Source organism: Moschus berezovskii, chromosome 18, assembly GCF_049115385.1.
Source record: "Moschus berezovskii isolate FMDL1 chromosome 18, NW_MosBer_1.0, whole genome shotgun sequence".
In the NCBI taxonomy this organism is placed as follows: Eukaryota; Metazoa; Chordata; class Mammalia; order Artiodactyla; family Moschidae; genus Moschus; species Moschus berezovskii.
The window spans coordinates 1,314,583-1,458,761 of NC_142477.1; positions in this window are offsets into that span (position 1 = coordinate 1,314,583).

Genomic DNA, 144,179 nt, shown 5'->3' on the forward strand with positions numbered 1-144,179 from the left:
TCCACAACTGGGTATTGGTTTTGCTTTTGCTCCATCCCTTTATTCCTTCTATAGTTATTTCTCCACTGAGCTCCAGTAGCATACTGGGCACCTACCGACCTGGGGAATTCCTCATTCATTATCCTATCATTTTGCCCTTTGTCACTGTTCATGGGGTTCTCAAGGCAAGTATACTGAAGTGGTTTGCCATTCCCTTCTCCAGTGGACCACATTCGGCTGTGGTCCATGTGATCAGATCGGCTAGTTTCCTGTGATTATGATTTCAGTTTGTCTGCCCTCTGGTGCCCCCTAGCAATACCTACCGTCTTATTTGGGTTTCTCTTACCTTGGTCGTGGAAAATCTCTTCACAGCCGCTCCAGCAAAGTGCAGCTGCTGTACCTTACCTTGGACGAGGGGTATCTCCTCAAGGCCGCCCCTCCTGACCTTGAACGCGGAGTAGCTCCTCTCGGCCCTCCTGCGCCCGCGCAGCCACCGCCTGTTGGACGTGGGGTAACTCCTCTCGGTCGCCGGCCCTGGCCTCAGGCGTGGGTTAGCTCCTCACGGCCGCACCTCTTTGTGTGGTTCGTTATGCCACTCATAAAGTTCCCTCACACATCCTTCCCCATTGGAGAGGAGAACAAACTTATTAGACTCAATTCGAGATGAGGCCCTATTCCCATTTAACAGCTCGAGAGTAAACTGCAAGTTCCCCTTCCAACACAAAAAAGGACTTGACTTCCCTGAAGCAACATGAGCCAGTTCCAGAGGGTCCCGTCTCAACTCCAAAAGTAACCCCTCCTTCATGCCCCAACTCGAGAAACGATGCAATATTATCCCCTCAGTGCGAGATGAGGTAATTTTGCGCTACAGAATCTCAAGAGAAATCCCACATTCCCGCTTGAAAGCAAAAGGGAACTGGACACACTTTATGCCACTCAGAAAGTTCCATAACATCCGTCCCCATTGGAGAGGAATACACACTTTATGGACTCAACTCCAGAAGAGGCCCTATTCCCATTAAAGGGCTCGAGACTAATCCGGAAGTTCCCCTTCCAGCACAAAAGGGGACCTGATTCCCTGAAGTACCTCGAGAGAGTTTCTGAGGTCCCCATCGCAACTCGAGAAACACCACAAAATTATCCCCACAATGTGAGATTAGGAAATTTTACACTGCAGAATCTCAAGAGAAATCCCACATTTCCGCTTGAAAGGCAAAAGGGTACTTGACTCACTTCAGGCGACTCAGAATGGTCACTAACATTCGTCCTCAGGGGAGAGAAAAACACACTTTATGGACTCAATTCAGAAGAGGTCCTATTCCCATTAAAGTGCTCAAGAGTAAACCAGAAGTTCTCCTTCCAGCACAAAAGGGGCCTGATTCCCTGATGTAACTCGAGTGAGTTCCTGAGGTTCCGTTGCAACTGGAGAAGTACACCCAGGTTCCTGCCGCAATTCCAGAAACACCACAAAATTATCCCCTCAATGCGAGATGAGGAAATTTTGTCCTGCAGAATCCCAAGAGAAATCCCACATTCCCGCTTGAAAGGCAAAAGGGTACTTGACTCTCTTTAGGCGACTAAGAATGGCCCCTAAAACCGTCCTCGTTTGAGAGAGGAACACACTTTATGGACTCAAATCGAGAAGAGGCAATATTCCTAATTAACGGCTCAAGAGTAATCCGGAAGTTCCCCTTTCATCAAAAAAGGGGATGTGATTTCCCTGAAGAAACCGGAGCAAGTTCCTGAGGTCCCCGTCGCAACTCGAAATGTACTCCCTGCTTCCCACCGCAACTCAAGAAACACCGCAAAGTTATCCCCTCAATGAGAGATGAGGTAATTTTGCGCTGCAGTCTCAAGACAAATCGCCCATTCCCGTTTGAAAGGCAAAAGTGGACTTGACAAATTTTATGCCACTCAGAAATTTCCATAATGTCTGTCCCCATTATGAGGAGAACACACTTTATGGACTCAAATCGAAAAGAGGCATTATTCCCATTTAACAGCTCCAAAGTAATCCGGAATTTCCCCTTCCAACACAAAGGGGGACTTGACTTCCCTGAAGCAACCCGAGCGAGTTACTGAGTTCCCCGTCGCAACTCGAGACGTACACCATGCTTCCTGCCTCAACTCGAGAAACACCACAAAATTATGCTCTCAATGTGAGATGAGGTAATTTTGCGCTGCAGAATCTCAAGAGAAATCCCACATTCCCGCTTGAAAGTCAAAAGGGTACTTGACACACCTAATACCACTCAGTAAGTTCCATAACATCCGTTCCCATTGGAGAGAACAACAGATATTGTGGACTCAACTCGAGAAGAGGCCCTATTCCGATTAAAGGGCTCCAAAGTAATCCGGAAGTTCCCCTTCCAGCAGAAAAGGGGACCGGACTTCCCTGAAGTAACTCGAGTGAGTTCCTGAGGTCCCAGTCGCAACTCCAGAAGTAACCCCAGCTTCCCGCTGCAATTCGAGAAACACCACAAAATTATCCCCTCAATGCGAGATGAGGAAATTTTGCGCTACAGAATCTCAAGAGAAATCCCACATTCCCATTTGAAAGGCAAAAGGGTACTTGACTCCCTTTATACGACTCAGAATATTTCATAACATCCATCCTCAGTGGAGAGGAGAACATGTTTTATCTACTCAAATGGAGAAGAGGCAATATGCCCTTTTAAGGGCTAGAGAGTAATCTGGAAGTTCCCCTTCCAGCACAAAAGGGGACTTGACTTCCCTGAAGTAACCCGAGCGAGTTCCTGAGGTCCCCGCCACGCCGCAACTCTAGAATTACCCCCTGTTTCCCGCCGCAACTCGAGAAACACCACAAATTATCCCCTCAATGCGAGATGAGGAAAATTTTCGCTGCAGAATCTCAAGAGAAATCCCACATTCCCGCTTGAAAGGCAAAAGGGTACTTGACTCCGTTTATGCGACTCAGAATGTTCCCTAACATTAGTCCTCAGTGGAGAGGAGTACACATTTCATGGACTAAAATCGAGAAGAGGAAATATTCCCATTTAAAGCCTAGTGAGTAATCAAGAAGTTCCCCTTCAAACACAAAAGAGGACTTGACTTCCCAGAAGCAACGCGAGCGAGTTCCTGAGGTCCCCGGCACAACTCGAGAATTACCCCCTGCTTCCCGCCGCAACTCGAGAAACACCACAAATTATCCCCTCAATGCGAGATGAGGAAATATTGTGCTGCAGAATCTCAAGAGATATCCCACAATCCCGCTTGAAAGGCAAAAGGGTACTTGACTCCCTTTAGGCGACTCAGAATGTTCCCTAACATCCTTCCTCAGTGGAGAGGAAAACACACTTTATGGACTCAAATCGAGAAGATGTATTATTCCCATTTAACAGCACGAGAGTAATCCGGAAGTTCCCCTTCACACATAAAAAGGGACTTGACATTCCTGAAGCAACCCGAGCGAGTTCCTGAGGTTCCCCTGCTCAACTCGAGAATTAACCCATGCTTCCCGCCGCAACTCGAGAAACAACACAATATTATCCCCTCAATGCGAGATGAGGAAATTTTACGCTGCAGAATCACAAGAGAAAACCCCCAATCCCGCTTGAAAGGCAAAAAGGTTCTTGACTCCCTTTAGGCGACACAGAATATTCCCTAACATCCTTCCTCAGTGGAGAGGAAAACACACTTTATGGACTCAAATCGAGAAGATGTATTATTCCCATTTAACAGCACGAGAGTAATCCAGAAGTTCCCCTTCAAACACAAAAGGGGACTTGACTTCCCTGAAGCAACCCGAGCGAGTTCCTGAGGTCCCCGTCGCAACTAGAGAATTACCCCCTGATTCCGGCCACAACTCCAGAAACACCACAAAATGATCCCCTCAATGCGAGATGAGGAAATTTTGCGCTGCAGAATCTCAAGAGAAATCCCACATTCCCGCTTGAAAGGCAAAAGCTTACTTGACACACTTAATGCCACTCAGAATGTTCCCTAACATCCTTCCTCAGTGGAGAGGAAAACACACTTCATGGAGTCAAATCGAAAAGAGGCAATATTCCCATTTAAAGGCTAGAGAGTAATCAAGAAATTCCCCTTCCAACACAAAAAGCACTTGACTTCCCTGAAGCAAACCGAGCGAGTTGCTGAGGTTCCCGGCTCAACTGGAGAAGTACCCCTTGCTTCCCGCCGCAACTCGAGAAACAACACAATATTATCCCCTCAATGCGAGATGAGGAAATTTTGTGCTGCAGAATCTCAAGAGAAATCCCACAATTCCGCTTGAAAGGCAAAAGGGTACTTGACTCCCTTTAGGCGACTCAGAATGTTCCATAACATCCTTCCTTAGTGGAGAGGAAAACAAACTTATGGACTCAAATCGAGAAGATGTATTATTCACATTTAACAGCACGAGAGTAACCCGGAAGTTCCCCTTCCAGAACAAAAGGTGAACTGACTTCCCTGAAGTAACTCCAGTGAATTCCTGAGGTTCCCGTCGCCACTCCAGAAGTACCCCCAAGCTTCCCGCTGCAATTCGAGAAACAACACAAAATTATCCCCTCAATGCGAGATGAGGAAATTTTGCCCTGCAGAATCTCAAGAGAAATCCCACATTCCCGCTTGAAAGGCAAAAGGGAACTTGACACACTTTATGCCCCACAGAAAGTTCCCTAACATCCGTCCCCATTGGAGAGGCATACACACCTTATGGACTCAACTCCAGAAGAGCCCCTATTCCCATTAAAGGGCTCGAGGGTAATCCGGAAGTTCCCCTTCCAGCACAAAACGGGACCTGACTTCCCTGAAGTAACTCGAGTGAGTTCCTGAGGTCCCGGATGCAACTCTAGAAGTACCCCCTGCTTCCTGCCACAATTCGATAAACACCACAAAATTATCCTGTCAATGCGAGATGAGGAGATTTTGCGCTGCACAATCTTAAGAGAAATCCCACATTCCCGCTTGAAAGACAAAAGGGTACTTGACTGCCTTTAGGCAACTCAGAATGTTCCCTAACATCCTTCCTCAGTGGAGAGGAAAACACACTTTATGGACTCAAATCGAGAAGAGGCATTATTTCCATTTAACAGCTGGAGAGTAATCCGGAACTTCTCCTTCCAACACAAAAGGGGACTTGACTTCTCTGAAGCAACCCGAGCAAGTTCCTGAGGTCCCCATCACAACTAGAGAAGTAGCCCCTGGTTCCCGCCACAACTCCAGAAACACCACAAAATGATCCCCTCAATGCGAGATGAGGAAATTTTGCGCTGCAGAATCTCAAGAGAAATCCCACATTCGCGCTTGAAAGGCAAAAGCGTACTTGACACACTTTATGCCACTCAAAAAGTTCCCTAACATCCGTCCCCATTCCAGAGGAGAACACACTTTATGGACTCAACTCGAGAAGAGGCCCTATTCCCATTCAAGGGCTTGAGAGTAATCCGGAAGTTCCCCTTCCAGCACAAAAGGGGACCTGACTTCCCTGAAGTAACTCGAGTGAGTCCTTGAGGTTCCCGTGGCAACTTCAGAAGTACCCTCAGCTACCCGTCAAATTCGAGAAACATCACAAAATTATCCCCTCAAAGCGAGGAGGAAATTTTGCGCTGCAGAATCTCAAGAGATATCCCACATTCACGCTTGAAAGGGAAAAGGGTACTTGACTCCCTTTATGTGACTCAGAATGTTCCCTAACATCCATCCTCAGTGGAGAGGAAAACATACTACATGGAGTCAAATCGAAAAGAGGCAATATTCCCATTTAAAGGCTAGAGAGTAATCAAGAAGTTCCCCTTCCAGCACAAAACGGGACCTGACTTCCCTGAATTAATTCGAGTGAGTTCCTGAGATCCCGGCCGCAACTCCAGAATTACCCCCCTGCTTCCTACCGCAATTTGAGAAACACGGCAAAATTATCCCCTGGATGCGAGATGAGGAAATTTTGCGCTGCAGAATTTCAAGAGAAATCCCACATTCCCGATTGAAAGGCATAAGCGAACTTGACTCCCTTTATGCCACTCAAAAAGTTCCCTAACATCCATCCCCATTGGAGAGGAGAACACACTTTATGGACTCAACTGGAGAAGAGGCCCTATTCCATTTAAAGAACTTGAGAGTAATCCGGAAGTTCCTTTCCAGCACAAAAGGTGAACTGACTTCCCTGAAGTAACTCGAGTGAATTCCTGAGAACCCCGTCGCAACTCCAGAAGTAACCCCAGCTTCCCGCCGCAATTCGAGAAACACCACAAAATTATCCCCTCCATGCGAGATGAGGAAATTTGGCGATGCAGCATCTCAATACCACATTCCCTCTTGAAAGGCAAAAAGGTACTTGACACCCTTTATTCGACTCAGAATGTTCCCTAACATCCTTCCCCATTGGAGAGGTAAACACACTTTATGGACTCAAATCGAGAAGAGGCATTATCCCCATTAACATGTGGAGATTAATCCGGAAGTCCCCCTTCCAACTCAAAAGGGGACTTGACTTCCCTGAAGCAACCCGAGCGAGTTCCTGAGGTCCCCGTCGCAACTAGAGAAGTAGACCCTGGTTCCTGCCACAACCCCAGAAACACCACAAAATTATCCCCTCAATGCGACATGAGGAAATTTTGCGCTGAGAATCTCAAGAGAAATCCCACATTCCCGCTTGAAAGGCAAAAGCTTACTTGACACACTTAATGCCACTCAGAATGTTCCCTAACATCCTTCCTCAGTGGAGAGGAAAACACACTTCATGGAGTCAAATCGAAAAGAGGCAATATTCCCATTTAAAGGCTAGAGAGTAATCAAGAAATTCCCCTTCCAACACAAAAAGGACTTGACTTCCCTGAAGCAACCCGAGCGAGTTCCTGAGGTCCCGTCGCAACTAGAGAAGTAGCCCCTGGTTCCGGCCACATCTCCAGAAACACCACAAAATTATACCCTCAATGCGAGATGAGGAAATTTTGCGCTGCAGAATATCAAGAGAAATTCCATATTCCCGCTTGAAAGGCAAAAGCATACTTGACACACTTTATGCCACTCAGAAAGTTCCCTAACATCCGTCCCCATTCCAGAGGAGAACACACTTTATGGACTTAACTCCAGAAGAGGCCCTATTCCCATTAAAGAGCTCGAGCGTAATCCGGAAGTTCCCCTTCCAGCACAAAAGGGGACCTGACTTCCCTGAAGTAACTTGAGTGAGTCCTTGAGGTTCCCGTGGCAACTTCAGAAGTACCCCCAGCTACCCGTCAAATTCGAGAAACATCACAAAATTATCCCCTCAAAGCGAGGAGGAAATTTTGCACTGCAGAATCTCAAGAGATATCGCACATTCCCGCTTGAAAGGAAAAAGGGTACTTGACTCCCTTTATGCGACTCAGAATGTTCCCTAACATCCATCCTCAGTGGAGAGGAAAACACACTTCATGGAGTCAAATCGAAAAGAGGCAATATTCCCATTTAAAGGCTAGTGAGTAATCAACAAGTTCCTCTTCCAACACAAAAAGGACTTGACTTCCCTAAAGCAACCCGAGCGAGTTCCTGAGGTTCCCGGCTCAACTAGAGAAGTATCCCATGCTTCCCGCCACAACTTGATAAACGCCACAAAATTATCCCCTCAATGCGAGATGAGGAAATTTTACGCTGCAGAATCTCAAGAGAAATCCCACATTCCCGCTTGAAAGGCAAAAGGGAACTTGACACACTTTATGCCCCTCAGAGAGTTCCCTAGCATCCGTCCCCATTGGAGAGGCATAGACACTTTATGGACTCAACTCCAGAAGAGCCCCTATTCCCATTAAAGGGCTCGAGGGTAATTCGGAAGTCCCCATTCCAGCACTAAACGGGACCTGACTTCCCTGAAGTAATTCGAGTGAATTCCTGAGGTCCCCATCGCAACTCAAGAAGTACCCACAGCTTCCCGCCGCAATTCGAGAAACACTGCAAAATTATCCCCTGGATGCGAGATGAGGAAATTTTGCGCTGCAGATTTTCAAGAGAAAATCCACATTAACCTTGAAAGGGAAAAGCGTACATGACACACTTTATGCCACTCAGAATGTTCCCTAACATGCATCCCCATTGGAGAGGAGAACACACTTCATGGAGTCAAATCGAAAAAAGGCAATATTCCCATTTAAAGGCTAGATAGTAATCAAGAAGTTCCCCTTCCAGCACAAAAGGGTCCTGACTTCCCTGAAGTAACTCGAGTGAATACCTGAGGTCCCGGCAGCAACTCTAGAAGTACCCCCTGCTTCCTGCCGCAATTTGAGAAACACCGGAAAATTATCCCCTGGATGCGAGATGAGGAAATTTTGTGCTGCAGAATTTCAGGAGAAATCCCACATTCCCGATTGAAAGGCAAAAGCAAACTTCACTCCCTTTATGCCACTCAGAAAGTTCCCTAACATACATCCCCATTGTAGAGGAGAACACACTTTATGGACTCAACTGGAGAAGAGGCCCTATTCCATTTAAAGAGCTAGAGAGTAATCCGGAAGATCCCTTCCAGGACAAAAGGTGAACTGCCTTCCCTGAACTAACTAGAGTGAATTTCTGAGATCCCCGTCGCAACTCCAGAATTATACCCAGCTTCCCGTCACAATTCGAGAAACACCACAAAATTATCCCCTCAATGCGAGATGAGGAAATTTTGCGATGCACCACCTCAAGAGAATTACCACATTCGCTCTTGAAAGGCAAAAGGTACTTGACACCCTTTATTCGACTCAGAAAGTTCCCTCACACAGCCATCGCCTTTGGAGAGGAGAACACAGTTTATAGACTCAATTCGAGATGAGTCCCTGTGCATATTTAAGGACATGAGAGGAAACCGGAAGTTCCGCTTCCAAAACCAAAGGGGACCTGACTTCCCTGAAGCAACACCGGCGAGTTCCTGAGGTCTCCGTCGCAACTCGAGAAGCACCCCCAGCTTCCCGCCGAAACTCGAGAAATACACCAAAATTATCCCCTCCATGCGAGATGAGGAAAATTTGCAATGCAGCATCTCAAGAGAAATACCACATTCGATCTTGAAAGGCAAAAAGGTACTTGACACCCTTTATTCGACTCAGAAAGTTCCCTCACACAGCCGTCCCCTTTTCGAGAGGAGAACACACTTTATGGACTCAATTCCACATGAGCCCCTGTGCACATTTAACGGCTGGAGAGGAAACCGGAAGTTCCCTTTCCAACACCAAAGGGGACCTGATTTCCCTGAAGCAACCCCAGCGAGTGTTGAGGTCACCGTCGCAACTCGAGAAGCACCCCCAGCTTCCCGCCGCAACTCGAGAAACACCCCAAAATTATCCCCTCCATGCGAGATGAGGAAATTTGGCGATGCAGCATCTCAAGAGAAATACCACATTCCTTCTTCAAAGGCAGAAAGGTACTTGACACCCTTTATTCGACTCAGAAAGTTCCCTCACACAGCCGTTGCCTTTGGAGAGGATAACACACTTTATGGACTCAATTCGAGATGAGTCCCGGTGCATATTTAAGGACTAGAGAGGAAACCGGAAGTTCCCATTCCAACACCAAAGGGGACCTGACTTCCCTGAAGCAACACCGGCGAGTTCCTGAGGTCCCCGTCGCAACTCGAGAAGCACCCCCAGCTTCCCGGCGCACCTCGAGAAACTCTCCAAAATTATCCCCTCCATGCGAGATGAGGAAATTCTGCGATGCAGCATCTCAAGAGAAATACCACATTCGCTCTTGAAAGGCAAAAAGGTACTTGACACCCTTTATTCGACTCAGAAAGTTCCCTCACACAGCCATCCCCTTTTCGAGAGGAGAACACACTTTATGGACTCAATTCGAGATGAGCCCCTGTGCACATTTAAAGGCTGGAGAGGAAACCGGAAGTTCCCCTTCCAACACCAAAGGGGACCTGACTTCCCTGAAGCAACCCCAGGGAGTGTTGAGGTCCCCGTCGCAAATCCAGAAGCACCCCCAGCTTCCCGCCGCAACTCCAGAAACACAGCAAAATTATCCCCTCCATGCGAGTTGAGGAAATTTTGCGATGCAGCATCTCAAGAGAAATACCACATTCCCTCTTCAAAGGCAAAAAGGTACTTGACACCCTTTAGTCGACTCAGAAAGTTCCCTCACACAGCCGTCCCCTTTGGAGAGTAGAACACACTGTATGGACTCAATTCGAGATGAGTACCTGTGCACATTTAAGGGCTCGAGAGAAAACCGGTAGTTTCCCTTCCAAACCAAAGGGAACCTGACTTCCCTGAAGCAACCCCAGCGAGTTCCTGAGGTCTCCATCGCAACTCAAGTAGCAACCCCAGCTTCCTGCCGCAACTTCAGAAACACACCAAAATTATCCCCTCCATGCGAGTTGAAATTTTGCGATGCAGCATCTCAAGAGAAATACCACATTCCCTCTGGAAAGGCAAAAAGGTACTTGACACCCTTTATTCGACTCAGAAAGTTCCCTCACACAGCTGTCCCCTTCGGAGAGGAGAACACAATTTATGGACTCAATTCGAGATGAGCCCCTGTGCACATTTAAGGGCTCAAGAGGAACCCGGAAGGTCCCCTTCCAACTCCAAAGGGGACCTGACTTCCCTGAAGCAACCCCAGCGAGTTCCTGAGGTCCCCACCGAAACTCGAGAAACACCCCAAAATTATCCTCTCAATGCGAGATGAGGAAATATTGCGATGCAGCATCTCAAGAGAAATACCACATTCCCTCTGGAAAGGCAAAAAGGTACATGACACCATTTATTCGACTCAGAATGTCCCTCACACACACTTGCCATTTGAGAGGAGTATACACTTCATTGACTTAATTAGAGATGAGCCCCTGTGCACATTTAAGGGCTCGAGAGGAACCAGGAAGTTCCCCTTCCAAGACCAAAGGGGACCTGACTTCCCTGAAGCAACCCCAGCGAGTTCCTGAGGTCCCCGTCGCAACTCGAAAAGCACCCCCAGCTTCCCACCGCAACTCGAGAAACACCCCAAAATTATCCCCTCAATGCGAGATGAGGAAATTTTCTGATGCAGCATCTCAAGAGAAATACCACATTCCCTCTTGAAAGGCAAAATGTATTTGACACCCTTTATTCGACTTAAAAATTTCCCTCACACGTCTGTCCCCTTTGGAGAGGAGAACACACTTTATGTATTCAATTCGAGATGAGCCTCTGTGCACATTTAAGGGCTCGAAAGGAAGCCGGAATTTCCCCTTCCAACAGCAAAGGGGAACTGAATTCCCTGAAGCAACCTCAGTGAGTTCCTTAGGTCCCCGTAGCAACTCGAGAAGCACCTACAGCTTCCCGCCGCGACTCGTGAAACACCCCAAATTAACCCCTCAATGCGAGATGAGGAAATTTTTTGATGCAGCATCTCAAGAGAAATACCACATTCCCTCTTCAAAGGCAAAAAGGTAATTGACACCCTTTATTCGACTCACAAAGTTCCCTCACACAGCGGTCCCCTTTTAGAGGAGAACACACTTTATGGACTCAATTCGAGATGAGCCCCTGTGCACATTTAAGGGCTCCAGAGGAACCCCGAAATACCCCTTCCAACACCAAAGGGGACCTGATTTCCCAGAAGCAACGCCAGCGAGATCCTAAGGTCCCCGTCGCAACTCTTGAAGCACCCACAGCTTCCCGCCCCAACTCGAGAAACACCCCAAAATTATCCCCTCAATGAGAGATGAGGAAATTTTGCGATGCAGCATCTCAAGAGAAATACCACATTCCGTCTTCAAAGGCAAAAAGTTACTTGACACCCTTTATTCGACTCAGAAAGTTCCCTCACAAAGCCATCCCCTTTAAGAGGAGAACACACTTTATGGACTCAATTCGAGATGAGCCCCTGTGCACATTTAAGGGCTCGAGAGGAAACCGGAATTTCCCCTTCGAACACCAAAGGGGACCTGACTTGCCTGAAGCAACCCCAGCGAGTTCCTGAGGTCCCCGTCGCAACTCCAGAAGCACCCTCAGCTTCCTGCTGCAACTCGAGAAACACCCCAAAATTATACCCTCAATGGGGGATGGGTAAATATTGCGATGCAGCATCTCAAGAGAAATACCACATTCGCTCTTGAAAGGCAAAAAGGTACTTGACACACTTTATTCAACTCAGAAAGTTCGCTCACACAGCCGTCCCCTTTTAGAGGAGAACTCACTTTATGGACTCAATTGGAGATGAGCCCCTAGCACATTGAAGGGCTCGAGAGGAACCCGGAAGTTCCCCTTCCAGCAACAAAGGGGACCTGAGTTCCCTGAAGCAACCCCAGCGAATTCCTGAGGTCCCCGTCGCAACTCGAGAAGCGCCCCTGGCTTCCCGGCGCAACTCGAGAAACACCCAAAATTTATCCCCTCAATGCGAGATGAGGAAATTTTGCGATGCAGCATCTCAAGAAATATATCACATTCCCTCTTGAAAGGCAAAAAGGAAGTTGACACCCTTTATTCTACTCAGAAAGTTCCCTCACACAGCTGTTCCCTGTGGAGAGGAGAACACACTTTATGAATTCAATTCGAGATGAGCCCCTGTGCACATGAAGGGCTCGAGAGGAAACCGGAATTTCCCCTTCCAACAACAAAGGGGACCTGACTTCCCTGAAGCAACCCCAGCGAGTTCCTGAGGTACCTATCGCAACTCGAGAAGCACCCCCAGCTTCCTGCCGCAACTCCAGAAACACACCAAAATTATCCACTCAATGAGAGATGAGGAAATTTTGCGATGCAGCATCTCAAGAGAAATACCACATTCCCTCTTGAGAGGCAAAAAGTTACTTGACACCCTTTATTCGACTCAGAAAGTTCCCTCACACAGCCGTCCCCTTTTAGAGGAGAACACGCTTTATGGACTCAATTCGAGATGTGCCCCTGTGCACATTTAAGGGCTCGAGAGGAACCCGGAAGTTCCCCTTCCAAAAGCAAAGGGAACCTGACTTCTCTGAAGCAACCCCAGGGAGTTCCTGAGGTCCCCGTCCCAACTCGAGAAGCACTCCCAGCTTCCCGCCGCAACTCGAGAAACACCCCAAAATTATCCCCTCTATGCGAGATGAGGAAATTTTGCGATGAAGCATCTCAAGAGAAATACCACATTCCCTCTTGAAAGGGAAAAAGGTACTTGATACCCTTTATTCAACTCAGAATATTCCCTCACACAGCCGTCCCCTTTGGAGAGAACACACTTTATGGACTCAATTCGAGATGAGCCCCTGTGCACATTTCACGGTTCGAGAGGAACCCGGAAGTTCCCCTTCAAACAGCAAAGGGGACCTGACTTCCCTGAAGCAACCCCAGCGAGTTCCTGAAGTCCCCGTCGCAATCTGAGAAGCACAACCAACTTTCCGCCGCAACTCGAGAAACACCCCAAAATTATCCCCTCAATGCGAGATGAGGAAATTTTGCGATGCAGCATGTCAAGGGAAATACCACATTCCCTCCTGAAAGGCAAAAAGGTACTTGACACCCTTTTTTCGACTCAGAAAGTTCCCTCACAAAGCTCTCCCCTTTGGAGAGGAGAACACACTTTATGGACTCAATTCGAGTTGAGCCCCTGTTCACATTGAAGGGCTCGAGAGGAAACCGGAAGTTCCCCTTCTACCAAATAGCGGACCTGACTTCCTTGAAACAACCCCAGCGATTTCCTGACGTTCCCGTCGCAGATCGAGAAGCACCCCCAGCTTCCCGCCACAACTCGAGAAACACCGCAAAATTATCCCCTCAATGCGAGATGAGGAAATTTTGCGATGCAGCATCTCAAGAGAAATACTACATTCACTCTTGAAAGTCAAAAAGGTCCTTGACACCCTTTATGCGTCTCAGAAAGTACCCTCACACAGCCGTCCCCATTGGAGAGGAGAACACACTTTATGGACTCATTTCGAGATGAAGCCCTATTCCCATTTAATGGCTGGAGAGTAAACCGTAAGTGCCCTTTCCAACACAAAGTGGGACCTGCTTTACCTGAAGAAACCCAAGCAAGTTCTTGAGGTCCACATGGCAACTCGAGAAGTACCCCAAGCTTCCTGCCGCAACTAGAGAAACACCACAAAATTATTCCCTCAATGCGAGAAGAGGAAATTTTGCGCTGCAGAATCTCAAGAGAAATATCACTATTCCCTCTTGAAAGGCAAAAAGTACTTGATACCCTTTATGCGACTCAGAAATTTCACTAATATCAGTCCCCATAGGAGAGGAGAACACACTTTATGGACTCAATTCGAGATGAGGCCCTATTCGCATTTAACGGCTCCAGACTAAACTGGAAGTTCCCCTTCCAACACAAAAGGGGACCTGACTATCGAGAAGCAACTCGAGCAAATTCCTGAGGTCCCCGTCGCAACATGAGAAGTAATCCAAAATTCTCGCCACAACTTGACATACACCACAAAATTATCTCCTCAATGCGAGATGAGGATATTTTGCAATGCAGAATCTCAAGAGAAATACCACATTCCCTCTTGAAATGCAAAAGGGTACTTGACATCCTTTATGCGACTCAGAAATTTCACTAACATCAGTCCCCATTGGAGAGGTGAAGGAACTGTATGTACTCAATTCAAAATGAGGCACTATTGCCAATTAACTGCTCTAGAGTAAATCGAAAGTTCCCCTTCCAACAAAAAGGGGACCTCCCTTACCTGAGAAACCAGAGTGATTTCCTGAGGTAGCATAGCAACTTGAGAAGTACCCCCAGATTTCCGCCGCAACTCGAGAAACAACCCAAAATTATCCCTCCATGCGAGATGAGGAAATTTGGCGATGCAGCATCTCAAGAGAAATACCACATTCCCACTGGAAAGGCAAAAAGGTACTTGACTCGCTTTATTCGACTCAGAAAGTTCCCTCACACAGCCGTCCCCTTTGGAGAGGAGAACACGCTTTACGGAATCAATTCGAGAGGAGCCCCTGTGTACATTGAAGGGCTCGAGAGGAAACCGGAATTTCCTGTTCCAACAACAAAGGGGAACTGACTTCCCTGAAGCAACACCAGGGAGTTCCTGAGGTCCCCGTCTCAACTCGAGAAGCACCCACAGCTTCTCGCCGCAACTCGAGAAACACCCCAAAATTATCCCGTCCATGCGAGATGAGGATATTTTGCGATGCAGCATCTCAAGAGAAATACCACATTCCCTCTGGAAAGGGAAAAAGTTACTTGACACCCTTTATTCGACTCAGAAAGTTCCCTCACACAGCCGTCCCCTTTGGAGAGGAGAACACGCTTTACCGACTCAATTCGAGAGGAGCCCCTGTGCACATTGAAGGGCTCGAGAGGAAACCGGAAGTTCCCCTTCCAACACCAAAGGGGACCTGACTTTCCTGAAGCAACCCCAGGGAGTTCCTGAGGTCCCCGTCGCAACTCGAGAAGCACCCCTAGATTCCCGCCGCAACTCGACAAAAACCCAAAAATTATCCCCTCCATTCTAGATGAGGAATTTTGGCGATGCAGCATCTCAAGAGAAATACCACATTCCCTCTGGAAAGGCAAAAAGGTACTTGACACCCTTTATTCGACTCAGAATGTTCCCTTACACAGCCGTCCCCTTTGGAGAGGAGAACACACATTACGGACTCAATTCGAGAGGAGCCTCTGTGCACATTAAAGGGCTCGAGAGAAAACCGGAAGTTCCCCTTCCAACAACAAAGGGGACCTGACTTCCCTGAAGCAACCCCAGTGAGTTCGTGAGGTCCCCGTCGCAACTCGAGAAGCACCCCCAGCTTCCCTCCGCAACTCGAGAAACACCCCAAAATTATCCCCTCCATGCGAGATGAGGAAATTTGGCGATGCGGCATCTCACGAGAAATACCACATTCCCTCTGGAAAGGCAAAAAGGTACTTGACACCCTTCATTCGACTCAGAAAGTTCCCTCACACAGCCGTCCCCTTTGGAGAGAAGAACACACTTTACGGACTAAATTCGAGAGGAGCTCCTGTGCACATTGAAGGGCTCGAGAGGAAACCGGAATTTCCCCTTCCAACACCAAAGGGGACTTGAATTCCCTGAAGCAACCCCAGGGAGTTCCTGAGTTCCCCGTCGCAACTCGAGAAGCACCCCTAGCTTCCCGCCGCAACTCGACAAAAACCCCAAAATTATCCCCTCAATTCTAGATGAGTAAATTTGGCGATGCAGCATCTCAAGAGAAATACCACATTCCCTCTGGAAAGGCAAAAAGGTACTTTCCACCCTTTATTCGACTCAGAAAGTTTCCTCACACAGCCGTCCCCTTTGGAGAGGAGAACACACTTTCCGGACTCAATTCGAGAGGAGCCCCTGTGCACATTGAAGGGCTCGAGAGGAAACCGGAAGTTCCCCTTCCAACACCAAAGGGGACCTGACTTCCCTGAAGCAACCCCATCGAGTTCATGAGGTCCCCGTCGCAACTCGGGAAGCACAAACAGCTTCCCGCCGCAACTCGAGAAACACCCCAAAATTATCCCCTCCATGCGAGATGAGGAAATTTCGCGATGCAGCATCTCAAGAGAAATACCACATTCCCTCTGGAAAGGCAGAAATGTATTTGACACCATTTATTCGACTCAGAAAGTTCCCTCACACAGCCGTCCCCTTTGGAGAGGAGAACGCACTTTACGGACTCAATTCGAAAGGAGCCCCCGTGCACATTGAAGGGCTCGTGGGGAAACCAGAAATTCCCCTTCCAGCACCAAAGGGGAACTGACTTCCCTGAACCAACCACAGCGAGTTCCTGAGGTCCCCGTCGCAACTCGAGAAGCACAAACAGCTTCCCGCCGCAACTCGAGAAACACCAAAAAATTATACCCTCCATGCGAGATGAGGAAATATGGCGATGCAGCATCTCAAGAGAAACACCACATTCCCTCTGGAAAGGCAAAAAGGTACTTGACACCCTTTATTCGACTCAGAAAGTTCCCTCAAACAGCCGTCCTCTTCGGAGAGTAGAACACACTTTACGGACTCAATTCGAGAGGAGCCCTTGTGCAAATTGAAGGGCTCGAGAGGAAACCGGAAGTTCCCCTTCCAACACCAAAGGGAACCTGACTTCCCTGAAGCAACCCCAGGGAGTTCCTGAGGTCTCAGTCACAACTCGAGAAGCACACCTAGATTCCCGCCGCAACTCGACAAAAACACCAAAATTATCCCCTCATTTCTAGATGAGGAATTTTGGCGATGCAGAATCTCAAGATAAATACCACATTCCCTCTGGAAAGGCAAAAATGTACTTGACACCCTTTATTCCACTCAGAAAGTTCCCTCACACAGCCGTCCCGTTGGGAGAGGAGAACGCACTTTACGGACTCAATTCGAAAGGAGCCCCTGTGCACATTGAAAGGCTCGAGAGGAAACCAGAAATTGCCCTTCCAGCACCAAAGTGGAACTGACTTCCCTGAACCAACCCCAGCGAGTTCCTGAGGTCCCCGTCGCAACTCGAAAAGCACACCCAGCTTCCCGCCGCAACTCGATATACACCACAAAATTATCCTCTCCATGCGAGATGAGGAAATTTGGCGATGCAGCATCTCAGGAGAAATACCACATTCCCTCTGGAAAGGCAAAAAGGTACTTGACACCCTTTATTCGACTCAGAAAGTTCCCTCACCCAGCCGTCCCCGTTGGAGAGGAGAACACACTTTACGGACTCAACTCGAGAGGAGCCCCTGTGCACATTGAAGGGCTCCAGAGGAAACCGGAAGTTCCCCTTCCAACAACAAATGGGACCTGACTTCCCTGAAGCAACCCCAGGGAGTTCCTGAGGTCCCCGTCGCAACTCGAGAAGCACCCCTAGCTTCCCGCCGCAACTCCACAAAAACCACAAAATTATCACCTCCATTCTACATGAAGAAATTTGGCGATGCAGCATCTCAAGAGAAATACCACATTCCCTCTGGAAAGGCAAAAAGATACTTGACACCCTTTATTCGACTCAGAATGTTCCCTAACACAGCCGTCCCCTTTAGAGAAGAGAACACACTTTGCGGACTCAATTCGAGAGGAGCCCCTGTGCACATTGAAGGGCTCGAGAGGAAACCGGAAGTTCCCCTTCCAACAACAAAGGGTACCTGACTTCCCTGAAGCAACCCCAGCGAGTTCCTGAGGTCCCCGTCGCAACTCGAGAAGCACCCCCAGCTTCCCGCCGCAACTCGAGAAACATCCCAAAATTATCCCCTCCATGCGAGATGAGGAAATTTTGCGATGCAGCATCTCAAGAGAAATACCACATTCCCTCTGGAAAGGCAAAAAGGTACTTGACGCCCTTTATCGACTCAGAAAGTTCCCTCACACAGCCGTCCTCTTTAGAGAGGAGAACACAATTTACGGACTCAATTCCAGAGGAGCCTCTGTGCACATTGAAGGACTCGAGAGGAAACCGGAAGTTTCCCTTGCAACACCAAAAGGGAACTGAATTCCCTAAAGCAACCGCAGCGAGTTCCTGAGGTCCCCGTCGCAACTTGAGAAGCACCCCCTGCTTCCCGCCACAACTCGAGAAACACCCCAAAATTATCCCCTCCATGCGAGATGAGGAAATTTGGCGATGCAGCATCTCAAGAGAATTACCAGATTCCCTCTGGAAATGCAAAAAGTTACTTGACACCCTTTATTCGACTCAGAAAGTTCCCTCACACAGCCGTCCCCTTTGGAGAGGAAAACACACTTTACGGACTCAATTCGAGAGGAGCCCCTGTGCACATTGAAGGGCTCGAGAGGAAACCGGACGTTCCCCTTCCAACACTAAAGTGGACCTGACTTCACTGAAGCAACCCCATCGAGTTCCTGAGGTCCACGTCGCAACTCGAGAAGCACCCACAGCTTCCTTCCGCAACTCGAGAAACACCGCAAAATTATGCCATCCATGAGAGATGAGGAAAATTTGGCGATGCAGCATCTCACGAGAAATACCACGTTTCCTCTGGAAAGGCAAAAAGGTACTTGACACCCTTTATTCGACTCAGAAAGTTCCCTCACACAGCCGTCCCCTTTGGAGAGGAGAACACACTTTACGGACTCAATTCGAGAGGAGCCCCTGGGCACATTGAAGGGCTCGAGAGGAAACCAGAAGTTCCCCTTCCAACACCAAAGGGGACCTGACTTCCCTGAAGCAACCCCAGCGAGTTCCTGGGGTACCCATCGCAACTCTAGAAGCACACTCAGCTTCCCGCCGCAACTCGAGAAACACACCAAAATTATCCCCTCCATGCGAGATGAGGCAATTTGGCGATGCGGCATCTCAAGAAAAATACCACATTCCCTCTGGAAAATCAAAAAGGTACTTGACACCCTTTATTCGACTCAGAAAGTTCCCTCACTCAGCCATCCCCTTTGTAGAGGAGAACACACTTCAAGGACTCAATTCGAGAGGAGCCCCTGAGCACATTGAAGGGCTCGAGAGGAAACCGGAAGTTCCCTTTCCAACACCAAAGGGGACCTGACTTCCCTGAAGCAACCCCAGCGAGTTTCTGAGGTCCCCGTCGCAACTCGAGAAGCACCCCCATCTTCCCGCCTAAACTGGAGAAACGCCCCAAAATTATCTCCTCAATGCGAAATGATGAAATTTTGCGATGCAGCATCTCAAAAGAAATACCACATTCCCTCTTGAAAGGCAAAAAGGTACTTGACACCCTTTATGCATCTCAGAAAGTTCCCTCACACAGCCGTCCCATTTTAGAGGAGAATAAACTTAATGGACTCAATTCGAGATGAGCCCCTGTGCACATTTAAGGGCTCGAGAGGAACCCGTAATTTCCCCTTCCAACCCCAAGGGGACCTGACTTCCCTGAAGCAACCTCAGTGAGTTCATGAGGTCCCCGGCGCAACTCTTGAAGCACCCCAAGCTTCCCGCCGCAAGTCGAGAAACACTCAAAAATTATTCCCTGAATGCGAGATGAGGAAATTTTGCGATGCAGCATCTCAAGAGAAATACCACATTCCCTCTGGAAAGGAAAAAAGGTACTTAACACCCTTTATTCGACTCAGAAAGTTCCCTCACACAGCCGTCCCCTTTGGAGAGGAGAACACACTTTACGGACTCAATTCGAGAGGAGCCCTTGTGCACATTGAAGGGCTCGAGAGGAAACCGGATGTTCCCCTTCCAACACCAAAGGGGACCTGAATTCCCTGAAGCAACCCCAGCGAGTTCCTGAGGTCACCGTCGCAATTCGAGAAGCACCCCCAGCTTCCCGCCGCAACTCGAGAAACACCCCAAAATTATCCCCTCCATGCGAGATGAGGAATTTTGGCGATGCAACATCTCAAGAGAAATACCACATTCCCTCTGGAAAGGCAAAAAGGTATTGACACCCTTTATTCGACTCAGAAAGTTCCCTCACACAGCCGTCTCTTTTGGAGATGAGAACACACTTTAGGGACTCAATTCGAGAGAAGCACCTGTGCACATTGAAGGGCTCGAAGGAAACCGGAAGTTCCCCTTCCAACACCAAAGGGGACCTGACTTCCTTGAAGCAACCCCAGGAGTTCCTGATTTCCCCGTCGCAACACGAGAAGCACCCCGAGCTTCCCTCCGCAACTCGAGAAACACCACAAAATTATCCCCTCCATGCGAGATGAGGAAATTTGGCGATGCAGCATCTCAAAAGAAATACCACATTCCCTCTGGAAAGGCAAAAAGGTACTTGACAACCTTTGTTCGACTCAGAAAGTTCGCTCACAAAGCCCTCCCCTTTGGAGAGGAGAACACACTTTACGGACTCAATTCGAGAGAAGCCCCTGTGCACATTGAAGGGCTCTAGAGAAAACCGGAAGTTCCCCTTCCAACACCAAAGGGGACCTGACTTCCCTGAAGCAACCCCAGCGAGTTCCTGAGGTCCCCGTCGCAACTCGAGAAGCACCCCCAGCTTCCCAGCGCAACTCGAGAAACACTCCAAAATTATCCCCTCCATGCGAGATGAGGAAATTTGGCGATGCAGCATCTCAAGAGAAATACCACATTCCCTCTGGAAAGGCAAAAAGGTACTTGACACCCTTTATTCGACTCAGAAAGTTCCCTCACAGAGCCGTCCCCTTTGGAGAGGAGAACACACTTTACGGACTCAATTCGAGAGGAGCCCCTGTGCACATTGAAGGGCTCGAGAGGAAACCGGAAGTTCCCCTTCCAACACCAAAGGGGACCTCACTTCCCTTCAGCAACCCCATCGAGTTCCTGAGGTCCCCGTCGCAACTCGAGAAGCACCCCCAGCTAACCGTCGCAACTCGAGAAACACCCCAAAATTATCCCCTCAATGCGAGATGAAGTAATTTTGTGATGCAGGATCTCAAGAGAAATACCACATTCCCTCTTGAGAGGCAAAAGTTACTTGACACCCTTTATTCGACTCAGAAAGTTCCCTCATACAGCTGTCCCCTTTGGAGAGGAGACATACTTCATAAACTCATACGAGTTGAGCCCCCGTGCAATTTTACGGGTTCGAGAGGAACCCGGAAGTTCCCCTTCCAACACCAAAGGGGACCTGACTTCACTAAAGCAACATTTCCGAGTTCCTGAAGTCCCCGTCGCAACTCGAGAAGCACCCCCAGCTTCCCGCCGTAACTCGAGAAACACCCCAAAATTATCTCCTCAATGCGAGATGAGGAGATTTTGCGATGAAGCATCTCAAGAGAAATCGCACATTCCCACTTGAAAGGCAAAAAGGTACTTGAAACCCTTTATTCACTCAGAAATTACCCTCACACTGCCGTCCCCTTTGGAGAGGAGAAGACACTTTATGGACTCAGTTTGACATGAGCCCCTGTGCACATTTAAGGGCTCTAGAGGATCCCGGAATTTCCCCTTCCAAAAGCAAATTGGACCTGACTTCCGTGAAGCATCCCCAGCGAGTTCCTGAGGTCCACGTCGCAACACGAGAAGCACCCCCACCTTCCCGCCGAAACTCGGGAAACACCCCAAAATTATCCCCTCATTGCGAGATAAGGAAATTTTGCGATGCAGCATCTCAAGAGAAATACCACATTCCCTCTTGAGAGGCAAAAAGGTACTTGACACCCTTTATTCGACTCAGAAAGTTCCCTGCCACAGCAGTCCCCTTTGGAGAGGAAAACACACTTGATGGACTCACTTCGAGATGAGCCCCTGTGCACATTGAAGGGCTCGAGAGGAAACCGGAAGTTCACCTTCCAACACCAAAGGGGACCTGACTTCCCTGAAGCAACCCCAGCGATTTCTTGAGGTCCCCGTTGCAACTCGGAAGCACCCCCAGCTTCCAGCCGCAACTCGAGAAACACCCCAAAAATATCCCCTCCATGCGAGATGGGGAAATTTTGAGATGCAGCATCTCACGAGAAATACTACATTCCCTATTGAAAGGCAAAAAGGTACTTGACACCCTTTATTCGACTCAGAAAGTTCCCTCACACAGCCGTCCCCTTTCGAAAGGAGAACACACTTAATGGACTCAATTCGAGATGAGCCCCTGTTCACATTTAAGGGTTCGAGAGGAAACCAGAAGTTCCCCTTCCAACACCAAAGGGGACCTGACTTCCCTGAAGCAACCCCAGCGAGTTCCTGGGGTACCCATCGCAACTCTAGAAGCACACTCAGCTTCCCGCCGCAACTCGAGAAACACACCAAAATTATCCCCTCCATGCGAGATGAGGCAATTTGGCGATGCGGCATCTCAAGAAAAATACCACATTCCCTCTGGAAAATCAAAAAGGTACTTGACACCCTTTATTCGACTCAGAAAGTTCCCTCACACAGCCATCCCCTTTGTAGAGGAGAACACACTGCAAGGACTCAATTCGAGAGGAGCCCCTGAGCACATTGAAGGGCTCGAGAGGAAACCGGAAGTTCCCCTTCCAACACCAAAGGGGACGTGACTTCCCTGAAGCAACCCCAGCGAGTTTCTGAGGTCCCCGTTGCAACTCGAGAAGCACCCCCATCTTCCCGCCTAAACTGGAGAAACGCCCCAAAATTATCTCCTCAATGCGAAATGATGAAATTTTGCGATGCAGCATCTCAAAAGAAATACCACATTCCCTCTTGAAAGGCAAAAAGGTACTTGACACCCTTTATGCATCTCAGAAAGTTCCCTCACACAGCCGTCCCATGTTAGAGGAGAATAAACTTAATGGACTCAATTCGAGATGAGCCCCTGTGCACATTTAAGGGCTCGAGAGAAAACCGGAAGTTCCCCTTCCAACAACAAAGGGGACCTGACTTCCCTGAAGCAACCCCAGTGAGTTCCTGAGGTCCCCGTCGCAACTCGAGAAGCACCCCCAGCTTCCCGCCGCAACTCGAGAAACACCCCAAAATTATCCCCTCCATGCGAGATGAGGAAATTTGGCGATGCGGCATCTCACGAGAAATACCACATTCCCTCTGGAAAGGCAAAAAGGTACTTGACACCCTTTATTCGACTCAGAAAGTTCCCTCACACAGCCGTCCCCTTTGGAGAGAAGAACACACTTTACGGACTAAATTCGAGAGGAGCTCCTGTGCACATTGAAGGGCTCGAGAGGAAACCGGAATTTCCCCTTCCAACACCAAAGGGGACTTGAATTCCCTGAAGCAACCCCAGGGAGTTCCTGAGTTCCCCGTCGCAACTCGAGAAGCACCCCTAGCTTCCCGCCGCAACTCGACAAAAACCCCAAAATTATCCCCTCAATTCTAGATGAGTAAATTTGGCGATGCAGCATCTCAAGAGAAATACCACATTCCCTCTGGAAAGGCAAAAAGGTACTTGCCACCCTTTATTCGACTCAGAAAGTTTCCTCACACAGCCGTCCCCTTGGGAGAGGAGAACACACTTTCCGGACTCAATTCGAGAGGAGCCCCTGTGCACATTGAAGGGCTAGAGAGGAAACCGGAAGTTCCCCTTCCAACACCAAAGGGGACCTGACTTCCCTGAAGCAACCCCATCGAGTTCATGAGGTCCCCGTCGCAACTCGGGAAGCACAAACAGCTTCCCGCCGCAACTCGAGAAACACCCCAAAATTATCCCCTCCATGCGAGATGAGGAAATTTCGCGATGCAGCATCTCAAGAGAAATACCACATTCCCTCTGGAAAGGCAGAAATGTATTTGACACCATTTATTCGACTCAGAAAGTTCCCACACACAGCCGTCCCCTTTGGAGAGGAGAACGCACTTTACGGACTCAATTCGAAAGGAGCCCCCGTGCACATTGAAGGGCTCGTGAGGAAACCAGAAATTCCCCTTCCAGCACCAAAGGGGAACTGACTTCCCTGAACCAACCACAGCGAGTTCCTGAGGTCCCCGTCGCAACTCGAGAAGCACAAACAGCTTCCCGCCGCAACTCGAGAAACACCAAAAAATTATACCCTCCAAGCGAGATGAGGAAATATGGCGATGCAGCATCTCAAGAGAAACACCACATTCCCTCTGGAAAGGCAAAAAGGTACTTGACACCCTTTATTCGACTCAGAAAGTTCCCTCAAACAGCCGTCCTCTTCGGAGAGTAGAACACACTTTACGGACTCAATTCAAGAGGAGCCCTTGTGCAAATTGAAGGGCTCGAGAGGAAACCGGAAGTTCCCCTTCCAACACCAAAGGGAACCTGACTTCCCTGAAGCAACCCCAGGGAGTTCCTGAGGTCTCAGTCGCAACTCGAGAAGCACACCTAGATTCCCGCCGCAACTCGACAAAAACACCAAAATTATCCCCTCATTTCTAGATGAGGAATTTTGGCGATGCAGAATCTCAAGATAAATACCACATTCCCTCTGGAAAGGCAAAAATGTACTTGACACCCTTTATTCCACTCAGAAAGTTCCCTCACACAGCCGTCCCGTTGGGAGAGGAGAACGCACTTTACGGACTCAATTCGAAAGGAGCCCCTGTGCACATTGAAAGGCTCGAGAGGAAACCAGAAATTGCCCTTCCAGCACCAAAGTGGAACTGACTTCCCTGAACCAACCCCAGCGAGTTCCTGAGGTCCCCGTCGCAACTCGAGAAGCACCCCTAGCTTCCCGCCGCAACTCGAGATACACCACAAAATTATCCTCTCCATGCGAGATGAGGAAATTTGGCGATGCAGCATCTCAGGAGAAATACCACATTCCCTCTGGAAAGGCAAAAAGGTACTTGACACCCTTTATTCGACTCAGAAAGTTCCCTCACCCAGCCGTCCCCGTTGGAGAGGAGAACACACTTTACGGACTCAACTCGAGAGGAGCCCCTGTGCACATTGAAGGGCTCCAGAGGAAACCGGAAGTTCCCCTTCCAACAACAAATGGGACCTGACTTCCCTGAAGCAACCCCAGGGAGTTCCTGAGGTCCCCGTCGCAACTCGAGAAGCACCCCTAGCTTCCCGCCGCAACTCGACAAAAACCACAAAATTATCACCTCCATTCTACATGAAGAAATTTGGCGATGCAGCATCTCAAGAGAAATACCACATTCCCTCTGGAAAGGCAAAAAGATACTTGACACCCTTTATTCGACTCAGAATGTTCCCTAACACAGCCGTCCCCTTTAGAGAAGAGAACACACTTTGCGGACTCAATTCGAGAGGAGCCCCTGTGCACATTGAAGGGCTCGAGAGGAAACCGGAAGTTCCCCTTCCAACAACAAAGGGGACCTGACTTCCCTGAAGCAACCCCAGCGAGTTCCTGAAGTCCCCGTCGCAACTCGAGAAGCACCCCCAGCTTCCCGCCGCAACTCGAGAAACATCCCAAAATTATCCCCTCCATGCGAGATGAGGAAATTTTGCGATGCAGCATCTCAAGAAAAATACCACATTCCCTCTGGAAAGGCAAAAAGGTACTTGACGCCCTTTATCGACTCAGAAAGTTCCCTCACACAGCCGTCCTCTTTAGAGAGGAGAACACAATTTACGGACTCAATTCCAGAGGAGCCTCTGTGCACATTGAAGGACTCGAGAGGAAACCGGAAGTTTCCCTTGCAACACCAAAAGGGAACTGAATTCCCTGAAGCAACCGCAGCGAGTTCCTGAGGTCCCCGTCGCAACTTGAGAAGCACCCCCTGCTTCCCGCCACAACTCGAGAAACACCCCAAAATTATCCCCTCCATGCGAGATGAGGAAATTTGGCGATGCAGCATCTCTAGAGAATTACCAGATTCCCTCTGGAAATGCAAAAAGTTACTTGACACCCTTTATTCGACTCAGAAAGTTCCCTCACACAGCCGTCCCCTTTGGAGAGGAAAACACACTTTACGGACTCAATTCGAGAGGAGCCCCTGTGCACATTGAAGGGCTCGAGAGGAAACCGGACGTTCCCCTTCCAACACTAAAGTGGACCTGACTTCACTGAAGCAACCCCATCGAGTTCCTGAGGTCCACGTCGCAACTCGAGAAGCACCCACAGCTTCCTTCCGCAACTCGAGAAACACCCCAAAATTATGCCATCCATGAGAGATGAGGAAAATTTGGCGATGCAGCATCTCACGAGAAATACCACGTTTCCTCTGGAAAGGCAGAAAGGTACTTGACACCCTTTATTCGACTCAGAAAGTTCCCTCACACAGCCGTCCCCTTTGGAGAGGAGAACACACTTTACGGACTCAATTCGAGAGGAGCCCCTGGGCACATTTAAGGGCTCGAGAGGAAACCAGAAGTTCCCCTTCCAACACCAAAGGGGACCTGACTTCCCTGAAGCAACCCCAGCGAGTTCCTGGGGTACCCATCGCAACTCTAGAAGCACACTCAGCTTCCCGCCGCAACTCGAGAAACACACCAAAATTATCCCCTCCATGCGAGATGAGGAAATTTCGCGATGCAGCATCTCAAGAGAAATACCACATTCCCTCTGGAAAGGCAGAAATGTATTTGACACCATTTATTCGACTCAGAAAGTTCCCTCACACAGCCGTCCCCTTTGGAGAGGAGAACGCACTTTACGGACTCAATTCGAAAGGAGCCCCCGTGCACATTGAAGGGCTCGTGAGGAAACCAGAAATTCCCCTTCCAGCACCAAAGGGGAACTGACTTCCCTGAACCAACCACAGCGAGTTCCTGAGGTCCCCGTCGCAACTCGAGAAGCACAAACAGCTTCCCGCCGCAACTCGAGAAACACCAAAAAATTATACCCTCCAAGCGAGATGAGGAAATATGGCGATGCAGCATCTCAAGAGAAACACCACATTCCCTCTGGAAAGGCAAAAAGGTACTTGACACCCTTTATTCGACTCAGAAAGTTCCCTCAAACAGCCGTCCTCTTCGGAGAGTAGAACACACTTTACGGACTCAATTCAAGAGGAGCCCTTGTGCAAATTGAAGGGCTCGAGAGGAAACCGGAAGTTCCCCTTCCAACACCAAAGGGAACCTGACTTCCCTGAAGCAACCCCAGGGAGTTCCTGAGGTCTCAGTCGCAACTCGAGAAGCACACCTAGATTCCCGCCGCAACTCGACAAAAACACCAAAATTATCCCCTCATTTCTAGATGAGGAATTTTGGCGATGCAGAATCTCAAGATAAATACCACATTCCCTCTGGAAAGGCAAAAATGTACTTGACACCCTTTATTCCACTCAGAAAGTTCCCTCACACAGCCGTCCCGTTGGGAGAGGAGAACGCACTTTACGGACTCAATTCGAAAGGAGCCCCTGTGCACATTGAAAGGCTCGAGAGGAAACCAGAAATTGCCCTTCCAGCACCAAAGTGGAACTGACTTCCCTGAACCAACCCCAGCGAGTTCCTGAGGTCCCCGTCGCAACTCGAGAAGCACCCCTAGCTTCCCGCCGCAACTCGAGATACACCACAAAATTATCCTCTCCATGCGAGATGAGGAAATTTGGCGATGCAGCATCTCAGGAGAAATACCACATTCCCTCTGGAAAGGCAAAAAGGTACTTGACACCCTTTATTCGACTCAGAAAGTTCCCTCACCCAGCCGTCCCCGTTGGAGAGGAGAACACACTTTACGGACTCAACTCGAGAGGAGCCCCTGTGCACATTGAAGGGCTCCAGAGGAAACCGGAAGTTCCCCTTCCAACAACAAATGGGACCTGACTTCCCTGAAGCAACCCCAGGGAGTTCCTGAGGTCCCCGTCGCAACTCGAGAAGCACCCCTAGCTTCCCGCCGCAACTCGACAAAAACCACAAAATTATCACCTCCATTCTACATGAAGAAATTTGGCGATGCAGCATCTCAAGAGAAATACCACATTCCCTCTGGAAAGGCAAAAAGATACTTGACACCCTTTATTCGACTCAGAATGTTCCCTAACACAGCCGTCCCCTTTAGAGAAGAGAACACACTTTGCGGACTCAATTCGAGAGGAGCCCCTGTGCACATTGAAGGGCTCGAGAGGAAACCGGAAGTTCCCCTTCCAACAACAAAGGGGACCTGACTTCCCTGAAGCAACCCCAGCGAGTTCCTGAAGTCCCCGTCGCAACTCGAGAAGCACCCCCAGCTTCCCGCCGCAACTCGAGAAACATCCCAAAATTATCCCCTCCATGCGAGATGAGGAAATTTTGCGATGCAGCATCTCAAGAAAAATACCACATTCCCTCTGGAAAGGCAAAAAGGTACTTGACGCCCTTTATCGACTCAGAAAGTTCCCTCACACAGCCGTCCTCTTTAGAGAGGAGAACACAATTTACGGACTCAATTCCAGAGGAGCCTCTGTGCACATTGAAGGACTCGAGAGGAAACCGGAAGTTTCCCTTGCAACACCAAAAGGGAACTGAATTCCCTGAAGCAACCGCAGCGAGTTCCTGAGGTCCCCGTCGCAACTTGAGAAGCACCCCCTGCTTCCCGCCACAACTCGAGAAACACCCCAAAATTATCCCCTCCATGCGAGATGAGGAAATTTGGCGATGCAGCATCTCTAGAGAATTACCAGATTCCCTCTGGAAATGCAAAAAGTTACTTGACACCCTTTATTCGACTCAGAAAGTTCCCTCACACAGCCGTCCCCTTTGGAGAGGAAAACACACTTTACGGACTCAATTCGAGAGGAGCCCCTGTGCACATTGAAGGGCTCGAGAGGAAACCGGACGTTCCCCTTCCAACACTAAAGTGGACCTGACTTCACTGAAGCAACCCCATCGAGTTCCTGAGGTCCACGTCGCAACTCGAGAAGCACCCACAGCTTCCTTCCGCAACTCGAGAAACACCCCAAAATTATGCCATCCATGAGAGATGAGGAAAATTTGGCGATGCAGCATCTCACGAGAAATACCACGTTTCCTCTGGAAAGGCAGAAAGGTACTTGACACCCTTTATTCGACTCAGAAAGTTCCCTCACACAGCCGTCCCCTTTGGAGAGGAGAACACACTTTACGGACTCAATTCGAGAGGAGCCCCTGGGCACATTTAAGGGCTCGAGAGGAAACCAGAAGTTCCCCTTCCAACACCAAAGGGGACCTGACTTCCCTGAAGCAACCCCAGCGAGTTCCTGGGGTACCCATCGCAACTCTAGAAGCACACTCAGCTTCCCGCCGCAACTCGAGAAACACACCAAAATTATCCCCTCCATGCGAGATGAGGCAATTTGGCGATGCGGCATCTCAAGAAAAATACCACATTCCCTCTGGAAAATCAAAAAGGTACTTGACACCCTTTATTCGACTCAGAAAGTTCCCTCACACAGCCATCCCCTTTGTAGAGGAGAACACACTTCAAGGACTCAATTCGAGAGGAGCCCCTGAGCACATTGAAGGGCTCGAGAGGAAACCGGAAGTTCCCCTTCCAACACCAAAGGGGACCTGACTTCCCTGAAGCAACCCCAGCGAGTTTCTGAGGTCCCCGTTGCAACTCGAGAAGCACCCCCATCTTCCCGCCTAAACTGGAGAAACGCCCCAAAATTATCTCCTCAATGCGAAATGATGAAATTTTGCGATGCAGCATCTCAAAAGAAATACCACATTCCCTCTTGAAAGGCAAAAAGGTACTTGACACCCTTTATGCATCTCAGAAAGTTCCCTCACACAGCCGTCCCATTTTAGAGGAGAATAAACTTAATGGACTCAATTCGAGATGAGCCCCTGTGCACATTTAAGGGCTCGAGAGGAACCCGTAAGTTCCCCTTCCAACCCCAAGGGGAACTGACTTCCCTGAAGCAACCTCAGTGAGTTCCTGAGGTCCCCGGCGCAACTCTTGAAGCACCCCAAGCTTCCCGCCGCAAGTCGAGAAACACTCAAAAATTATTCCCTGAATGCGAGATGAGGAAATTTTGCGATGCAGCATCTCAAGAGAAATACCACATTCCCTCTGGAAAGGAAAAAAGGTACTTAACACCCTTTTTCGACTCAGAAAGTTCCCTCACACAGCCGTCCCCTTTGGAGAGGAGAACACACTTTACGGACTCAATTCGAGAGGAGCCCTTGTGCACATTGAAGGGCTCGAGAGGAAACCGGATGTTCCCCTTCCAACATCAAAGGGGACCTGAATTCCCTGAAGCAACCCCAGCGAGTTCCTGAGGTCACCGTCGCAACTCGAGAAGCACCCCCAGCTTCCCGCCGCAACTCGAGAAACACCCCAAAATTATCCCCTCCATGCGAGATGAGGAATTTTGGCGATGCAACATCTCAAGAGAAATACCACATTCCCTCTGGAAAGGCAAAAAGGTATTGACACCCTTTATTCGACTCAGAAAGTTCCCTCACACAGCCGTCTCTTTTGGAGATGAGAACACACTTTAGGGACTCAATTCGAGAGAAGCACCTGTGCACATTGAAGGGCTCGAAGGAAACCGGAAGTTCCCCTTCCAACACCAAAGGGGACCTGACTTCCTTGAAGCAACCCCAGGAGTTCCTGATTTCCCCGTCGCAACACGAGAAGCACCCCGAGCTTCCCTCCGCAACTCGAGAAACACCACAAAATTATCCCCTCCATGCGAGATGAGGAAATTTGGCGATGCAGCATCTCAAAAGAAATACCACATTCCCTCTGGAAAGGCAAAAAGGTACTTGACAACCTTTGTTCGACTCAGAAAGTTCCCTCACAAAGCCCTCCCCTTTGGAGAGGAGAACACACTTTACGGACTCAATTCGAGAGAAGCCCCTGTGCACATTGAAGGGCTCTAGAGAAAACCGGAAGTTCCCCTTCCAAAACCAAAGCGGATCTTACTTCCCTGAAGCAACCCCAGCGAGATCCTGAGCACCCCGTCGCAACTCGAGAAACAACACCAGCTTCCAGCCGCAACTCGAGAAAGACCCCAAAATTATCCCCTCCATGCGAGATGAGGAAATTTGGCGCTGTAGCATCTCAAGAGAAATACCACATTCCCTCCGGAAAGGCATAAAGGTACTTGACACCCTTTATGCGACTCAGAAATTTCCCTCACACAGCCGTGCCCTTTGGAGAGGAGAACACACTTTACGGACTCAATTCGAGAGGAGCCCCTGTGCACATTGAAGGGCTCGAGAGGAAACCGGAAGTTCCCCTTCCAACACCAAAGGGGACCTGACTTCCCTGAAGCAACCCCAGCGAGTTCTTGTGGTCCCCGTCGCAACCTGAGCAGTTATCACAGCTTCCCGGCGCACGTCGTGAAACACAACATAATTTTGCCCGCAATGCAAGGTGAGGAAATTTTGCGCTGCAGAATCTCAAGGGAAATACCACATTCCCTATTGAAAGTCAAAAGGGTACTTGACAACCTTTATGCGATTCAGAAACTTCACTAACATCAGTCCCCATTGGAGAGGAGAACACACTTTATAGACTCAGTTCGAGATGAGCCCCTGTTAACATTGAAGGGCTCGAGAGGAATCCGGAAGTTCCCATTCCAACACCAAAGGGGACCTGACTTCCCTGAAGCTACCCCAGCGAGTTCCTGAGGTCCCCGTCCCAACTCTTGAAGCACAAACAGCTTCCCGCCGCAACTCGAGAAACTCACCAAAATTATCCCCTCAATGCGAGATGAGGAAATTTTGCGATGCAGCATCTCAATAGAAATACCACATTCCCTCTTGAACGGCCAAAAGGTACTTGACACCCTTTATTCGACTCAGAAACTTCCCTCACACAGCCGTCCGCTTTGGAAAGAACACACTTTATGGACTCAATTCGAGAGGAGCCCCTGTGCACATTTAAGGGCTCGAGAGGATCCCAGAAGTTCCCCTTTCAACAATAAATGGGACCTGACTTCCCTGAAGCAACCACAGCGAGTTCCTCAGGTCCCCGTTGCAACTCGAGAAGCACCCCCAGCTTCCAGCCACAACTCGAAAAACACCCCAAAATTATCCCCTCAATGCGACATGATTAAACTTTGCGATGCAGTATCTCAAGAGAAATACCACACTCCTTCTTGAAAGGCAAAAAGATACTTGACACCCTTTATTCGACTCAGAATGTTCCCTCAGACAGCCGAACCCTTTTACAGGAGAACACACTTTATGGACTCAATTCGAGATGAGCCCCTGTGCACATTTAAGGGCTCTAGAGGAACCCGGAAGTTCCCCTTCCAACAGCAAAGGGGACCTGACTTCGCAGAAGCAACCCCAGCGAGTTCCTGAGGTCCCCGTCGCAACTCGAGAAGCACCCCCAGCTTCCGGCCGCAACTCATGAAACACCCCAAAATTATCCCTTCCATGCGAGATGAGGAAATTTTGCGATACAGCATCTAAAGAGAAATACCACATTCCCTCTTGAAAGGCAAAAAGGTACTTGACACCCTGTATTCGACTCAGAAAGTTCCCTCACACAGCCGTCCCCTTTTAGAGGATAACACACTTTATGGATTCAATTCGAGACGAGCCCCTGTGCACATTTAAGGGCTCGAGAAGAACCCGGAAGTTCCCCTTCCAACACCAAAGGGGACCTGACTTCCGTGAAGCAACCCCAGCGAGTTCCTGAGGTCCCCGTCCCAACTCTTGAAGCACAAACAGCTTCCCGCCGCAACTCGAGAAACACCCCAAAATTATCCCCTCAATGCGAGATGAGGAAATTTTGCGATGCAGCAACGCAAGAGAAATACCACATTCCCTCTGGAAAGGCAAAAAGGTACTTGACACCCTTTATTCGAGTCAGAAACTTCCCTCACACAGCCGTCCCCTTTGGAGAGAACACATTCTATGGACTCAATTCGAGGGGAGCCCCTGTGCACATTTAAGGGCTAGAGAGGATCCCAGAAGTTCCCCTTTCAACAACAAAGGGGACCTGACTTCCCTGAAGCAACCAGAGCGAGTTCCTGAGGTCCCCGTCGCAACTCGAGAAACATCACCAGCTTCCCGCTGCAACTCGAAAAACACTCCAAAATTATCCCCTCAATGCGAGATGATAAAATTTTGCGATGCAGTATCTCAAGAGAAATACCACACTCCTTCTTGAATGGCAAAAAGGTACTTGACACCCTTTTTTCGACTCAGAAAGTTCCCTCACACAGCCGTCCCCTTTGGAGAGGAGAACACACATTATGGACTGAATTAGAGATGAGCCCCTGTGCACATTGAAGGGCTTGAGAGGAACCCGGAAGTTCCCCTTCCAACACCAAAGGGGACCTGACTTCCCTGAACCAACCCCAGCGAGTTCCTGAGGTTCCCGTCGCAAGTCGAGAAGCACGCCCAGCTTCCCGCCGCAACTCGAGAAACACCCCAAAATTACCCCTCAATGCGAGTTGAGCAAATTTTGTGATGCAGCATCTCAAGAGTAATACCACATTCCCTCTTGAAAGGCAAAAAGGTACTTGACACCCTTTATTTGACTCAGAAAGTTCCCTCAAATAGCCTTCCCCTTTGGAGAGGAGAACACACTTTATGGACTCAATTCGAGATAAGCCCCTTTTCACAATGAAGGGCTCGAGAGGAAACGGAAGTTCCCCTTCCAACCACAATGGGGACCTGACTTTCCTGAAGCAACCCCAGCGATTTCCTGAGGTCCCCGTTGCAACTCCAGAAGCACCCCAGCTTCCCGCCGCAAGTCGAGAAACACCCCAAAATTATCCCCTCAATGCGAGATGAGGAAATTTTGCGAAGCAGAATCTCAAGAGAAATACCACATTCCCTCTTGAAAGGCAAAAAGGTACTTGACACCCTTTATTCGACACAGAAAGTTCCCTCACAAATCCGTCCCCTTTGCAGAGGAGAACACACTTTATGGACTCAATTCGTGATGAGCCCCTGTGCACATTTAAGGGCTCGAGAGGAATACGGAAGTTCCCCTTCCAACACCAAAGGGGACCTGACTTCCCTGAAGCAACCCCAGCGAGTTCCTGAGGTCCCCGTCGAAACTCGAAAAGCACCCCCAGCTTCCCGCCCCAACTCGAGAAACACCCCAAAATTATCCCCTCAATGCGAGATTAGGAAATTTTGCAAAGTAGCATCTCAAGAGAAATACGACATTCCCTCTTGATAGGCAAAAAGGTACTTGACACCCTTTATTCGACTCAGAAAGTTCCCTCACACAGCCGTCCACTTTGGAGAGGAGAACACTTTATGGACTCAATTGGAGATGAGCCCCTGTTCACATTGAAGGGCTCGAGAGGAAACCGGAAGTTCCGCTTTCAACACCAAAGGGGACCTGACTTCCCTGAAGCAACCCCAGCGAGTTCCTGAGGTCCCCGTCGCAACTCGAGCAGCACCCCCAGCTTCCCGTCGCAAATCGAGAAACATCACAAAATTATCCCCTCTATGCCAGATGAGGAAATTTGGCGATGCAGAATCTCACGAGATATACCACCTTCCCTCTCGAAAGGCAAAAAGGTTTTTTACACCGTTTATTCGACTCAGAAAGTTCCCTCACACAGCCGTCCCTTTGGAGAGGAGAAGACACTTTATGGACTCAATTCGAGATGAGCCCCTCTTCACATTTAAGGGCTCGAGATGAAACCGGAAGTTCCCCTTCCAAAACCAAAGGGGACCTGACTTCCCTGAAGAGACCCGAGCGAGTTCCTGAGGTCCCCGTAGCAAATTGAGATGTACCCCCAGCTTCATGCCGCAACTCGGGAAACACCAAAAAATTATCCCCTCAATGCGAGATGATGAAATTTTGCGCTGCAGAATCTCAAGAGAAATACCACCTTCCCTCTTGAAAGGCAAAGGTTTCATGATACCCTTTTTTGGGACGCAGAAATTTCACTATCATCCATCCCCATTGGAGAGGAAAATTAACTTTACGAACTCAATTCGAGATGAGCCCCTATTCCCATTTAACAGCTCTAGAGTAAACCGAAATTTTCCCTTCCAACAAAAAGGGGACCTGACTTCCTTGAAAAAAACAGCAAATTCCTGAGGTCCCCATCGTACCTCGAGAAGTACCCCCAGATTCCCGCCGCAACTCGAGAATCACCACAAAATTATTCCCTCAATGCGAGATGATGAAATTTGGCGCTGCAGACTTTCAAGAGAATACCACATTCCTTCTTGTAAGGCAAAAGAGTACAGGACAACCTTTTTGCGACTCAGAAAGTTCCCTCACACAGCTGTCCCTTTTGGAGAGGAGAACACACTTTATGGACTCAATTCGAGATGAGCCCCTGTGCACATTTAAGGGCTCGAGAGGAAACCGGAAGTTCCCCTTCCAACAGCAAAGAGGACCTGACTTCCCTGAAGCAACCCCAGCGAGTTCCTGAGGTCCCCTTTGCAACTCGAGAGGCACCCCAGCTTCCCGCCGCAACTCGAGAAACACCCCAAAATTATCCCCTCAATGCGAGATGAGGAAATTTTCCCATGCAGAATCTCAAGAGATTTACCACATTGCCTCTTGAAAGGCAAAAAGGTACTTGACACCCTTTATTCGACTCAGAAAGTTCCCTCACACAGCCATCCACTTTGGAGAGGAGAACACACTTTATGGACTCAATTCGAGATGAGCCCCTGTACACACTGAAGGGCTCGAGATGAAATGGAAGTTCCCCTTCCAACACCAAAGGGGACCTGACTTCCCTGAAGCAACCCCAGCGAGTTCCTGTGGTCCCCGTCGCAACTCGAGTAGCACCCCCAGCTTCCCGCCGCAACTCGAGAAACACCCGAAAATTATCCCCTCAATGCCAGATGAGGGAATTTTGCGCTGCAGAATCTCAAGAGAAATACCACCTTCCCTCTTGAAAGGCAAAGTTTTCTTGACACCCTTTTTTGGGACGCAGAAATTGCACTATCATCCATCCCCGTTGGAGAGGAAAATATACTTTACGGACTCAATTCGAGATGAGCCCCTATTCCCATTTAACGGCTCTAGAGTAAACCTAAATTTTCCCTTCCAACAAAAAGGGGACCAGACTTCCCTGAAGAAACCCGAGCAAGGTCCTGAGGTCCCCATCGTACCTCGAGAAGTACCCCCAGATTCCCGCCGCAACTCGAGAAACACCACAAAATTATTCCCTCAATGCGAGATGAAGAAATTTTGCGCTGCAGAATTTCAAGAGAAATGCTACATTCCTTCTTGCAAGGCAAAAGGGTACAGGACACCATTTTTGCGACTCAGAAAGTTCTCTCACACAGCCGTCCCCTTTGGAGAGGAGAACACACTTTATGGACTCAATACGAGATGAGCCCCTATTCCCATTTAATGGCTCGAGAGTAAACCGGAAGTTCCGCTTCCACTCCAATGGGGACCTGACTGCCCTGAAGCAACCAGAGCGACTTCCTGGGGTCCCCGTCGCAACTCGAGCAGTTACCCCAGGTTCACGCCGCAACAAGAGAAAAACCACAAAATTTTCCCCGCAACGCGAGGTGAGAAAATTTTGTGCTGCATCTCAAGAGAAATATCACATTCTCTCTTGAAAGGCAAAAGGGTACTTGACACCCTTTATGCGACTCAAAAAGTTCCCTCACACAGCCGTCCCTATTGGAGAGGAGAACACACATTAAGGACTCAATTCCAGAGGAGGACCTATTCCCTTTTAACGGCTCCAGAGTAAACCGGACATTCCTATTCCAAAACGAATGGGGACCTGACTTCCCTGAATCAACCCGAGCGAGTTCCTGAGGTCCCCGACGCACTTCGAGAAGTACCCCCAGCTTCTCTCCGCAACTATAGAAACACCACAATATTATAGACTCAATGCGAGATGAGGAAAATTTGCGCTGCAGAATCTCAAGTGAAATACCACATCCCCGCTTGAAAGGCAGTGGGTACTTGACACCCTTTATTCGACTCAGAAATTTCACTAATATCAGTCCCCATTGGAGAGGAGAACACATTTTATGGACTCAATTCAAGATGAGCCCCTATTCCCATTAACGGCTCGAGAGTAAACCGGAGGTTCCCCTTCCAAAAAAAAGGGGTCATGACTTCCGTGAAGCAACCCGAGCGAGTTCCTGAAGTCCCCGTATCAACCTGAGAAGCACAACCAGCTTCCCTTCGCAAATCGAGAAACACCACAAAATTATCCCCTCAATGTGAGAGGAGGAAATTTTGCGATGCAGAATCTCAAGACAAATACCACATTCCCTTTTGAAAAGGCAAAAACGTACTTGACACCCTTTATTCGACTCAGAAAGTTCCCTCAAACAGCTGTCCCCTTTGGAGAGGAGAACACACTTTATGGACTCAATTCGAGATGAGCCCCTGTGCACATTTAAGGGCTCGAGAGTAAACCGGAAGTTCCCCTTCCAACACAAAGGGGAGCTGACTTCCCTGAAGCAACCCCAGCGAGTTCCTGAGGTCCCCGTCGCAACTCGAGAAGCACCCCCAGCTTCCCGCCGCAACTCGGGAAACACCACAAAATTATCCCTAAAATGCGAGATGAGGAAATTTTGCGATGCAGAATCTCAAGAGAAATACCACATTCCCTCTTTAAGGCAAAAAGGTACTTGACACCCTTTATTCGACTCAGAAAGTTCCCTCACACAGCTGTCCCCATTGGGAGGAGAACACACTTTATGGACTCTATTCGAGAAGAGGCCCTATTCACATTAAAGGGTTCGAGAGTAATACGGAAGTTCCCCTTCCAGCACAAAATGGGACCAGACTTCCCTGAAGTAACTCGAGTGTGGTCCAGAGGTACTCGTTGGAACTGCAGTAGTACCCCCAGTTTCCCAACCCAATTCGTGAAACACCAAAAAATTATGCCTTCCATGTGAGATGAGGAAATTTTGCGCTGCAGAATCTCAAGAGAAATCCCACATTCCCGGTGGAAAGGCAATAGTGTACATGACTCCCTTTAGGCGACTCAGAATGTTCCCTAACATCCGTCCTCAGTGCAGAGGAGAACACACTCTCTGGACTCAAATCGAGAAGAGGCAATGTTCCCATTAAACGGCTCGAGAGTAATCTGGAAGTTCCCCTTCCAACACAAAAGGAGACTTGACTTCGCTGAAGCAACCCGAGCGAGTTCCTGAGGTCCCCGTTGCAAGTCGAGAAGTATCCCCTGCCTCCCTCTGCAACTCGAGAAATACCACAAAATTATCCCCTCAATGCGAGATGAGGTAATTTTACGCTGCAGAATCTCAAGAGAAATCCCACATTCCCGCTTGAAAGGCAAAAGTGTCCTTGACTCCCTTTAGGCGAATCAGAATGGTCCCTAACATCCGTCCCCATTGGAGAGGAGAACACACTTTAAGGACTCAAATCGAGAAGAGGCAATATTCCCATTTAACGGCTCAAGACTAATCCGGAAGTTCCACTTCCAGCAAAATCGGGGACCTGACTTCCCTGAAGTAACTCGAGTGAGTTCCTGAGGTCCCCTTCGCACCTCAAGGAATACCCCCAGCTTCCCGCCACAATTCGAGAAACACCACAAAATTATCCCCTCAATGCGAGATGAAGAAATTTTGCGCTGCAGAATTTCAAGAGAAATCCCACATTCCTGCCTGAAAGGGAAAAGGGTATTTGACACACTTTATTCAGTTCAGTTCAGTTCAGTCGCTCAGTCGTGTCCGACTCTCCGCGACCCCATGAATCACTGTACGCTAGGCCTCCCTGTCCGATACCAACTCCCAGAGTTCACTCAAACTCATGGCCACAGAGCCGGTGATGCTATCCAGCCATCTCATTCTATGTCGTCCCCTTCTCCTCCAGCCCCCAACCTCTCCTAGCATCAGAATCTTTTCCAGTGAGTCAACTCATCGCATGAGGTGGCCGAAGTATTGCAATTTCAACTTTAGCATCAGTCCTTCCAATGAACACCGACGATTGATCTCCCTTAGAATGGACTGGTTGGATCTTCTTGCAGTGCAAGGGACTCTCAAGAGTCTTCTCCAATACCACAGTTCGAAAGCATCAGTTCTTCGGCGATCAGCTTTCTTCACAGTCCAACTCTCACATCCATACATGACCACGGGAAAAACCATAGCTTTGACTAGATGGAGCTTTTTTGGCAAAGTGATGTCTCTGCTTTTTAATATACTATCAAGGTTGATCATAACTTTCCTTCCAAGGAGTAAGCGCCTTTTAATTTCATGGCTTCAATCAGCATCTGCAGTGATTTTTGAGCCCCCAAAAATAAAGTGTGACACTGTTTCCACTGTTTTTCCATCTATTTCCCGTGAAGTGTTGGGACCAGATTCCATCACCTTTGTTTTCTGAATGTTGAGCTTCAAGCCAACCTTTTCACTCTCCTCTTTCACTTTCATCAAGAGGCTTTTGAGTTCCTCCTCACTTTCTGCCCTAAAGGTGGTGTCACCTGCATATCTGAGGTTATTGATATTTCTCCCAGCAATCTTGATTCCAGTTGTTCTTCTTCCAGCCCAGCATTTCTCATGATGCACTCTGCATAGAAGTTAAATAAGCAAGATTACAATATACAGCCTTGACGTACTCCTTTTCCTATTTGGAACCAGTCTGTTGTTCCATGCACAGTTCTGACTGCTGCTTCCTGACCTGCATACAGGTTTCTCAAGAGGCAGGTCAGGTGGTCTCGTATTCCCATCTCTTTCAGAATCTTCCACAGTTTATTGTGATCCACACAGTCAAAGGCTTTGGCATAGTCAATGAAGCAGAAATAGATGTTTTTCTGGAACTCTCTCGCTTTCTCCGTGATCCAGCGGATGTTGGCAATTTGATCTCTGGTGCCTCTGCCTTTTCTAAAACCTGCTTGAACATCTGGGAGTTCACGGATCACATATTGCTGAAGCCTGGCTTGGAGAATTTTGAGCATGACCGTACTAGCGTGTGAGATGAGTGCAATTGTGCGGTAGCTTGAGCATTCTTTGGCATTGCCTTTCTTTGGGATTAGAATGAAGACTGACCTTTTCCAGTCCTGTGGCCACTGCTGAGTTTTCCAAATTTGTTGGCATATTGAGTGCAGCACTTTCACAGCATCATCTTTCAAGATTTGAAATAGCTCAACTGGAATTCCATCACTTCCACTAGCTTTGTTTGTAGTGTTGCTTTCTAAGGCACACTTGAATTCACATTCGATGATATCTGGCTCTAGGCCAGTGATCACATTTTCGTGACTATCCTGGTCGTGAAGATCTTTTTTGTACAGTTCTTCTGTGTATTCTTGCCACCTCTTCTTAATATCTTCTGCTTCCGTTAGGTCCATACCATTTCTGTCCTTTATCGAGCCCATCTTTGCATGAAATGTTCCCTTGGAATATCTAATGTTCTTGAAGAGATCTCTTGTTTTTCCTATTCTGTTGTTTTCCTCTATTTCTTTGCATTGATCACTGAGGAAGGCTTTCTTATCTCTCCTTGCTATTCTTTGGAACTCTGCATTCTAATGCTTATATCTTTCCCTTTCTCCTTTGCTTTTCGCTTCTCTTCTTTTCACAGCTATTTGTAAGGCCACCTCAGACAGCCATTTTGCTTTTTTTTGCATTTCTTTTCCATGGGGATGCTCTTGGTCCCTGTCTCCTGTACAATGTCACGAACCTCCATCCAGAGTTCATCAGGCACTCTATCTATCAGATCTAGTGCCTTAAATCTATTTCTCACTTCCATTATATAATCATAAGGGATTTGATTGAGGTCATATCTGAATGGTCTAGGGGTTTTCCCTACTTTCTTCAATTTAAGTCTGAATTTGGCAATAAGGAGTTCATGATCTGAGCCACAGTCAGCTCCTGGTCTTGTTTTTGCTAACTGTGTACAGCTTCTCCATCTTTGGCTGCAAAGAATATAATCAATCTGATTTCGGTGTTGACCATCTGGTGATGTCCACGTGTAGAGTCTTCTCTTGTGTTGTTGGAAGAGGGAGTTTGCTATGACCAGTGCATTCTCTTGACAAAACTCTATTCGACTTGGCCCTGCTTCATTCCGTGCTCCAAGGCCAAATTTGCCTGTTACTCCAGGTGTTTCTTGACTTCTTACTTTTGCATTCCAGTCCCCTAGAATGAAAAGGACATCTTTTTGGGTGTTAGTTCTAAAAGGTCTTGTAGGTCTTCATAGAACCGTTCAACTTCGGCTTCTTCAGCGTTAGTGGTTGGGGCATAGGCCTGGATTACTGTAATGTTGAATGGTTTGCCTTGGAAACGAACAGAAATCATTCTGTCGTTTTTAAGATTGCATCCAAGTACTGCATTTCGGAGTCTCTTGTTGACCATGATGGCTACTCCATTTCTTCTAAGGGATTTCTGCCCACAGTAGTATATATATATAATGGTCATCTGAGTTAAATTCACACATTCCAGTCCATTTTAATTAACTGATTCCTAGAATGTCTATGTTCACTCTTGCCATCTCCTGTTTGACCACTTCCAATTTGCCTTGATTCCTGGACCTTACATTCCAGGTTCCTATGCAATATTGCTCTTTACAGCACCAGACCTTGCTTCTATCACCGGTCACATCCACAACTGGGTACTGGTTTTGCTTTTGGTCCATCCCTTCATTCCTTCTAGAGTTATTTCTCCACTGATCTCCAGTAGCATACTGGGCACCTACAGACCTGGGGAATTCCTCATTCAGTATCCTGTCATTTTGCCCTTTGATACTGTTCATGGGGTTCTCAATGCAAATATACTGAAGTGGTTTGCCATTCCCTTCTCCAGTGGACCACATTCGGCTGTGGTCCATGTGATCAGATCGAGTAGATTCCTGTGATTATGATTTCAGTGTGTCTGCCATCTGAAGTCCTCTCGCAATACCTACCATCTGATTTGAGTTTCTCTTACCTTGGGTGTGGGATATCTCTTCACAGCTGCTCCAAGAAAGCACAGCTGCTGCACCTTACCTTGGATGAGGGGTATGTCCTCAAGGCCGCCCCTCCTGACCTTGAACGTGAGTACATCCTCTCGGCCCTCCCCCGCACAGCCACTGCCTATTGGAGGTGGGGTACCTCCTCTCTCCTCTCGGCCGCCTGCCCTGGCCTCAGGCATGGGGTAGCTCTTCATTGCTGTGCATCTCTGCATGGTCGGTTGTGCCAGGGCTGGCTTCTCTGGAGTCTGCGCGGGCGGGGCCTGCGTATCCTACGTCTGGTGGGCGGGGCCGAGGTCTCTCTCATCTGGGCGGGCGGGGCCGGGGTCTCTCGCGTCTGCGCGGGCGGGGCAAGGGTCTCTCGCATCTGCGCAGGCGGGGCCGGCTTCTCTTGCGTCTGCGCGGGCGGCGCCAGCAACTATAGCATCTGAGCGGGCGGGGCCGAGGTCTCTCGAGTCTGCGTGGGCGGGGCCGGGGTCTCTAGAGTCTGCGCGGGCGGGGCCGGGTTCTCTCCCGTCTGCGCACGTGGGGAAGGCCTCTCTCGCGTCTGCGCCGGCAAGGCCCTTGTCTCTGGCGTCTTAGCCGCCTGGGCCGGCATCTCTCCTGTCTGTGCGGGTGGGGCTGGTATTTCTCCCGTTTGCACAGCCGGGTGAGACTCAAAAAATTCCCTCAAACAGTCGTCCCCATTGGAGAGGAGAACACACTTTACGGACTTAACTCGAGAAGAGGCCCTATTCCCATGTAAAGGCTCAACAGTAATCCCGAAATTCCCCTTCCAACACAAAAGGGTTCCTGACTTCCCTGAAGCAGCCAGAGAGAATTCCTGAGGTCCTCTTCGCTACCTGAGAAGTTCAACCAGGTTCCCGCCGCAACTCTAGAAACACCACAAAATTATCCCCTCAATGCGAGATCAGGAAAATATTCCGCTGCACAATTCAAGAGAAATCCCACGTCCCGCTGGAAAGGCAAAACTGTATTTGACACCCTTTATGCGACTCAGAAAATTCCCTCACACAGCCATCCCCATTGGAGAGGAGAACACAATTTATGGACTCAACTTGGGAAGAGGCCCTATTCCCATTTAAAGCTTGAGAGTAATCCTGAAATTCCCGTTCCAGTAGAAAAGGGTGACTAACTTCCCTGAAGCAACACAAGCGAGTTCCTGAGGTCCCCGTCGCAACTCGAGAAGTACTCCCAGCTTCCCGCCTCAAAAGGGGAAACACCAAAAAATTATCCGCTCAATGTGAGATGAGGAAATTTTGCACTGCACAATTAAATAGAAATCCCACATTCCCACTTGAAAGGCAAAAGGGCACTTGACACACTTTATGCGATTCAGATAGTTTCCTAACACCCGTACTTATTGGAGCGGAGAACACACTTCATGGACTCAAATCTAGAAGAGGACCTATTCCCATTTAAGGGCTCGAGAGTAATCTGGAAGTTCCACTTCCAAAAAAAGGGGACCTGACTTCCCTGAAGCAACACGAACGAGTTCCTGAGGTCCACGCTGCAACTCGAGAAGTACCCCCAGATCCAAGCCGAAACTCGAGACACAACAAAATTATTCCCACAATGCGAGATGAGGAAATTTTGCACTCCGAAATCTCAAGAGAAGACCCACATACCCGCTTGAAAGGCAAAAGGTCACTTGACACACTTTATGTGACCCAGAAAGTTCGCTCACAGAGCCGTACCCATCGGAGAGGAAAAAACATCTTTTGGACTCAACTCCAGATGAATCCCTATTCCCAATGAACGGCTCGAAAGTAAACCGGAAGTTCCCGTTCCAACACAAAAGGGGACCTGACTTACCTGAAGCAACCCGAGCCACTTCCTGAGGTCCCCGTTGCAACTCCAGAAGCACCCCCAGCATCCCGCCGCAACTCGACAAACACCACAGAATTATCCCCTCAATGAGAGATGAGGAAATTGTGCGCTGCAGAATCTCAAGAGAAATACCACATTCCCGCTTGAAAGGCAAAAGGGTACTTGACACCCTTTATGCGACTCAGAAAGTACCCTCACACAGCCGTCCCCATTGGAGAGGAGAACACACTTTATGGACTCAATTCGAGATGAAGCCCTATTCCCATTTAATGGCTGGAGAGTAAACAGGAAGTGCCCTTTCCAACACAAAAGGGGACCTGCCTTACCTGAAGAAACCCAAGCAAGTTCTTGAGGTCCACATGGCAACTCGAGAAGTACCCCAAGCTTCTTGCCGCAACTAGAGAAACACCACAAAATTATCCCCTCAATGCGAGAAGAGGAAATTGTGGGCTGCAGAATCTCAAGAGAAATACCACTATTCCCTCTTGAAAGGCAAAAAGTACTTGATACCATTTCTGCTACTCAGAAATTTCACTAATATCATTCCCCATAGGAGAGGAGAACACACTTTATGGACTCAATTCGAGATGAGGCCCTGTTCCCATTTAACAGCTCCAGACTAAACCGGAAGTTCCCCTTCCAACACAAAAGGGGACCTGACTTTCCAGAAGCAACTCGAGCAAATTCCTGAGGTCCCCGTCCCAACATGAGAAGTAATCCAAAATTCCCGCCACAACTTGACATACACCACAAAATTATCTCCTCAGTGAGAGATGAGGATATTGTGCGCTGCAGAATCTCAAGAGAAATACCACATTCCCTCTTGAAATGCAAAAGGGTACTTGACATCCTTTATGCGACTCAGAAATTTCACTAACATCAGTCCCCATTGGAGAGGTGAACGAACTTTATGTACACAATTCAAAATGAGGCACTATTGCCAATTAACTGCTCGAGAGTAAATCGGAAGTTCCCCTTCCAACAAAAAGGGCACCTGCCTTACCTGAAGAAACCCGAGTGAGTTCCTGAGGTACGAATAGCAACTTGAGAAGTACCCCCAGCTTCCCGCCGCAACTCGAGAAACACCACAAAATATCCCCTCAATGCAAGAATAGGAAATTTTGCGTTACAGAATCTCAAGAGAAATACCACATTCCCTCTTGAAAGGCAAAACGGTTCTTGAAACCCTTTATGCGACTCAGAAAGTTCCCTCACACAGCCGTCCTCATTGGAAAGGAGAACACACTTTATGGACTCAAATCAAGATGAGGCCCTATTCCCAATAAACGGCTCGAGAGTAAACCGGAAGTTCCCCTTCCAACACCAAAGGGGACCTGACTTCCCTGAAGCAACCCAAGCGAGTTCCTGAGGTCCCCGTCGCAACTCGAGAAATACCCTAGCCTCCAGCCGCAACTCGAGAAATACCACAAAATTATCCCCTCAGAGCGAGATGAGGAAATTTTGCGCTGCAGAATCTCAAGAGAAATACCACATTCCCTCTTGAAAGGCAAAAGGACTCTTAACACCCTTTATGCGATTCAGAAAGTTCCCTCACAGAGCAGTGCCCATTGGAGAGGAGAACACACTTTATGGACTCAATTCGAGATGAGGACCGATTCCCACTTAACGGCTCGATAGTGAACCGGAAGTTCCCCTTCAAACACAAAACAGGACCTGCCTTACCTGAAGAAACCCGAGCGAGTTCCTGATGTCCCCATCGCAACTCCAGAAGTACCCCCAGCTTCCCGCCGCAACGGAACATACTCCACAAAATTATCACTTCATTGCTAGATGAAGAAATATTGCTCTGCAGAATCTCAAGAGAAATATCACATTCCCTCTTGAAAGGCAAAAGGGTTCTTGACTCCCTTTATGAGACTCAGAATGTTCCCTAACATCCATCCTCAGTGGAGAGGAGAACACTCTTCATGCAGTCAAATCGAGAAGAGGCAATATTCCCATTTAAAAGCTCAAGAGTAATCAAGAAGTTTCCCTTCCAACACAAAAGGGGACTTGACTTCCCTGGAGCAACCTGAGAGATTTCCTGAGGTTCCCGTTTCAACTACAGAAGTATCCCCTACTTCAAAACACAACTCGAGAAACAACACAGTATTATCCCCGCAATGCGACATGAGGTAATTTTGCGCTGCAGAATCTGAAGAGAAATCCCACATTCCCGCTTGAAAGGCAAAAGGGAACTTGGCATACTTTATGCTCCTCAGAAAGTTCCCTAAAATCCATCCCCATTGCAGAGGCATACACAATTTATGGACTCAAATCCAGAAGAGCCCCTATTCCCTTAAAGGCCTCGAGAGTAATCTGGAAGTTCCTGGTCCAGCACTAAAGGGGAACTGACTTCCCTAAAGTAACTCCAGTGAGTTACTGAGGTCCCCGTTGAAACTCGAGAAGTACCCCCAGCTTCCCGCCGAAATTCGGGAAACACCACAAAATTATCCCCTCAATGCGAGATGAGGAAACTTTGCGCTACAGAATCTGAAGAGAAATCCAACATTCCCAATTGAAAGGCAAAAGCGTACTTGACTCCCTTTATGTCACTCAGAAAGATCCCTAACATCCTTCCCCATTGGAGAGGAGAACACACTTTATGGACTCAACTCCATAAGAGGCCCTATTCCCATTAAGGGGCTCGAGACTAATCCGGAAGTTCCCCTTCCAGCACAAAAGGGGACCTGACTTCCCTGAAGAAACTCGAGTGAGTTCCTGAGGTCCCCATCTAAACTCAAAAACTACCCCCAGCGTCCCGCCGCAATTCGAGAAACACAACAAAATATTCCCCTCACTGCGAGATGAGGAAATTTTGCGCTGAGAATCTCAAGAGAAATCCCACATTCCGGCTTGAAAGGCAAAAGGGTACTGACTCCGTTTATGCGACTCAGAATGTTCCCTAACATCCTTCCTCAGTGGAGAGGAAAACACACTTTATGGACTCAAATCGAGAAGAGGAATTTTTCCCATTTAACAGCTCGAGAGTAATCCGGAAGTTCCCCTTCCAACACAAAAAAGGACTTGACTTCCCTGAAGCAACCCCAGCGAGTTCCTGAGGTCCCCGTCACAACTCTTGAAGCACCCCCCAGCTTCCCGCCACAACTCGAGAAACACCACAAAATTATCACCTCAATGGAAGATGAGGAAATTTTGCGCTGCAGAATCTCAAGAGAAATCCCACATTCCCGCTTGAAAGGCAGAAGGGTACTTGACTCCCTTTAGGCTACTCCGAATGTTCCCTAACATCCATCCTCAGTAGAGGAGAACATAATTTATGGACTTAAATGGAGAGGAGGCAATATTCCCTTTTAACGTCTTGACAGTAATCCGGAAGTTCCCCTTCCAACACAAAAGGTGACTTGACTTCCCTGAAGCAACCCGAGCGAGTTCCTGACGTGCCCGCCATAGCTAGAGAAGTGCCCCCTGCTTCCCACCACAACTGGAGAAACACCACAAAATTATCACCTCAATGCGAGATGAGGAAATTTTGCGCTGCAGAATCTCAAAAGAAAATCCACATTACCATTGAAAGGCAAAAGCTTACTTGACACACTTTATGCCACTCAGAAATTTCCCTAAGCTCTGTCTCCACTGGAGAGGAAATCACACTTTAGGGACTCAACTGGAGAAGAGGCCCTATTCCCATTACAGGGCTCAAAAGTATTCCGGAAGATCCCCTTCCAGCACAAATGGCACCTGATTCCCTGAAGTAACTCGGGTAAGTTTCTGAGGTATTCGCAACTCGAGAAACACCAAAAAATTATCCCCACAATGTGAGATGAGGAAATTTTGCGCTGCAGAATCTCAAGTGAAATCCCACATTTTCGCTTGAAAGGCAAAAGGTTACTTGACTCCCTTTAGGCGACTCAGAATGGTCCCTAACATTTGTCCTCAGTGGAGAGGAAAACACACTTTATGGACTCAACTCCAGAAGAGGCCATATTCCCATTAAAGGGCTCAAGAGTAATCCGGAAGTTCTCCTTCCAGGAAAAAAGGGGCCTGATTTCCTGAAGTAACTCGGGTAAGTTTCTGAGGTCCCCTTCGCAACTCAAGAAACACAGCAAAATTATTCCCTCAATGCGAGATGAGGAAATTTTGCGCTGCAGAATCTCAAGAGAAATCCCACATTCCCGCTTGAAGGGCAAAAGGGTACTTGACTCCCTTTAGGCGACTCAGAATGTTCCCTAACAACCTTCCTCAGTGGAGAGGAAAACACTTTATGGACTCAAATCGAGAAGAGGCATTATTCACATTTAACAGCTCGAGAGTCATCCGGAAGTTCCCCTTCCAACACAAAAGGGGACTTGACTTCCCTGAAGCAACCCGAGCGAATTCCTGAGGTCCCCGCTGGAACTAGAGAAGTACTCCCTGCTTCCTGCCACAACTCGAGAAACACCACAAAATTATCCCCTCAATGTGAGATGAGGAAATCTTGCGCTGCAGAATCTCAAAAGAAATCCCACATTCCAGCTTGAAAGGCATAAGGGTACCTGACTCCCTTTAGGCGACTCAGAATGTTCCCTAACATCCTTCCTCATTGGAGAGGAAAACACACTTCATGGACTCAAATCGAAAAGAGGCTATATTCCCATTTAAAGGATCGAGAGTAATCAAGAAGTTCCCCTTCCAACACAAAAAAGTACTTGACTTCCATGAAACAACCTGAGCGAGTTCCAGAGGGTCCCGTCTCAACTCCAGAAGTATCCCCAGCTTCCGTCCCCAACTCGAGAAACGACACAATATTATCCCCTCAGTGCGAGATGAGGCAAATTTCTGCTGTAGAATCTCAAGAGAAATCCCGCCTTCCCGCTTGAAAGCAAAAGGGAATTTGACACACTTTATGCCACTCAGAATGTTCCCTAATATCCGTCCCCATTGGAGAGACATACATACTTTATGGACTCAACTCCAGAAGAGGCCCTATACCCATTAAAGGGCTCGAGACTAATCCGGAAGTTCCCCTTCCAGCACAAAAGGGGACCTGACTTCCCTGAAGAAACTCGAGTGAGTTCCTGAGGTCGCCATCTAAACTCAAGAAGTACCCCCAGCGTCCCGCCGCAATTCGAGAAACACCACAAAATATTCCCCTCGCTGCGAGATGAGGAAATTTTGCGCTGTAGAATCTCAAGAGAAATCCTACATTCCGGCTTGAAAGGCAAAAGGGTACTGACTCCGTTTATGCGACTCAGAATGTTCCCTAACATCCTTCCTCAGTGGAGAGGAAAACACACCTCATGGACTGAAATAGAAAAGAGGCAATATTCCCATTTAACAGCTCGAGAGCAATCCGGAAGTTCCCCTTTAAACACAAAAAAGGACTTGACTTCCCTGAAGCAACCCGAGCCAGTTCCTGAGGTCCCCGACGCACCTCGAGAAGTACCCCCAGCTTCCCGCCGCAACTCGAGAAACACCACAAAATTATCCCCTCAATGGAAGATGAGGAAATTTTGCGCTGCAGAATCTCAAGAGAAATCCCACATTCCCGCTTGAAAGTCAAAAGAGTACTTGACTCCCTTTAGGCGACTCAGAATGTTCCCTAACATCCATCCTCAGTGGAGAGGAGAACATATTTTATGGACTCAAATGGAGAGGAGGCAATATTCCCTTTTAACATTTCGACAGTAATCCGGAAGTTCCCCTTCCAAAACAAAAGGCGACTTGACTTCCCTGAAGCAACCCGAGCGAGTTCCTGAGGTCCCCGCCATAGCTAGAGAAGTGCCCCCTGCTTCCCACCACAACTGGAGAAACACCACAAAATTATCCCCTCAATGTGAGATGAGGTTACTTTGCGCTGCGGAATCTCAAGAGATAACATACATTCCCGCTTGAAAGGCAAAAGGGTACTTGACACACTTTATGCCACTCAGAAAGTTCAAAAATATCCGTCCCCATTGGAGAGAATAACACACTTTATGGACTAAACTACAAAAGAGGCCCTATTCCCATTAAAGGGCTGGAGAGTAATCCGGAAGTTCCCTTTCCTGCACAAATGGGACCCGATTCCCTGAAGTAACTCGAGTAAGTTTCTGAGGTCCACAAGGCAACTCGAGAAACACCACATAATTATCCCCACAATGTGAGATGAGGAAATTTTGCACGGCAGAATCTCAAGAGAAATCCCACATTCCCGCTTGAAAGGTAAAAGGGTATTTGACACCGTTTAGGCGACTCAGAATGGTCCCTAACATCCGTCCTCAGTGGAGAGGAGAACACACTTTATGGACTGAAATCGAGAAGAGCTAATATTCCCGTTTAACGGCTCGAGAGTAATACGGAAGTTCTCCTTCCAAAACCAAAGGGGACTTGACTTCACTGAAGCAAGTGAGTGAGTTCCTGAGGTCCCCGTCGCAACTCGAGAAGTAATCACTGCTTCCGCCGGCAAAAAGACCAACACCACAAAATTATCCCCTCAATGCGACATGAGGAAATTTTGCGATGCAGAATCTCAAGAGAAATACCACATTCCCTCTTGAAAGGAAAAAAGTACTTGACACCCATAATTCGACTTAGAAAGTTCAATCACACAGCCATCCCCTTTGGAGAGGAGAACACACTTTATGAACTCAATTCGAGATAAGCCCCTGTTCACATTTGAGGGCTCGAGAGGAAACCGGAAGTTCCCCTTCCAACACCAAAGGGGACCTGACTTCCCTGAAGCAACCCCAGCGAGTTCCTGAGGTCCCCGTCGCAACTCGAGTAGCACCCGCCGCTTCCCGCCGCAACTCGAGAAACACCCCAAAATTATCCCCTCAATGCGAGATGAGGAAATTTTGCGATGCAGCATCTGAAGAGAAATACCACATTCCCTCTAGAAAGGCAAAAAGGTACTTGACACCCTTTATTCGACTCAGAAAGTTCCCTCACACAGCCGTCCCCTTTTAGAGGAGAACACACTTTATGGACTCAATTCGAGATGAGCCCCTGTGCACATTTTAGTGCTCGAGAGGAAGCCGGAAGTTCCGCTTCCAACAGCAAACGGGACGCGACTTCCCTGAAGCACCACCAGCGAGTTCCTGAGGTCCCAGTCGCAACTCTTGTAGCACCCCCAGCTTCCCGCCGCAACTCGAGAAACACACCAAAATTATTCCCTCAATGTGAGATGAGGAAATTTTGCGATGCAGCATCTCAAGAGAAATACCACATTCCCTCTTGAAAGGCAAAAAGGTACTTGACACCCTTTATTCGACTCAGAAAGTTCCCTCAAACACCTGTCCTTTTTAGAGGAGAACACACTTTATGGACTCAATTCGAGATGAGCCCCTGTGCATATTTAAGGGCTCCAGAGGAACCCGGAAGTGCCCCTTCCAACAACAAAGGGGACCTGACTTCCCTGAAGCAACCCCAGCGAGGTCCTGAGGTCTGCGTCGCAACTATTGAAGCACCCCTAGCTTCCAGCCGCAAGTCGAGAAACACCCCAAAATTATTCCCTCAATGCGAGATGAGGAAATTTTGAGATGCAGCATCTCAAGAGAAATACCACATTCCCCCTTGAAAGGCAAAAAGGTACTTGACACCCATTATTCGACTCAGAAAGTTCCCTCACACAGCCTTCCCCTTTGGAGAGAACACACTTTATGGACTCAATTCGAGAAGAGCCCCTGTGCACATATAAGGGCTCTAGAGGAACCCGGAGTTTCCCCTTCCAACAGCAAAGGGGACGTGACTTGCCTGAAGCACCCCCAGCGAGTTCCTGAGGTCCCCGTCTCAACTCAAGAAGCAACCCCAGCTTCCCGCCTCAACTCGAAAAACACACCAAAATTATCCCCTCAATGCGAGATGAGGAAATTTTGCGATGCAGCATCTCAAGAGAAATACCACATTCCCTCTTGAAAGGCAAAAAGGTACTTGATACCCTTAATTCGACTCAGAAAGTTCCCTCACACAGTCGTCCACTTTGGAGAGAACTCACTTTATGGACTCAATTTGAGATGAGCCCCTGTGCACATTTAAGGGCTCTAGAGGAAACCGGAAGTTCCCCTTCCAACAGCAAAGGGGACCTGACTTCCCTTAAGCAACCCCAGCGAGTTCCTGAGGTCCCCGTTGCAACACGAGAAGCAACCCAGCTTCCCACCGCAACTCGAGAAACACCCCAAAATTATCCCCTCAGTGCGAGATGTGGTAATTTCACGATGCAGCATCTCAAGAGAAATACCACATTTCCTCTTGAAAGGGAAAAAGGTACTTGACACCCTTTATTCGACTCAGAAAGTTCCCTCACACAGACGTCCCCTTTTAGAGGAAAACAAACTTTATGGACTCAAATCGAGATGAGCCCCTGTGTACATTTAAGGGCTCGAGAGGAACCTGGAAGTTCCCTTTCGAATAGCAATGGGGATCTGAATTCCCGGAAGCAACCTCAGCGATTCCCTGAGGTCCCCGTCTCAACTCAAGAAGTACACACAGCTTCCCACCGCAACTCGAGAAATACCCCAAAATTATCCACTCAATGCGAGATGAGGAAATTTTGCGATGCAGAATCTCAAGAGAAATACCACATTCCCTCTTGAAAGGCAAAAAGGTACTTAACACCCTTTATTCGACTCAGAAAGTTCCCTCACACAGCCGTCCCCTTTGGAGAGAACACATTTATGGACTCGATTCGAGATGAGCCCCTGTGCACATTTAAGGGCTCGAGAGGAACCCGGAAATTCCCCTTCCAACAGCAAAGGGGACGTGACTTCCCTGAAGCAACCCCAGCGAGTTCCTGAGGTCCCCGTCTCAACTCAAGAAGCACCCCCAGCTTCCCGCCGCAATTCAAGAAATAACACAAAATTATCCACTCAATGCGAGATGAGGAAATTTTGAGATGCAGCATCTCAAGAGAAATACCACATTCCCCCTTGAAAGGCAAAAAGGTACTTGACACCCTTTATTCGACTCAGAAAGTTCCCTCACACAGCCGTCCCCTTTGGAGAGAAAACACTTTATGGACTCAATTCGAGATGAGCCCCTGTGCACATTTAAGGGCTCGAGAGGAACCCGGAATTTCCCCTTCCAACAGCAAAGGGGACGTGACTTGCCTGAAGCACCCCCAGCGAGTTCCTGAGGTCCCCGTCTCAACTCAAGAAGCAACCCCAGCTTCCCGCCTCAACTCGAAAAACACCCCAAGATTATCCCCTCAATGTGAGATGAGGAAATTTTGCGATGCAGCATCTCAAGAGAAATACCACATTCCCTCTTGAAAGGCAAAAAGGTACTTGATACCCTTAATTCGACTCAGAAAGTTCCCTCACACAGCCGTCCCCTTTGGAGAGAAAACACTTTATGGACTCAATTCGAGATGAGTCCCTGTGCACATATAAGGGCTCGAGAGGAAACCGGAAGTTCGCCTTCCAACACGAAAGGGGACCTGACTTTCCTGAAGCAAACCCAGAAAGTTCCTGAGGTCCCCGTCGCAACTCGAGAAGCACCCCCAGCTTCCCGCCGCAACTCGAGAAACACCCCAAAAATATTCCCTCCATGCGAGATGAGGAAAATTTGCGATTCAGCATCTCAAGAGAAATACCACATTCCCTCTTGAAAGGCAAAAAGGTACTTGATACCCTTTATTCGACTCAGAAAGTTCCCTCACACAGCCGTCCCCTTTGGAGAAGAGAACACACTTTATGGACTCAATTCGAGATCAGCCCCTGTGCACATTTAAGGGCTCGAGAGGCAACCGGAAGTTCCCCTTCCAAGACCAAAGTGGACCTGACTTCCCTGAAGCAACCAGAGCGAGTTCCTGAGGTCCCCGTCGCAACTCCAGAAGCACCCCCAGCTTCCCGCCGCAACTCGAGAAACACCCCAAAATTATTCCCTCCATGCGAGATGAGGAAAATTTGCGATTCAGCATCTCAAGAGAAATACCACATTCCCTCTTGAAAGGCAAAAAGGTACTTGATACCCTTTATTCGACTCAGAAAGTTCCCTCACACAGCCGTCCCCTTTGGAGAAGAGAACACACTTTATGGACTCAATTCGAGATCAGCCCCTGTGCACATTGAAGGGCTCGAGAGGCAACCGGAATTTCCCCTTCCAAGACCAAAGTGGACCTGACTTCCCTGAAGCAACCAGAGCGAGTTCCTGAGGTCCCCGTCGCAACTCCAGAAGCACCCCCAGCTTCCCCCCGCAACTCTAGAAACACCCGAAAATTATCCCCTCCATGCGAGATGAGTAAATTTGGTGATGCAGCATCTCAAGAGAAATACCACATTCCCTCTTGAAAGGCAAGAAGGTACTTGACACCCTTCATTCGACTCAGAATGTTCCCTCACACAGCCGTCCCCTTTGGAGAGGAGAACACACTTTATGGACTAATTTCGAGATGAGCCCCTGTGCACATTGAAGGGTTCGAGAGGAAACCGGAAGTTCCCCTTCCAACACCAAACGGGACCTGACTTCCCTCATGCAACCCCAGCGAGTTCCTGAGGTCCCCGTCGCAACTCGAGATGCACACCCAGCTTCCCGCCGCAAATCGAGAAACACCCCAAAATTATCCCCTCCATGCGAGATGAGGAAATTTGGCGATGCAGCATCTACTGAGAAATACCACATTCCCTCTTGAAAGGCAAAAAGGTACTTGACAACCTTTATTTGACTCAGAAAGTTCCCTCACACAGCCGTCCCCTTTGGAGAGGAGAACAAACTTTATGGACTCAATTGAGATGAGCCACTGCGCACATTTAAGGGCTCGAGAGGAAACAGGAAGTTCCCCTTCCAAAACCAAAGGGGACCTGTCTTCCCTGAACCAATACCAGCGAGTTCCAGAGATCCCCGTCGCAACTCGAGAAGCACACCTATCTTCCCGCCGCAACTCGAGAAACACCCCTAAATTATCCCCTCGATACGAGATGAGGAAATTTTGCGATGCCTCATCTCCAGAGGAATACCACATTCCCTCTTGAGAGGAAAAAAGGTACTTGACACCGTTCATTCGACTCAGAAAGTTCCATCACCCAACCGTCCCCTTTGGAGAGGAGAACACACTTTATGGACTCAATTCGTGATGAGCCCCTGTGCACAATTAAGGGCTCCAGAGGAAATCGGAAGTTCCCCTTCAAACACTAAAGGGGACCTGACTTCCCTGGAGCAACCCCAGCGAGTTCCTGATGTCCGCGTCGTAACTCGAGAAGCACCCCTAGCTTCCCGCCGTAACTCGAGAAACACCCCAAAATTATCCCCTCAATGCGAGATGAGGAAATTTTACGATGCAGTATCTCCAGAAAAATACCACATTCCCTCTTGAAATGCAAAAAGGTACTTGAAACCCTTTATTCACTCAGAAAGTTCCATCACACAGCCGTCCCCTTTGGAGCGCAGATAACACTTTATGGACCCAATTCAAGATGAGACCCGGTGCACATTTAAGGGCTCCAGAGGAAACCGGAAGTTCCCCTTCCAACACCAAAGGGGACCTGACTTCCCTGAAGCAACCCCAGCGAGTTCCTGAGGTCCCTGTCGCCACTCCAGAAGTACCCCCAGCATCCCTCCGCAACTCGAGAAACATCCCAAAATTATCCCCTCAATGCGAGATGAGGAAATTTTTCGATGCAGTATCTCCAGAGAAATACCACATTCCCTCTTGAAAGGCAAAAAGGTACTTGAAACCCTTTATTCACTCAGAAAGTTCCATCACACAGCCGTCCCCTTTGGAGCGCAGATAACACTTTATGGACTCAATTGGAGATGAGACCCTGTGCACATTTAAGGGCTCCAGAGGAAACCGGAAGTTCCCCTTCCAACACCAAAGGGGACCTGACTTCCCGGAAGCAACCCCAGCGAGTTCCTGAGGTCCCCGTCGCCACTCCCGAAGTACCCCCAGCATCCCGCCGCAACTCGAGAAACACCACAAAATTATCCCCTCAATGAGAGATGAGGAAATTTTGCGATGCAGTGTCCTAAGAGAAATAGCACATTTCCTCATAAAAGGCAAAAGAGTACTAAACACCCTTTATGCAACTCTGAAAGTTCCCTAACACAGCAGTCCCCATTGGGAGGAGAACACACTTTATGGACTCTATTAGAGAAGAGGCTCTATTCACATTAAAGGTTTCGAGTGTAATAGGGAAGTTCCCCTTCCAGCACAAAATGGGACCAGACTTCTCTGAAGTAACTCGAGTGTGGTCCAGAGGTACTCGTCGGAACTGCAGAAATACCCCCAGCTTCCCAACCCAATTCGTGAAACACCAAAAAATTATCCCCTCCATGCGAGATGAGGAAATTTTGCGCTGCAGAATCTCAAGAGAAATCCCACATTCCCGCTTGAAAGGCAACATTGTACTTGACTCCATTTAGGCGACTCAGAATGTTCCCTAACATCGGTCCTCAGTGCAGAGGAGAACACACTCTCTGGAATCAAATCCAGAAGAGGCAATGTTCCCATTTAACGGCTCGAGAGTAATCTGGAAGTTCCCCTTCCAACACAAAAGTTGACTTGACTTCGCTGAAGCAACCCGAGTGAGTTCCTGAGGTCCCCGTTGCAAGTCGAGAAGTATCCCCTGCTTCCCTCTGCAACTCGAGAAATACCACAAAATTAACCTCTCATTGCGTGATGAGGTAATTTTGCGCTGCAGAATCTCAAGAGAAATCCCACATTCCCGCTTGAAAGGCAAAAGGGTACTTGAAACACTTTATGCCACTCAGAAATTTCCCTCACATCCGTCCCCATTGGAGAGGAGAACACAATTTATGGACTCAAATCGAGAGGAGGCCCTATTCCCATTAAAGGGCTCGAGAACAATCCGGAAGTTCCCCTTCCAGCACAAAAGGGGACCTGACTTCCCTGAAGTAATCCGAGTGTGTTCCAGAGGTCCTCGTCGCAACTAGAGAATCACCCCCAGCTTCCCAGCCCAATTCGTGTAACAGCACAAAATTATCCCCTCCATGCGAGATGAGGAAATTTTGCACTGCAGAATCTCAAGAGAAATCCCACATTCCCGCTTGTAAGGCAAAAGGGAACTTGACTCCCTTTAGGCGAATCAGAATGGTCCCTAACATCCGTCCTCAGTGGAGAGGAGAATACACTTTAAGGACTCAAATCGAGAAGAGGAAATATTCCCAGTTAACGGCTCGAGAGTAATCTGGAAGTTCCCCTTCCAGCACAATCGGGGACCTGACTTCCCTGAAGTAACTCGAGTGAGTTCCTGAGGTCCCCTTCGCACCTCGAGGAATACCCCCAGCTTCCCGCTGCAATTCGAGAAACACCACAAAATTATCCCCTCAATGCGAGATGAAGAAATTTTGCGCTGCAGAATTTCAAGAGAAATCCCACATTCCCGCCTGAAAGGGAAAAGGGTATTTGACACACTTTATTCAGTTCAGTTCAGTTCAGTCGCTCAGTCGTGTCCGACTCTCCGCGACCCCATGAATCACTGTATGCTAGGCCTCCCTGTCCTACACCAACTCCCGGAGTTCACTCAAACTCATGGCCACAGAGTCGGTGATGCTATCCAGCCATCTAATTCTCTGTCGTCCCCTTCTCCTCCAGCCCCCAACCTCTCCTAGCATGAGAATCTTTTCCAGTGAGTCAACTCATCGCATGAGGTGGCCGAAGTATTGCAATTTCAGCTTTAGCATCAGTCCTTCCAATGAACACCGACGATTGATCTCCCTTAGAATGGACTGGTTGGATCTTCTTGCAGTCCAAGGGACTCTCAACAGTCTTCTCCAATACCACAGTTCGAAAGCATCAGTTCTTTGGCGATCAGCTTTCTTCACAGTCCAACTCTCACATCCATACATGACCACGGGAAAAGCCATAGCATTGACTAGATGGAGCTTTTTTGGCAAAGTGATGTCTCTGCTTTTTAATATACTATCAAGGTTGATCATAACTTTCCTTCCAAGGAGTAAGCGCCTTTTAATTTCATGGCTTCAATCAGCATCTGCAGTGATTTTGGAGCCCCAAAAAGTAAAGTGTGACACTGTTTCCACTGTTTTTCCATCTATTTCCCGTGAAGTGTTGGGACCAGATTCCATCACCTTTGTTTTCTGAATGTTGAGCTTCAAGCCAACCTTTTCACTCTCCTCTTTCACTTTCATCAAGAGGCTTTTGAGTTCCTCCTCACTTTCTGCCCTAAAGGTGGTGTCACCTGCATATCTGAGGTTATTGATATTTCTCCCAGCAATCTTGATTCCAGTTGTTCTTCTTCCAGCCCAGCATTTCTCATGATGCACTCTGCATAGAAGTTAAATAAGCAAGATTACAATATACAGCCTTGACGTACTCCTTTTCCTATTTGGAACCAGTCTGTTGTTCCATGCACAGTTCTGACTGCTGCTTCCTGACCTGCATACAGGTTTCTCAAGAGGCAGGTCAGGTGGTCTCGTATTCCCATCTCTTTCAGAATCTTCCACAGTTTATTGTGATCCACAGAGTCAAAGGCTTTGGCATAGTCAATGAAGCAGAAATAGATGTTTTTCTGGAACTCTCTCGCTTTCTCCATGATCCAGCGGATGTTGGCAATTTGATCTCTGGTGCCTCTGCCTTTTCTAAAACCTGCTTGAACATCTGGGAGTTCACGGATCACATATTGCTGAAGCCTGGCTTGGAGAATTTTGAGCATGACTGTACTAGCGTGTGAGATGAGTGCAATTGTGCGGTAGCTTGAGCATTCTTTGGCATTGCCTTTCTTTGGGATTAGAATGAAGACTGACCTTTTCCAGTCCTGTGGCCACTGCTGAGTTTTCCAAATTTGTTGGCATATTGAGTGCAGCACTTTCACAGCATCATCTTTCTAGATTTGAAATAGCTCAACTGGAATTCCATCACTTCCACTAGCTTTGTTCGCAGTGTTGCTTTCTAAGGCACACTTGAATTCACATTCCAAGATGTCTGGCTCTAGGCCAGTGATCACATTTTCGTGACTATCCTGGTCGTGAAGATCTTTTTTGTACAGTTCTTCTGTGTATTCTTGCCACCTCTTCTTAATATCTTCTGCTTCCGTTAGGTCCATACCATTTCTGTCCTTTATCGAGCCCATCTTTGCAAGAAATGTTCCCTTGGAATCTCTAATGTTCTTCAAGAGATCTCTTGTTTTCCTATTCTGTTGTTTTCCTCTATTTCTTTGCATTGAGCACTGAGGAAGGCTTTCTTATCTCTCCTTGCTATTCTTTGGAACTCTGCATTCTAATGCTTATATCTTTCCCTTTCTCCTTTGCTTTTCGCTTCTCTTCTTTTCACAGCTATTTGTAAGGCCACCTCAGACAGCCATTTTGCTTTATTTGCATTTCTTTTCCATGGGGATGCTCTTGGTCCCTGTCTCCTGTACAATGTCACGAACCTCCATCCAGAGTTCATCAGGCACTCTATCTATCAGATCTAGTGCCTTAAATCTATTTCTCACTTCCACTATATAATCATATGATTGAGGTCATATCTGAATGGTCTAGGCGTTTTCCCTACTTTCTTCACTTTAAGTCTGAATTTGGCAATAAGGAGTTCATGATCTGAGCCACAGTCAGCTCCTGGTCTTGTTTTTGCTAACTATATACAGCTTCTCCATCTTTGGCTGCAAAGAATATAATCAATCTGATTTCGGTGTTGACCATCTGGTGATGTCCACGTGCAGAGTCTTCTCTTGTGTTGTTGGAAGAGGGAGGTTGCTATGACTAGTGCGTTCTCTTGACAAAACTCTATTAGACTTGGCCCTGCTTCATTCCGTGCTCCAAGGCCAAATTTGCCTGTTACTCCAGGTGTTTCTTGACTTCCTACTTTTGCATTCCAGTCCCCTATAATGAAAAGGACATCTTTTTGGGTGTTAGTTCTAAAAGGTCTTGTAGGTCTTCATAGAACCGTTCAACTTCGGCTTCTTCAGCGTTAGTGGTTGGGGCATAGGCCTGGATTACTGTAATGTTGAATGGTTTGCCTTGGAAACGAACAGAAATCATTCTGTCGTTTTTAAGATTGCATCCAAGTACTGCATTTCGGAGTCTCTTGTTGACCATGATGGCTACTCCATTTCTTCTAAGGGATTTCTGCCCACAGTAGTATATATATAATGGTCATCTGAGTTAAATTCACACATTCCAGTCCATTTTAATTCACTGATTCCTAGAATGTCTATGTTCACTCTTGCCATCTCCTGTTTGACCACTTCCAATTTGCCTTGATTCCTGGACCTTACATTCCAGGTTCCTATGCAATATTGCTCTTTACAGCACCAGACCTTGCTTCTGTCACCGGTCACATCCACAACTGGGTACTGGTTTTGCTTTTGGTCCATCCCTTCATTCCTTCTAGAGTTATTTCTCCACTGATCTCCAGTAGCATACTGGGCACCTACAGACCTGGGGAATTCCTCATTCAGTATCCTGTCATTTTGCCCTTTGATACTGTTCATGGGGTTCTCAATGCAAATATACTGAAGTGGTTTGCCATTCCCTTCTCCAGTGGACCACATTCGGCTGTGGTCCATGTGATCAGATCGAGTAGATTCCTGTGATAATGATTTCAGTGTGTCTGCCATCTGAAGCCCCCTCGCAATACCTACCATCTGATTTGAGTTTCTCTTCCCTTGGGTGTGGGATATCTCTTCACAGCTGCTCCAAGAAAGCACAGCTGCTGCACCTTACCTTGGATGAGGGGTATGTCCTCAAGGCCGCCCCTCCTGACCTTGAACGTGAGTACCTCCTCTCAGCCCTCCCCTGGACAGCCACCGCCTACTGGAGGTGGGGTATCTCCTCTCGGCCGCCTGCCCTGGCCTCAGGCATGGGGTAGCTCCTCACTGCTGCGCATCTCTGCATGGTCGGTTGCGCCAGGGCCGGCTTCTCTCGAGTCTGTGCGGGCGGGGCCTACTTATCCCGCGTCTGGTGGGCGGGGCCGGGTTCTCTCCCATCTGGGCGGGTGGGGCAAGGGTCTCTCGCATCTGCCCAGGCGGGGCCGGCTTCTCTTGCATCTGCGCGGTTGGGGCCGGGTTCTTTCCCATCTGCGCTGGTGGGGAAGGCCTCTCTCGCGTCTGCGCCGGCAAGGCCCATGTCTCTGGCGTCTCAGGCGCCTGGGCCGGCAACTCTCGTGTCTGCGCGGGTGGGGGTGGTATTTCTCCCGTTTGCACAGCCAGGTGAGACTCAAAAAATTCCCTCAAACAGTCGTTCCCATTGGAGAGGAGAACACACTTTAGAAACTCAATTCCAGATGAGCCCCTGTGCACATTTAAGGGCTCGAGAGGAAACCGGAAGTTCCCCTTCCAACACCAAAGGGAACCTGACTTCCCTGAAGCAACCCCAGCGATTTCCTAAGGTTCCCGTCGCAACTCGAGAAGCACCCCCAGCTTCCCGCCGCAACTCGAGAAACACCCCAAAATTATCCCCTGCATGCGAGATCAGGAAATTTGGCGATGCAGCATCTCAAGAGAAATACCACATTCCCTCTTGAAAGGCAAAAAGGTACTTGACACCCTTTATTCGACTCAGAAATTTCCCTCACACAGCCGTCCCCTTTGGAGAGGAGAACACACTTTATGGACTCATATTCGAGATGAGCCCCTGTGCACACTGAAGGGCTCGAGAGGAAACCGGAAGTTCCACTTCCAACACCAAAGGGGACCTGACTTCCCTGAAGCAACTCCAGCGAGTTCCTGAGGTTCCCATCGCGACTCGAGAAGCACAACCAGCTTCCCGCCGCACTCGAGAAACACCCCAAAATTATCCCCTCCATGCGAGATGAGGAAATTTGGCGATTCAGCATCTCAAGAGAAATACCACATTCCCTCTGGAAAGGCAAAAAGGTACTTGACACACTTTATTCGACTCAGAAAGTTCCCTCACACAGCCGTCCCATTTTAGAGGAGAACACACTTTATGGACTCAATTCAAGATGAGCCCCTGTGCACATTTAAGGGCTCGAGAGGAAACCGGAAATTCCCCTTCCAACACCAAAGGGGACTTGACTTCCCTGAAGCAAACCCAGCGAGTTCCTGAGGTCCCCGTAGCAACTCCTGAAGGAACCACAGCTTCCCGCCGCAACTGGAGAAACCCCCACAATTATTCCCTCAATGTGAATTGAGGAAATTTTGTGATGCAGCATCTCAAAAGAAAAACCACATTCCCTCTTGAAAGGCAAAAAGTTACTTGACACCGTTTTTTCGACTCAGAAAGTTCCCTGAAACAGCCGTCCCCTTTGGAGAGGAGAACACACTTTATGGACTCAATTCGAGATGACCCCTGAGCACATTTAAGGGCTCGAGAGGAAACCGGAAGTCCCCTTCCAACACCAAAGGGGACCTGAACTCCCTGAAGCAACCCCAGCAAGTTCCTAAGTCCCCGTCAAAACCCGAGTAGCACCCCCAGCGTCCCGCCGCAACTCGAGAAAGACCCCAAAATTATCCCCTCCATGCGAGATGAGGAATTTTGCGATGCAGCATCTCAAGAGAAATACCACATTCCGTCTTGAAAGGAAAAAGTTACTTGACACCCTTTTTTTGACTCAGAAAGTTCCCTCACACTGCCGTCCCCTTGGAGAGGAGAACACACTTTATGGACTCATATTCGAGATGAGCCCCTGAGCACATTTAAGGGCTCGAGAGGAAACCGGAAGATCCCCTTCCAACACCAATGGGGACCTTACTTCCCTGAAGCAACCTCAGCGAGTTCCTGAGGTCCCCGTCGCAACTCGAGAAGCACGCCCAGCTTCCCGCCGCAACTCGAGAAACACACCAAAATTATCCCCTCCATGCGAGATGAGGAAATTTGGCGATGCAGCATCTCAAGAGAAATACCACATTCCCTCTTGAAAGGCAAAAAGTTACTTGACACCCTTTATTCGACTCAGAACGTTCCCTCACACAGCCGTCCCCTTTGGAGAGGAGAACACACTTTATGAACTCAACTCCAGAAGAGGCCCTATTCCCATTAAAGGGCTCGAGACTAATCCGGAAGTTCCCCTTCCAGCACAAAAGGGGACCTGACTTCCCTGAAGAAACTCGAGTGAGTTCCTGAGGTCCCCATCTAAACTCAAGAAGTACCCCCAGCCTCCCGCCGCTATTTGAGAAGCACAACAAAATATTCCCCTCACTGCGAAATGAGGAAATTTTGCGCTGCAGAATCTCAAGAGAAATCCCACATTCCGGCTTGAAAGGCAAAAGGGTACTGACTCCGTTTATGCGACTCAGAATGTTCCCTAACATCCTTCCTCAGTGGAGAGGAAAACACACTTTATGGACTCAAATCGAGAAGAGGCATTTTTCCCATTTAACAGCTCGAGAGTAATCCGGAAGTTCCCCTTCCAACGCAAAAAAGGACTTGACTTCCCTGAAGCAACCCCAGCGAGTTCCTGAGGTCCCCGCTGCAACTCGAGAAGTACCCGCAGCTTCCCGCCGCAACTCGAGAAACACCACAAAATTATCCCCTCAATGGGAGATGAGGAAATTTTGTGCTGCAGAATCTCAAGAGAAATTCCACATTCCCGCTTGAAAGGCAGAAGGGTACTTGACTCCATTTAGGCGACTCAGAATGTTCCCTAACATCCATCCTCAGTGGAGAGGAGAACATAATTTATGGACTTAAATGGAGAGGAGGCAATATTCCCTTTTAACGTCTTGACAGTAATCCGGAAGTTCCCCTTCCAACACAAAAGGCGACTTGACTTCCCTGAAGCAACCCGAGCGAGTTCCTGAGGTGCCCGCCATAGCTAGATAAGTGCCCCCTGCTTCCCACCACAACTGGAGAAACACCACAAAATTATCACCTCAATGCGAGATGAGGAAATTTTGCTCTGCAGAATGTCAAAAGAAATCCACATTACCATTGAAAGGCAAAAGCTTACTTGACACACTTTATGCCACTCAGAAATTTCCCTAAGCTCCGTCTCCACTGGAGAGGATATCACACTTTAGAGACTCAACTGGAGAAGAGGCCCTATTCCCATTACAGGGCTCAAAAGTATTCCGGAAGTTCCCCTTCCAGCACAAATGGCACCTGATTCCCTGAAGTAACTCGGGTAAGTTTCTGAGGTATTCGCAACTCGAGAAACACCACAAAATTATCCCCACAATGTGAGATGAGGAAATTTTGCACTGCAGAATCTCAAGTGAAATCGCACATTTCCGCTTGAAAGGTAAAAGCTTACTTGACTCCCTTTAGGCGACTCAGAATGGTCACTAACAGTTGTCCTCAGTGGAGAGGAAAACACACTTTATGGACTCAACTCCAGAAGAGGCCATATTCCCATTAAAGGGCTCAAGAGTAATCAAGAAGTTCTCCTTCCAGGAAAAAAGGGGCCTAATTTCCTGAAGTAACTCGGGTAAGTTTCTGAGGTCCCCTTCGCCACTCGAGAAACACCACAAAATATTCCCCTCACTGCGAGATGAGGAAATTTTGCGCTGCAGAATCTCAAGAGAAATCCTACATTCCGGCTTGAAAGGCAAAAGGGTACTGACTCCGTTTATGCGACTCAGAATGTTCCCTAACATCCTTCCTCAGTGGAGAGGAAAACACACCTCATGGACTCAAATAGTAAAGAGGCAATATTCCCATTTAAAGGCTCAAGAGTAATCAAGAAGTTCCCCTTCCAACACAAAAGGGAACTTGACTTCCCTAGAGCAAACAGAGAGAGTTCCTTAGGTTCCCGTTTCAACTCCAGAAGTATCCCCTACTTCCCACCACAACTCGAGAAACAACACAATATTATCCCCTCAATGCGACATGAGGTAATTTTGCGCTGCAGAATCTCAAGGGAAATCCCACATTCCCGCTTGAAAGGCAAAAGGGAACTTGGCATATTTTATGCCCATCAGAAAGTTCCCTAAAATCCGTCCCCATTGCAGAGGCGTACTCAATTTATGGACTCAACTCCAGAAGAGCCCCTATTCCCATTAAAGGGCTCGAGAGAAATCCGGAAGTTCCCAGTCCAGCACAATGGGGGAACTAACTTCCCTGAAGTAACTCCAGTGAGTTCCTGAAGTCCCCGTTGAAACTCGAGAAGTACCCCCAGCTTCCTGCCGAAATTCGGGAAACACAACAAAATTATCCCCTCAATGCAAGAAGAGGAAACTTTGCGCTGCAGAATCTGAAGAGAAATCCCACATTCCCAATTGAAAGGCAAAAGCTTACTTGACTCCCTTTATGTCACTGAGAAAGTTCCCTAACATCCTTCCCCACTGGAGAGGAGAACACACTTTGTGGACTCAACTCCAGAAGAGGCCCTATTCCATTTAAAGGGCTCCAGAGTAATCCGGAAGCTCCGCTTCAAGAACCAAAGGGGTCTTGACTTCCCTGAAGTAACTGGAGTGAGTTCCTGAGGTCCGCGTCGCAACTCCAGAAGTACCCCCATCTTCCCGCCTCAATTCGAGAAACACCACAAAATTATACCCTCAATGCGAGATGAGGAAAATTTGCGCTGCAGAATCTCAAGAGAAATCCCACATTCCCGCTTGAAAGGAAAAAGGGTACTTGACTCCCTTTATGCGATTCAGAATATTCCCTAACATCCATCCTCAGTGGAGAGGAGAACATATTTTATGGACTCAAATGGAGAAGAGGCAATATTCCCTTTTAATGGCTCGAGAGTATTCCGGAAGTTCCCCTTCCAACACAAAAGTGGACTTGACTTCCCTGAAGCAACCCGAGCGAGTTCCTGAGGTCCCCGCCACAACTCGAGAAGTACCCCCAGCTTCCCGCCGCAATTCGAGAAACACCACAAAATTATCCCCTCAATGGAAGATGAGGTTTTTTGCCCTGCAGAATCTCAAGAGAAATCCCACATTCCCGCTTGAAAGGCAAAAGCGTACTTGACACCCTTTATTCGACTCAGACAGTTCCCTCACACAGCCGTCCCCTTTGGAGAGGGGAACACAATTTATGGACTCAATTCGAGATGAGACCCTGTGCACATTAATGGGCTCGAGAGGAAACCGGAAGTTCCCCTTCCAACACTAAAGGGGACCTTAATTCCCTGAAGCAACCCCAGCGAGTTCCTGAGGTCCCCGTCGCAACTCGAGGAGCACCCCCAGCTTCCCGCCGCAACTCGAGAATCACACCAAAATTATCCCCTCCATACGAGATGAGGAATATTTGTGATGCAGCATCTCAAGAGAAATACCACATTCCCTCTTGAAAGGCAAAACGGTACTTGACACCCTTTATTCGATTCAGAAAGTTCCCTCACACAGCTGTCCGCTTTGGAGAAGAGAATACACTTTACGGACTCAATTCGTGATGAGACCCTTTGAACATTTAAGGGCTCGAGAGGAAACTGGAAGATCCCCTTCCAACACCAAAGGGGACCTGACTTCCCCGAGGCAACCCCAGCGATTTGCTGAGGTCCCCGTCGCAAATCGAGAAGCACACCCAGCTTCCCGCTGCAACACGAGAAACACCCCAAAATTATCCCCTCCATGCGAGATGAGGAAATTTTGTGATGCAGAATCTCAAGAGAAATACCACATTCCCTCTTGAAAGGCAAAAAGGTACTTGACACCCTTTATTCGACTCAGAAATTTCCCTCACACAGCCGTTCCCTTTTAGAAGAGAACACACTTTATGGACTCAATTCGAGATGAGACCCTGTGCACATTTAAGGGCTCGAGAGGAATCCGGAAGTACCCTTCCAAAACATAGGGGACCTGACGACCCTGAAGCAACCCCAGCGAGTTCCTGAGGTCCCCGTCGCAACTCAAGAAGCTCCCCCAGCATCCCGCCGCAACTCGAGAAACACCCCAAAATTATCCCCTCAATGCGAGATGAGGAAATTTTGGGATGCAGCATCTCAAGAGAAATACCACATTCCCTCTTCAAAAGCAAAAAGGTACTTGACACCCTTTATTCGACTCAGAAAGTTCCCTCACACAGCCGTCCCCTTTGGAGAGAACTTACTTTATGGACTCAATTCTAGATGAGACCCTGTGCACATTTAAGGGCTCCAAAGGAACCCAGAAGTTCCCGTTCCAACAACAAAGGGGACCTGACTTCCCCGAAGCAACCACAGCGAGTTCCTGAGGTCCCCGTCGCAACTCGAGAAGCACACCGAGCTTCCCGCCGCAGCTCGAGAAACACCCCAAAATTATCCCCTCAATGCGAGATGAGGAAATTTTGCGATGCAGCATCTCAAGAGAAATACCACATTCCCTCTTGAAAGGCAAAAAGGTACTTGACACCCTTTATTCGAATCAGAAAGTTCATTCACACAGCCGTCCTCTTTTAGAGGAGAACACACTTTATGGACTCAATTCGAGATGAGCCCCTGTGCACATTGAAGGGCTCGAGGGGAACCCGGAAGTTCCCCTTCCAACACCAAAGGGACCTGACTTCCCCGAAGCAACCCCAGCGAGTTCTTGAGGTCCCCATCGCAACTCGAGAATCACACCTAGCTTCCCGCCGCAATTCGAGAAACACCCCAAAATTATCCCCTCGATGCGAGATGAGGAAATTTTGCGATGCAGCATCTCAAGAGAAATACTACATTCTCTGTTGAAAGGGAAAAAGCTATTTGACACCCTTTATTCGACTCAGAAATTTCCCTCAGACGGCTGTACCCTTTGAGAGGAGAACACACTTTATGGAATCAATTCGATATGAGCCCCTGTGCACATTTAAGGGCTCCAGAGGAACCTGGAAGTTCCCCTTCCAACACCAAAGGGGACCTGACTTCACCGAATCAACAGCAGCGAGTTCCTGAGGGCCCCGTCGCAACTCAAGAAGCACCCCAGCTTCCCACCGCAACTCGAGAAACACCGCAAAATTATCCTCTCAATGCGAGATGAGGAAATTTTGCGATGCAGCATCTCAAGAGAAATAACACATTCCCTCTTCAAAGGCAAAAATGTACTTGACACCCTTTATTCGAATCAGAAAGTTCCCTCACACAGCCGTACTCTTTTAGAGGAGAACACACTTTATGGACTCAATTCGAGATGAGCCCCTGTGCACATTTAAGGGCTCCAGAGGAACCCGGAAGTTCCCCTTCCAACACAAAAGGGGACCTGACTTCCCTGAAGCAACCCCAACGAGTTCCTGAGGTCACTGTCGCAACTCAAGAAGCACCGCCATCTTTCCGCCGCAACTCGAGAAACAACCCAAAGTTATCCCCTCCATGCGAGATGAGGAAATTTGGCGATGCAGCATCTCAAGAGAAATACCACATTCCCTCTTGAAAGGCAAAAGGTACTTGACACCCTTTATTCAATTCGAAAGTTCCCTCACACAGCCGTTCCCTTTGGAGAGGAGAACACACTTTATAGACTCAATTAGAGATGAACCCCTGTGCACATTTAAAGGCTCGAGAGGAACCCGGAAGTTCCCCTTCCAACACAAAGGGGACCTGACGTCCCTGAAGGAACCCCAGAGAGTTCCTGAGGTCCCCGTCGCAACTCGAGAAGCACCCCCAGCTTCCCGCCGCTACTCGAGAAACACCCCAACATTATCCCCTCAATACGAGATGAGGAAATTTTGCAATGCAGCACTCAAGAGAAATACCACATTCCCTCTTGAAAGGCAAAAAGGTACTTGACACCCTTTATTCGACTCAGAATGTTCCCTCACACAGCTGTCCCCTTTTAGAGGAGAACACACTTTATGGACTCAATTCGAGATGAGCCCCTGTGCACATTTAAGGGCTCGAGAGGAACCCGGAAGATCCCCTTCCAACACCAAAGGGTACCTGACTTCCCCGAAGCAACCCCAGCGAGTTCCTGAGGTCCCCGTCGCAACTCAAGAAGCACCCTCACCTTTCCGCCGCATCTCGAGAATCACCCCAAAATTATCCCGTCAATGCGAGATGAGGAAATTTTGCGATGCAGCATCTCAAGAGAAATACCACATTCCCTCTTGAAAGGCAAAAAGGTACTTGACACCCTTTATTCGTCTCAGATAGTTCCCTCACACAGCCGTCCCCTTTTAGAGGAGAACACACTTTATGGACTCAATTCGAGATGTGCCACTGTGCATATTTAAGGGCTCGAGAGGAACCCGGAAGTTCCCCTTTCAACATCAAAGGGGACCTAACTTCCCTGAAGCAACCACAGTGAGTTCCTGAGATCCCCTTCGCAACTCGAGATGCACCCCCAGCTTCTCACCGCAACTCGAGAAAGACACCAAAATTATCCCCTCCATGCGAGATGAGGAAATTTTGCGATGCAGCATCTCAAGAGAAATATCTCATTCACTCTTGAAATGTAAAAAGGTACTTGACACCCTTTATTCGACTCAGAAAGTTCCCTCACACAGCCGTCTCCTTTTAGAGGAGAACACATTTTATGGACTCAATTCGAGATTAGCCCCTGTGCATATTTAAGGGCTCCAGAGGAACCCGGAAGTTCCCCTTCCAACAACAAAGGGGACCTCACTTCCCTGAAGCAACCCCAACGAGTTCCTGAGGTCCCCGTCGCAACTGAAGAAGCACCCCCAGCTTCCCGCCGCAGCTCGAAAAACACCCCAAAATTATTCCCTCAATGCGAGATGTGGGAATTTTGCGAGGCAGCATCTCAAGAGAAATACCACAATCCCTCTTGAAAGGCAAAAAGGTACTAGACACCGTTTATTCGACTCAGAAAGTTCCCTCACACAGCCGTCCCCTTTGGAGAGAACACACTTTTTGGACTCAATTCGAGACAAGACCCTGTGCATATTTAAGGGCTCCAGAGGATACCGGAAGTTCCCATTCCAACAGCAAATGGGACCTGACTTCCCTGAAGCAACCCCAGGGAGTTTCTGAGGTCCCCATCGCAACTCGAGAAGCCCCATCAGCTTCCCGCCGCAACTCCAGAAAAACACCAAAATTATCGCCTCAATGCGAGATGAGGAAATTTTGCGATGCAGCATCTCAAGAGAAATACGACATTCCCTCTTGAAAGGCAAAAAGGTACTTGACACCGTTTATTCGACTCAGAAAGTTCCCTCACACAGCCGTCCCCTTTGAGAGGAGAACACACTTTATGAACTCAAATCGAGAAGAGCCCCTGTGCACATTTAAGGGCTCGAGAGGAACCCGGAAGTTCCCCTTCCAACAGCAAAGGGGACCTGACTTCCCTGAAGCATCCCCAGCGAGTTCCTGAGGTCCCCGTCGCAACTCGAGAAGCACCCCCAGCTTCCCGCCGCAACTCGAGAAATACCTCAAAATTATCCACTCAATGCGAGAAGAGGAAATTTTGCAATGCAGAAACTCAAGGGAAATGTCACATTCCCTTTTGAAAGGAAAAAGGTTCTTGACACCCTTTATTCGACTCAGAAAGTTCCCAAACACACAGACGTCCCATTGGGAGACAACACACTTTATGGACTCAATTCGAGATGAGCCCCTGTGCACATTTAAGGGCTCGAGAGGAATCCGGAATTCCCCTTCCAACACAAAAGGGGACCTGACGTCCCTGAAGCAACCCCAGCGAGTTCCTATGGTCCCCATCGCAACTCGGGAAGCACCCCCAGCTTCCCGCCGCAACTCGAGAAACACACCAAAATTATCCCCTCAATGCGAGATGAGGAAATTTTGCGATGCAGAATCTCAAGAGAAATACCACATTCCCTCTAGAAAGGCAAAAAGGTATTTGACAGATGTTATTCAACTCAGAAAGTTCCCTCACACCGCTGTCCCCTTTGGAGAGGAGAACACACTTTATGGACTCTATTCGTGAAGAGTCCCTATTCACATTTAAGGGTTCGAGAGTAATACGGAAGTTCCCCTTCCAGCACAAAATGTGACCAGACCTCCCTGAAGTAACTCGAGTGTGGTCCAGAGGTACTCGTCGGAACTGCAGAAGTACCCCCAGCTTCCCAACCCAATTCGTGAAACACCAAAAAATTATCCCCTCCATGCGAGATGAGGAAATTTTGCGCTGCACAATCTCAAGAGAAATCCCACATTCCCGCTTGAAAGGCAACAGTGTACTTGACTCCCTTTAGGCGACTCAGAATGTTCCCTAACATCCGTCCTCAGTGCAGAGGAGAACAGACTCTCTGGACTCAAATCAAGAAGAGGCAATGTTCCCATTTAACGGCTCGAGAGTAATCTGGAAGTTCCCCTTCCAACACAAAAGGGGACTTGACTTCGCTGAAGCAACCCGAGCGAGTTCCTGAGGTCCCCGTTGCAAGTCGAGAAGTATCCCCTGCTTCCCTCTGCAACTCGAGAAATACCACAAAATTATTCCCTCAATGCGAGATGAGGTAATTTTACGCTACATAATCTCAAGAGAAATCCCACATTCCCGCTTGAAAGGCAAAAGGGTACTTGACACACTTTATCCCACTCAGAAAGTTCCCTCACATCCGTCCCCATTGGAGAGGAGAACACAATTTATGGACTCAAATCGAGAGGAGGCCCTATTCCCATTAAAGGGCTCGAGAACAATCCGGAAGTTCCCCTTCCAGCACAAAAGGGGACCTGACTTCCCTGAAGTAATCCGAGTGTGTTCCAGAGGTCCTCGTCGCTACTGGAGAATCACCCCCAGCTTCCCAACCCAATTCGTGTAACAGCACATAATTATCCCCTCCATGCGAGATGAGGAAATTTTTCATTGCAGAATCTCAAGAGAAATCCCACATTCCCGCTTGAAAGGCAAAAGGGTACTTGACTCCCATTAGGCGAGTCAGAATGGTCCCTAACATCCGTCCACAGTGGAGAGGAGAACACACTTTACGGACTCAAATCGAGAAGAGGCAATATTCCCATTTAACGGCTCGAGAGTAATCCGGAAGTTCCCCTTCCAGCACAATCGGGGACCTGACTTCCCTGAAGTAACTCGAGTGAGTTCCTGAGGTCCCCTTCGCACCTCGAGGAATACCCCCAGCTTCCCGCCGCAATTCGAGAAACACCACAAAATTATCCCCTCAATGCGAGATGAAGAAATTTTGCGCAGCAGAATTTCAAGAGAAATCCCACATTCCCGCCTGAAAGGGAAAAGGGTATTTGACACACTTTATTCAGTTCAGTTCAGTTCAGTCGCTCAGTCGTGTCCGACTATCCGCGACCCCATGAATCACAGTATGCTAGGCCTCCCTGTCCTACACCAACTCCCGGAGTTCACTCAAACTCATGGCCACAGAGCCGGTGATGCTATCCAGTCATCTCATTCTCTGTCGTCCCCTTCTCCTCCAGCCCCCAACCTCTCCTAGCATCAGAATCTTTTCCAGTGAGTCAACTCATCGCATGAGGTGGCCGAAGTATTGCAATTTCAGCTTTAGCATCAGTCCTTCCAATGAACACCGACGATTCATCTCCCTTAGAATGGACTGCTTGGATCTTCTTGCAGTCCAAGTGACTCTCAAGAGTCTTCTCCAAAACCACAGTTCGAAAGCATCAGTTCTTCGGCGATCAGCTTTCTTCACAGTCCAACTCTCACATCCATACATGACCACGGGAAAAACCATAGCTTTGACTAGATGGAGTTTTTTTGGCAAAGTGATGTCTCTGCTTTTTAATATACTATCAAGGTTGATCATAACTTTCCTTCCAAGGAGTAAGCGCCTTTTAATTTCATGGCTTCAATCAGCATCTGCAGTGATTTTGGAGCCCCCAAAAATAAAGTGTGACACTGTTTCCACTGTTTTTCCATCTATTTCCCGTGAAGTGTTGGGACCAGATTCCATCACCTTTGTTTTCTGAATGTTGAGCTTCAAGCCAACCTTTTCACTCTCCTCTTTCACTTTCATCAAGAGGCTTTTGAGTTCCTCCTCACTTTCTGCCCTAAAGGTGGTGTCACCTGCATATCTGAGGTTATTGATATTTCTCCCAGCAATCTTGATTCCAGTTGTTCTTCTTCCAGCCCAGCATTTCTCATGATGCACTCTGCATAGAAGTTAAATAAGCAAGATTACAATATACAGCCTTGACGTACTCCTTTTCCTATTTGGAACCAGTCTGTTGTTCCATGCACAGTTCTGACTGTTGCTTCCTGACCTGCATACAGGTTTCTCAAGAGGCAGGTCAGGTGGTCTCGTATTCCCATCTCTTTCAGAATCTTCCACAGTTTATTGTGATCCACACAGTCAAAGGCTTTGGCATAATCAATGAAGCAGAAATAGATGTTTTTCTGGAACACTCTCGCTTTCTCCATGATCCAGCGGATGTTGGCAATTTGATCTCTGGTGCCTCTGCCTTTTCTAAAACCTGCTTGAACATCTGGGAGTTCACAGATCACATATTGCTGAAACCTGGCTTGGAGAATTTTGAGCATGACCGTACTAGCGTGTGAGATGAGTGCAATTGTGCGGTAGCTTGAGCATTGTTTGGCATTGCCTTTCTTTGGGATTAGAATGAAGACTGACCTTTTCCAGTCCTGTGACCACTGCTGAGTTTTCCAAATTTGTTGGCATATTGAGTGCAGCACTTTCACAGCATCATCTTTCAAGATTTGAAATCGCTCAACTGGAATTCCATCACTTCCACTAGCTTTGTTCGTAGTGTTGCTTTCTAAGGCACACTTGAATTCACATTCCAAGATGTCTGGCTCTAGGCCAGTGATCACATTTTCGTGACTATCCTGGTGGTGAAGATCTTTTTTGTACAGTTCTTCTGTGTATTCTTGCCACCTCTTCTTAATATCTTCTGCTTCTGTTAGGTCCATACCATTTCTGTCCTTTATCGAGCCCATCTTTGCATGAAATGTTCCCTTGGAATGTCTCATGTTCTTGAAGAGATCTCTTGTTTTTCCTATTCTGACGTTTCCCTCTATTTCTTTGCATTGATCACTGAGGAAGGCTTTCTTATCTCTCCTTGCTATTCTTTGGAACTCTGCATTCTAATGCTTATATCTTTCCCTTTCTCCTTTGCTTTTCGCTTCTCTTCTTTTCACAGCTATTTGGAAGGCCACCTCAGACAGCCATTTTGCTTTTTTTTGCATATCTTTTCCATGGGGATTGTCTTGGTCCCTGTCTCCTGTACAATGTCACGAACCTCCATCCAGAGTTCATCAGGCACTCTATCTATCAGATCTAGTGCCTTAAATCTATTTCTCACTTCCACTGTATAATCCTAAGGGATTTGATTGAGGTCATATCTGAATGGTCTAGGGGTTTTCCCTACTTTCTTCAACTTAAGACTGAATTTGGAAATAAGGAGTTCATGATCTGAGCCACAGTCAGCTCCTGGTCTTGTTTTTGCTAACTGTGTACAGCTTCTCCATCTTTGGCTGCAAAGAATATAATCAATCTGATTTCGTTGTTGACCATCTGGTGATGTCCACGTGTAGAGTCTTCTCTTGTGTTGTTGGAAGAGGGAGTTTGCTATGACCAGTGCGTTCTCTTGACAAAACTCTATTAGACTTGGCCCTGCTTCATTCCGTGCTCCAAGGCCAAATTTGCCTGTTACTCCAGGTGTTTCTTGACTTCCTACTTTTGCATTCCAGTCACCTAGAATGAAAAGGACATCTTTTTGGGTGTTAGTTCTAAAAGGTCTTGTAGGTCTTCATAGAACCGTTCAACTTCGGCTTCTTCAGCGTTAGTGGTTGGGGCATAGGCCTGGATTACTGTAATGTTGAATGGTTTGCCTTGGAAACGAACAGAAATCATTCTGTCGTTTTTAAGATTGCATCCAAGTACTGCATTTCGGAGTCTCTTGTTGACCATGATGGCTACTCCATTTCTTCTAAGGGATTTCTGCCCACAGTAGTATATATATAATGGTCATCTGAGTTAAATTCACACATTCCAGTCCATTTTAATTCACTGATTCCTAGAATGTCTATGTTCACTCTTGCCATCTCCTGTTTGACCCTTTCCAATTTGCCTTGATTCCTGGACCTTACATTCCAGGTTCCTATGCAATATTGCTCTTTACAGCACCAGACCTTGCTTCTGTCACCGGTCACATCCACAACTGGGTACTGGTTTTGCTTTTGGTCCATCCCTTCATTCCTTCTAGAGTTATTTCTCCACTGATCTCCAGTAGCATACTGGGCACCTACAGACCTGGGGAATTCCTCATTCAGTATCCTGTCATTTTGCCCTTTGATACTGTTCATGGGGTTCTCAATGCAAATATACTGAAGTGGTTTGCCATTCCCTTCTCCAGTGGACCACATTCGGCTGTGGTCCATGTGATCAGATCGAGTAGATTCCTGTGATAATGATTTCAGTGTGTCTGCCATCTGAAGCCCCCTCGCAATACCTACCATCTGATTTGAGTTTCTCTTCCCTTGGGTGTGGGATATCTCTTCACAGCTGCTCCAAGAAAGCACAGCTGCTGCACCTTACCTTGGATGAGGGGTATGTCCTCAAGGCCGCCCCTCCTGACCTTGAACGTGAGTACCTCCTCTCGGCCCTCCCCCGCACAGCCACCGCCTATTGGACGTGGGGTACCTCCTCTTGGCCGCCTGCCCTGGCCTCAGGCATGGGGTAGCTCCTCACCGCTGCGCATCTCTGCATGGTCGGTTGCGCCAGGGCCGGCTTCTCTCCAGTCTGCGCAGGCGGGGCCTGCGTATCCCGCGTCTGGTGGGCGGGGCCGGGGTCTCTCCCATCTGGCGGGCGGGACTGGGGTCTCTCGCGTCTGTGCAGGCGGGGCCGGCTTCTCTTGCGTCTGCGCAGGCGGCGCCAGCAACAATAGCATCTGAGCGGGCGGGGCCGAGGTCTCTCGCGTCTGAGTGGGCGGGGCCGGGGTCTCTCGAGTCTGCGCGGGTGGGGCCGGGTTCTCTCCCGTCTGCGCGGGTGGGGAAGGCCTCTCTCGCGTCTGCGCCGGCAAGGCCCTTGTCTCTGGCATCTCAGCTGCCTGGGCCGGCATCTCTCGTGTCTGCGCGGGTGGGGCTGGTATTTCTCCCGTTTGCACAGCCGGGTGAGACTCAAAAAATTCCCTCAAACAGTCGTCCCCATTGGAGAGGAGAACACACTTTACGGACTTAACTCGAGAAGAGGCCCTATTCCCATTTAAAGGCTCAACAGTAATCCCGAAATTCCCCTTCCAACACAAAAGGGTTCCTGACTTCCCTGAAGCAGCCAGAGAGAATTCCTGAGGTCCTCTTCGCTACCTGAGAAGTTCAACCAGGTTCCCGCCGCAACTCTAGAAACACCACAAAATTATCCCCTCAATGCGAGATCAGGAAAATATTCCGCTGCACAATTCAGGAGAAATCCCACGTTCCGCTGGAAAGGCAAAACTGTATTTGACACCCTTTATGCGACTCAGAAAATTCCCTCACACAGCCATCCCCATTGGAGAGGAGAACACAATTTATGGACTCACCTTGGGAAGAGGCCCTATTCCCATTTAACGGCTCGAGAGTAATCCCGAAATTCCCGTTCCAGTAGAAAAGGGTGACTAACTTCCCTGAAGCAACACAAGCGAGTTCCTGAGGTCCCCGTCGCAACTCGAGAAGTACCCCCAGCTTCCCGCCTCAAAAGGGGAAACACCAAAAAATTATCCGCTCAATGTGAGATGAGGAAATTTTGCACTGCACAATTAAATAGAAATCCCACATTCCCGCTTGAAAGGCAAAAGGGCACTTGACACACTTTATGTGATTCAGATAGTTTCCTAACACCCGTACTTATTGGAGCGGAGAACACACTTCATGGACTCAAATCTAGAAGAGGACCTATTCCCATTTAAGGGCTCGAGAGTAATCTGGAAGTTCCACTTCCAGAAAAAGGGGACCTGACTTCCCTGAAGCAACACGAATGAGTTCCTGAGGTCCACGCTGCAACTCGAGAAGTACCCCCAGATCCAAGCCGAAACTCGAGACACAACAAAATTATCCCCACAATGCGAAATGAGGAAATTTTGCGCTCCGAAATCTCAAGAGAAGTCCCACATACCCGTTTGAAAGGCAAAAGGTCACTTGACACACTTTATGTGACCCAGAAAGTTCGCTCACAGAGCCGTACACATTGGAGAGGAAAAAACACCTTTTGGACTCAACTCCAGATGAATCCGTATTCCCAATTAATGGCTCGAAAGTAAACCGGAGTTCCCGTTCCAACACAAAAGGGGACCTAACTTCCCTGAAGCAACCCGAGCCACTTCCTGAGGTCCCCGTTGCAACTCGAGAAGCACCCCCAGTATCCCGCCGCAACTCGAGAAACACCCCAAAATTATCCCCTCAATGCGAGATGAGGAAATTTTGCGATGCAGCATCTCAAGAGAAATACCACATTCCCTCTTGAAATGCAAAAGGGTACTTGATATCCTTTATGCGACTCAGAAATTTCACTAACATCAGTCCCCATTGGAGAGGTGAACGAACTTTATGTACTCAATTCAAAATGAGGCACTATTGCCAATTAACTGCTCGAGAGTAAATCGGAAGTTCCCCTTCCAACAAAAAGGTGACCTGCCTTACCTGAAGTAACCCGAGTGAGTTCCTGAGGTACGCATAGCAACTTGAGAAGTACCCCCAGCTTCCCGCCGCAACTCGAGAAACACCACAAAATTATCCCCTCAATGCAAGAATAGGAAATTTTGCGTTACAGAATCTCAAGAGAAATACCACATTGCCTCTTGAAAGGCAAAACGGTTCTTGAAACCCTTTATGCGACTCAGAAAGTTCCCTCACACAGCCGTCCTCATTGGACAGGAGAACACACTTTACGGACTCAAATCAAGATGAGGCCCTATTCCCAATAAACGGCTAGAGAGTAAACCGGAAGTTCCCCTTCCAACACCAAATGGGACCTGACTTCCCTGAAGCAACCCAAGAGAGTTCCTGAGGTCCCCGGCGCAATTCGAGAAATACCCTAGCCTCCAGCCGCAACTCGAGAAACACCACAAAATTATCCCCTCAGTGCGAGATGAGGAAATTTTCCGCTGCAGAATCTCAAGAGAAATACCACATTCCCTCTTGAAAGGCAAAAGGACTCTTAACACCCTTTATGCGATTCAGAAAGTTACCTCACAGAGCAGTGCCCATTGGAGAGGAGAACACACTTTATGGACTCAATTCGAGATGAGGACCTATTCCCAATTATCGGCTCGATAGTGAACCTGAAGTTCCCCTTCAAACACAAAACAGGACCTGCCTTACCTGAAGAAACCCGAGCGAGTTCCTGATGTCCCCATCGCAACTCCAGAAGTACCCCCAGCTTCCCGCCGCAACTGGACATACACCACAAAATTATCACCTCAATGCGAGATGAAGAAATATTGCTCTGCAGAATCTCAAGAGAAATATCACATTCCCTCTTGAAAGGCTAAAGGGTTCTTGACTCCCTTTATGCGACTCAGAATGTTCCCTAACATCCATCCTCAGTGGAGAGGAGAACACTTTTCATGCAGTCAAATCGAGAAGAGACAATATTCCCATTTCAAAGCTCAAGAGTTATGAAGAAGTTTCCCTTCCAACACAAAAGGGGAATTGACTTCCCTGGAGCAACCTGAGAGAGTTCCTGAGGTTCCCGTTTCAACTCCAGAAGTATCCCCTACTTCCAACCATAAATCGAGAAACAACACAGTATTATCCCCGCAATGCGACATGAGGTAATTTTGCGCTGCAGAATCTGAAGAGAAATCCCACATTCCCGCTTGAAAGGCAAAAGGGAACTTGGAATACTTTATGCTCCTCAGAAAGTTCCCTAAAATCCATCTCCATTGCAGAGGCATACACAATTCATGGACTCAACTGCAGAAGAGCCCCTATTCCCTTAAAGGCCTCGAGAGTAATCCAGAAGTTCCCCGTCCAGCACTAAAGGGGACCTGACTAACCTAAAGTAACTCCAGTGAGTTCCTGAGGTCCCCGTTGAAACTCGAGAAGCACCCCCATCTTCCCGCCGCAAATCGAGAAACACACCAAATTATCCCCTCTACGCAAGATGAGGAAATTTTGTGATGCAGAATCCCAAGAGAAATACCACATTCCTTCTGGAAAGGCAAACAGGTACTTGACACCCTTTATTCTACTCAGAAAGTTGCCTCACACAGCCGTCGCTTTGGAGAGAACACACTTTATGGACTCAATTCGAGATGAGACCCTGTGCACATCTAAGGTCTCGAGAGGAACCCGGACGTTCCCCTTCCAACATCAAAGGGGACCTGACTTCCCTGAAGCAACCCCAGCGAGTTCCTGAGGTCCCGGTCGCAACTCGAGAACCACCCCCAGCTTCCCGCCGCAATTCGAGAAACACCCCAAAATTATCCCCTCCATGCGAGATGAGGAATTTGGCGATGCAGCATCTCACGAGAAATACCATATTCCCTCTGGAAAGGCAAAAAGGTACTTGACACCCTTTATTCGACTCAGAAAGTTCCCTCACACAGCCGTCCCCTTTGGAGAGGAGAACACACTTTACGGACTCAATTCGAGAGGAGCCCCTGTGCACATTGAAGGGCTCGAGAGGAAACCGGAAGTTCCCCTTCCAACACTAAAGGGGACCTGAATTCCCTGAAGCAACCGCAGGGAGTTCCTGAGGTCCCCGTCGCAACTCGGGTAGCACCACCAGCTTCCCGCCGCAACTAGAAAAACACCCCAAAATTATTCCCTCCATGCGAGATGAGGAAATTTTGCGATGCAGCATCTCAAGAGAAATACCACATTCCCTCTGGAAAGGCCAAAAGGTGCTTGACACCCTTTATTCGACTCCGAAAGTTCCCTCACACAGCCGCCCCCTTTGGAGAGGAGAACACACTTTACGGACTCAATTCGAGAGGAGCCCCTGTGCACATTAAAGGCCTCGAGAGGAAACCGGAAGTTCCCCTTGCAACACCAAAGGGGAACTGACTTCCCTGAAGCAACTCCATCGGGTTCCTGAGGTCCCCGTCGCAACTCGAGAAGAACCCCCAGCGGGTTCCTGAGGTCCCCTTCGCAACTCGAGAAGCACCCCCAGCTTCCCGCCGCAACTAGAGAAACACCCCAAAATTATCCCCTCCATGCGAGATGAGGAAATTTTGCGATGCAGCATCTCAAGAGAAATACCACATTCCCTCTAGAAAGGCAAAAAGGTACTTGACACCCTTTATTCCACTCAGAAATTTCCCTCACACAGCCGTCCCCTTTGGAGAGGAGAACACACTTACGAACTCAATACGAGATGTGCCCCTGTGCACATTTAAGGGCTCGAGAGGAAACCGGAAGTTCCCCTTCCAACACCATAGGGGACCTGACTTCCCTGAAGCCACCCTGCCAGTTCCTGAGGTCGCCGTCTCAACTCGAGAAGCACCCCCAGCTTCCCGCCGCAACGCGAGAAACACCCCAAAATTATCCCCTCCTAGCGAGATGAGGAAATTTTGAGATGCAGCATCTCCAGAGATATACCACATTCCCTCTTGAAAGGCAAAAAGGCACTTGACACCCTTTATTCGACTCAGAAAGTTCCCTCAAACAGCCGTCCCCTTTGGAGAGGAGAACAAACTTGATGGACTCAATTCGAGATGAGCCCCTGTGCAAATTTAAGGGATCGAGAGGAAACCGGACGTTCCCCTTCCAACATCAAAGGGGACCTGACTTCCCTGAAGAAACCCCAGGGACATACTGAGGTCCCCGTCACAATTCGAGAAGCACTCCCAGTGTCCCGCCGAAACTCGAGAAACACCCCAAAATTATCCCCACCATGCCAGATGAGGAAATTTTGCGATGCAGCATCACAGGAGAAATACCACATTCCCTATTGAAGGCAAAAAGGTACTTGACAACCTTTATTCGAATCAAAAAGTTCCCTCACTCAGCCGTCCTCTTTTGAGAGGAGAACACACTTACGCACTCAATTCGAGATGTGCCCCTGTGCAATTTAAGGGCTCGAGAGGAAACCAGAAGTTCTTCTTCCAACACCAAAGGGGACCTGACTTCCCTGAAGCAACCCCAGGGAGTTCCTGAGGTCCCCGTCCCAACTCGAGAAGCACACCCAATTCCCGCCGAAACTCGAGAAACACCCCAAAATTATCCCGTCCATGCGAGATGAGGAAATTTTGCGATGCAGCATCTCAAGAGAAATACCACATTCCCTCTTGAAGGCAAAAAGTAACTTGACAACCTTTATTCGACTCAAAAAGTTCCCTCACACAGCCGTCCTCTTTTGAGAGGAAAAGACACTTACGAACTCAATTCGAGATGTGCCCCTGTGCAATTTAAGGGCTCGAGAGGAAACCAGAAGTTCCCCTTCCAACACCAAAGGGGACCTGACTTCCCTGAAGCAAACCCAGCGAGTTCCTGAGGTCCCCGTCGCAACTCGAGAAGCACCCCAATATTATCCCCTCCATGCGAGATGAGGAAATTTTGCGATGCAGCATCTCAAGAGAAATAACACATTCCCTCTTGAAAGGCAAAAATGTACTTGACACGCTTTATTCGACTCAGAAAGTTCAAGCACATCAGCCGTCCCGTTTCGAGGGAAGAACACTCTGGATGGACTCAATACGAGATGAGCCCCTGTGCACATTTAAGGGCTCGAGAGTAAACCGGAAGTTCCGCTTCCAACACCAAAGGGGACCTGACTTCCCTGAAGCAACCCCAGCGAGTTCCTGAAGTCCCAGTCGAAACTCGAGAAGCACCCCAATATTATCCCCTCCATGCGAGATGAGGAAATTTTGCGATGCAGCATCTCAAGAGAAATATCACATTCCCTCTTGAAAGGCAAAAAGGTACTTGACACCCTTTATTCGACTCAGAAAGTTCCCTCACACAGCCGTCCCATTTGCAGAGAAGAACACACTTGATGGACTCAATTCAAGATGAGCCAGTGTGCACATTAAAGGGCTCGAGAGGAAACCGGAAATTCCCCTTCCAACACCAAAGGGGACCTGACTTCGCTGAAGCAACCCCAGCGAGTTCCTGAGGTACCCGTCGCAACTCGAGAAGCACCCCCAGCTTCCCGCCGCAACTCGAGAAACACCCCAAAATTATCCCCTCCATGCGAAACGAGGAATTTGGCGATGCAGCATATCACGAGAAATACCACATTCCCTCTGGAAAGGCAAAAAGGTACTTGACACCCTTTATTCGACTCAGAAAGTTCCCTCACACAGCCGTCCCCTTTGGAGAGGAGAACACACTTTACGGACTCAATTCGAGAGGAGCCCCTGTGCACATTGAAGGGCTCGAGAGGAAACCGGAAGTTCCCCTTCCAACACTAAAGGGGACCTGAATTCCCTGAAGCAACCCCAGCGAGTTCCTGAGGTCCCCGTCGCAACTCGTGTAGCACCACCAGCTTCCCGCCGCAACTAGAAAAACACCCCAAAATTATTCCCTCCATGCGAGATGAGGAAATTTGGCGATGCAGCATCTCAAGAGAAATACCACATTCCCTCTGGAAAGGCCAAAAGTTACTTGACACCCTTTATTCGACTCCGAAAGTTCCCTCACACAGCCGTCCCCTTCGGAGAGGAAAACACACTTTACGGACTCAATTCGAGAGAAGCCCCTGTGCACATTAAAGGCCTCGAGAGGAAACGGGAAGTTCCCCTTGCAACACCAAAGGGGAACTGACTTCCCTGAAGCAACTCCAGCGGGTTCCTGAGGTCCCCGTCGCAACTCGAGAAGAACCCCCAGCGGGTTCCTGAGGTCCACTTCGCATCTCTAGAAGCACCCCCAGTTTCCCGCCGCAACTCGAGAAACACCCCAAAATTATCCCCTCCATGCGAGATGAGGAAATTTTGCGATGCAGCATCTCAAGAGAAATACCACATTCCCTCTTGAAAGGCAAAAAGGTACTTGACACCCTTTATTCCACTCAGAAATTTCCCTCACACAGCCGTCCCCTTTGGAGAGGAGAACACACTTACGAACTCAATTCGAGATGTGCCCCTTTGCACATTTAAGGGCTCAAGAGGAAACCGGAAGTTCCCCTTCCAACACCATAGGGGACCTGACTTCCCTGAAGCCACCCTGCCAGTTCCTGAGGTCCCCGTCTCAACTCGAGAAGCACCCCCAACTTCCCGCCGCAACGCGAGAAACACCCCAAAATTATCCCCTCCTAGCGAGATGAGGAAATTTTGCGATGCAGCATCTCCAGAGATATACCACATTCCCTCTTGAAAGGCAAAAAGGCACTTGACACCCTTTATTCGACTCAGAAATTTCCCTCACACAGCCGTCCCCTTTGGAGAGGAGAACAAACTTGATGGACTCAATTCGAGATGAGCCCCTGTGCAAATTTAAGGGATCGAGAGGAAACCGGACGTTCCCCTTCCAACATCAAAGGGGACCTGACTTCCCTGAAGAAACCCTAGGGACTTCCTGAGGTCCCCGTCACAATTCGAGAAGCACTCCCAGCTTCCCGCCGCAACTCGAGAAACACCCCAAAATTATCCCCACCATGCCAGATGAGGAAATTTTGCGATGCAGCATCTCAAGAGAAATACCACTTTCCTTCTTGAAAGGCAAAACGGTACTTGACACCCTTTATTCGACTCAGAAAAATCCCTCACACAGCTGTCCCCTTTGGAGAGGAGAAAATACTTTAAGGCCTCAATTCGAGAGAAGCCACTGTGCACATTTAAGGGCTCGAGAGGAAACCGGAAGTTCCCCTTCCAACACCAAAGGGGACCTGACTTCCCTGAAGCAACCCCAGCGAGTTCCTGAGGTCCCCGTCGCAACTCGAGAAGCACACCCAATTCCCGCCGCAACTCGAGAAACACCCCAAAATTATCCCGTCCATGCGAGATGAGGAAATTTTGCGATGCAGCATCTCAAGAGAAATACCACATTCCCTCTTGAAGGCAAAAAGTAACTTGACAACCTTTATTCGACTCAAAAAGTTCCCTCACACAGCCGTCCTCTTTTGAGAGGAGAACACACTTACGAACTCAATTCGAGATGTGCCCCTGTGCAATTTAAGGGCTCGAGAGGAAACCAGAAGTTCCCCTTGCAACACCAAAGGGGACCTGACTTCCCTGAAGTAACCCCAGCGAGTTCCTGAGGTCCCCGTCGCAACTTGAGAAGCACACCCATTTCCCGCCGCAACTCGAGAAACACCCCAAAATTATCCCGTCCATGCGAGATGAGGAAATTTTGCGATGCAACATCTCAAGAGAAATACCACATTCCCTCTTGAAGGCAAAAAGGTACTTGACAACCTTTATTCGACTCAAAAAGTTCCCTCACTCAGCCGTCCTCTTTTGAGAGGAGAACACACTTACGAACTCAATTCGAGATGTGCCCCTGTGCAATTTAAGGGCTCGAGAGGAAACCAGAAGTTCCCCTTCCAACACCAAAGGGGACCTGACTTCCGTTAAGCAACTCCAGCGAGTTCCTGAGGTCCCCGTCGTACCTCGAGAAGCACACCCAATTCCCGCCGCAACTCGAGAAACACCCCAAAATTATCCCGTCCATGCGAGATGAGGAAATTTTGCGATGCAGCATCTCAAAAGAAATACCACATTCCCTCTTGAAGGCAAAAAGTAACTTGACAACCTTTATTCGACTCAAAAAGTTCCCTCACACAGCCGTCCTCTTTTGAGAGGAGAACACACTTACGAACTCAATTCGAGATGTGCCCCTGTGCAATTTAATGGCTCGAGAGGAAACCAGAAGTTCCCCTTGCAACACCAAAGGGGACCTGACTTCCCTGAAGTAACCCCAGCGAGTTCCTGAGGTCCCCGTCGCAACTCGAGAAGCACACCCAATTCCCGCCGCAACTCGAGAAACACCCCAAAATTATCCCGTCCATGCGAGATGAGGAAATTTTGCGATGCAACATCTCAAGAGAAATACCACATTCCCTCTTGAAGGCAAAAAGGTACTTGACAACCTTTATTCGACTCAAAAAGTTCCCTCACTCAGCCGTCCTCTTTTGAGGGGAGAACATACTTACGAACTCAATTCGAGATGTGCCCCTGTGCAATTTAAGGGCTCGAGAGGAAACCAGAAGTTCCCCTTCCAACACCAAAGGGGACCTGACTTCCCTGAAGCAACTCCAGCGAGTTCCTGAGGTCCCCGTCGTACCTCGAGAAGCACACCCAATTCCCGCCGCAACTCGAGAAACACCCCAAAATTATCCCGTCCATGCGAGATGAGGAAATTTTGCGATGCAGCATCTCAAGAGAAATACCACATTCCCTCTTGAAGGCAAAAAGTAACTTGACAACCTTTATTCGACTCAAAAAGTTCCCTCACACAGCCGTCCTCTTTTGAGAGGAGAACACACTTACGAACTCAATTCGAGATGTGCCCCTGTGCAATTTAAGGGCTCGAGAGGAAACCAGAAGTTCCCCTTCCAACACCAAAGGGGACCTGACTTCCCTGAAGCAAACCCAGCGAGTTCCTGAGGTCCCCGTCGCAACTCGAGAAGCACCCCAATATTATCCCCTCCATGCGAGATGAGGAAATTTTGCGATGCAGCATCTCAAGAGAAATACCACATTCCCTCTTGAAAGGCAAAAAGGTACTTGACACGCTTTATTCGACTCAGAAAGTTCAAGCACATCAGCCGTCCCCTTTCGAGGGAAGAACACTCTGGATGGACTCAATAAGAGATGAGCCCCTGTGCACATTTAAGGGCTCGAGAGTAAACCGGAAGTTCCGCTTCCAACACCAAAGGGGACCTGACTTCCCTGAAGCAACCCCAGCGAGTTCCTGAAGTGCCCGTCGCAACTCGAGAAGCACCCCAATATTATCCCCTCCATGCGAGATGAGGAAATTTTGCGATGCAGCATCTCAAGAGAAATACCACATTCCCTCTTGAAAGGCAAAAAGGTACTTGACACCCTTTATTTGACTCAGAAAGTTCCCTCACACAGCCGTCCCATTTGCAGAGGAGAACACACTTGATGGACTCAATTCAAGATGAGCCAGTGTGCACATTAAAGGGCTCGAGAGGAAACCGGAAATTCCCCTTCCAACACCAAAGGGGACCTGACTTCGCTGAAGCAACCCCAGCGAGTTCCTGAGGTACCCGTCGCAACTCGAGAAGCACCCCCAGCTTCCCGCCGGAACTCGAGAAACACCCCAAAATTATCCCCTCCATGCGAAATCAGGAAATTTTGCGATGCAGCATCTCAAGAGAAATACCACATTCCCTCTTGAAAGGCAAAATGTACTTGACACCCTTTATTCGACTCAGAAAGTTCCCTCACACAGCCGTCCCGTTTGGAGAGGGGAACACACTTGATGGACTCAATTCGAGATGAGCCCCTGTGCACAGTGAAGTGTTCGAGAGGAAACCGGAAGTTCCCCTTCCAACACCAAAGAGGACGTGACTTCCCTGAAGCAACCCCAGCGAGTTCCTGAGGTCCCCGTCGCAACTCGAGAAGCACCCCAATATTATCCCCTCCATGCGAGATGAGGAAATTTTGCGATGCAGCATCTCAAGAGGAATACCACATTCCCTCTGGAAAGGCAAAAAGGTACTTGACACCCTTTATTCGACTCAGAAAGTTCCCTCACACAGCCGTCCCCTTTGCAGAGGAGAACGTACTTGATGGACTCAATTCAAGATGAGCCCCTGTGCACATTTAAGGGCTCGAGAGGAAATCGGAAGTTCCCCTTCCAACACGAAAGGGGACCTGACTTCCTTGAAGCAACCCCAGCGAGTTTCTGAGGTCCCCGTCCCAACTCGAGAAGCACCGCCAGCTTCGCGCCGCAACTCGTGAAACACCCCAAAATGATCCCCTCCATGCGAGATGAGGAAATTTGGCGATGCATCATCTCAAGAGAAATACCACATTCCCTCTAGAAAGGCAAAAAGGTACTTGACACCCTTTATTCGACTCAGAAATTTCCCTCACATCAGCCATCCCCTTTCGAGAGGAGAACACTCTGGATGGACTCAATTCGAGATGAGCACCTGTGAACATTTAAGGGCTCGAGAGTAAACCGGAAGTTCCGCTTCCAACACCAAATGGGACCTGACTTCCCTGAAGCAACTCCAGCGAGTTCCTGAGGTCCCCGTCGCAACTCGAGAAGCACCCCCAGCTTCCCGCCGCAACTCGAGAAACACCCCAAAATTATCCCCTCCATGCGAGATGAGGAAATTTTGCGATGTAGCATCTCAAGAGAAATACCACATTACCTCTTGAAAGGCAAAAAGGTACTTGACACCGTTTATTCGACTCAGAAAGTTCCCTCACACAGCCGTCCAATTTGGAGAGGAGAACACACTTTACGGACTCAATTCGAGATGAGCCCCTGTGCATATTGAAGGGCTCGAGAGGAAACCGGAAGTTCCCCTTCCAACACCAAAGCCGACCTGACTTTCCTGAAGCACCCCAGCGAGTTCCTGAGGTCCCAGTCGCAACTCGAGAAGCACCCCCAGCTTCCGGCCGCAACTCGAGAAACACCCCATATTTATCCCCTCCATGCGAAATGAGGAAATTTTGCGATGCAGAATCTCAAGAGAAATACCGCATTCACTCTTGAACGGTAAAAAGGTACTTGACACCCTTTATTCGGCTCAGAAAGTTCCCTCACACAGCCGTCCCCTTTGGAGAGGAGAACACACTTGATGGACTCAATTTGAGAGGAGCCCCTGTGCACATTGAAGGTCTCGAGAGGAAACCGGAAGATGCCCTTCCAACACCAAAGGGGAACTCACTTCCCTGAAGCAACCCCAGCGAGTTCCTGAGGTCCCAGTCGCAACCCGAGAAGCACCCCCATTTTCCCACCGCAATTCGAGAAACACCCCAAAATTATCCCCTCCATGCGAGATGAGGAAATTTTGCGATGCAGCATCTCAAGAGAAATACCACATTCCCTCTTAAAGGCAAAAAGATACTTGACACCGTTTATTCGACTCAGAAAGTTCCCTCACACAGCCGTCCACTTTGGAGAGGAGAACACACTTACGAACTCAATTCGAGATGAGCCCCTGTGTACATTTAAGGGCATGAGAGGAAACCGGAATTCCCCTTCCAACATCAAAGGGGACCTGACTTCCCTTAAGCAACCCCAGCGAGTTCCTGAGGTCGCCGTCGCAACTCGAGACGCACCCCCAGCTTCCCGCCGCAACTCGAGAAACACCCCAAAAATTTCCCCTCCTTGCGAGATGAGGAAATTTTCCGATGCAGCATCTCCAGAGAAATACCACATTGCCTCTGGAAAGGCAAAAAGTGACTTGACACCCTTTATTCGACTCAGAAAGTTGCCTCACACAGCCGTCCCATTTGGAGAGGAGAAAACACTTTACGGACTCAACTCGAGATGAGCCCCTGTGCATATTTAAGGGTTCGAGAGGAAACCGGAAGTTCCCCTTCCAACACCAAAGGGGACCTGACTTTCCTGAAGCAACCTCAGCGAGTTCCTGAGGTCCCCGTCGCAACTCGAGAAGCACCCGCAGCTTTCGGCCGCAACTCGAGAAACACCCCATATTTATCCCCTCCATGCGATATGAGGAAATTTTGCGATGCAGCATCTCAAGAGAAATACCACATTCCCTCTTGAAAGGTAAAAAGGTACTTTACACCCTTTATTCGACTCAGAAAGTTCCCTCACACAGCCCTCCCCTTTGGAGAGGAGAACACACTTGATGGACTCAATTCGAGAGGAGCCCCTGTGCACATTGAAGGGCTCGAGAGGAAACAGGAAGTTCCCCTTCCAACACCAAAGGGGACCTGACTTCCCTGAAGCAACCCCAGTGAGTTCCTGAAGTCCCCGTCGGAACTCGAGAAGCACCCCCACCTTCCCGCCGCAACTCGAGAAACACACCAAAATTATCCCCTCCATGCGAGATGAGGAAATTTGGCGATGCAGCATCTCAAGAGAAATACCACATTCCCTCTTGAAGGCAAAAAGGTACTTGACACCCTTTATTCGACTCAGAAAGTTCCCTCACACAGCCGTTCATTTTGGAGAGGAGAACACACTTGACGGACTTAATTCGAGATGAGCCCCTGTGAACATTTAAGGTCTCGAGAGGAACCGGAAGTTCCCCTTACAACACCAAAGGGGACCTGACTTCCCTGAAGCAACCCCAGCGAATTCTTTAGGTCCCCGTCGCAACCCGAGAGGCACCCCCAGCTTCCCTCTGGAACTCGAGGAACACCCCAAAATTATCCCCTCCATGCGAGAATAGGAAATTTTGCGATGCAGCATTTCAAGAGGAATACCACATTCCCTCTTCAAAGGCAAAAAGGTACTTGACACCCTTTATTCGACTCAGAAAGATCCCTGCCACAGGCGTCGCCTATGGAGAGCAGAACACACTTTATGGACTCAATTTGAGATGAGCCCCTGTGCACATTTAAGGGCTCGAGAGGATACCAGAAGTTCCCCTTCCAACACCAAAGGGGACGTGACTTCCTTGAAGCAACCCCAGCGAGATCATGAGGTCCCCGTCGCAACTCGAGAAGCACCCCTAGCTTCCCGCCGCAACGCGAGAAACACCCCAAAATTCTCCCCTCCATGCGAGATGAGGGAATTTTCTATGCAGCATCTCAAGGGAAATACCACATTCCCTCTTGCAAGGCAAAAAGATAATTGACACCCTTTATTCGACTCAGAAACTTCCCTCACACAGCCGTCCCCTTTGGAGAGGAGAACACACTTGATGGACTCAATTCGAGATGAGCCCCTGTGTACATTTAAGGGCTCGAGAGGAAACCGGAAGTTCCCCTTGCAACATAAAATGGTCCTGACTTCCCTGAAGCAACCCCAGCGAGTTGCTGAGGGCCTCGTCGCAACTCGAGAAGCACCACAAAATTATCCCCTCCATGCGAGATGAGGAAAGTTTGCGATGCAGCATATCAAGAGCAATACCACATTCCCACTTGAAAGGCAAAAAGGTACTTGACACCTTTTATTCGACTCAGTAAGGTCCCTCCCACAGCCGTCCCCTATTGAGAGGAGAACACACTTGATGGACTCAATTCGAGATGAGACCCTGTGCACATTTAAGGGCTCCAGAGTAAACCCGAAGTTCCCCTTCTAACACCAAAGGGGACCTGAATTCTCTGAAGCAACCCCAGTGAGATCATGAGGTCCCCGTCGCAACTCGAGAAGCACCCCAGCTTCCAGCCGCAACTCGAGAAACACCCCAATATTATCCCCTCCATGGGAGATGAGGAAATTTTGCGATGCAGCATCTCAAGAGAAATACCACATTCACTCTTGAAAGGCAAAAAGGTACTTGACACCCTTGATTCGACTGAGAAAGTTCACTCACACAGCAGTCCCCTTTGCAGAGGAGAACATACTTGATGGACTCAATTCAAGATGAGCCCCTGTGCACATTAAAGGGCTCGAGAGGAAACCGGAAGTTCCCCTTCCAACACGAAAGGGGACCTGACTTCCCTGAAGCAACTCCAGCGAGTTCCTGATGTCCCCGTCGCAACTCGAGAAGCACCCCCAGCTTCCCGCCGCAACTCGAGAAACACCCCTAAATTATGCCCTCAATGCGAGATGAAGAAATTTTGCGATGCAGCATCTCAAGAGAAATACCACATTACCTCTTGAAAGGCAAAAAGGTACTTGACACCGTTTATTCGACTCAGAAAGTTCCCTCACACAGCCGTCCCATTTGGAGAGGAGAACACACTTTACGGACTCAATTCGAGAGGAGCCCCTGTGCACATTGAAGGTCTCGAGAGGAAACCGGAAGTTCCCCTTCCAACACCAAAGGGGACCTGACTTCTCTGAACAAACGCCAGCGAGTTCCTGAGGTCCCCGTCGCAACTCGAGAAGCACCACCAGCTGCCCGCGGCAACACGAGAAACACACCAAAATGATCCCCTCCATGCGAAATGAGCAAATTTTGCGATGCAGCATCTCAATAGAAATACAACATTCCCTCTTGAAAGGAAAAAATTTACTTGACTCCCTTTATTCGACTCGGAAAGTTCCCTCAAACAGCTGTCCCATTTGGAGAGGAGCAAACACTTTATGGACTCAATTCGAGATGAGCCATTGTGCACATTTAAGGGCTAGAGAGGAAACCGGAAGTTCCCCTTCAAAAACCAAAGGGGACCTGACTTCCATGAAGCAATCCCATCGAGTTCCTGAGGTCCCGGTCGCAACACGACAAGCACCCCCAGCTTCCCGCCGCAACTCGAGAAATACTGCAAAATTATCCCCTCCATGCGAGACGAGGAAATTCTGCGATGCAGAATCTCAAGAGAAATACTACATTCCCTCTTGAAAGGCAAAAAGTTACCTGACACCCTCTATTCGACTCAGAAAGTTCCCTCACACAGCCGTCCCCTTTGGAGAGGAGAACACACTTGATGGAATCAATTCGAGATGAGACCCTGTGCACATTTAATGGCTTGAGAGGAAACCGGAAGTTCCCCTTCCAACACCAAAGGTGAACTGACTTCTCTGAAGCAACCCCAGTGATTTACTGAGGTCCCTGTCGCAACTCGAGAAGAAGCCCCAGCTTCCTGCCGCAACTCGAGAAACACCCGAAAATTATGCCCTCCTTGCGAGATGAGGAAATTTTGCGATGAGCATCTCAAGAGAAAAACCACTTTCCATTTTGAAAGACAAAAATGTACTTGACACAATTTATTCGACTCAGAAAGTTCCCTCACATAGCCGTCGCCTTTGGAGAGGAGAATACACTTGATGGACTCAATTCGAGATGAGCACCTGTGCCCATTTAAGGGCTGGAGAGGAAACCGGAAGTTCCCCTTCCAACACCAAAGGGGACCTGACTTCCCTGAAGCAACCCCAGCGACTTCCTGAGGTCCCTTTCGCAACTCGAGAGGCACCCCCAGCTTACCGCCGCAACTCGAGAAACACCCCAAAATTATCCCCTCCATGCGAGATGAGGAAATTTGGCGATGCAGCATATCAAGAGAAATACCACATTCCCTGTTGAAAGGCAAAAAGGTACATGACACCCTTTATTCGACTCAGAAAGTTCCATCACACAGCCGTCCACTTTGGAGAGTACTACACACTTTATGGACTCAATTCAAGATGAGCCCCTGTGCACATTTAAGGGCTCCAGAGGAAACCTGAAGTTCCCCTTCCAACAACAAACGGGACCTGACGTCCCTGAAGCAACCCCAGTGCGTTCCTGAGGTCGCCGTTGCAACTCGAGAAGCACCCCAAAATTATTTCCTCCATGCGAGTTGAGGAAATTTTGCAATGCAGCATCTCAAGAGAAATACCACATTACCATCTTGAGAGGCAAAAAGGTACTTGAAACCCTTTATTCGACTCAGAAATTTCTCTCACACAGCCGTCCCCTTTGGACAGGAGAACACCCTTTATGGACTCAATTTGAGATGAGCCCCTGTGCACATTTAAGGGTTCGAGAGGAAACCGGAAGTTCCAATTCCGACACCAAAGGGGACCTGACTTCCCTGAAGCAACCCCAGCGAGATCCTGAGGTCCCCATCGCAACTCGAGAAGCAATACCAGCTGCCCGCGGCAACTCGAAAAACACACCAAAATTATCTCCTCCATGCGAGATGAGGAAATTTTGCGATGCAGCATTTCAAGAGAAATACCACATACCCTCATGAAACGCAAAAAGGTACTTGATACCCTTTATTCGACTCAGAAAGTTTCCTCACACAGCCGTCCCCTTTGGAGAGGGGAACACAGTTTATTGACTCAATTCGAGATGAGACCCTGTGCACAATAATGGGCTCGAGAGGAACCGGAAGTTCCCCTTCCAACACTAAAGGGGACCTTAATACCCTGAAGTAATCCCAGCGAGTTCCTGAGGTCCCCGTCACAACTCGAGAAGCACCACCAGCTTCCCGCCGCAACTCGAGAATCACACCAAAATTATCCCCTCCATACGAGATGAGGAAATTTTGTGATGCAGCATCTCAAGAGAAATACCACATTCCCTCTTGAAAGGCAAAAGGGTACTTGACACCCTTTATTCGATTCAGAAAGTTCCCTCACATAGCCGTCCCATTTGGAGAAGAGAATACACTTTACGGACTCAATTCGTGATGAGACCCTTTGAACATTTAAGGGCTCGAGAGGAAACCGGAAGTTCCGCTTCCAACGCCAAAGGGGACCTGACTTCCCTGAAGCAACCCCAGCGAGTTCCTGAGGTCCCTGTTGCAAATCGAGAAGCACCCCCAGCTGCCCGCCGCAACTCGAGAAACACCCCAAAATTCTCCTCTCCATGCTACATGAGGAAATTTGGCGATGGAGCATCTCAATAGAAATACTACATATCCTCTTGAAAGGCAAAAAGGTACTTGACACCGTTTATTCGGCACAGAATGTTCCCTCACACAGCCGTCCCCTTTGGAGAGGAGAACACACTTTATGGACTCAACTCGAGATGAGACCCTGTGCACATTTAAGGGCTCGAGAGGAAACCGGAAGTTCCCCTTCCAACACCAAAGGGGACCTGACTTCCCTGAAGCAACCCCAGTGAGTAACTGAGGTCCCAGTCGCAACTCGAGAAGCACCCCCAGCTGCCAAGCGCAACTAGAGAAACACCCCAAAATTATCCAGCCATGCAAGATGAGGAAATTTCGCGATGCAGAATCTCAAGAAAAATACCACGTTCCCTCTTGAAAGGCAAAAATGTACTTGACACCCTTTATTCGACTCAGAAAGTTCCCTCACTCAGTCGTACCTTTTGGAGAGGAGAACACACTTTGTGGACTCAATTCGAGATGAGCTCCTGTGCACATTGAAGGGCTCGAGAGGAAACCGGAAGTTCCCCTTCCAACACCAAAGGGGACCTGACTTCCCTGAAGCAACCCCAGCGAGTTCCTGAGGTCCCCTCGAAACTCGAGAAGCACCCCCATCTTCCCACCGCAACTCGAGAAACACACCAAAATTATCCCCTCCATGCGAGATGAGGAAATTTTGCGATGCAGCATCTCAAGAGAAATACCACATTCCCTCTTGAAAGGCAATAATGTACTTGACACCGTTTATTCGTCTCAGAAAGTTCCCTCACACAGCCGTCCCCTTTGGATAGGAGCACACACTTCATGGACTCAATTCGAGATGAGCCCCTGCACACATTTAAGGGCTCGAGAAGAAAATGGAAGTTCCCCTTCCAACACCAAAGGGGACCTGACTTCCTGAAGCAACCCCAGCGAGTTCCTCAGTTCCCCGTCACAAATCGAGAAGCACCCCCAGCTTCCCATCGCAACTCGAGAAACACCCCAAAATTTTCACCTCCATGCTACATCAGCAAATTTTCCGATTCAGCATCTCAAGAGAAATACCACATTCCCACTTGAAAGGCAAAAAGGCACTTGACACCCTTTATTCAACTCAGAAAGTTCCCTCACACAGCCGTCCCATTTGAAGGGGAGAACACACATTATGGACTCAATTGGAGATGAGCCCCTGTGCACATTTAAGGAATCGAGAGGAAACCGGAAATTCCCCTTCCAACATCAAAGGGGACCTGACTTCCCTGAAGCAACCCCCGCGAGTTCCCGAGATCCCCGTCGCAACTCGAGAAGCACCCCCAGCTTCCCGCCGCAACTCGAGAAACACCCCAAAATTATCCCCTCCATGCGAGAAGAGCAAATTTTGCGATGCAGCATCTCAAGAGAAATACCACATTCCCTCTTGAAAGGCAAAAGGTACTTGACACCCTTTATTCGACTCAGAATGTTTCCTCACTCATCCGTCCCCTTTTAGAGGAGAACACACTTTATGGGCTCAATTCGAGATGAGCCCCTGTGCACATTGAAGGGCTCGAGAGGAACCCGGAGGTTCCCCTTCCAACACCAAAGGGGACCTGACTTCCCTGAAACAACTCCAGCGAGTTCCTGAGGTCCCCGTCGCAACTCTTGAAGCACCCCCATCTTCCCGGTGCAACTCGAGGAACACCCCAAAATTATCCACTCAATGCGTGATGAGGAAATTTTGCCATGCAGCATCTCAAGAGAAATACCACATTCCCTCTTGAAAGGCAAAAAGGTACTTGAAACCCTTTATTCGACTAGGAATTTTCCCTCAAACAGCCGTCCCCTTTTAGAAGAGAACACACTTTATGGACTCAATTCGAGATGAGCCCCTGTGCACATTGAAGGGCTCGAGAGGAACCCGGAAGTTCCCCTTCCAACACCAAAGGGGACCTGACTTCCCTAAAGCAACCCCAGCGAGTTCCTGAGGTCCCCGTTGCAACTCGTGAAGCACCCCTACCTTCCCGCCACAACTCGAGAAACACCCTAAAATTATTCCCTCAATGCGAGATGAGTAAATTTTGAGAAGCAGCATCTCAAGAGAAATACCACATTCCCTCTTGAAAGGCAAAGAGGTACTTGACACCCTTTATTGAACACAGAAATTTCCCTCACACAGCCGGCCCCTTTGGAGAGAACACACATTATGGACTCAATTTGAGATGAGCCCCTGTATATATTTAAGGGCTCGTGGGAACCCGGAAGTTCCAATTCCAACAACAAAGGGGACCTGACTTCCCTGAAGCAAACACAGCGAGTTCCTGAGGTCCACATCGCAACTCTTGAGGCACGCCCAGCTTCCCGCCGCAACTCGAGAAACACCCCAAAATTATTCCCTCAATGCGAGATGAGGAAATTTTGCGATGCAACATTTCAAGAGAAATACCATATTCCCTCTGGAAAGGCAAAAAGGTACTTGGCCCCCTTTATTCGACTCAGAATGTTCCCTCACACAGCTATCCCATTTTAGAGGAGAACACACTTTATGGACTCAATTCGAGATGAGCCCCTCTGTACATTTAAGGGCTCGAGAGGAACCCGTAAGTTCCCCTTCCAACACCAAAGAGGACCTGACTTCCCTGAAGCAACCCCAGCGAGTTCCTGAGGTCCCCGTCGCAACTCAAGCAGCACCCCCATCTTCCCTCCACAACTGGAGAAATACCCCCAAATTATTCCCTCCATGCGAGATGAGGAAATTTTGCGATGCAGCAATCAAGAGAAATACCTCATTTCCTCTTCAAAGGCAAAAAGATACTTGACACCCTTTATTGGACTCAGAAAGTTCCCTCACACAGCCGTCCCCTTTGGAGAGAACACACTTTATGGACTCAATTCTAGATGAGCCCCTGTGCACATTGAAGGGCTCTAGAGGAAACCGGAAGTTCCCCTTCCAACAGCAAAGGGGACCTGACTTCCCCGAGGCAACCCCAGCGATTTGTTGAGGTCCCCGTCGCAACTCGAGAAGCACACTCAGCTTCCCCCTGCAACACGAGAAACACCCCAAAATTATCCCCTCCATGCAAGATGAGGAAATTTTGTGATGCAGAATCTGAAGACAAATACCACATTCCCTCTTCAAAGGCAAAAAGGTCCTTGACACCCTTTATTCGACTCAGAAATTTCCCTCACACAGCCGTTCCCTTTTAGAAGAGAACACACTTTATGGACTCAATTCGAGATGAGACCCTGTGCACATTTAAGGGCTCGAGAGGAATCCGGAAGTTCCCCTTCCAACAAAAAAGGGGACCTGACGTCCCTGAAGCAACCCCAGCGAGTTCCTGAGGTCCCCGTCGCAACTCAAGAAGCTCCCCCAGCTTCCCGCTGCAACTCGAGAAACACCCCCAAATTATTCCCTCCATGCGAGATGAGGAAATTTTGCGATGCAGCAATCAAGAGAAATACCTCATTCCCTCTTCAAAGGCAAAAAGATACTTGACACCCTTTATTGGACTCAGAAAGTTCCCTCACACAGCCGTCCCCTTTGGAGAGATCACACTTTATGGACTCAATTCGAGATGAGCCCCTGTGCACATTGAAGGGCTCGAGAGGAAACCGGAAGTTCCCCTTCCAACACCAAAGGGGACCTGACTTCCCCGAGGCAACCCCAGCGATTTGCTGAGGTCCCCGTCGCAACTCGAGAAGCACACTCAGCTTCCCGCTGCAACACGAGAAACACCCCAAAATTATCCTCTCCATGCGAGATGAGGAAATTTTGTGATGCAGAATCTGAAGAGAAATACCACATTCCCTCTTCAAAGGCAAAAAGGTACTTGACACCCTTTATTCGACTCAGAAATTTCCCTCACACAGCCGTTCCCTTTTAGAAGAGAACACACTTTATGGACTCAATTCGAGATGAGACCCTGTGCACATTTAAGGGCTCGAGAGGAATCCGGAAGTTCCCCTTCCAACAAAAAAGGGGACCTGACGTCCCTGAAGCAACCCCAGCGAGTTCCTGAGGTCCCCATCGCAACTCAAGAAGCTCCCCCAGCTTCCCGCCGCAACTCGAGAAACACCCCAAAATTATCCCCTCAATGCGAGATGAGGAAATTTTGCAATGCAGCATCTCAAGAGAAATACCACATTCCCTCTGGAAAGGCAAAAAGGTTCTTGACACCCTTTATTCGACTCAGAAAGTTCCCTCACACAGCCGTCCCCTTTTAGAGGAGAACACACTTTATGGACTCAATTCGAGATGAGCCCCTGTGCACATTTCAGGGCTCGAGAGGAAACCGGAATTTCCCCTTCCAACACCAAAGGGGAACTGACTTCCCTGAAGCAACCCCAGCGAGTTCCTGAGGTCCCCTTCGCAACTCGAGAATCACCCCAAGCTTTCTGCCGCAACTAAGAAACACCCCAAAATTATCCCCTCAATGCGAGATGAGGAAATTTGGCGATGCAGCATCTCAAGAGAAATACGACATTCCGTCTTGAAAGGCAAAGAGGTACTTGACACCCTTTATTCGAATTAGAAAGTTACCTCACACAGCCGACCCCTTTGGAGAGAACACACTTTATGGACTCAATTCAAGATGAGCCCCTGTGCACATTTAAGGGATGGAGAGAAACCCGGAAGTTCCCCTTCAAACACCAAAGGGGCCCTGATTTTCCTGAAGCAACCCCAGCGAGTTCCTTAGGTCCCCGTCACAACTCGAGAAGCACCCCCAGCTTCCCGCAGCAACTTGAGAAACACCCCAAAATTATCCCCTCAATCCGAGATGAGGAAATTTTGCGATGCAGCATCTCAAGAGAAATACCACATTCCCTCTTGAATGGCAAAAAGGTACTTAACACCCTTTATTCGACTCAGAAAGGTCCCTCACACAGCCGTCCCCTTTTAGAAAAGAACACACTTTATGGACTCCATTCGAGATGAGCCCCTATGCACATGTAAGGGCTCGAGAGGAACCCGGATGTTCCCCTGCCAACAACAAAGGGGACCTGACTTCCCTGAAGCAACCCAAGCGAGTTCCTGAGGTCCCCATCGCAACTAGAGAAGCAGCCACAGCTTCCCTCCGCAAATGGAGATACACACCAAAATTATCCCCTCAATGCGAGATGAGGAAATTTTGCGAGGCAGCATCTCAAAAGAAATACCATATTCCCACTTGAAAGGCAAAATGTTACTTGACATCCTTTATTCGATTCAGAAAGTTCCCTCACACAGCCGTCCCCTTTGGAGAGAACACACTTTATGGACTCAATTCGAGATGAGCCCCTGTGCACATTTAAGGGCTCGAGAGGAACCCCGAATTTCCCCTTCCAACACCAAAGGGGATCTGACTTCCCTGAAGCAAGCCCAGCGAGTTCCTGAGGTCCCCGTCGAAACTCGAGAAGCACCCCCAGCTTCCCGCCGCAACTCGAGAAACACCCCAAAATTATCCCGTCAATGCGAGATGAGGAAATTTTGCGATGCAGCATCTCAAGAGAAATACCACATTCCCTCTTGAAAGGCAAAAAGGTCCTTGACACCCTTTATTCGACTCAGAAAGTTCCCTCACACAGCCGTCCCCTTTGCAGAGAACACACTTTATGGACTCAATTCCAGATGAGCCCCTTTGCACATTTAAGGGCTCGAGAGGAACCCGGAAGTTGCCCTTCCAACACCAAAGGGGACCTGACTTCCCTGAAGCAACCCCAGCGAATTCCTGTGGTCCCCTTCGCAACTCGAGAAGCACCCCCATCTTCACGCCGCAACTCGAGAAACACCCCAAAATTTTCCCCTCAATGCGAGATGAGGAAACTTTGCGATGCAGCATCTCAAGAGAAATACCACATTCCCTCTTGAAAGGCAGAAAGGTACATGACACCCTTTATTCGACTCAGAAAGTTCCCTCACACAGCTGTCCCTTTTAAGAGGAGAACACACTTTATGGACTCAATTCGAGATGAGCCCCTGTGCACATTTAAGGGCTCGAGAGAAACCCGGAAGTTCCCCTTCCAACAGCAAAGGGGACTTGACTTACCTGAAGCAACCCCAGCGAGTTCCTGAGGTCCCCGTCGAAACTCGAGAAGCACACCTAGCTTCACGCCACAACTCTAGAAACACCCCAAAATTATCCACTCAATGCGAGATGAGGAAATTTTACGATGCAGCATCTCAAGAGAAATACCACATTCCCTCTTGAAAGGCAAAAGGGTACTTGACACCCCCTATTCGACTCAGAAAGTTCCCTCACACAGCCGTCCCCTTTGGAGAGAACACACTTTATGGACTCAAATCGACATGAGCCCCTGTGCACATTGAAGGGCTCGAGAGGAACCCGGAATTTCCCCTTCCAACAGCAAAGGGGACCTGACTTCCCTGAAGCAACCCCAGCGAGTTCCTGAAGTCCCCGTCTCAACTCGAGAATCACACCTAGCTTCACGCCACAACTCTAGAAACACCCCAAAATTATCCCCTCAATGCGAGATGAGGAAATTTTGCAATGCAGCATCTCAAGAGAAATACCACATTCACTCTGGAAAGGCAAAAGGGTTCTTGACACCCTTTAATCGACTCAGAAAGTTCCCTCACACAGCCGTCCCCTTTAAGAGGAGAACACACTTTATGGACTCAAATCGAGATGAGCCCCTGTGCACATTTAAGGGCTGGAGAGGAACCCGGAAGTTCCCCTTCCAACAGCAAAGGGGACCTGACTTCCCTGAAGCAACCCCAGTGAGTTCCTGAGGACCACGTCGCAACTCCAGAAGCATCCCCAGCTTCCCGCCACAACTCGAGAAACACCCCAAAATTATCCCCTCAATGCGAGATGAGGTAATTTTGCGATGCAGCATCTCAAGAGAAATACCACATTCCCTCTTCAAAGGCAAAAAGGTACTTGACACCCTTTATTCGACACAGAAACTTCCCTCACACAGCCGTCCCCTATTAGAGGAGAACACACTTTATGGACTCAATTCGAGATGAGCCCCTGTGCACATTTAAGGGCTCGAGAGGAACCCGAAGTTCCCCTTCCAACACCAAAGGGGACCTGACTTCCCTGAAGCAACCCCAGCGGGTTCCTGCGGTCCCCGTCTCAACTCTTGAAGCACCCCAGCTTCCCGAGGCAACTCGAGAAACACCCCAAAATTATCCCCTCAATACGAGATGAGGAAATTTTGCGCTGCAGAATCTCAAGAGAAATACCACATTTCCTCATAAAAGACAAAAGGGTACTAAACACCCTTTATGCAACTCAGAAAATTCCCTCAGACAGCCTTCCCCATTGGGAGGAGAACACACTTTATGGACTCTATTTCAGAAGAGGCCCTATTCACATTACAGGGTTCGAGAATAATACGGAAGTTCCCCTTCCAGCACAAAATGGGACCAGACTTCCCTGAAGTAACTCGAGTGTGGTCCAGAGGTACTCGTCGGAACTGCAGAAGTACCCCCAGCTTCCCAACCCAATTCGTGAAACACCAATAAATTATCCCCTCCATGCGAGATGAGGAAATTTTGCGCTGCAGACTCTCAAGAGAAATCCCACATTCCCGCTTGAAAGGCAACAGTGTACTTGACTCCCTTTAGGCAACTCAGAATGTTCCCTAACATCAGTCCTCAGTGCAGAGGAGAACACACTCTCTTGAGTCAAATTGAGAAGACGCAGTGTTCCCATTTAAGGGCTCGACAGTAATCTGGAAGTTCCCCTTCCAACACAAAAGGGGACTTGACTTCGCTGAAGCAACCCGAGCGAGTACCTGAGGTCCCCGTTGCAAGTCGAGAAGTATCCCCTGCTTCCCTCTGCAACTCGAGAAATACCACAAAATTATCCCCTCAATGCGAGATAAGGAAATTTTGCAATGCAGCATCTCAAGAGAAATACCACATTCCCTCTTGAAAGGCAAAAAGGTACTTGACACCCTTTATTCGACACAGAAAGTTCCCTCACACAGCCGTCCCCTATTAGAGTAGAACACACTTTATGGACTCAATTCGAGATGAGCCCCTGTGCACATTTAAGGGCACGAGAGGAACCCGAAATTCCCCTTCCAACACCAAATGGGACCTGACTTCCCTGAAGCACCCTAGCGAGTTCCTGAGGTCCCCGTCTCAACTCTTGAAGCACCCCAGCTTCCCGCCGCAACTCGAGAAACACCCCAAAATTATTCCCTCAATGCGAGATGAGGAAATTTTGCGATGCAGCATCTCAAGAGAAATATCACATTCCCTCCGAAAGGCAAAAAGATACTTGACACCCTTTGTTCGACTCAGAAATTTCCCTCACACAGCCGTCCCCTTTTAGAGGAGAACACACTTTATGGCCTCAATTAGAGATGAGCCCCTGTGCACATTTAAGGGCTCGAGAGGAACCCGGAAGTTCCCGTTCCAACACCAAAGGGGACCTAACCCCCTGAAGCAACCCCAGCGAGTTCCGGAGGTTCCCGTCGCAACTCTAGAAGCACCCCCAGCTTCCCACCACAACTCGAGAAACACCCCAAAATTATCCCCTCAATGCGAGATGAGGAAATTTTGCGCTGCAGAATCTCAGGAGAAATACCACATTTCCTCATAAAAGGCAAAAGGGTACTAAACACCCTTTATGCAACTCAGAAAGTTCCCTCACACAGCCGTCCCCATTGGGAGGAAAACACACTTTATGGACCCTATTCGAGAAGAGGCCCTATTCACATTAAAGGGTTCGAGAATAATACGGAAGTTCCCCTTCCAGCACAAAATGGGACCAGACTTGCCTGAAGTAACTCGAGTGTGGTCCAGAGGTACTCTTCGGAACTGCAGAAGTACCCCCAGCTTCCCAACCCCATTCGTGAAACACCAATAAATTATCCCCTCCATGCGAGATGAGGAAATTTTGCGCTGCAGAATCTCAAGAGAAATCCCACATTCCCGCTTGAAAGGCAACAGTGTACTTGACTCCCTTTAGGCGACTCAGAATGTTCCCTAACATCCGTCCTCAGTGCAGAGGAGAACACACTCTCTGGACTCAAATCTAGAAGAGGCAATGTTCCCATTTAATGGCTCGAGAGTAATCTGGAAGTTCCCCTTCCAACACAAAAGGGGCCGTGACTTCGCTGAAGCAACCCGAGCGAGTTCCTTAGGTCCCCGTTGCAAGTCGAGAAGTATCCCCTGCTTCCCTCTGCAACTCGAGAAATACCACAAAATTATCCCCTCAATGCGAGATGAGGTAATTTTACGCTGCAGAATCTCAAGAGAAATCACACATTCCCGCTTGAAAGGCAAAAACGTACTTGACTCCCTTTAGGTGAATCAGAATGGTCCCTAACATCCGTCCTCAGTGGAGAGGAGAACACACTTTAAGGACTCAAATCGAGAAGAGGCAATATTCCCATTTAATGGCTCGAGAGTAATCTGGAAGTTCCCCTTCCAGCACAATAGGGGACCTGACTTCCCTGAAGTAACTCGAGTGAGTTTCTGAGGTCCCCTTCGCACCTCGAGGAATACCCACAGCTTCCCGCCGCAATTCGAGAAACACCACAAAATTATCCCCTCAATGCGAGATGAAGAAAATTTGCGCTGCAGAATTTCAAGAGAAATCCCACATTCCCGCCTGAAAGGGAAAAGGGTATTTGACACACTTTATTCAGTTCAGTTCAGTTCAGTCGCTCAGTCGTGTTCGACTCTCCGCGACCCCATGAATCACTGTAAGCTAGGCCTCCCTGTCCTACACCAACTCCTGGACTTCACTCAAACTCATGGCCACAGAGTCGGTGATGCTATCCAGCCATCTCATTCTCTGTCGTCCCCTTCTCCTCCAGCCCCCAACCTCTCCTAGCATCAGAATCTTTTCCAGTGAGTCAACTCATCGCATGAGGTGGCCGAAGTATTGCAATTTCAGCTTTAGCATCAGTCCTTCCAATGAACACCGACGATTGATCTCCCTTAGAATGGACTGCTTGGATCTTCTTTCAGTCCAAGGGACTCTCAAGCGTCTTCTGCAATACCACAGTTCGAAAGCATCAGTTCTTCGGCGATCAGCTTTCTTCACAGTCCAACTCTCACATCCATACATGACCACGGAAAAACCATATCTTTGACTAGATGGAGCTTTTTTGGCAAAGTGATGTCTCTGCTTTTTAATATACTATCAAGGTTGATCATAAATTTCCTTCCAAGGAGTAAGCGCCTTTTAATTTCATGGCTTCAATCAGCATCTGCAGTGATTTTGGAGCCCCCAAAAATAAAGTGTGACACTGTTTCCACTGTTTTTCCATCTATTTCCCGTGACGTGTTGGGACCAGATTCCATCACCTTTGTTTTCTGAATGTTGAGCTTCAAGCCAACCTTTTCACTCTCCTCTTTCACTTTCATCAAGAGGCTTTTGAGTTCCTCCTCTCTTTCTGCCCTAAAGGTGGTGTCACCTGCATATCTGAGGTTATTGATATTTCTCCCAGCAATCTTGATTCCAGTTTTTCTTCTTCCAGCCCAGCATTTCTCATGATGCACTCTGCATATAAGTTAAATAAGCAAGATTACAATATACAGCCTTGACGTACTCCTTTTCCTCTTTGGAACCAGTCTGTTGTTCCATGCACAGTTCTGACTGTTGCTTCCTGACCTGCATACAGGTTTCTAAAGAGGCAGGTCAGGTGGTCTGGGATTCCCATCTCTTTCAGAATCTTCCCCAGTTTATTGTGATCCACACAGTCAAAGGCTTTGGCATAGTCAATGAAGCAGAAATAGATGTTTTTCTGGAACTCTCTCGGTTTCTCCATGATCCAGCGGATGTTGGCAATTTGATCTCTGGTGCCTCTGCCTTTTCTAAAGCATGCTTGAACATCTAGGAGTTCACGGATCACATATTGCTGAAGCCTGGCTTCGAGAATTTTGAGCATGACTGTACTAGCGTGTGAGATGAGTGCAATTGTGCGGTAGCTTGAGCATTCTTTGGCATTGCCTTTCTATGGGATTAGAATGAAGACTGACCTTTTCCAGTCCTGTGACCACTGCTGAGTTTTCCAAATTTGTTGGCATATTGAGTGCAGCACTTTCACAGCATCATCTTTCAAGATTTGAAATAGCTCAACTGGAATTCCATCACTTCCACTAGCTTTGTTCGTAATGTTGCTTTCTAAGGCACACTTGAATCCACATTCCAGGATGTCTGGATCTAGGCCAGTGATCACATTTTCGTGACTATCCTGGTCGTGAAGATCTTTTTTGTACAGTTCTTCTGTGTATTCTTGCCACCTCTTCTTAATATCTTCTGGTTCTGTTAGGTCCATACCATTTCTGTCCTTTATCGAGCCCATCTTTGCATGAAATGTTCCCTTGGAATCTCTAATGTTCTTGAAGAGATCTCTTGTTTTTCCTATTCTGTTGTTTTCCTCTATTTCGTTGCATTGATCACTGAGGAAGGCTTTCTTATCTCTCCTTGCTATTCTTTGGAACTCTGCATTCTAATGCTTATATCTTTCCCTTTCTCCTTAGCTTTTCGCTTCTCTTCTTTTCACAGCTATTTGTAAGGCCACCTCAGACAGCCATTTTGCTTTTTTTTGCATTTCTTTTCCATGGGGATGCTCTTGGTCCCTGTCTCCTGTACAATGTCACGAACCTCCATCCAGAGTTCATCAGGCACTCTATCTATCAGATCTAGTGCCTTAAATCTATTTCTCACTTCCACTGTATAATCCTAAGGGATTTGATTGAGGTCATATCTGAATGGTCTAGGGGTTTTCCCTACTTTCTTCAATTTAAGTCTGAATTTTGCAATAAGGTGTTCATGATCTGAGCCACACTCAGCTCCTGGTCTTGTTTTTGCTAACTTTATACAGCTTCTCCATCTTTGGCTGCAAAGAATATAATCAATCTGATTTCGGTGTTGACCATCTGGTGATGTCCACGTGTAGAGTCTTCTCTTGTGTTGTTGGAAGAGGGAGTTTGCTATGACCAGTGCGTTCTCTTGACAAAACTCTATTCGACTTGGCCCTGCTTCATTCCGTGCTCCAAGGCCAAATTTGCCTGTTACTCCAGGTGTTTCTTGACTTCCTCCTTTTGCATTCCAGTCCCCTAGAATGAAAAGGACATCTTTTTGGGTGTTAGTTCTAAAAGGTCTTGTAGGTCTTCATAGAACCGTTCAACTTCGGCTTCTTCAGCGTTAGTGGTTGGGGCATAGGCCTGGATTACTCTAATGTTGAATGGTTTGCCTTGGAAACGAACAGAAATCATTCTGTCGTTTTTAAGATTGCATCCAAGTACTGCATTTCAGAGTCTCTTGTTGACCATGATGGCTACTCCATTTCTTCTAAGGGATTTCTGCCCACAGTAGTATATATATAATGGTCATCTGAGTTAAATTCACACATTCCAGTCCATTTTAATTCACTGATTCCTAGAATGTCTATGTTCACTCTTGCCATCTCCTGTTTGACCACTTCCAATTTGCCTTGATTCCTGGACCTTACATTCCAGGTTCCTATGCAATATTGCTCTTTACAGCACCAGACCTTGCTTCTATCACCGGTCACATCCACAACTGGGTACTGGTTTTGCTTTTGCTCCATCCCTTCATTCCTTCTAGAGTGATTTCTCCACTGATCTCCAGTAGCATACTGGGCACCTACAGACCTGGGGAATTCCTCATTCAGTATCCTGTCATTTTGCCCTTTGATACTGTTCATGGGGTTCTCAATGCAAATATACTGAAGTGGTTTGCCATTCCCTTCTCCAGTGGACCACATTCGGCTGTGGTCTATGTGATCAGATCGAGTAGATTCCTGTGATGATGATTTCAGTGTGTCTGCCATCTGAAGCCCCCTCGCAATACCTACCAGCTGATTTGAGTTTCTCTTACCTTGGGTGTGGGATATCTCTTCACAGCTGCTCCAAGAAAGCACAGCTGCTGCACCTTACCTTGGATGAGGGGTATGTCCTCAAGGCCGCCCCTCCTGACCTTGAACGTGAGTACCTCCTCTCGGCTCCCCCGCACAGCCACTGCCTATTGGAGGTGGGGTACCTCCTCTCGGTCGCCTGCCCTGGCCTCAGGCATGGGGTAGCTCCTCACTGCTGCGCATCTCTGCATGGTCGGTTGCACTAGGGCCGGCTTCTCTCGAGTCTGCGCGGGCGGGGCCTGCGTATCCCGCGTCTGGTGGGCGAGGCCGGGGTCTCTCCCATCTGGGCGGGCGGGGCCGGGGTCTCTCGCGTCTGCGCGGGCGGGGCAAGGGTCTCTGGCATCTGCGCAGGCGGGGCCAGCTTCTCTTGCATCTGTGCCGGTGGCACCAGCAACAATACCGTCTGAGCGGCCTGGGCCGAGGTCTCTCGCGTCTGAGCGGGCGGGGCCGGGGTCTCTCAAGTCTGCGCGGGCGGGGCCGGGTTCTCTCCCTTCTGCGCGGGTGGGGAAGGCCTCTCTCGCATCTGCGCCGGCAAGGCCCATGTCTCTGGCGTCTCAGCCGCCCGGGCCGGCATCTCTCGTGTCTGCGCGGGTGGGGCTGGTATTTCTCCCAATTGCACAGCCGGGTGAGACTCAAAAAATTCCCTCAAACAGTCGTCCCCATTGGAGAGGAGAACACACTTTACGGACTTAACTCGAGAAGAGGCCCTATTCCCATTTAAAGGCTCAACAATAATCCCGAAATTCCCCTTCCAACACAAAAGGGTTCCTGACTTCCCTGAAGCAGCCAGAGAGAATTCCTGAGGTCCTCTTCGCTACCTGAGAAGTTCAACCAGGTTCCCGCCGCAACTCTAGAAACACCACAAAATTATCGCCTCAATGCGAGATCAGGAAAATATTCCGCTGCACAATTCAAGAGAAATCCCACGTTCCGCTGGAAAGGCAAAACTGTATTTGACACCCTTTATGCGACTCAGAAAATTCCCTCACACAGCCATCCCCATTGGAGAGGAGAACACAATTTTTGGACTCAACTTGGGAAGAGGCCCTATTCCCACTTAACGGCTCAAGAGTAATCCCGAAATTCCCGTTCCAGTAGAAAAGGGTGACTAATTTCCCTGAAGCAACACAAGCGAGTTCCTGAGGTCCCCGTCGCAACTCGAGAAGTACCCCCAGCTTCCCGCCTCAAAAGGGGAAACACCAAAAAATTATCCGCTCAATGTGAGATGAGGAAATTTTGTACTGCAGAATTAAATAGAAATCCAACATTCCCGCTTGAAAGGCAAAAGGGCACTTGACACACTTAATGCGATTCAGATAGTTTCCTAACACCCGTACTTATTGGAGCGGAGAACACACTTCATGGACTCAAATCTAGAAGAGGACCTATTCCCATTTAAGGGCTCGAGAGTAATCTGGAAGTCCACTTCCAAAAAAAGGGGACCTGACTTCCCTGAAGCAACCCCGGCCACTTCCTGAGGTCCCCGTTGCAACTCGAGAAGCACCCCCAGCATCCCACCGCAACTCAACAAACACCACAGAATTATCCCCTCAATGCGAGATGAGGAAATTGTGCACTGCAGAATCTCAAGAGAAATACCACATTCCCGCTTGAAAGGCAAAAGGGTACTTGACACCCTTTATGCGACTCAGAAAGTACCCTCACACAGCCCTCCACATTGGAGAGGAGAACACACTTTATGGACTCAGTTCGAGATGAGGACCTATTCCCATTTAACGGCTGCAGACTAAACCGGAAGTTCCCCTTCCAACACAAAAGGGGACCTGACTTTCCAGAAGCAACTCGAGCAAATTCCTGAGGTCCCATCGCAACACGAGAAGTAATCCAAAATTCCATCCACAACTTGACATACACCACAAAATTATCTCCTCAATGCGAGATGAGGATATTTTGTGCTGCAGAATCTCAAGAGAAACACCACATTCCCTCTTGAAATGCAAAAGGGTACTTGACATCCTTTATGCGACTCAGAAAATTCACTAACATCAGTCCCCATTGGAGAGGTGAATGAATTTTATCTACTCAATTCAAAATGAGGCACTATTGCCAATTAACTGCTCGAGAGTAAATCGGAAGTTCCCCTTCCAACAAAAAGGGGACCTGCCTTACCTGAAGAAACCCGAGTGAATTCCTGAGGTACGCATAGCAACTTGAGAAGTACCCCCAGCTTCCGCCGAAAGACGAGAAACACCACAAAATTATTCCCTCAACCGTGCCATTTGAGAGGTGTATACACTTCATAGACTCAATTCGAGATGAGCCCCGGTGCACATTTAAGGGCTCGAGAGGAACCCGGAAGTTACCCTTCCAACAGCAAAGGGGAACTTCTTTCCCTGAAGCAACCCCACCAAGTTCCTGAGGTCCCCGTCGCAACTCGAGAAGCACCCCAAGCCTCCCGCCGCAACGCGAAAAACACACCAAAATTATCCCCTCCATGCGAGATGAGGAAATTTGGCGATGCAGCATCTCAAGAGAAATACCACATTCCCTCTGGAAAGGCAAAAAGGTACTTGACACCCTTTATTCGACTAAGAGAGTTCCCTCACACAGCCGTCCCCTTTGTAGAGGAGAACACACTTTATGGACTCAATTCGAGATGAGCCCCTGTGCACATTGAAGGGCCCGAGAGGAAACTGGAAGTTCCCCTTCCAACACCAAAGGGGACCTGATTTCCCTGAAGCAACCCCAGCGAGTTCCTGAGGTCCCCGTCGCAACTTGAGAAGCAACCCCTGCTTCCCGCCGCAACTCGAGAAACACCCCAAAATTATCCCCTCCATGCGAGATGAGGAAATTTGGCCATGCAGCATCTGAAGAGAAATACCACATTCCCTCTGGAAAGGTAAAAAGGTACTTGATACCCTTTATTTGACTCAGAAAGTTCCCTCACACAGCCATCCCGTTTGGAGAGGAGAACACACTTTACGGAATCAATTCGAGAGGAGCCCCTGTGCACATTGAAGGGCTCGAGAGGAAACCGGAAGTTCCCCTTGCAACACCAAAGGGGACCTGACTTCCCTGAAGTAACCCCAGCGAGTTCCTGAGGTCCCCGTCGCAACTCGAGAAGCGCCCCCAGATTCCCGCCGCAACTCCAGAAACACCCCAAAATTCTCCCCTCCATGCGAGATGAGGAAATTTGTCAATGCAGCATCTCACGAGAAATATCACATTCCCTCTGGAAAGGCAAAAAGGTACTTGACACCCTTTATTCGACTCAGAAAGTTCACTCACACAGCCGGCCCCTTTGGAGACGAGAACACACATTACGGACTCAATTCGAGGGGAGCCCCTGTGCACATTGAAGGGCTCGAGAGGAAACCGGAAGTTCCCCTTCCAACACCAAAGGGGACCTGACTTCCCGAAGCAACCACAGCGAGTGCCGGAGGTCCCCGTCGCAACTCGAGAAGCACCCCCAGCTTCCCGCAGCAACTCGAGAAACACACAAAAATTCTCCCCTCCATGCGAGATGAGGAAATTTGGCGATGCAGCATCTCAAGAGAAATACCACATTCCCTCTGGAAAGGCAAAAAGGTACTTGACACCCTTTATTCGACTCAGAAAGTTCCCTCACACAGCCGTCCCCTTTGGAGAGGAGATCACACTTTACGGACTCAATTCGAGGGGAGCCCCTGTGCACATTGAAGGGCTCGAGAGGAAACCGGAAGTTCCCCTTCCAACACAAAAGTGGACCTGACTTCCCTGAAGCAACCCCAGCGAGTTCCTGAGGTCCCCGTCGCAACTCGAGAAGAACCCCCAGCTTCCCGCCGCAACTCGAGAGACACCCCAAAATTATCCCCTCCATGCGAGATGAGGAAATTTGGCGATGCAGCATCTCAAGAGAAATACCACATTCCCTCTGGAAAGGCAAAAAGGTACTTGACACCCTTTATTCGACTCAGAAAGTTCCCTCACACAGCAGTCCCCATTGGAGAGGAGAACACACTTGACGGACTCAATTCGAGAGGAGCCCCTGTGCACAATGAAGGGCTCGAGAGGAAACCGGAAGTTCCCCTTCCAACAGCAAAGGGGACCTCACTTCCCTGAAGCAACCCCAGCGAGTTCCTGAGGTCCCCTTCGCAACTCCAGAAGCACACCCAGCTTCCCGCCGCAACTCGAGAAACACCCCAAAAGTATCCTCTCCATGCGAGATGAGGAAATTTGGCGATGCAGCATCTCAAGAGAAATACCACATTGCCTCTGGAAAGGCAAAAAGGTAATTGACACCCTTTATTCGACTCAGAAAGTTCCCTCACACAGCCGTCCCCTTTTCAGAGGAGAACACACTTTACAGACTCAATTCGAGGGGAGCCCCTGTGCACATTGAAGGGCTCGAGAGGAAATCGGAAGTCCCCTTCCAACACCAAAGGGGACCTGACATCCCTGAAGCAACCCCAGCGAATTCCTGACGTCCCCGTCGCAACTCCAGAAGCACACCCAGCTTCCCGCGTCAACTCGAGAAACACCCCAAAATTATCCCCTCCATGCGAGATGAGGAAATTTGGCGATGCAGCATCTCAAGAGAAATACCACATTCCCTCTGGAAAGGCAAAAAGGTACTTGACACCCTTTATTCGACTCAGAAAGTTCCCTCACACAGCCGTCCCCTTTGGAGAGGTGAACACACTTTACGGACTCAATTGGAGAGGAGCCCCTGTGCACATTGAAGGGCTCGAGAGGAAACCGGAAGTTCCCCTTCCAACACCAAAGGGGACCTGACTTCCTGAAGCAACCCCAGCGAGTTCCTGAGGTCCCCGTCGCAACTCGAGAAGCACACCCAGCTTCCCGCCGCAACTCGAGAAACACCCCAAAATTATCCCCTCCATGTGAGATGAGGAAATTTGGCGATGCAGCATCTCAAGAGAAATACCACATTCCCTCAAGAAAGGCAAAAAGGTACTTGACACCCTTTATTCGACTCAGAAATTTCCCTCACATCAGCCGTCCCCTTTCGAGAGGAGAACACTCTGGATGGACTCAATTCGAGATGAGAACCTGTGAACATTTAAGGGCTCGAGAGTAAACCGGAAGTTCCGCTTCCAACACCAAATGGGAACTGACTTCCCTGAAGCAACTCCAGCGAGTTCCTGAGGTCCCGGTCGCAACTCGAGAAGCACCCCCAGCTTCCCGCCGCAAGTCGAGAAACACCCCAACATTATCCCCTCAATGCGAGATGAGGAAATTTTGCGATGCTGCATCTCAAGAGAAATACCACATTCCCTCTTGAAAGGCAAAAAGTTACTTGACACCATTTGTTCGACTCAGAAAGCTCCCTCACACAGCCGTCCCCTTTTAGAGGAGAACACACTTTATAGACTCAATTCGTGATGAGCCCCTGTGCACATTTAAGGGCTCGAGAGGAACCTGGAAGTTCCCCTTCCAACAACAAAGGTGACCTGACTTTCCTGATGTAACCCCAGCGAGTTCCTTAGGTCCCCGTCGCAACACTTGAAGTACCCCTAGCTTTCTGCCACAACTCGAGAAACACACCAAAATTATCCCCTCAATTCCAGATGAGGAAATTTTGCGATGCAGCATCTCAAGAGAAATACCACATTCCTTCTTGAAAGGCAAAAATGTACTTGACACCCTTTTTTCGACTCAGAAAATTCCCTCACACAGCCGTCCCCTTTGGAGAGGAGAACACACTTTATGGACTCAATTCCAGATAAGCCCCTGTTCACATTTAAGGTCTCTAGAGGAACCGGATGTTCCCCTTCCAACACCAAAGGGAACCTGACTTCACTGAACCAACCCCAGCGAGTTCCTGAGGTCCCCGTTGCAACTAGTGTAGCACCCCAAACTTCCGGCCTCAACTCGTGTAACACCACAAAATTATCCCCTCAATGCGAGATGAGGAAATTTTTCGATGCTGAATCTGAAGAGAAATACCACATTCCCTCTTGAAAGGCAAAAAGGTACTTGGCACCCTTTTTTCGACTCAGAAAGTTCCCTCACAGCCTTCCTCTTTGGAGAGGAGAACACACTTTATAGACTCAATTCGAGATGAGCCCCTGTGCACATTTAAGGGCTCGAGTGGAAACCGGAAGTTCCCCATCCAACACAAAAGGGGACCTGACTTCCGTGAAGCAACCCCAGCGAGTTTCTGAGGTCGCCGTCGCAACTCGAGAAGCACCCCCAGCTTTGCGGCAACTCGAGAAACACACCAAAATTATCCCCTCAATGCGAGATGAGGAAATATTGCGATTCAGCATCTCAAGAGAAATACCACGTTCCCTCTTTAAAGGCAAAAACGTACTTGACACCCTTTATTCGACTCAGAAAGTTCCCTCACACAGCCGTCTCCTTTGGAGAGAACACACTTTATGGACTCAATTCGAGATGAGCCCCTGTGCACATTTAAGGGCTTGAGAGGAACACGGAAGTTCCCCTTCCAACAGCAGAGGGGAACTGACTTCCCTGAATCAACCCGAGCGAGTTCCTGAGGTCCCCGACGCACTTCGAGAAGTACCCCCAGCTTCTCCCCGCAACTATAGAAACACCACAATATTATAGACTCAATGCGAGATGAGCAAATTTGCGCTGCAGAATCACAAGTGAAATACCACATTCCCTGTTGAAAGGCAATGGGTACTTGACACCCTTTATTCGACTCAGAAATTTCACTAACATCAGTCCCCATTGGAGAGGAGAACACACTTTATGGACTCAATTTGAGATGAGCCCCTATTCCCATTAACGGCTCGAGAGTAAACCGGAGGTTCTCCTTCCAACAAAAAAGGGGTCCTGACTTCCGTGAAGCAACCCTAGCGAGTTCCTGAGGTCTCCGTCGCAACCTGAGAAGCACCCCCAGCTTCCCGCGGCAACTCGAGAAACACCCCAAAATAATCCCCTCAATGCGAGATGAGGAAATTTTGCGATGCAGAATCTCAAGAGAAATACCACATTCCCTCTTTAAAGGCAAAAGTATACTTGACACCGCTTTTGTGACTCAGAAATTTCACTTACATCAATCCTGTTGGAGAGGAGAACACACTTTATGGACTCAATACGAGATGAGACCATATTCCCTAGTAACAGCTCGAGAGTAAACCGAAATTTTTCCCTTCCAAAACAATAGGGGACCTGACTTCTATGAAGCAACCCAGAGAGTTCCTGAGGTCCCCGTCGAAAATCGAGAAGTACGCCCAGCTGCCCGCCGCACCTCGAGAAACAACACAAAATTATGCCCTCAATGTGAGATGAGGTAATTTTGCGCTACAGAATATCAAGAGAAACACCACATTCCCTCTTGAAAGGCAAAAAGGTACTTGACACCCTTAATTCGACCCAGAAAGTTCCCTCACAGAACCGTCCCCTATGGAGAGGAGAACACACTTTATGGACTCAATTCGAGATGAGACTCTGTTCACATTTAAGGGCTCGAGAGGAAACCGGAGGTGACCCTTCCAACAACTTAGGGAACCTGAATTCCCTGAAGCAACTCATCGAGTTCCTGAAGTCCCCGTGGCAACTCGAGAAGCACCCACATCTTCCGGCCGCAACTCGAGAAACACCCAAAATTATCCCCTCAATGCGAGAGGAGGAAATTTTGTGATGCAGCATCTCAAGAGAAATACCAATTTCCCTCTTGAAAGGCAAAAAGATACTTGACACTCTTTATTCTCCTCAGAAAGTTCACACACACAGCCGTCCGTATTGGACAGGAGAACACACTTTAAGGACTCAATTCCATATGAGCCCCTGTTCACAATTATCGACTCAAGAGGAAGAAGCAAAACGAGGGAGTTCCTGAGGTCCATGTCACAACTCGGGAAGCACCCCCAGCTTCCCGCCGCAACTCGAGAAACACCCGAAAATTATCCCTCAATGAGAGATGAGGAAATTTTGCGATGCAGAATCTCAAGAGAAATACCACATTCCCTCTTGAAAGGCAAAAAGGTACTTGACACCTTTATTCGACTCAGAAAGTTCCCTCACACATCCGTACCCTTTGGAGATTAGAACACACTTTATGGACTCAATTCGAGATGAGCCCCTGTTCACATTTAAGGTCTCGAAAGGAAACCGGAAGTTCCCCTTCAAACACCAAATGGGAACTGAGTTCCCTGAAGCAACCCCAGCGAGTTCCTTAGGTCCCTGTCGCAACTCGAGAAGCACCCCCAGCTTCCGGCCGCAACTCGAGAAACACTCCAAAATTATCCCCTCAAAGCGAGATGAGGAAATTTTGCAATGTAGAATCTCAGGAGAAATACCACATTTCCTCTTGAAAGGCAAAAAGTTTCTTGACACCTTTTATTCGACTCAGAAATTTCCCTCACACAGCCGTCCCCTTTGGAGAGGAGAACACACTTTATGGACTCAATTCCAGATGAGCCCCTGTTCACATTTAAGGTCTCGAGAGGAACCGGATGTTCCCCTTCCAACACCAAAGGGAACCTGACTTCACTGAACCAACCCCAGCGAGTTCCTGAGGTCCCCGTCGCAACTAGAGTAGCACCCCAAACTTCCGGCCTCAACTCGTGTAACACCACAAAATTATCCCCTCAATGCGAGATGAGGAAATTTGGCGATGCTGAATCTGAAGAGAAATACCACATTCCCTCTTGAAAGGCAAAAAGGTACTTGGCACCCTTTATTCGACTCAGAAAGTTCCCTCACAGAGCCGTCCCCTTTGGAGAGGAGAACACACTTTATGGACTCAATTCAAGATGAGCCCCTGTGCACATTTAAGGGCTCGAGTGGAAACCGGAAGTTCCCCTTCCAACACAAAAGGGGACCTGATATCCCTGAAGCAACCCCAGCGAGTTCCTGAGGTGGCCGTCGCAACTCGAGAAGCATCCCCAGCTTCCCGCGACAAGTCGGGAAACACCCCAAAATTATCCCCTCAATGCGAGATGAGGAAATACTGCGATTCAGCATCTCAAGAGAAATACCACGTTCCCTCTTTAAAGGCAAAAACGTACTTGACACCCTTTATTCGACTCAGAAAGTTCCCTCACACAGCCGTCTCCTTTGGAGAGAACACACTTTATGGACTCAATTCGAGATGAGCCCCTGTGCACATTTAAGGGCTCGAGAGGAACCCGGAAGTTCCCCTTCCAACAGCACAGGGGACCTGACTTCCCTGAATCAACCCGAGCGAGTTCCTGAGGTCCCTGACGCACTTCGAGATGTACCCCCAGCTTCTCCCCGCAACTATAGAAACACCACAATATTATAGACTCAATGCGAGATGAGCAAATTTGCGCTGCAGAATCACAAGTGAAATACCACATTCCCTGTTGAAAGGCAATGGGTACTTGACACCCTTTATTCGACTCAGAAATTTCACTAACATCAGTCCCCATTGGAGAGGAGAACACACTTTATGGACTCAATTTGAGATGAGCCCCTAATCCCATTAATGGCTCGAGAGTAAACCGGAGGTTCTCCTTCCAACATAAAAGGAGTCCTGACTTCCGTGAAGCAACCCGAGCGAGTTCCTTAGGTCTCCGTCGCAACCTGAGAAGCACCCCCAGGTTCCCGCCGCAACTCGAGAAACACCCCAAAATTATCCCCTCAATGCGAGATGAGGAAATTTTGCGATGCAGAATCTCAAGAGAAATACCACATTCACTCTTGAAAGGCAAAAAGGTACTTGACACCATTTATTCGACTGAAAAATTTCCCTCACACAGCCGTCTTCTTTTAGAGTAGAACACACTTTATGGACTCAATTCGAGATGAGCCCCTGTGCATATTTAAGGGCTCCAAAGGAACCCGGAAGTTCCCCTTCCAACACCAAAGGGGACCTGACTTCCCTGAAACAACCCCAGCGAGTTCCTTAGGTCTCAGCTGCAACTCGAGAAACACACCAAAATTATTCCCTCAATGCGAGATGAGGAAATTTTGCGATGCAGCATCTCAAGAGAAATACCACATTCCCTCTTGAAAGGCAAAAAGGTACTTGACACCCTTTATTCGACTCAGAAAGTCCCCTCACACAGCCATTCCCTTTGGAGAGAACACACTTTATGGACTCAATTCGAGATGAGCCCCTGTGCACATTTAAGGGCTCGAGAGGAAGCCGGGAGTTCCCCTCCAAAAGCAAAGGGGTTCTGACTTACCTGAAGCAACCACAGCGAGTTCCTGAGGTCCCCGTGGCAACTCGAGAAGCACCCCCATATTCCCGCGGCAACTCGTGAAACACCCCAAAATTATCCCCTCAATGTGAGATGAGGAAATTTTGCGATGCAGCATCTCAAGAGAAATACCACATTCCCTCTTGAAAGGCAAAAAGTTATTTGACACCGTTTATTCGACTAAGAGAGTTCTCTCACACATCTGTCCCTTTTTAGAGGAGAACACACTTTATGGACTCAATTCGAGATGAGCATCTATGCACATTTAAGGGCTCCAGAGGAACTCGGAGTTCCCCTACCAACACCAAAGGGGACCTGAGTTCCCTGAAGCAACCGCAGCGAGTTCCTGAGGTCCCCGTCGCAACTCGAGAAGCACCACCAGCTTCCTGCGACAAGTCGGGAAACACCCCAAAATTATCCCCTTAATGCGAGATGAGGAAATTTTGCGATGCAGCATCTCAAGAGAAATACCACATTCCCTCTTGAAAGGCAAAAAGGTATTTGACACCGTTTATTCGACTAAGAGAGTTCTCTCACACAGCTGTCCCTTTTTAGAGGAGAACACACTTTATGGACTCAATTCGAGATGAGCATCTGTGCACATTTAAGTGCCCCAGAGGAAACCGGAGTTCCCCTTCCAACACTAAACGGGAACTGACTTCCCTGAAGCAACCCCAGCGAGTTTTTGAGGTCCCTGTCGCAATTCGAGAAGCACCCCCAGCTTCCCGCCGCAACTCGAGAAACACCCAAAAATTATCCGCTACATGCGAGATGAGGATGCAGCATCTCAAGACAAATACCACATTCCCTCTTGAAAGGCAAAAAGGTACTTGACACCCTTTATTCGACTTAGAATGTTCCCTCACACAGCCGTCCCCTTTTAGAGGAGAACACACTTTATGGACACAATTCGAGATGAGCCCCTGTGCACATTTAAGGGCTCGAGAGGAACCCAGAAGTTCCCCTTCCAACACCAAAGGGGACCTGACTTCCCTGAAGCAACACCAGCGAGTTCCTGAGGTCCCCGTCGCAACTCTTGAAGCACTCCCAGCTTCCCTCCGCAACTCGAGAAACACCCCAAAAATATTCCCTCAATGCGATATGAGGAAATTTTGCGATGCAGCATCTCAAGAAAAATACCACATTCCCTCTTGAAAGGCAAAAAGGTACTTGACACCCTTTATTCGACTCAGAAAGTTCCCTCACACAGCCGTCCCCTATTAGAGGAGAACACAGTTTATGGACTCAATTCGAGATGAGCCCCTGTGCACATTTATGGGCTCGAGAGGAACCCGGAAGTTCCCCTTCCATCACCAAAGGGGAACTGACTTCCCTGAAGCAACCCCAGCGAGTTCCTGAGGTCCCTGTCGCAACTCTAGAAGCACCCCCAGCTTCCCGCCGCAAGTCGAGAAACACCCCAAAATTATCCCCTCAATGCGAGATGAGGAAATTTTGCGCTGCAGAATCTCAAGAGAAATACCACATTTCCTCATAAAAGGCAAAAGGGTACTAAACACCCTTTATGCAACTCAGAATGCTCCCTCACACAGCCGTCCCCATTGGGAGTAGAACACACTTTATGGACTCTATTCGAAAAGAGGCCCTATTCACTTTAAAGGGTTCGAGAATAATACGGAAGTTCCCCTTCCAGCACAAAATGGGACCATACTTCCCTGAAGTAACTCGAGTGTTGTCCAGAAGTACTCGTCGGAACTGCAGAAGTACCCCCAGCTTCCCAACCCAGTTCGTGAAACACCAAATATTATCCCCTCCATGCGAGATGAGGAAATTTTGCGCTGCAGAATCTCAAGAGAAATACCACATTTCCTCATAAAAGGCAAAAGGGTACTAAACACCCTTTATGCAACTCAGAAAGTTCCCTCACACAGCCCTCCCCATTGGGAGTAGAACACACTTTATGGACTCTATTTGAGAAGAGGCCCTATTCACTTTAAAGGGTTCGAGAATAATACGGAAGTTCCCCTTCCAGCACAAAATGGGACCAGACTTCCCTGAAGAAACTCCAGTGTGGTCCAGAAGTACTCGTCGGAACTGCAGAAGTACCCCCAGCTTCCCAACCCAATTCGTGAAACACCAATAAACTATCCCCTCCATGCCATATGAGGAAATTTTGCGCTGCAGAATCTCAAGAGAAGTCCCACATTCCCGCTTGAAAGGCAACATTGTACTTGACTCCCTTTAGGCGACTCAGAATGTTCCCTAACATCCGTCCTCAGTGCAGAGGAGAACACACTCACTTGACTTAAATTGAGAAGAGGCAATGTTCCCATTTAACGGCTTGAGAGTAATCTGGAAGTTCCCCTTCCAACACAAAAGGGGACTTGACTTCGCTGAAGCAACCCGAGCGAGTTCCTGAGGTCCCTGTTGCAGGTCGAGAAGTATCATCTGCTTCCCTCTGCAACTCAAGAAATACCACAAAATTATCCCCTCCATGCGAGATGAGGAAATTTTGCAATGCAGCATCTCAAGAGAAATACCACATTCCCTCTTCAAAGGAAAAAAGGTACTTGACACCATTTATTCAACTCAGAAAGTTCCCTCACACAGCAGTCCCCTTTTAGAGGAGAACACACTTTATGGACTCAATTCGAGATGAGCTCCTGTGCACATTTAAGGGCTTAAGAGGAACACGGAAGTTCCCCTTCCAACACCAAAGGGGACCTGACTTCCCTGAAGCAACCCCAGCGAGTTCCTCAGGTCCCCGTCGCAACTCGAGATGCACTCCCAGCTTCCCGCCGCAACTCGGGAAACAACCCAAAATTATTCCCTCAAAGCGAGATGAGGAAATTTTGCAATGCAGCATCTCAAGAAAAATACCACATTCCCCTTGAAAGGGAAAAAGGTACTTGACATCCTTTATTCGACTCAGAAAGTTCCCTCACACAGCCGTCCCCTTTTAGAGGAGAACACACTTTATGGACTCAACTCGAGATGAGCCCCTGTGCACATTTGAGGGCTCGAGAGGAACCCGAAGTTTCCCTTCCAACACCAAAGGGGACCTGACTCCCCTGAAGCAACCCAACCGAGTTCCTGAGGTCCCCGTCGCAACTCGAGAAGCACCCCCAGCTTCCCGCCGCAACTCGAGAAACACCCCGAAATTATCCCCTCAATGCGAGATGAGGAAATTTTGCAATGCAGCATCTCAAGAGAAATACCACATTCCCTCTTGAAAGGCAAAAAGGTACTTGACACCCTTTATTCGACTCAGAAATTTCCCTCACACAGCCGTCCCCTTTTAGAGGAGAACACACTTTATGGACTCAATTCGAGATGAGCCCCTGTGCACATTTAAGGGCTCCAGAGGAACCCGGAAGTTCCCCTTCCAACACCAAAGGGCACCTGACTTCCCTGAAGCAACCCCAGCGAGTTCCTGAGGTCCCCGTCCCGACTCGAGAAGCACCCCAGCTTCCCGCCGCAACTCGAGATATCCCCAAAATGATCCCCTCAATGCGAGATGAGGGAATTTTGCGATGCAGCATCTCAAGAGAAATACCACATTCCCTCTTGAAAGGCAAAAAGTTACTTGACACCCTTTATTCGACTCAGGAACTTCCCTCACACAGCCGTCCCCTATTAGAGGAGAACACACTTTATGGACTCAATTCGAGATGAGCCCCTGTGCACGTTTAAGGGCTCGAGAGGAACCCGAAGTTCCCCTTCCAATACCAAAGAGGACCTGACTTCCCTGAAGCAACCCCAGCGAGTTCCTGAGGTCCCCGTCTCAACTCTTGAGGCACCCCAGCTTCCCGTCGCAACTCGAGAAACTCCCCAAAATTATCCCCTCAATGCGAGATGAGGAAAAATTGCGCTGCAGAATCTCAAGAGAAATACATTTCCTCATAAAAGTCAAATGGGTACTAAACACCCTTTATGCAACTCAGAAAGTTCCCTCACACAGCCCTCCTCATTGGGAGGAGAACACACTTTATGGACTCAATTCGAGATGAGCTCCTGTGCACATTTAAGGGCTCTAGAGGAAACAGGAAAATACCCTACCTACATCAAAGGGGAACTGAATTCCCTGAAGCTACCCCAGCGAGTTCCAGGGTCCCCGAGGTAACTCGAGAAGCACCCCCAGCTTCCCGCCGCAACTCGAGAAACACACAAAAATTATCCCCTCCATGCGAGATGAGGAAATTGTGCGATGCAGCATCTCAAGAGAAATACCACATTCCCTCTTGAAAGGCAAAAAGGTACTTGACACCCTTTATTCGACTCAGAGTTTTTCCTCAAGCAGCCGTCCCCTTTGGAGAGGAGAACACACTTGATGGACTCAATTCGAGATGAGCCCCTGTGTACATTTAAGGGCTCGAGAGGAAACCGGAAGTTACCCTTCCAAAACCAAAGGGGACCTGATTACCCTGAAGCAACCACAGCGAGTTCCTGAAGTCCCCGTCGCAACTCAAGAAGCACCCTTGCTTCCGGCCGCAACTCTAGAAACACCCCAAAATTATCCCCTCCATGCGAGATGAGGAAATTTGGCGATGCAGCATCTCAAGAGAAATACCACATTCCCTCTTGAAAGGCAAAAAGGTACTTGACACCCTTTATTCGACTCAGAAAGTTCCCTCACACAGCCGTCCGCTTTGGAGAGGAGAACACACTTTTTGGACTCAATTCGAGATGAGCCCCTGTGCACATTTAAGGGCTCGAGAGGAAACCGGAAGTTCCCCTTCCAACACCAAAGGGGACCTGACTTCCCTGAAGCAACCCCAGCGAGTTCCTGAGGTCCCCGTCGCAACTGGAAAAGCACCTTCAGATTCCCGCCGCAATTCGAGAAACACCCAAAAATTATCCCTTCCATCCCAGATGAGCAAATTTTGCTATGCAGCATCTCAAGGGAAATACCACATTCCCTCTTGAAAGGCAAAAAGTTACTTGACACCCTTTATTCGACTCAGAAAGTTCCCTCACACAGCCGTCCCCTTGGGAGAGGAGAACACACTTTATGGAATCAATTCGAGATGAGCCCCTGTGCACATTTAAAGGCTCGAGAGGAAACCAGAAGTTCCCCTTCCAAAAGCAAAGGGGACCCGACTTCCCTGAAGCCACCCCAGTGAGTTCCAGGGTCCAAGTCGCAACTCGAGAAGCACCCCCAGCTTCCCGCCGCAACTTGAGACACACACCAAATTATCCCCTCCATGACAGATGAGCAAATTTGCTATGCAGCATCTCAAGGGAAATACCAAATTCCCTCTTGAAAGGCAAAAAGGTACTTGACACCCTTTATTCGACTCAGAAAGTTTCCTCACACAGCCGTCCACTTGGGAGAGGTGAACACACTTTATGGACTCAATTCGAGATGAGCCCATGTGCAAATTTAACGGTTCGAGAGGAAACAGGAAGTTCCCCTTCCAACACCAAAGGGAACCTGACTTCCCTGAAGCAACCCCAGCGAGTTCCTGAGGTCCCAGTCTCAACTGGAGAAGCACTTTCAGATTCCCGCCGCAACTCGAGAAACACCCCAAAATTATCCCATCCATGCCAGATGAGCAAATTTTGCTATGCAGCATCTCAAGAGAAATACCACATTCCCTCTTGAAAGGCAAAAAGCTACTTGACACCCTTTATTCGGCTCAGAAAGTTCCCTCACACAGCCGTCCCCTTGGGAGAGGAGAACACACTTAATGGAATCAATTCGAGATGAGTCCCTGTGCACATTTAAAGGCTCGAGAGGAAACCGGGAGTTCCCCTTCCAACAGCAAAGGGGACCCGACTTCCCTGAAGCAACACCAGTGAGTTCCAGGGTCCAAGTCGCAACTCAAGAAGCACCCCCAGCTTCCCGCCGCAACTCGAGAAACACCCCACAATTATCCCCTCCATGCCAGATGAGCAAACTTGCTATGCAGCATCTCAAGGGAAATACCACATTCCCTCTTGAATGGCAAAAAGGTACTTGACACCCTTTATTCGACTCAGAAAGTTTCCTCACACAGTCGTCCCCTTGGGAGAGGAGAACGCACTTTACGGACTCAATTCGAGATGGGCCCCTGTGCAAATTTAAGGGCTCAAGAGGAAAACGGAAGTCCCCTTCCAACACCAAAGGGGACCTGACTTCCCTGAAGCTACCACAGCGAATTCCTGAGGTCCCGGTTGCAACTCGAGAAGCACTGCCAGCTTCCCGCCGCAACTCGAGAAACGCGCCAAAATTAACCCCTCCATGCGAGATGAGGAAATTTTGCAATGCAGCATCTCAAGAGAAATACCACATTCCCTGATGAAAGGCAAAAAGGTACTTGACACCCTTTATTCGACTCAGAAATTTCCCTCACACAGCCGTCCCATTTGGAGAGGAGAACACACTTGATGGATTCAATTCGAGATGAGCCCCTGTGCACATTTAAGGGCTCGAGAGGAAACCGGAAGATCCCCTTCCAACATCAAGGGGAACTGAATTCCCTGAAGCAACCCCAGCGAGTTCCAGTGTCCCCGAGGCAACTCGAGAAGCACCCCCAGCTTCCCGCCGCAACTCGAGAAGCACACCAAAATTATCCCCTCCATGCGAGATGAGGAAATTTTGCGATGCAGCATCTCAAGAGAAATACCATATTCCCTCCTGAAAGGCAAAAAGTGTACTTGACAACCTTTATTCGACTCAGAAAGTTCCTTCACACAGCAGTCCCCTTTGGAGAGGAGAACACACTTTATGGACTCAATTCGAGATGAGCCGCTCTGCACATTTAAGGGCTCCAGAGGAAACCGGAAGTTCACCTTCCTACACCAAAGGGGACCTCACTCCGCAGTAGCAACCCCAGCGAGTTCCTGAGGTCCCCGTCGCAACTAGAGTAGCACCCAAACTTCACGCCGTAACTCAAGAAACACCCCCAAATTATCCCTTCAATGCGAGATGAGGAAATTTTGCGATGCATCATCTCAAGAAAAATATCACATTCCCTCTTGAAAGGCAAAAAGTTACTTGATAAGCTTTATTCGATTCAGAAAGTTCCCTCACACAGCCGTCCCCTTTGGACAGGAGAACACACTTGATGAACTGAATTCAAGATGAGCCCCTGTGCACATTTAAGGGCTCAAGAGGAAAACGGAAGTTCCCCATCCAACACCAAAGGGGACCTGACTTCCCTGAAGCTACCCCAGCTAATTCCTGAGGTCCCCGTCGCAATTCGAGAAGCACCCCCAGCTTCCCGCCGCAACTCGAGAAACACCCCAAATTAACCCCTCCATGCGAGTTGAGGAAATTTTGCGATGCAGCATCTCAAGAAAAATACCACATTCCCTCTTGAAAGGCAAAAATGTACTTGACACCCTTTATTCGACTCAGAAAGTTCCCTCACACAGCCGTCTGCTTTGGAGAGTAGAACACACTTTTTGGACTCAATTCGAGATGAGCCCCTGTGCACATTTAAGGGCTCGAGAGGAAACCGGAAGTTCCCCTTCCAACACCAAAGGGGACCTGACTTCCCTGAAGCAACCCCAGCGAGTTCCTGAGGTCCCCGTCGCAACTCGAGAAGCACCCCCAGCTTCCCGCCGCAATTCGAGAAACACTCCTAAATTATCCCCACCATGCGAGATGAGGAAATTTGGCGATGCAGCATCTCAAGAGAAAAACCACATTCCCTCTGGAAAGGCAAAAATGTACTTGACACCCTTTATTCGACTCAGAAAGTTCCCTCACACATCCGTCCCCTTTGGAGAGGAGAACACACTTTACGGACTCAATTCGAGAGGAGCCCCTGTGCACAAGGAAGGTCTCGAGAGGAAACCGGAAGTTCCCCTTCCAACACCAAAGGGGACCTGACTTCCCTGAACCTACCCCAGCGAATTCCTGAGGTCCCCGTCGCAACTCGGGAAGCACCACCAGCTTCCGGCAGCAACTCGCGAAACACCCAAAAATTCTCCCCTCCATGCGAGATGAGGAAATTTGGCGATGCAGTATCTCAAGAGAAATACCACATTCCCTCTGGAATGGCAAAAAGGTACTTGACACTCTTTATTCGACACAGAAAGTTCCCTCACACACTCGTCCCCTTTGGAGAGGAGAACACAATTTCCGGGTTCAATTCGAGAGGAGACCCTGTGCACATTGAAGGGCTCGAGAGGAAACCGTAAGTTCCCCTTCCAACACCAAAGGGGAAATGACTTCCCTGAAGCTACCCCAGCGAGTTCCAGTGTCCCCGAGGCAACTCGAGAAGCACCCGCAGCTTCCCACCGCAACTCGAGAAACACACCAAAATTATCCCCTCCATGCGAGATGACGAAATTTTGTGATGCAACATCTCAAGAGAAATACCATATTCCCTCCTGAAAGGCAAAAATGTACTTGACAACCTTTATTCGACTCAGAAAGTTCCTTCACACAGCCGTCCCCTTTGGAGAGGAGAACACACTTTATGGACTCAATTCGAGATGAGCCGCTCTGCACATTTAAGGGCTCCAGAGGAAACCGGAAGTTCACCATCCTACACCAAAGGGGACCTCACTCCCCTGTAGCAACCCCAGCGAGTTCCTGTGGTCCCCGTCCCAACTAGAGTAGCACCCAAACTTCAAGCCGTAACTCAAGAAACACCCCCAAATTTTCCCTTCAATGCGAGATGAGGAAATTTTGCGATGCATCATCTCAAGAAAAATATCACATTCCCTCTTGAAAGGCAAAAAGTTACTTGATAAGCTTTATTCGACTAAGAAAGTTCCCTCACACAGCCGTCCCCTTTGGATAGGAGAACACACTTGATGGACTCAATTTGAGATGAGCCCCTGTGCACGTGTAAGGGCTTGACAGGAAACAGGAAGATCCCCTTCCAACATCAAGGGGAACTGAATTACCTGAAGCAACCCCAGCGAGTTCCAGTGTCCCCGAGGCAACTCGAGAAGCACCCCCAGCTTCCCGCCGCAACTCGAGAAACACACCAAAATTATCCCCTCCATGCGAGATGAGGAAATTTTGCGATGCAGCATCTCAATAGAAATACCATATTCCCTCCTGAAAGGCAAAAAATGTACTTGACAACCTTTATTCGACTCAGAAAGTTCCTTCACACAACAGTCCCCTTTGGAGAGGAGAACACACTTTATGGACTCAATTCGAGATGAGCCGCTCTGCACATTTAAGGGCTCCAGAGGAAACCGGAAGTTCACCTTCCTACATCAAAGGGGACCTCACTCCCCTGTAGCAACCCCAGCGAGTTCCTGAGGTCCCCGTCGCAACTAGAGTAGCACCCAAACTTCACGCCGTAACTCAAGAAACACCCCCAAATTATCCCTTCAATGCGAGATGAGGAAATTTTGCGATGCATCATCTCAAGAAAAATATCACATTCCCTCTTGAAAGGCAAAAAGTTACTTGATAAGCTTTATTCGATTCAGAAAGTTCCCTCACACAGCTGTCCCCTTTGGACAGGAGAACACACTTGATGGACTGAATTCGAGATGAGCCCCTGTGCACATTTAAGGGCTCAAGAGGAAAACGGAAGTTCCCCGTCCAACACCAAAGGGGACCTGACTTCCCTGAAGCTACCCCAGCTAATTCCTGAGGTCCCCGTCGCAATTCGAGAAGCACCCCCAGCTTCCCGCCGCAACTCGAGAAACACCCCAAATTTCCCCTCGATGTGAGATGAGGAAATTTTGCGATGCAGCATCTCAAGAAAAATACCACATTCCCTCTTGAAATGCAAAAAGGTACTTGACACCCTTTATTCGACTCAGAAATTTCATTCACACAGCCGTCTGCTTTGGAGAGTAGAACACACTTTTTGGACTCAATTTGAGATGAGCCCCTGTGCACATTTAAGGGCTCGAGAGGAAACCGGAAGTTCCCCTTCCAACACCAAAGGGGACCTGACTTCCCTGAAGAAACCCCAGCGAGTTGCTGAGGGCCCCGTCGCAACTCGAGAAGTATCCCCAGCTTCCCACCGCAACTCGAGAAACACCCCAGAATGATCCCCTCCATGCGAGATGAGGAAATTTGGCGATGCAGCATCTCAAGAGAAATACCACATTCCCTCTGGAAAGGCAAAAAGGAACTTGACACCCTTTATTCGACTCAGAAAGTTCCCTCACACAGCCGTCCCCTTTGGAGAGGAGAACACACTTTACTGACGCAATTCGAGAGGAGCCCCTGTGCACATTGAAGTGCTCAAGAGGAAACTGGAAGTTCCCCTTCCAACACCAAAGGGGACCTGACTTCCCTGATGCAACCCCAGCGAGTTCCTGAGGTCCCTGTCGCAACTCGAGAAGCACACCCACCTTCCCGCCGCAACTCGAGAAACACACCAAAATTATCCACTCCATGCGAGATGAGGAAATTTGGCGATACAGCATCTCTAGAGAAATACCACATTCCCTCTGGAAAGGCAAAAAGGTACTTGAAACCCTTTATTCGACTCAGAAAGTTCCCTCACACATCCGTCCCCTTTGGAGAGGAAAACACACTTTACGGACTCAATTCGAGAGGAGCCCCTGTGCACATCGAAGGGCTTGAGAGGAAACCGGATGTTCCCCTATCAACAGCAAAGGGGACCTGACTTCCCTTAAGCAACCCCAGCGAGTTCCTGAGGTCCCCGTCGCAACTCGAGAAGCACCCGCAGCTTCCCGCCGCAACTCGAGAAACACCCGAAAATTATCCCCTCCATGCGAGATGAGGAAATTTGGCGATGCAGCATCTCAAGAGAAATACCACATTCCCTCTGGAAAGGCAAAAAGGTACTTGACACCCTTTATTCGACTCAGAAAGTTCCCTCACACAGCCGTCCCCTTTGGAGAAGAGAACACACTTTATGGACTCAATTCGAGAGGAGCCCCTGTGCACATTGAGGGCTCGAGAGGAAAACGGAAGTTCCCCTTCCAACAGCAAAGAGGACCTGACTTCCCTGAAGAAACCCCAGCCAGTTCCTGAGGTCCCCGTCGCAACTCGAGAAGCACCCGCAGCTTCCCGCCGCAACTCGAGAAACACCCCAAAATTATCCCCTCCATGCGAGATGAGGAAATTTGGCGATGCAGCATCTCAAGAGATATACCACATTCCCTCTGGAAAGGCAAAAAGGTACTTGACACCCTTTATTCGACTCAGAGTTTTTCCTCAAGCAGCCGTCCCCTTTGGAGAGGAGAACACACTTGATGGACTCAATTCGAGATGAGCCCCTGTGTACATTTAAGGGCTCGAGAGGAAACCGGAAGTTACCCTTCCAAAACCAAAGGGGACCTGATTACCCTGAAGCAACCACAGCGAGTTCCTGAAGTCCCCGTCGAAACTCAAGAAGCACCCCCGGCTTCCGGCCGGAACTCTAGAAACACCCCAAAATTATCCCCTCCATGCGAGATGAGGAAATTTGGCGATGCAGCATCTCAAGAGAAATACCACATTCCCTCTTGAAAGGCAAAAAGGTACTTGACACCCTTTATTCGACTCAGAAATTTCCCTCACACAGCCGTCCGCTTTGGAGAGGAGAACACACTTTTTGGACTCAATTCGAGATGAGACCCTGTGCACATTTAAGGGCTCGAGAGGAAACCGGAAGTTCCCCTTCCAACACCAAAGGGGACCTGACTTCCCTGAAGCAACCCCAGCGAGTTCCTGAGGTCCCCGTCGCAACTCGAGAAGCACCCCCAGCTTCCCGCCGCAACTCGAGAAACACCCCTAAATAATCCCCTCCATGCGAGATGAGGAAATTTGGCGATGCAGCATCTCACGAGAAATACCACATTCCCTCTGGAAAGGCAAAAAGGTACTTGACACCCTTTATTCGACTCAGAAAGTTCCCTCACACAGCCGTCCCCTTTGGAGAGGAGACCACACTTTACGGACTCAATTCGAGAGGAGCCCCTGTGCACATTTAAGGTCTCGAGAGGAAACAGGAAGATCCCCTTCCAACATCAAAGGGGAACTGAATTCCCTGAAGCAACCCCAGCGAGTTCCTGAGGTCCCAGTCGCAACTGGAGAAGCACCTTCAGATTCCCGCCGCAATTCGAGAAACACCCAAAAATTATCCCTTCCATCCCAGATGAGCAAATTTTGCTATGTAGCATCTCAAGGGAAATACCACATTCCCTCTTGAAAGGCAAAAAGGTACTTGACACCCTTTATTCGACTCACAAAGTTCCCTCACACAGCCGTCCCCTTTGGAGAGGAGAACACACTTTATGGACTCAATTCGAGATGAGCTCCTGTGCACATTTAAGGGCTCTAGAGGAAACAGGAAAATCCCCTACCTACATCAAAGGCGAAATGAATTCCCTGAAGCTACCCCAACGAGTTCCAGGGTCCCCGAGGTAACTCGAGAAGCACCCCCAGCTTCCCGCCGCAACTCGAGAAACACACAAAAATTATCCCCTCCATGCGAGATGAGGAAATTGTGCGATGCAGCTTCTCAAGAGAAATACCACATTCCCTCTTGAAAGGCAAAAAGGTACTTGACACCCTTTATTCGACTCAGAGTTTTTCCTCAAGCAGCCGTCCCCTTTGGAGAGGAGAACACACTTGATGGACTCAATTCGAGATGAGCCCCTGTGTACATTTAAGGGCTCGAGAGGAAACCGGAAGTTACCCTTCCAAAACCAAAGGGGACCTGATTACCCTGAAGCAACCACAGCGAGTTCCTGAAGTCCCCGTCTCAACTCAAGAAGCACCCCCGGCTTCCGGCCGCAACTCTAGAAACACCCCAAAATTATCCCCTCCATGCGAGATGAGGAAATTTGGCGATGCAGCATCTCAAGAGAAATACCACATTCCCTCTTGAAAGGCAAAAAGGTACTTGACACCCTTTATTCGACTCAGAAAGTTCCCTCACACAGCCGTCCGCTTTGGAGAGGAGAACACACTTTTTGGACTCAATTCGAGATGAGCCCCTGTGCACATTTAAGGGCTCGAGAGGAAACCGGAAGTTCCCCTTCCAACACCAAAGGGGACCTGACTTCCCTGAAGCAACCCCAGCGAGTTCCTGAGGTCCCCGTCGCAACTTGAGAAGCACCCCCAGCTTCCCGCCGCAACTCGAGAAACACCCCTAAATAATCCCCTCCATGCGAGATGAGGAAATTTGGCGATGCAGCATCTCACGAGAAATACCACATTCCCTCTGGAAAGGCAAAAAGGTACTTGACACCCTTTATTCGACTCAGAAAGTTCCCTCACACAGCCGTCCCCGTTGGAGAGGAGAACACACTTTACAGACTCAATTCGAGAGGAGCCCCTGTGCACATTTAAGGGCTCGAGAGGAAACAGGAAGATCCCCTTCCAACATCAAAGGGGAACTGAATTACCTGAAGCAACCCCAGCGAGTTCCTGAGGTCCCAGTCGCAACTGGAGAAGCACCTTCAGATTCCCGCCGCAATTCGAGAAACACCCAAAAATTATCCCTTCCATCCCAGATGAGCAAATTTTGCTATGCAGCATCTCAAGGGAAATACCACATTCCCTCTTGAAAGGCAAAAAGGTACTTGACACCCTTTATTCGACTCACAAAGTTCCCTCACACAGCCGTCCCCTTTGGAGAGGAGAACACACTTTATGGACTCAATTCGAGATGAGCTCCTGTGCATATTTAAGGGCTCTAGAGGAAACAGGAAAATACCCTACCTACATCAAAGGGGAACTGAATTCCCTGAAGCTACCCCAGCGAGTTCCAGGGTCCCCGAGGTAACTCGAGAAGCACCCCCAGCTTCCCGCCGCAACTCGAGAAACACACAAAAATTATCCCCTCCATGCGAGATGAGGAAATTGTGCGATGCAGCATCTCAAGAGAAATACCACATTCCCTCTTGAAAGGCAAAAAGGTACTTGACACCCTTTATTCGACTCAGAGTTTTTCCTCAAGCAGCCGTCCCCTTTGGAGAGGAGAACACACTTGATGGACTCAATTCGAGATGAGCCCCTGTGTACATTTAAGGGCTCGAGAGGAAACCGGAAGTTCCCCTTCCAACACCAAAGGGGACCTGACTTCCCTGAAGCAACCCCAGCGAGTTCCTGAGGTCCCCGTCGCAACTCGAGAAGCACCCCCAGCTTCCCGCCGCAACTCGAGAAACACCCCTAAATAATCCCCTCCATGCGAGATGAGGAAATTTGGCGATGCAGCATCTCACGAGAAATACCACATTCCCTCTGGAAAGGCAAAAAGGTACTTGACACCCTTTATTCGACTCAGAAAGTTCCCTCACACAGCCGTCCCCTTTGGAGAGGAGACCACACTTTACGGACTCAATTCGAGAGGAGCCCCTGTGCACATTTAAGGGCTCGAGAGGAAACAGGAAGATCCCCTTCCAACATCAAAGGGGAACTGAATTCCCTGAAGCAACCCCAGCGAGTTCCTGAGGTCCCAGTCGCAACTGGAAAAGCACCTTCAGATTCCCGCCGCAATTCGAGAAACACACACAAAAATTATCCCTTCCATCCCAGATGAGCAAATTTTGCTATGCAGCATCTCAAGGGAAATACCACATTCCCTCTTGAAAGGCAAAAAGTTACTTGACACCCTTTATTCGACTCAGAAAGTTCCCTCACACAGCCGTCCCCTTGGGAGAGGAGAACACACTTAATGGAATCAATTCGAGATGAGCCCCTGTGCACATTTAAAGGCTCGAGAGGAAACCAGAAGTTCCCCTTCCAAAAGCAAAGGGGACCCGACTTCCCTGAAGCCACCCCAGTGAGTTCCAGGGTCCAAGTCGCAACTCGAGAAGCACCCCCAGCTTCCCGCCGCAACTTGAGACACACACCAAATTATCCCCTCCATGACAGATGAGCAAATTTGCTATGCAGCATCTCAAGGGAAATACCAAATTCCCTCTTGAAAGGCAAAAAGGTACTTGACACCCTTTATTCGACTCAGAAAGTTTCCTCACACAGCCGTCCACTTGGGAGAGGAGAACACACTTTATGGACTCAATTCGAGATGAGCCCATGTGCAAATTTAACGGTTCGAGAGGAAACAGGAAGTTCCCCTTCCAACACCAAAGGGAACCTGACTTCCCTGAAGCAACCCCAGCGAGTTCCTGAGGTCCCAGTCTCAACTGGAGAAGCACTTTCAGATTCCCGCCGCAACTCGAGAAACACCCCAAAATTATCCCATCCATGCCAGATGAGCAAATTTTGCTATGCAGCATCTCAAGAGAAATACCACATTCCCTCTTGAAAGGCAAAAAGCTACTTGACACCCTTTATTCGGCTCAGAAAGTTCCCTCACACAGCCGTCCCCTTGGGAGAGGAGAACACACTTAATGGAATCAATTCGAGATGAGTCCCTGTGCACATTTAAAGGCTCGAGAGGAAACCGGGAGTTCCCCTTCCAACAGCAAAGGGGACCCGACTTCCCTGAAGCAACACCAGTGAGTTCCAGGGTCCAAGTCGCAACTCAAGAAGCACCCCCAGCTTCCCGCCGCAACTCGAGAAACACCCCACAATTATCCCCTCCATGCCAGATGAGCAAACTTGCTATGCAGCATCTCAAGGGAAATACCACATTCCCTCTTGAATGGCAAAAAGGTACTTGACACCCTTTATTCGACTCAGAAAGTTTCCTCACACAGTCGTCCCCTTGGGAGAGGAGAACGCACTTTACGGACTCAATTCGAGATGGGCCCCTGTGCAAATTTAAGGGCTCAAGAGGAAAACGGAAGTCCCCTTCCAACACCAAAGGGGACCTGACTTCCCTGAAGCTACCACAGCGAATTCCTGAGGTCCCGGTTGCAACTCGAGAAGCACTGCCAGCTTCCCGCCGCAACTCGAGAAACGCGCCAAAATTAACCCCTCCATGCGAGATGAGGAAATTTTGCAATGCAGCATCTCAAGAGAAATACCACATTCCCTGATGAAAGGCAAAAAGGTACTTGACACCCTTTATTCGACTCAGAAATTTCCCTCACACAGCCGTCCCATTTGGAGAGGAGAACACACTTGATGGATTCAATTCGAGATGAGCCCCTGTGCACATTTAAGGGCTCGAGAGGAAACCGGAAGTTTCCCTTCCAACACCAAAGGGGACCTGACTTACCTGAAGCAACCCCATTGAGTTCCAGAGGTCCCCGTCGCAATTCGAGAAGCACCCCCAGCTTCCCGCCGCAACTCGAGCAACACCCCAAATTATCCCCTCCATGCGAGATGAGGAAATTTGGCGATACAGCATCTCAAGAAAAATACCACATTCCAACATGAAAGGGAAAAAGTTACTTGACACCCTTTATTCGACTCAGAATGTTCCCTCACACAGCCATCCCATTTGGAGACAGGAACAAACTTGATGGACTCAATTCGAGAGGAGCCCCTGTGCACATTGAAGGGCTCGAGAGGAAACCGGAAGTTCCCCTTCCAAAACCAAAGGGGACCTGACTTCCCTGAACCTACCCCAGCGAATTCCTGAGGTCCCCGTCGCAACTCGGGAAGCACCACCAGCCTCCCGCCGCAACTCGAGAAACACACCAAAATTATCCCCTCCATGCAAGATGAGGAAATTGTGCGATGCAGCATCTCAAGAGAAATACCACATTCCCTCTGGAAAGGCAAAAAGGTACTTGACATCCTTTATTCCACTTAGAGAGTTCCCTCACAAAGCCGTCCCCTTTGGAGAGGAGAACACACTTTATGGACTCAATTCGAGATGAGCCCCTCTGCACGTTTAAGGGATCGAGAGGAAACAGGAAGATCCCCTTCCAACATCAAGGGGAACTGAATTCCCTGAAGCAACCCCAGCGAGTTCCAGTGTCCCCGAGGCAACTCGAGAAGCACCCCCAGCTTCCCGCCGCAACTCGAGAAGCACACCAAAATTATCCCCTCCATGCGAGATGAGGAAATTTTGCGATGCAGCATCTCAAGAGAAATACCATATTCCCTCCTGAAAGGCAAAAAGTGTACTTGACAACCTTTATTCGACTCAGAAAGTTCCTTCACACAGCAGTCCCCTTTGGAGAGGAGAACACACTTTATGGACTCAATTCGAGATGAGCCGCTCTGCACATTTAAGGGCTCCAGAGGAAACCGGAAGTTCACCTTCCTACACCAAAGGGGACCTCACTCCGCAGTAGCAACCCCAGCGAATTCCTGAGGTCCCCGTCGCAACTAGAGTAGCACCCAAACTTCACGCCGTAACTCAAGAAACACCCCCAAATTATCCCTTCAATGCGAGATGAGGAAATTTTGCGATGCATCATCTCAAGAAAAATATCACATTCCCTCTTGAAAGGCAAAAAGTTACTTGATAAGCTTTATTCGATTCAGAAAGTTCCCTCACACAGCCGTCCCCTTTGGACAGGAGAACACACTTGATGAACTGAATTCAAGATGAGCCCCTGTGCACATTTAAGGGCTCAAGAGGAAAACGGAAGTTCCCCATCCAACACCAAAGGGGACCTGACTTCCCTGAAGCTACCCCAGCTAATTCCTGAGGTCCCCGTCGCAATTCGAGAAGCACCCCCAGCTTCCCGCCGCAACTCGAGAAACACCCCAAATTAACCCCTCCATGCGAGTTGAGGAAATTTTGCGATGCAGCATCTCAAGAAAAATACCACATTCCCTCTTGAAAGGCAAAAAGGTACTTGACACCCTTTATTCGACTCAGAAAGTTCCCTCACACAGCCGTCTGCTTTGGAGAGTAGAACACACTTTTTGGACTCAATTCGAGATGAGCCCCTGTGCACATTTAAGGGCTCGAGAGGAAACCGGAAGTTCCCCTTCCAACACCAAAGGGGACCTGACTTCCCTGAAGCAACCCCAGCGAGTTCCTGAGGTCCCCGTCGCAACTCGAGAAGCACCCCCAGCTTCCCGCCGCAATTCGAGAAACACTCCTAAATTATCCCCACCATGCGAGATGAGGAAATTTGGCGATGCAGCATCTCAAGAGAAAAACCACATTCCCTCTGGAAAGGCAAAAATGTACTTGACACCCTTTATTCGACTCAGAAAGTTCCCTCACACATCCGTCCCCTTTGGAGAGGAGAACACACTTTACGGACTCAATTCGAGAGGAGCCCCTGTGCACAAGGAAGGTCTCGAGAGGAAACCGGAAGTTCCCCTTCCAACACCAAAGGGGACCTGACTTCCCTGAACCTACCCCAGCGAATTCCTGAGGTCCCCGTCGCAACTCGGGAAGCACCACCAGCTTCCGGCAGCAACTCGCGAAACACCCAAAAATTCTCCCCTCCATGCGAGATGAGGAAATTTGGCGATGCAGTATCTCAAGAGAAATACCACATTCCCTCTGGAATGGCAAAAAGGTACTTGACACTCTTTATTCGACACAGAAAGTTCCCTCACACACTCGTCCCCTTTGGAGAGGAGAACACAATTTCCGGGTTCAATTCGAGAGGAGACCCTGTGCACATTGAAGGGCTCGAGAGGAAACCGTAAGTTCCCCTTCCAACACCAAAGGGGACCTGACTTCCCTGAAGCTACCCCAGCGAGTTCCAGTGTCCCCGAGGCAACTCGAGAAGCACCCGCAGCTTCCCACCGCAACTCGAGAAACACACCAAAATTATCCCCTCCATGCGAGATGACGAAATTTTGTGATGCAACATCTCAAGAGAAATACCATATTCCCTCCTGAAAGGCAAAAATGTACTTGACAACCTTTATTCGACTCAGAAAGTTCCTTCACACAGCCGTCCCCTTTGGAGAGGAGAACACACTTTATGGACTCAATTCGAGATGAGCCGCTCTGCACATTTAAGGGCTCCAGAGGAAACCGGAAGTTCACCATCCTACACCAAAGGGGACCTCACTCCCCTGTAGCAACCCCAGCGAGTTCCTGTGGTCCCCGTCCCAACTAGAGTAGCACCCAAACTTCAAGCCGTAACTCAAGAAACACCCCCAAATTTTCCCTTCAATGCGAGATGAGGAAATTTTGCGATGCATCATCTCAAGAAAAATATCACATTCCCTCTTGAAAGGCAAAAAGTTACTTGATAAGCTTTATTCGACTAAGAAAGTTCCCTCACACAGCCGTCCCCTTTGGATAGGAGAACACACTTGATGGACTCAATTTGAGATGAGCCCCTGTGCACGTGTAAGGGCTTGACAGGAAACAGGAAGATCCCCTTCCAACATCAAGGGGAACTGAATTACCTGAAGCAACCCCAGCGAGTTCCAGTGTCCCCGAGGCAACTCGAGAAGCACCCCCAGCTTCCCGCCGCAACTCGAGAAACACACCAAAATTATCCCCTCCATGCGAGATGAGGAAATTTTGCGATGCAGCATCTCAATAGAAATACCATATTCCCTCCTGAAAGGCAAAAAATGTACTTGACAACCTTTATTCGACTCAGAAAGTTCCTTCACACAACAGTCCCCTTTGGAGAGGAGAACACACTTTATGGACTCAATTCGAGATGAGCCGCTCTGCACATTTAAGGGCTCCAGAGGAAACCGGAAGTTCACCTTCCTACATCAAAGGGGACCTCACTCCCCTGTAGCAACCCCAGCGAGTTCCTGAGGTCCCCGTCGCAACTAGAGTAGCACCCAAACTTCACGCCGTAACTCAAGAAACACCCCCAAATTATCCCTTCAATGCGAGATGAGGAAATTTTGCGATGCATCATCTCAAGAAAAATATCACATTCCCTCTTGAAAGGCAAAAAGTTACTTGATAAGCTTTATTCGATTCAGAAAGTTCCCTCACACAGCTGTCCCCTTTGGACAGGAGAACACACTTGATGGACTGAATTCGAGATGAGCCCCTGTGCACATTTAAGGGCTCAAGAGGAAAACGGAAGTTCCCCGTCCAACACCAAAGGGGACCTGACTTCCCTGAAGCTACCCCAGCTAATTCCTGAGGTCCCCGTCTCAATTCGAGAAGCACCCCCAGCTTCCCGCCGCAACTCGAGAAACACCCCAAATTTCCCCTCCATGTGAGATGAGGAAATTTTGCGATGCAGCATCTCAAGAAAAATACCACATTCCCTCTTGAAATGCAAAAAGGTACTTGACACCCTTTATTCGACTCAGAAATTTCATTCACACAGCCGTCTGCTTTGGAGAGTAGAACACACTTTTTGGACTCAATTCGAGATGAGCCCCTGTGCACATTTAAGGGCTCGAGAGGAAACCGGAAGTTCCCCTTCCAACACCAAAGGGGACCTGACTTCCCTGAAGAAACCCCAGCGAGTTGCTGAGGGCCCCGTCGCAACTCGAGAAGTATCCCCAGCTTCCCACCGCAACTCGAGAAACACCCCAGAATGATCCCCTCCATGCGAGATGAGGAAATTTGGCGATGCAGCATCTCAAGAGAAATACCACATTCCCTCTGGAAAGGCAAAAAGGAACTTGACACCCTTTATTCGACTCAGAAAGTTCCCTCACACAGCCGTCCCCTTTGGAGAGGAGAACACACTTTACTGACGCAATTCGAGAGGAGCCCCTGTGCACATTGAAGTGCTCAAGAGGAAACTGGAAGTTCCCCTTCCAACACCAAAGGGGACCTGACTTCCCTGATGCAACCCCAGCGAGTTCCTGAGGTCCCTGTCGCAACTCGAGAAGCACACCCACCTTCCCGCCGCAACTCGAGAAACACACCAAAATTATCCACTCCATGCGAGATGAGGAAATTTGGCGATACAGCATCTCTAGAGAAATACCACATTCCCTCTGGAAAGGCAAAAAGGTACTTGAAACCCTTTATTCGACTCAGAAAGTTCCCTCACACATCCGTCCCCTTTGGAGAGGAAAACACACTTTACGGACTCAATTCGAGAGGAGCCCCTGTGCACATCGAAGGGCTTGAGGAAACCGGATGTTCCCCTATCAACAGCAAAGGGGACCTGACTTCCCTTAAGCAACCCCAGCGAGTTCCTGAGGTCCCCGTCGCAACTCGAGAAGCACCCGCAGCTTCCCGCCGCAACTCGAGAAACACCCGAAAATTATCCCCTCCATGCGAGATGAGGAAATTTGGCGATGCAGCATCTCAAGAGAAATACCACATTCCCTCTGGAAAGGCAAAAAGGTACTTGACACCCTTTATTCGACTCAGAAAGTTCCCTCACACAGCCGTCCCCTTTGGAGAAGAGAACACACTTTATGGACTCAATTCGAGAGGAGCCCCTGTGCACATTGAGGGCTCGAGAGGAAAACGGAAGTTCCCCTTCCAACAGCAAAGAGGACCTGACTTCCCTGAAGAAACCCCAGCCAGTTCCTGAGGTCCCCGTCGCAACTCGAGAAGCACCCGCAGCTTCCCGCCGCAACTCGAGAAACACCCCAAAATTATCCCCTCCATGCGAGATGAGGAAATTTGGCGATGCAGCATCTCAAGAGATATACCACATTCCCTCTGGAAAGGCAAAAAGGTACTTGACACCCTTTATTCGACTCAGAAAGTTCCCTCACACAGCCGTCCCTTTTGTAGAGGAGAACACAGTTTACGGACTCAATTCGAGAGGAGCCCCTGTGCACAATGAAGGGCTCGAAAGGAAACCGGAAGTTCCACTTCCAACACCAAAGGGGACCTGACTTCCCTGAAGCAACCCCAGCGAGTTCCTGAGATCCCCGTCGCAACTCGAGAAGCACCCCCAGCTTCCCGCCGCAATTCGAGAAACACCCCAAAATTATCCCCACCATGCGAGATGAGGAAGTTTGGCGATGCAGCATCTCAAGAGAAATACCACATTCCCTCTGGAAAGGCAAAAGGTACTTGACACCCTTTATTCGACTAAAATGTTCCCTCACACAGCCGTCCCCTTTGGAAAGGAGAACACACTTTACAGATTCACTTCGAGAGGAGCCCCTGTGCACATTGAAGGGCTCGAGAAGAAACCGGAAGATCCCCTTCCAACACCAAAGGGGACCTGACTTCCCTGAAGCAACCCCCGCGAGTTCCTGAAGTCCCCGTCGCAACTCGAGAAACACCCCAAAATGATCCCCTCCATGCGAGATGAGGAAATTTGGCGATGCAGCATCTCAAGAGAAACACCACATTCCCTCCGGAAAGGCACAAAGGTACTTGACACCCTTTATTCGACTCAGAAAGTTCCCTCACACAGCCGTCCCCTTTGGAGAGGAGAACACACTTTACGGACTCAATTCGAGAGGAGCCCCTGTGCACATTGAAGTGCTCGAGAGGAAACCGGAAGTTCCCCTTCCAAAACCAAAGGGGACCTGACTTCCCTGAAGGAACCCGAGCAAGTTCCTGAGGTCCCCGTTGCAACTCGAGAAGCACCCGCAGCTTCCCTCCGCAACTCGTGAAACACCCCAAAATTATCCCCTCCATGCGAGATGAGGAAATTTGGCGATGCAGCATCTCAACAGAAATACCACATTTCCTTCGGAAAGCCAAAAAGGTACTTGAAAGCGTTTATTCGACTCAGAAAGTTCCCTCACACAGCCGTCCCCTTTGGAGAGGAGAACACACTTTACGGACCTAATTCGAGAGGAGCCCCTGTGCACATTGAAGGGCTCGAGAGGAAAACGGAAGTTCCCCTTCCAACAGCAAAGAGTAACTGACTTCCCTGAAGCAACCCCAGCGAGTTCCTGAGGTCCCCGTCGCAAATCGAGAAGCACCCGCAGCTTCCGGCCGCAACTCGAGAAACACCCCAAAATTATCCCCTCCATGCGAGATGAGGAAATTTGGCGATGCAGCATCTCAAGAGAAATACCACATTCCCTCTGGAAAGGTAAAAAGGTACTTGACACCCTTTATTCGACTCAAAAAGTTCCCTCACACAGCCGTCCCCTTTGGAGAGGAGAACACACTTTACGGACCTAATTCGAGAGGAGGCCCTGTGCACATTGACTGGCTCGAGAGGAAAACGGAAGTTCCCCTTCTAACAGCAAAGAGGACCTGACTTCCCTGAAGAAACCCCAGCGAGTTCCTGAGGTCCCCGTCGCAACTCGAGAAGCACCCGCAGCTTCCCGCCGCAACTCGAGAAACACCCAAAAATTATCCCCTCCATGCGAGATGAGGAAATTTGTCTATGCAGCATCTCAAGAGAAATACCACATTCCCTCTGGAAAGGCAAAAAGGTACTTGACACCCTTTATTCGACTTAGAAAGTTCCCTCACACAGCCGTCCCCATTGGAGAGGAGAACACACTTTACGGACTCAATTCTAGAGGAGCCCCTGTGCACATTGAAGGGCTCGAGAGGAAACCGGAAGTTCCCTTCCAACACCAAAGGGGACCTGACTTCCCTGAAGCAACCCCAGCGAGTTCCTGAGGTCCCCTTCGCAACTCGAGAAGCACACCCAGCTTCCCGCCGCAACTCGAGAAACACCCCAAAATTACCCCTCTATGCGAGATGAGGAAATTTGGCGATGCAGCATCTCAAGAGAAATACCACATTCCCTCTGGAAAGGCAAAAAGGTACTTGACACCCTTTATTCGACCAGAAAGTTCCCTCACACAGCCATCCCCTTTGGAGAGGAGAACACACTTTACGGACTCAATTCGAGAGGAGCCCCTGTGCACATTGAAGGGCTCGAGAGGAGACCAGAAGTTCCCCTTCCAACACAAAAGGGGACCTGACTTCCCTGAAGCAACCCCAGCGAGTTCCTGAGATCCCCGTCTCTACTCGAGAATCACCCCCAGCTTCCCGCCGCAATTCGAGAAACACCCCAAAATTATCCCCACCATGCGAGATGAGGAAGTTTGGCGATGCAGCATCTCAAGAGAAATACCACATTCCCTTTCGAAAGGCAAAAGGTACTTGACACCCTTTATTCGACTAAGAAAGTTCCCTCACACAGCCGTCCCCTTTGGAGAAGAGAACACACTTTACAGATTCAATTCGAGAGGAGCCCCTGTGCACATTGAAGGGCTCCAGAAGAAACCGGAAGTTCCCCTTCCAACACCAAAGGGGACCTGACTTCCCTGTAGCAACCCCCGCGAGTTCCTGAAGTCCCCGTCGCAACTCGAGAAGCACCCCTAGCTTCCCGCCGCAACTCGAGAAACACCCCAAAATGATCCCCTCCTTGCGAGATGTGGAAATTTGGTGATGCAGCATCTCAAGAGAAATACCACATTCCCTCTGGAAAGGCACAAAGGTACTTGACACCCTTTATTCGACTCATAAAGTTCCCTCACACAGTCGTCCCCTTTGGAGAGGAGAACACACTTTACGGACTCAATTCGAGAGGAGCCCATGTGCACATTGAAGGGCTCGAGAGGAAACCGGAAGTTCCCCGTCAAACAGCAAAGGGGAACTGACTTCCCCGAAGCAACCCCAGCGAGTTCCTGAGGTCCCCGTCGCAACTCGAGAAGCACCCCCAGCTTCCCGCCACAACTCGAGAAACACCCCAAAATTATCGACTCCATGCGAGATGAGGAAATTTGGCGATGCAGCATCTCAAGAGATATACCATATTCCCTCTGGAAAGGCAAAAAGGTACTTGACACCCATTATGCGACTCAGAAAGTTCCCTCACACAGCCGTCCCCTTTGGAGAGGAGAACACACTTTACGGACTCAATTCGAGAGGAGCCCCTGTGCACATTGAAGGGCTCGAGAGGAGACCGGAAGTTACCCTTCCAACACCAAAGGGGACCTGACTTCCCTGAAGCAACCACAGCGAGTTCCTGAGGTCACCGTCGCATCTCGAGAAGCACCCGCAGCTTCCCGCCGAAACTCGAGAAACACCCCAAAATTATCCCCTCCATGCGAGATGAGGAAATTTGGCGATGCAGCATTTCAAGAGAAATACCACATTCCCTCTGGAAAGGCAAAAAGATACTTGACACCCTTTATTCGACTCAGAAAGTTCCCTCACACAGCGGTCCCCTTTGGAGAGGATAACACACTTTACGGAATCAATTCGAGAGGAGCCCCTGTGCACATTGACGGGCTCGAGAGGAAACCGTAAGTTCCCCTTCCAACACCACAGGGGACCTGACTTCCCTGAAGCAACACCAGCGAGTTCTTGAGGTCCCCGTTGAAACTCGAGATGCACCCCCAGCTTCCCGCCGCAACTCGAGAAACACCCCAAAATTATCACCTAAATGCGAGATGAGGAAATTTGGCGATTCAGCATCTCTAGAGAAATACCACATTCCCTCTGGAAAGGCAAAAAGGTACTTGACACCCTTTATTCGACTCAGAAAGTTCCCTTACACAGCCGTCCCCTTTGGAGAGGAGAACACACTTTATGGACTCAATTCGAGATGAGTCCCTGTTCATATTTAAGGGCTCGAGATGACACCGGAAGTTCCCCTTTCAACACCAAAGGGGACGTGATATCCTGAAACAACCCCAGCCAGTTCCTGAGTTCCGCGTCGCTACTCGAGAAGCACCCCCAGCTTCGCGCCGCATCTCGAGAAACACCCAAAAATTATCCCCTCAATTCGAGATGAGAAAATTTTGCCATGCAGCATCTCAAGAGAAATACCACATTCCCTCTTGAAAGGCAAAAAGGTACTGGACAACCTTTATTCGACTCAGAATGTTCCCTCACACAGCCGTCCCCTTTGTAGCGGAGAACACACTTTATGGACTCAATTCGAGATGAGCCCCTGTTCACATTGAAGGGCTCTAGAGGAAACCGGAAGTTCCCCTTCCAACACCGAAGGGGACCTGACTTCCCTGAAGCAACCACAGCGAGTTCCTGAGGTTCCCGTCGCAACTCGAGAAGCACCCCCAGCTTCCCGCCGCAACTCGAGAAACACCCCAAATTATCCTCTCAATGCGAGATGAGGAATTTTGCAATGGAGCATCTCAAGAGAAATACCACATTCCCTCTTGAAAGGCAAAAGTACTTGACACCCTTTCTTGGACTCAGAATGTTCCCTCACAAAGCCGTCCCCTTTGGAGAGGAGAACACACTTTATGGACTCAATTCGAGATGAGCCCCTGTTTACATTTAAGGGCTCGAGAGGAAACCGGAAGTTCCCCTTCCAGCACCAAAAGGGACCTGACTTCCCTGAAGCAACCCCAGGGAGTTCCTGAGGTCCCCGTCGCAACTTGAGATGCACCCCCAGCTTCGCTCTGCAACTCGAGAAAGACCCCAAAATTATCCCCTCAATGCGAGTTGAGGAAATTCTGCGAAGCAGCATCTCAAGAGAAATAACTCATTTCCTCTTGAAAGGCAAAAAGGTACTTGACACGCTTTATTCGACTCAGAAAGTTCCCTCACACAGCTGTCCCCTTTGAAGAGGAGAAGGTACTTTATGGACTCAATTTGAGATGAGCCCCTGTGCACATTTAAGGGCTCGAGAGGAAACGGGAAGTTCCCCTTCCAACACCAAAGGGGACCTGACTTCCCTGAAGCAACACCAGCGAGTTCCTTTGGTCCGTGTCGCAACTCGAGAAGCACACCCAGCTTCCTACCGCAACTCGAGAAACACCCCAAAATTATCCCCTCCATGCGAGATGAGGAAATTATGCGATGCAGCATCTCAAGAGAAATACCACATTCCCTCTTGAAAGGCAAAAAGGTACTTGAAACCCTTTATTCGACTCAGAAAGTTCCCTCACAGCCGTCCCCTTTGGAGATGAGAAAACACTTTATGGACTCAATTCGAGATGAGCCCATGTTCACATTTAAGGGCTCGAGAGAAAACCGGAAGTTCCCCTTCCAACACCAAAGGGGATCTGACTTCCCTCAAGAAACCCGAGCAAGGTCCTGAGGTCCCCATCGTACCTCGAGAATTACCCCCAGATTCCCGCCGCAACTCGAGAAACACCACAAAATTATTCCCTCAATGCGAGATGGAGAAATTTTGCGCTGCAGAATTTCAAGAGAAATACCACATTCCTTCTTGCAAGGCAAAAGGGTACAGGACACCCTTTTTGCAACTCAGAAAGTTCCCTCACACAGCCATCCCCTTTGGAGAGGAGAACACACTTTATGGACTCTATACGAGATGAGCCCATATTCCCATTTAATGGCTCGAGAGTAAACGGGAAGTTCCGCTTCCAACTCCAATGGGGACCTGACTGCCCTGAAGCAACCAGAGCGACTTCCTGGGGTCCCCGTCGCTACTCGAGCCGTTACCCCAGCTTCCCGCCGCATCCAGAGAAAAACCACAAAATTTTCCCCGCAATGCGTGGTGAGGAAATTTTGTGCTGCATCTCAAGAGATATATCACATTCTCTCTTGAAAGGGAAAAGGGTACTTGACACCCTTTATGCGACTCAAAACGTTCCCTTACACAGCCGTCCCCATTGGAGAGGAGAACACACTTTAAGGACTCAATTCCAGAGAAGGCCCTATTTCTTTTAAAGGTTCCAGAGTAAACCGGACGTTCCTATTCCAAAACGAAAGGGGACCTGACTTCCCTGAATCAACCTGAGCGAGTTCCTGAGGTCCCCAACCCACTTCGAGAAGTACCCCCAGCTTCTCTCCGCAACTATAGAAACACCACAATATTATAGACTCAATGCGAGATGAGGAAATTTTGCGCTGCAGAATCTCAAGTGAAATACCACATTCCCGCTTGAAAGGCAATGGGTACTTGACACCCTTTATTCGACTCAGAAATTTCACTAACATCAGTCCCCATTGGAGAGGAGAACACATTTTATGGACTCAATTTAAGATGAGCCCCTATTCCCATTAACCGGAGGTTCCCCTTCCAACAAAAAAGGGGTCCTGACTGCTGTGAAGCAACCCGAGCGAGTTCCTGAAGTCCCCGTCTCAACCTGAGAAGCACCCCGAGCTTCCCGCCGCAAATCGAGAAACACCACAAAATTATCCCCTCAATATGAGAGGAGGAAATTTTGCGATGCAGAATCTCAAGAGAAATACCACATTCCCGCTTGAAAGGCAAAAGGGTACTTGACACCCTTTTTGCGACTCAGAAAGTACCCTCACACAGCCGTCCCCATTGGAGAGGAGAACACACTTTATGGACTCAATTCGAGATGAAGCCCTATTCCCATTTACTGGCTGGAGAGTAAACAGGAAGTGCCCTTTCCAACACAAAAGGGGACCTGCCTTACCTGAAGAAACACAAGCAAGTTCTTGAGGTCCACATGGCAACTCGAGAAGTACCCCAAGCTTCCTGCCGCAACTAGAGAAACACCACAAAATTATCCACTCAATGCGAGAAGAGGAAATTTTGGGCTGCAGAATCTCAAGAGAAGTAACACTATTCCCTCTTGAAAGGCAAAAAGTACTTGATACCGTTTATGCGACTCAGAAATTTCACTAATATCATTCCCCATAGGAGAGGAGAACACACTTTATGGACTCAATTCGAGATGAGGCCCTATTCTCATTTAACAGCTCCAGACTAAACCGGAAGTTCCCCTTCCAACACAAAAGGGGACCTGACTTTCCAGAAGCAACTCGAGCAAATTCCTGAGGTCCCCATCCCAACATGAGAAGTAATCCAAAATTCCCGCCACAACTTGTCATACACCACAAAATTATCTCCTCAATGCGAGATGAGGAGATTGTGCGCTGCAGGATCTCAAGAGAAATACCATATTCCCTCTTGAAATGCAAAAGGGTACTTGACATCCTTTATCCGACTCAGAAATTTCACTAACATCAGTCCCCATTGGAGAGGTGAACGAACTTTATGTACTCAATTCAAAATGAGGCACTATTGCCAATTAACTGCTCGAGAGTAAATCGGAAGTTCCCCTTCCAACAAAAAGGGCACCTGCCTTACCTGAAGAAACCCGAGTGAGTTCCTGAGGTACGAATAGCAACTTGAGAAGTACCCCCAGCGTCCCGCCGCAACTCGAGAAACACCACAAAATATCCCCTCAATGCAAGAATAGGAAATTTTGCGTTACAGAATCTCAAGAGAAATACCACATTCCCTCTTGAAAGGCAAAACGGTTCTTGAAACCCTTTATGCGACTCAGAAAGTTCCCTCACACAGCCGTCCTCATTGGAAAGGAGAACACACTTTACGGACTCAAATCAAGATGAGGCCCTATTCCCAATAAACGGCTCGAGAGTAAACCGGAACTTCCCCTTCCAACACCAAAGGTGACCTGACTTCCATGAATCAACCCAAGCGAGTTCCTGAGGTCCCCGTCGCA